At 32.4% G+C, this 144179-nt stretch overlaps 21 protein-coding genes across 21 annotated transcripts in view; 16 read left to right on the top strand and 5 right to left on the bottom strand.

Moving 5' to 3' along the window:
* Positions 1-3461, bottom strand: part of K444DRAFT_572029 (dyp-type peroxidase family protein) — a 3827-nt gene extending 366 nt beyond the window's left edge. Inside the window, exon 1 of the mRNA XM_024877341.1 lies at positions 1-3461. This exon is cut by the window's left edge and continues 366 nt beyond it. Coding sequence (XP_024730116.1) covers positions 1-3422 — 3422 coding nt within the window. The 5' untranslated portion in view covers positions 3423-3461.
* An 18797-nt stretch (positions 3462-22258) lies between these two features.
* On the top strand, positions 22259-24252 carry K444DRAFT_619344 (uncharacterized protein). Its single transcript, XM_024881498.1, has 5 exons — positions 22259-22294; positions 22412-22608; positions 22681-22890; positions 22948-23499; positions 23560-24252. The coding sequence occupies exons 1-5, from the start codon at positions 22288-22290 to the stop codon at positions 24202-24204; spliced, it is 1611 nt and encodes a 536-aa protein (XP_024730115.1). The 5' UTR covers positions 22259-22287; the 3' UTR covers positions 24205-24252.
* A 596-nt stretch (positions 24253-24848) lies between these two features.
* K444DRAFT_635607 (alpha/beta-hydrolase) lies at positions 24849-26653 on the top strand (the record flags this gene model as incomplete). Its single annotated transcript, XM_024883889.1, has 2 exons — positions 24849-25710; positions 25776-26653. 2 exons carry the CDS (start codon positions 24849-24851, stop codon positions 26651-26653), a joined length of 1740 nt encoding a protein of 579 aa, XP_024730114.1.
* A 43732-nt stretch (positions 26654-70385) lies between these two features.
* K444DRAFT_186820 (uncharacterized protein) lies at positions 70386-71783 on the top strand. The gene is made up of 3 exons (XM_024870892.1): positions 70386-70780; positions 71624-71657; positions 71749-71783. The coding sequence occupies exons 1-2, from the start codon at positions 70586-70588 to the stop codon at positions 71633-71635; spliced, it is 207 nt and encodes a 68-aa protein (XP_024730112.1). The 5' UTR covers positions 70386-70585; the 3' UTR covers positions 71636-71657; positions 71749-71783.
* Positions 70412-70564, top strand: K444DRAFT_542000 (uncharacterized protein; the record flags this gene model as incomplete). The annotated part of the gene is made up of 1 exon (XM_024875842.1): positions 70412-70564. A coding segment is annotated over one exon (153 nt), but the record flags the coding sequence as incomplete, so codon positions are not given.
* A 10394-nt stretch (positions 71784-82177) lies between the features above and the next one.
* K444DRAFT_619342 (uncharacterized protein) lies at positions 82178-84025 on the bottom strand. The gene is made up of 3 exons (XM_024881497.1): positions 83351-84025; positions 83165-83286; positions 82178-83106 (listed from the first exon to the last, which is right to left on the bottom strand). The coding sequence occupies exons 1-3, from the start codon at positions 83582-83584 to the stop codon at positions 82347-82349; spliced, it is 1116 nt and encodes a 371-aa protein (XP_024730111.1). The 5' UTR covers positions 83585-84025; the 3' UTR covers positions 82178-82346.
* Positions 84026-88276: 4251 nt separating this feature from the next.
* On the top strand, positions 88277-90329 carry K444DRAFT_656114 (subtilisin-like protein; the record flags this gene model as incomplete). The annotated part of the gene is made up of 2 exons (XM_024886061.1): positions 88277-88391; positions 88442-90329. 2 exons carry the CDS (start codon positions 88277-88279, stop codon positions 90040-90042), a joined length of 1716 nt encoding a protein of 571 aa, XP_024730110.1. The 3' UTR covers positions 90043-90329.
* A 465-nt stretch (positions 90330-90794) lies between these two features.
* K444DRAFT_542020 (uncharacterized protein) lies at positions 90795-92006 on the top strand (the record flags this gene model as incomplete). The annotated part of the gene is made up of 2 exons (XM_024875844.1): positions 90795-91856; positions 91923-92006. The coding sequence occupies 2 exons, from the start codon at positions 90795-90797 to the stop codon at positions 92004-92006; spliced, it is 1146 nt and encodes a 381-aa protein (XP_024730109.1).
* Positions 92007-92139: 133 nt separating this feature from the next.
* K444DRAFT_656112 (LUC7 protein) lies at positions 92140-93351 on the bottom strand. The gene is made up of 2 exons (XM_024886060.1): positions 93194-93351; positions 92140-93145 (listed from the first exon to the last, which is right to left on the bottom strand). The coding sequence occupies exons 1-2, from the start codon at positions 93219-93221 to the stop codon at positions 92313-92315; spliced, it is 861 nt and encodes a 286-aa protein (XP_024730108.1). The 5' UTR covers positions 93222-93351; the 3' UTR covers positions 92140-92312.
* A 73-nt stretch (positions 93352-93424) lies between these two features.
* On the top strand, positions 93425-95222 carry K444DRAFT_635602 (GPI transamidase-like protein component Gpi16; the record flags this gene model as incomplete). The annotated part of the gene is made up of 2 exons (XM_024883888.1): positions 93425-93777; positions 93824-95222. The coding sequence occupies 2 exons, from the start codon at positions 93425-93427 to the stop codon at positions 95220-95222; spliced, it is 1752 nt and encodes a 583-aa protein (XP_024730107.1).
* Positions 95223-95995: 773 nt separating this feature from the next.
* Positions 95996-97779, top strand: K444DRAFT_646885 (dioxygenase; the record flags this gene model as incomplete). Its single annotated transcript, XM_024885261.1, has 3 exons — positions 95996-96052; positions 96100-96417; positions 96475-97779. 3 exons carry the CDS (start codon positions 95996-95998, stop codon positions 97777-97779), a joined length of 1680 nt encoding a protein of 559 aa, XP_024730106.1.
* Positions 97780-97832: 53 nt separating this feature from the next.
* On the bottom strand, positions 97833-101100 carry K444DRAFT_646884 (glycoside hydrolase family 2 protein; the record flags this gene model as incomplete). Its single annotated transcript, XM_024885260.1, has 5 exons — positions 97833-98896; positions 98944-99244; positions 99292-100395; positions 100449-100755; positions 100799-101100. 5 exons carry the CDS (start codon positions 101098-101100, stop codon positions 97833-97835), a joined length of 3078 nt encoding a protein of 1025 aa, XP_024730105.1.
* Positions 101101-102639: 1539 nt separating this feature from the next.
* K444DRAFT_542057 (general substrate transporter) lies at positions 102640-104468 on the top strand (the record flags this gene model as incomplete). The annotated part of the gene is made up of 5 exons (XM_024875848.1): positions 102640-102880; positions 102928-103279; positions 103332-103394; positions 103442-103805; positions 103854-104468. The coding sequence occupies 5 exons, from the start codon at positions 102640-102642 to the stop codon at positions 104466-104468; spliced, it is 1635 nt and encodes a 544-aa protein (XP_024730104.1).
* Positions 104469-111269: 6801 nt separating this feature from the next.
* Positions 111270-112662, top strand: K444DRAFT_619331 (uncharacterized protein). Its single transcript, XM_024881496.1, has one exon. It carries the CDS (start codon positions 111404-111406, stop codon positions 112466-112468), a length of 1065 nt encoding a protein of 354 aa, XP_024730103.1. The 5' UTR covers positions 111270-111403; the 3' UTR covers positions 112469-112662.
* Positions 112663-113292: 630 nt separating this feature from the next.
* Positions 113293-115414, top strand: K444DRAFT_619329 (cytochrome P450). Its single transcript, XM_024881495.1, has 2 exons — positions 113293-114919; positions 114972-115414. The coding sequence occupies exons 1-2, from the start codon at positions 113522-113524 to the stop codon at positions 115143-115145; spliced, it is 1572 nt and encodes a 523-aa protein (XP_024730102.1). The 5' UTR covers positions 113293-113521; the 3' UTR covers positions 115146-115414.
* On the top strand, positions 115310-116870 carry K444DRAFT_186386 (S-adenosyl-L-methionine-dependent methyltransferase). The gene is made up of 2 exons (XM_024870891.1): positions 115310-116630; positions 116677-116870. The coding sequence occupies exons 1-2, from the start codon at positions 115474-115476 to the stop codon at positions 116816-116818; spliced, it is 1299 nt and encodes a 432-aa protein (XP_024730101.1). The 5' UTR covers positions 115310-115473; the 3' UTR covers positions 116819-116870.
* A 1476-nt stretch (positions 116871-118346) lies between these two features.
* K444DRAFT_542018 (fatty acid hydroxylase) lies at positions 118347-121951 on the top strand (the record flags this gene model as incomplete). Its single annotated transcript, XM_024875843.1, has 8 exons — positions 118347-118461; positions 118519-118725; positions 118778-118925; positions 118972-119300; positions 119351-120334; positions 120384-120880; positions 120975-121025; positions 121076-121951. The coding sequence occupies 8 exons, from the start codon at positions 118347-118349 to the stop codon at positions 121949-121951; spliced, it is 3207 nt and encodes a 1068-aa protein (XP_024730100.1).
* Positions 121952-122688: 737 nt separating this feature from the next.
* K444DRAFT_635595 (uncharacterized protein) lies at positions 122689-123506 on the top strand (the record flags this gene model as incomplete). The annotated part of the gene is made up of 2 exons (XM_024883887.1): positions 122689-122710; positions 122761-123506. The coding sequence occupies 2 exons, from the start codon at positions 122689-122691 to the stop codon at positions 123504-123506; spliced, it is 768 nt and encodes a 255-aa protein (XP_024730099.1).
* A 197-nt stretch (positions 123507-123703) lies between these two features.
* K444DRAFT_186327 (SPOC-domain-containing protein) lies at positions 123704-126595 on the bottom strand. Its single transcript, XM_024870890.1, has 3 exons — positions 126497-126595; positions 125817-126412; positions 123704-125767 (listed from the first exon to the last, which is right to left on the bottom strand). The coding sequence occupies exons 1-3, from the start codon at positions 126501-126503 to the stop codon at positions 123902-123904; spliced, it is 2469 nt and encodes an 822-aa protein (XP_024730098.1). The 5' UTR covers positions 126504-126595; the 3' UTR covers positions 123704-123901.
* A 492-nt stretch (positions 126596-127087) lies between these two features.
* Positions 127088-128227, top strand: K444DRAFT_619324 (uncharacterized protein). Its single transcript, XM_024881494.1, has one exon. The coding sequence runs from the start codon at positions 127149-127151 to the stop codon at positions 127995-127997; it is 849 nt and encodes a 282-aa protein (XP_024730097.1). The 5' UTR covers positions 127088-127148; the 3' UTR covers positions 127998-128227.
* A 4839-nt stretch (positions 128228-133066) lies between these two features.
* Positions 133067-133255, top strand: K444DRAFT_479650 (uncharacterized protein; the record flags this gene model as incomplete). Its single annotated transcript, XM_024872977.1, has 1 exon — positions 133067-133255. A coding segment is annotated over one exon (189 nt), but the record flags the coding sequence as incomplete, so codon positions are not given.
* Between the last annotated feature and the right edge of the window lie 10924 nt (positions 133256-144179).

The raw sequence follows: 144179 nt of genomic DNA, 5'->3' as shown, positions 1-144179 counted from the left end.
CCCATCCTGACGCGCACCAAATCATACTGCTCGGGGTCCTTACTAGCTTTCTCATACGTCTTAAGGTCTGCACAGGTGAGCGTAAGTAGATTACCTCCCACCTCTCCGCGCGCGTATGCTTTGATGAAAGTTTGCAGAGCTCCGAGCGGGAAGGATTCAGAGATGTTCATGTCGACCGGCGACGCATTCGAGAGGCCGTATTCCACACTCGCAGACTGGTAGCTCTCCATGGCTTGGTAGATGTTGCGGAATGCTGGGTTTGGTGGGAGGTCCTGGGCAGCGGGTGCAGGTGACAGGTCCGATGCAATGGGCACGCCGTTTCGACGGCCGTCTGCTGAAGCACCACACCCCGCCCCATCGCCAACGTAGCCTTCAAACGTGCCGATTCCCGGTGTAACCACGAACTCGAAATCGGGGCCGTGGGTAGTTGCAATGTTTGACAGCAGGGGCTCGAGAGCTGGAGACGGTTTGCGGATGGCTTCTACGCATAGCCGCACCATGTTTTCGATAAGCCAGTCTCCCAGTGCGTTCAGGTCCGCATCGCCACTGCCCCATTTTGGCAACTTCAGAGCAGATTCTCGTAATTCCTGGTAGCGACGACCATGCTCGGCTGCATCTGCTGGGCCATCGAGCTGGTTTTGGAATGGCTCGATCATATTGAAGCCCCAGTCGTTGATCAGGCAGTTCACTAGATCAGGCAACGTGGTGATGGCTGTCGTTGGATCGTAGACGAGTTTCTGAATTGCGTACAGTGAGTCAATGGTGTTTGATACGCCAACGCAAAGTGGTGCAATGATATGGAAACGTGCTCCGCCATTTGTCAGGTCACGGCCACGCTCCACACAGCCATCAATCAGAATCGACAGCAAAGGGCTGGGACAAATATCTGCAAGATTGCCGTATGCCCCAAGGATGGTGTTATAACATTGTATAACCAGCCATTCCAGTTGATTCAAGAAAATCGATTGCAATTCTTCGAAGTTTTTGATCTCAATGGCTGGTGGTGAACGAAAGGTCTGCTTCAGTCCTCGTAGCTGCTCAGGTCCGGCCTGACTGTACGTTGCACCCTGATTAATAGTCTGCTCCAGCGCCAACAAAGGGGCGACATTGTTGAACGTGAATTCGGAAGCACCAGCAAGCATAGGTTCGTAGCAGCCATCAGCTGCATAATTTCGAGACCATGAACGCGTGACACTTTCTCCAGATTGGAACAAGGCTTCCGTCAACTTATCGTCGTTGTACAAGATTGGTTGAGCACCACCAGCAAGAATTGCTTTCGCTGCTTCATCGAGTAACTCTTCTGGCATGCCTTTATACACTCTGAGAGACAAAGTTGGCGCACTGACAGGAATGCGTCGCGCCGACTTCAGACAAAGCATGGTGACTGGATTTGCAGCACCCACTGGCTCCTCATCCTCGGTAGCTTTGTAGCCACCCACTGTGATTTGTTGTACCCATTGATTGATGCCGCCTCCCTGAGGAAAGTTGCCACCGAGTCCACATACAGCCGTGGTTCCGTAAGTCACATAATCGTAGATGAAGGTTCGGTTGATGAATGCATTTTCGCCAATCTTTACCCAGAGACAATCCATGATATCTTGCGCTCGCTCCATGGAAACCCTATCGTGCTCCAAGAAAGGCCAGAGGATTTGATCAAGACGCCCAAGTGAGGTCAACTCGCCAACCAGATGGAGGCATGAGTGAAACGAAAAGATGAGTTGGACAGCATCTTGAAAGTCTTGCGGCTCCTGATCGACAAGACGGAGAAGGCGGGTTGAAACATCCTTCATGTTTTCTGCATCGGCAGGATCCTCAGTCGCCTTAGCGGATTCAAGGGCGATGTTTGCCCAATTTCGGAGGTATCCCTGAACACCTTGGAGCGAAGATATAGCAGACTTGTAAAACTCGACTGCTGAGCCATTATTCAGATTGTTCTGCGCGGTAGCAGTACGAAGGAGGCTTTCCAACTCCTCGAGCAGCTTAGCCAACCCTTTCTTGACTAGCTGCTCATAATCAGGCACAATATGTCCCATCGCCGACCACTCATTGAGTTCGCCTTTGAGCCACGCGGCAATTGTCTCGTCTCTGGTCAAATAAGGCACAACCTCCTTCCCTCGACCCAGAGTAAAGTCGGGGATCACACCAACGATAAGCTCCTTCGAGTCAATGCGTAACAGACCATTGAAGCGTGCAATATTCGACGTTGGCGACGAGAGAAGATCGGCCAGTGTTTTGAAGTTGGCGAGTCCTTTTCGTTGTAGAATGGATGCAGTCAAGAGACTCTTTGAGTCAGCATCAATCACATCCTTCAGGTGAGGCAGACGTGGCATTGCATTGCGATGTACCCAGCCATCTCGCCAATGTGAGAAAGTCCTGGACATCAGGTTGAGGAGTCGGGAACTAGGAGGATCGCCTCCCTTGTAGAGGCCACTCGCCATCTGATGCAGATAATCCGTCGAGTTGTAAAACAAGTATCCATTAGCACTACGCACATTCCAATGTGGATCTTCATAAATGTCGTCTGAGCCGGAAACTGAGGTTACTCCGAGCTCAACCGCCGCCGGAACGTACCAGTACCCGCCCATAACACCGTGTACCACGTCCATGAGTGGGTCTGCGGGCGTGCTCGGGGTTCTTCCCAGCAGATGTCTAAGAATCTGCTCAAATCGTCCTTGGTCGTTGCAAAATGCCACAAACATAAGACCCTTTTCACGCCCAGCATGTCCAAGCACCTCGCCGAAGGGCAATGCTTGACGCAGCAACTTTCGCTCGTCTCCATTGCGGTCACGAACATTTGCATGATAAATGTGCCCGGGCATGACTTGCCGGGGAAGGACGGTACCATCTGTATTGCGACCAATCATCTGATCCTGTGTGTCAGGGGCCTGTGAGGAGATACTGGGCCAATCGAAGATGAATTTCTGCGTCAAGGCAAAGCTTGCACCGGGGTAAGCGTGGGAACGATTGAGGAGTATATCCTCGGTCAAGCTGATAGGATCGTTGGGATTTGTGATGCCATCTAGGTATCGTCCACCTATGATACGCACATCGGGACGTTTCCCTCCTATCACAACATCAATTGTGAGGGATAATGATTTGAGACGTGGCAGCACGGTGGCAACGAGCTTTGCTGCAGTTTCGTGATCTGGCGCCTTGACATAGAGCAGCACATCGTCTCTGGAATTCGTAAATTTGACTCCGGCATCGAGTGTGGCGGTATGAATTGGAAAGTCCTGCCCAGTCCATTTACCCCAAATCTGCGGGGAAAAGGCCACGACCAGTCCACAAGACGAGGGATTTGCCAAGTTTTGGGAATCAATGCTCTGATTTAGATCCAGAACAATGCGGAGGATATCATTATGAGTCCGTTTGTCGTCTGTCTTGAGCTTGATGGAAAGGATTTGGCCAAAGATAGCGCGCATAAGCAGGCCGCGCTGAGCGCCGAGAAGAGTTTGATCGACCAACATTTTGGGTCTACTTCAGCAAGTTTCTGGGCGAGAGATGCGAGGAAAATGAATTACCAGTACAAGCTGTGAATATAAACAGACTTCGGTACATACAACTCGTTGTGGAATTCTGAGGGAGAGCGCAAAGTCTGGGTGCGTTGGGCAATGGACACTAGACCGCTCGAAGTTGATGCCTAGCTCCACAAATGGGACCATCGTTGCATAATAGGCTGTCTTGTTTCTACACCTTCTGTCTTCATAGCCTCATGATAGGCTTAAAATGGTGTGGCGTGCAGGTTGTCTCAGCCAAGATTGCATGTGCAAATCAAATAGTATTATCGATGTTACACAACCTTTCGTTTTTGTCCCAAAATGCTTGCCCACATATCTCTCACTAGAACATGCCGACGAGGCGTATATGCTTAAGATGCATTCCACACCTGTCACAGGGGCATGTGGGCAAGAGTACGGGTATACCCGCGAATATCCCGGTAGCCTCACTCTGGGTATCAACTTTAGAAAAGTCAAGTTTGTCTTCGTTTCCCTGAACCCTATTTTCGGAGACGGTAACAAAATTGAAGTTCTGCTATTTTGGTCCAAGCTTCTAGACATTTTTCTTTTGGTCAAAACCTAGTGTTGTAGACGAGTCAGTAGCGTAGGCTTTTGGGGCGTAAACCATCAGAACACTAAAATGCGAAAATTACGAAACGCTGATTTGCGAAAGTACATCAACTTTTGGTGCCAACCACACCAAAAATCGATGTACTACTATAAATCAAAATTTCCAACGCAATGTACTCATAGTTTTACGACAAATTAAAGCTTTCAAATTATATATAAATGTGAATTTTAATGATTTCTATAGTGTTTTAAAGCTCGACAAATATTACTATTATATTAAATTATACTATTTTTAGTATTCTCTTATATATAATATCTTTATTACTCTGCTTTTCCTCCTTGCTATTAGCTGATATCATTATTGCTCGGATACTATATTATAAAGTTTATAACTCTTAAAAGAGGAAGTTATTTATAAGAGTATAATATAAAACGAAATACTTTAGAAAAGTATTAGAGACTCGAGTTAATATATATATAATAAAGAATAAATCTATAAAAATACAAATCATTAGCTATATATTTATAGATATAAAAGAGCTAGGTTTCTTTTCTTTTACCTATATAGTATTTACTAGCTAAATTATTAATTTTTTAATATTATAATAATTTTACGATTTTATTAATACTATATAAAGCCGTGGCTATAAAACCTTAGTTATAACATTTATTAAAACCTTAAATATAAGAAGCCTTTACTACTTTCTACTTCTAATAAATCTGTTTATAAATCTCCTAATATTAGTAATAAACTACTTGATTTAACTAAAGCTATTACTAAAGCTATAAAAAAAAGAAAGTTTTAGTATTTAATAGTAAATAAAGCTAAAGAATAGAATATATATTATTAAAACCAAGCCCGAATAATACTTTATACTAATAGTAATATTAGAAGATTAAAAAGAAATATAAAACTAGTAAGAAAGTATCTAGGAAGTTTAAAATAAGAGTTTATAGATCTAATAATATTTCTTTTATATTTCTAATAATAATAATATTCTCTAAATACTATAAATAATAGTCGAGAAGAAAAAATAAAAGATATATAAAGAATTAAAAATAATAAGCTTTATTTTAGATTAAAAAAAGCTTTTATTATTAGATATTTTTTTCTAGTTCTTTATAAAAGAAATATATTTTACTTTTTCGAATTCTAGTAATTCTAAAATATATATAATAATACTAATAGCTTTTTTAATTTCCTAAATACTATTTTATTTATAATATTCTATTATTATTTCTTTTCCTAATTCTATATTTATTATTATTTTTATTTTTAGGGAAATACTAGAATTTATTTCTTTTAATAAACTATTTTAAGTTAATTTCTAATATATATTTTTTAAAATATAATACTATTAAGTTTTTCTAGTATATAATATTCTTTTAGTTAATTTATATGTTTTATTTTATATAGGCTAAGCTAGTAATATAATAGCTTTATATTTCTTAACTTATTTTAATTTATTAATTTAATATTATATATAAAAACTAGATTTTTTTTATAGAAATAGGCTTTAAATAAATCTAGTAAATAATATTAAATTATTTCTTTTTCTTTTAATATCTTTTAATTCTTTTTAGTTTAATTTCTTTAATATCTTTTTTTCTTATTTATATTTATTTTATATATATTTCTAGAAGTATTTCTCTATTATAGACTTTATTTTATTTAAATATTTTCTAGATTAGAAAATATATTTTTATAAATAATATAATTTCCTTATTATTAATTATATAAAAGGAAATAAATCTAGTTAATTTATATATAGTAATTTAATTAGTAAATAGAATATATAATAGTAAATTTATCTAAAGCTTTTTTTTATTTATTATAAATATAATATATATTTAAATAATTAATTAATATTTTCTTTTAATTATTTTATTTTATTTAGAATTATAGACCGAAATAATAATTCTAATAATTTCTAGTTTATTAAGTTCCTGAATTATTACTTTTTTAAATTCCGATTTATTATTAATTTTAAATTATCTAAATAAACTATATTTATAAATTCTTTTTTAAAATAAACTTAATAATCTTTTTATTAGTCGGGGTTTTTTTTTAAAGATTTAGCTTTAATTTATTCTAAGAAATTATTTCTAGTAATAACTAATAAGTTATATTTTTTATAATCTAGTAATTTAATTATATTAATCCCAAGATAATAGAAAAGAAATATAGCTTTTATTATATATAAAGCTTTTTTATTTTATCTTACTTTTATATTAATAGACTTTATAAATATTAATATATTTTTATATATAATTATAGTAATTTTCCTAATAATAATAGCTAGCTATTAAATAAAAAGTATTTTCTCTTTTAATATATTTAATCTTATTATATAGCTCTTTAATAATAATTTCTCTTTATCTTTAGTTATTAATAATAAATTAAAATAAATATATTTTAAATATAACTTTCTATAGTAATTAATCTCTTATATTATAATTTAAAGCTTTTTTATTTAACTTTTAAAACTCGGCTCTAGATATTTCTTTTAGTCTAGAGAATATTATAAAGTATTATATAATATTCTAGTATTATTTAGAATAGCTATTATTTAAGGAATCTAGTAAAATAGTTAGGTTATTAAGTAAAATATAGGAGTTAGTATTATTATTTATTATTTTATTAGAAATTATATATAAAAGACTATAGCCTTTACTATATAATTTCCGGATATTATTATTTTTTAATATTATTAATTTGCTTTTAAATATAATAAAGCTTTAATTATTAATTTCTAATAACTAGATATTATTATTTAAATATCTAATAAAAGTCTTAGAAATCTAATTTCTTAAAATAATATTATATAACTAAACCGGAACTATTTCCTTTAATTAAACTTTTTATTTAATAAATATTATTTTAATAGTATTAAGCTTTATTACTAATTATTTATTAATATTTTTATTATTTTTGGTATTGCCTTTTTATTATAGATATCTCAATAATTTATTAATAGTAATATACTTGATTTTAAAATCAAATAATTGAATTTATATTAGCTAATAAATAACTAGAGCTTTAAATAGATTTATAGCTACTTTACTTAATTATATAATAAATATATTAATATTTAGTTTAAGAATAAAATAAACTTTATATAGCTAGAATTATATTTTCTATAGATATTTTACTAGTTCTTAATATTTTCTTTTAGTAGTATTATATCTTTATTTAGTATTATTTTAGATTCTAGATTTATATTATATAATTTTATTATTTTTATTATTATTATATTAATTAAGAGTTCTGTTTTATTTATTTAGGCTAGTATTTATTACTAATATAATTATTTCCTAATTTTCTAATAAATTATAATATAACTTATAAAATATTAGAATAATAATAAGCTTTTCTTAAAGAATTTATATTTATTTATTATTTTAGTTCTATATTATATCCTTTCTTATTAAGTAATAAATGAATTCAATAATAACTATAAAGCCCTTAATTCAAATATAATAGTAAATAATAATTCCGATAAATACTTTACTTTTAATTATATTATTATAATATTTCTATCTTAAAATCTTGCGAATTCCTGAATTTAAAAGGCTTCTTCTAAATATTCTATAAATAAAGCTAATAATAATTATATTATTATAATAGAACTATAATTCTTCTCTAATATTAATTCCGGTTTATTTAATTTTATTTAAGGTTATATTCAGGTTTTAAAAGTATTCGAATATAAAATACTAAATATTAGGTAAAATAAGCTATCTATTATAATTTGTATAAGGTTTCTTAATTCTAATATTATTAATAAATAATATAGTAATTTTAAGAAATAGATTCTCTAAAATAGTTATTATTATGCTCTGCCGCTTTACTAGGAAATTTAGCGTCACGTGACCACGCGATGACGCATGCGGCTGGGGCTAGTATTTAGAACACTAAAGCTCCTGTATATACGAGCTTCCTTCCTTAGTTTAGAATCCTCGGATTAAGAGCCACTCTACTTTGCTTTCCAAGCCCAGAGCCCGGTATCGTGACATTATTCTGAACTCATTCTTGTTCCTGCAGAGGAAGTAAAACCACTCTCACATCTTGCGCACGAGTGCGATTTCACGGCAACTTTGACGATAGCGCTATCGATACATACGGTTACGGAACCACTATACACCTTCAGAGAGATCAAGAGCTTATTGGGCTCTCTCTTACTTCAAGTTTTTGCAATTCCCCCTTCTCTTTTTCGAAATGGATCCACCTTCGCAGACCCAGATCGCGAACGCGATCACCGAGCTCCAAGCAGAGGTTCAACGTCAAGCTGAGGTTATTCAGTAACTCCTCCTACAAGCTCGCCCTTCTACGAAGCCGAAATCCTCCCTCCCACACCCCGAAAAATTCAATAGCCAGGTCCACAAGTTCGATACCTGGCTCCCCTTAATCAAGGCTAAGCTACGAGTTAATAGCAAAGCTATTAGTGATGCCACTGCTTAATTCTACTACGTCTACCTCAATCTAGAATCACACGTTCAAGCGATGGTTCTTCCTCAGCTTTCCCAGGCTAAAGACGATCAAACGTGGTCCTACCTCTCGATTCTCGATTAGCTCTCTCGCGTTTACTCGAATCCGAATAAGGTACAGGAAGCAGAGGACAAGCTATACTCTCTCAAGCAAGGTACTAATTCGCTTCATACATTCATTACTAAGTTTGAACGAATTCTATACGAAGCACGCGGACAAGACTGGAACGATATTAATAAGATTATAGCCTTTTGTCAAGGACTCAATACAACGATTAAGAACAGACTAGTATAGCAATTAAACCTCCCTCGAACCTATACCAAGTTCATTGAGACGGTATAATAGCTAGCTGGACGCTCTAGTACGTACGAATAACAGAGCTCTGAGAAGAAGCCTTACCATTTATACAATACCATGGATATATTAACTATTAATACCATTAGCGCGATTACCAAGCCTCCGCGATCCTCCTCTCTACGATGCTTTCCTCTACGACCCTCCTTTCCTTCTACGAATCGAGTACGATCTATAAGCCCGGCAGAACGCTAGCTACTCCGAAAGCAGGGCAAGTGTATACGCTGTGGAAGTAACGAACACTGGGTAAAGGACTGTGATATTGAACCATACAGGAAGAAGATACCCCCAGGACCTAAGATTATAGTAGGCGAGAACGGTAGAAAGGTTAGAATCTGTATGGTTGACGATTCTGATTCTGATAGCTACAATTCTAATTACTCAATTAGACCCTACGAGATCTGGGCCGCTTCGCTAAAATTAAAGCCTGGCGGCCCTATGCAAGCTTCGGGGCCAGTCTTTAATTTTGCCCTGATCTCGATTCGAGATTAATTAGATGCCTCAGGTACTTATTTAAGGGATATCAGCTTTACTAACTTTAAATTCACTTTGAAAATTCACTTTTTGAAGGCTAAAAATTTTCCAGGTAAGCTAAATAAGGTAGGTTTTAATTTCGAATTCCAAAGCTTCTTTCCTTCAATAAACACATATATACATACGTAAGTCAATCCTATACCCGCTACGGGCCTGCCCCTGGCCTGTAACGCTCCTTACGGTCCGTAGAATATCTTCTCTCCCATCTGCTCCCGCTGCTTCAGCAGTACCAGTACCAGCCCCAGCTACAGCTCCAGCTTCAGTACTACTACCACCACCACCACCACCACCACTGCCACCAGTACCAGCAGCAGCAACAGCAGCAGCACCAGCAGCAGTAGCACCAGTACCAGCAGCAGCAGCAGTACCAGTACCAGTACCAGTACCAGTACCAGCACCTGCCCTGCCTGCCCTGCCTGCCCTGCCCTGCCCTGCCTGCCCTGCCCGCCCGCCCAACCCGCGCCATAACGGCACTCTCTTTGCTGGCTCCGCTACGGGTGCCTGTTTTGCGGCCCGGCCGTACCACTAACCCCGCCCGGCCTGCCAACCTGGAGGCTGAGCTTGGCCAATTCGTTAGTCAAGTTTATACCGCCGGATATATATATTATACTAGCGGATCAGGTATATAGATAATATATATAGTTATGGCTAGTTAGTTTAGAGAAAGCTATACTAACTGCTATTATGGCAGTAAGAGTATCTATTATTCTTTCTATAAGTGCTTTTTATATTTATTTACTAATCTTTTACGGACTATAACTAACCTAACGGATACTTATAGGTACCGCCGCCGCTCCCCCTCTCCCTCTAGCTCTAGCTCTAGCTCTAGCTCCTGCCTCTACTACTACTAACCCATATCTGCTTTGCCGGATTACTTCTGGTAGTTATATAAGTAACCGGATCGCTCCTAGTAGATTATCTTTATATATATATATTTACTACAGATTATTATAGATTATAACTAATATATAAATAGCCTATTACCTTGCTATTCCTTACTACCGCCGCCTACTTACTTCCTCTCAGAGAATATACCATTTCGCTAAGCTTTATAGGAAGCTAGTAGCTCTTTATAAAGAGAAGGCAGAGGTACTAGAGGAGAAAGAGAGGACAAATTACTTGGTACTAGAGACAGAAGAGGAAGAGAAAGAAGAGGAAGAGAAAGAGAAAAAGAAAGAGAGAGAAGAGGAGAGAGAGAAAAGTAAGTAGAATAAAGAGTTATAAATCCTATAAAGGATTATCTAAGAGAGGTATATACTTTTAATACCTAATAATATAGTATTCTCGGTTTATTTAAGCCCTAAAATATTCAAAGTAATAATTATAAGTTATTTATAAATAGATATAGATACTTATAGGTAGTTATAAATAGTTACGAATTCCCAAATCCCTTAACCTAATTCGTAAGGCTATCTAGTACCTATAAGGTACCTATAAGAGATAAAGTACTAAAATAAATTAGCTAAGACCTTAGAATAAGTTATATTAAGTATTCTAGACAGGTTTTTATATAATAAAAAGATACTTAAGCCTTTTATAAATAATATACGGGAAATCCCTATATAAAACTGCTTATAAGTAAATATAGGCATCTATAAGTCTAAACTAATAGTATAAAAGAACTAATCTTATAACTTATTAATAGTTATTATAAAATATAAATAAACCGAGAACTATTTCCGGAAGAAAGTAATTCCCAGGCTAATATCTATAGTAAATAGCTTAATCTATAGAATTACTCGTAACTAGCTATTAAAATCTCTTCTAAATAAGTAAACCTTAATATAATATACCTATAAGCTTATAATTATTATCCGGATTCTATTATATAAATCCTCTTATAAATATAGGTTTTATAAAAGTAGTATTAGAGCCCTAATCTTAAGAATAAACTAAGATAATAATAAGAAAAAAAGATTAATACTTTATAGCTATTTTATAAATAGCTTATATAAATTATTATCTGAAGATTTATTTATATCTAGGGAATCTACTAATTAGTATATTTATAATTAGCCTAATAAATATCTAAGAATATAGGTATTAAGCTTTAAGACTATAATATTTAATATAGTTAAGAGATACTACCTATAAAAGGTTAATGGATCTATAGTAGTCCGGAAGAAAAGATCTGGGAAATAAATATAGCTAATTAGATTTATAATTAATACTAGCTAGTTTATATAGTCCGGAATTACTATTATTTTATTAGGGTCTGAGTTATTAGGTAATTTACTAATCTAGTAAATAAATTCCTAGCTATTCTTATTCTTATAAACCCGTATATTAGTCTATAAATAGAGCTACTTGAGCTATAGCTAAATAAATAATTATTAAAAGTATATAGTAATAATATCTATCTATAAATTATATAATATAATTAGAAGAATCTAGGTAAAGTTCCTATCGAGAATTATAAATATTTTTCTAAAAAGAATATTATTTGCTATAGACTATAAATCTATTAAAAGCTAGTAAATAACCTTAAAGTAATACTTATATTATATTAGTACCTTATCTCAGATAATAAGATCTATAGACTAGAGAATCTATCTAAGGATATTTTACTTTATAATAGAACTTATAGATAATTTATAAAGCTTAATTAAAATCTTGAACTAGAAATAAGATATATATTTATTTAATAATAAAAGAGTTATAATACTTATAAATACTATATAAAGAACTATTTGCCCTTATTTATAAAAGTAATAATAAAATACCTTATATAAGAATATCTTACTTATATTATCTGGCTCTTATAAATAGAAATAGGCTATTTATAAATCTGATTTAATAGCTATTATAATTTTTATAAAATATAATTACTAATTAGGATTAAGCTAGACTCGTATTATAACTATAAGTAATACCTAGTTCTTAAAAGTATATAATATAAATAAGAAATAGTACTTACTAGTCTAATTCCAGACAAAAAACAAGAGCCCGTAGTTCGTAAGTAACTATTACTAGTTTATAAGCCTATATATAAGTAAGAAAAGGCTATAATTATAGTATAGGTTAAAAAGCAGAAATGGGAAACTACTATTATAGGTAAGCTAGTACCAGAAATTATTATAGAAATAGTACTTATACCGGTTCTAGATTACTAACAGGTCCGTAATTAGCTACTAGTAGAGGCTAGTTAAGAATAATATCTATAAACTACTTATAGGTATAAATAGGATAGCCTTATTAAAATACTAATACTATTTCTAGTTATTCTTTACTAAGCTATAAGTAATATAGGTAGTCTAGTATATTAAATAATAGATACTTTTAACTAAATATAGATTTATAAAGAACTATAGGCTATAAATAACTATAAATAAGAACTATAAGTAGTATTACTTGCCCGAAATAGGGCTATAGTAATATATATAGCTAATCCGATTATTATTATTCTACTAGTAGTATTTTTATATATAAGTTTTTAGAATCTATATAAAGTAGGCCGGAAACTTCAAATATAAGTATTACTAGTTATTCTTATATATAGTATTATATTTAAAGAAAGCTATTAAGATTAAATAGGTATTTATAGTCTTTATAGCTAGGGCTATAAAAAAGATATTATCTGGAAAGTAGATTATTTACTTCTTTTTAAGATAAACTATAAGATACTAAATAGGAAGGAATTCCTAATATATAGGAAATTCGAATAGCTACTAAATAGCCTTATATAAACTTATATAACGGGTATATATATACCGGGTAATCTCGTTATCTATAGCTATAATTATAACTATTATATAGTCTACTCTTTTATATATATACTTATAAATATACTTAATTATTTGAATTAAGGTATATATTTCTATATTAATATATAAGTAGAATTTCTAAAAGAAATACAGGTTATATAAAACAATCCAGTAATTATTATAAATAATTTACTAGTCCCAAGTACCGGATTTATAGACTATAAATATTTGCTTATTATTCCAATAATAGTATTTAGGATAGCTATTCTTAAAGATTATAGTATAGTCTATAAAAGCCTTTAGGAACCTTTTGAAATATACTAATAAGCTATAAGCTTTTTTATAGATCATATATAGGGCCTATATATAATTCTTTCTATATAAATTATAAGATATATTACCTATAACTAAAGCCAGAAACTTGCCTATAAAGTCCTATAATAGATCTAGTAGCTTAGTATATATAACCTTATTTATATATTTAGGTATATTAAACTTTATAAATATTTATAAGAATAAGAGTAAGTATAAATATAGAAGCCCTTATTTCTAGTATTTAATTATATAAATATAGCCTATATATAGTCTAAAAAGACTATTCTTGAGATTTATAAAAAGCTCTTAAATCTTGAGTCAAAATATATAAGTAATTAGATCTGGCCTATTTATAGGTTATAAGCTATATAATTCTTGGATAATCTCTAGCTATTATAGATTAGTTATAAAGGTAATAAAAAAGGTAGGCTTTCCAAAATAATAAATAATAGCTATTAAATCTTAAAAAAGATACTATATAAACTAATCTCTATTTATAAAAAAAAATAGAAGAATAAACTACTAATCTAGATTAGTTACTAAAATATTCTTATAAATAAAAGTATTTATTAAATTATTATATATATTCGTATAGATCTTATCTTAGTATAAACGGAACTAATTAAGAAATATAGTTTTATAGGTAATAAAAGTATCTATAATATATTATTAAAAGAGCTAGTAAGTATAAAAGAGAGATAATATCTTATAATTATAGATATATAAATAGAACTAGTAAAAGGGCTATTACTTTAAACGGATTCGTTAATAGATATAATAGATATCCTATAAAGTTATTTTATAATATTACCCGTATTTATTATATAGAAAAAGAAATATATATACTATATAAGTAATAGTTATCTAGTAAAGTTGTGGACTTTAATAGCCAGGCTTATAAATTATAAGAAGAATATTATATTAACTCTTATCTATAAACTTGTCTGAAAGGATTCCTGCTAGCTTTATAGCTATAGGAAGGTTCTTATAGTAATAGTCTGCCCCAGACTAGAGAATTAGATATATTTACAGGCTAAAAAGGATCTGAAAGTAACTCGTTTAGCTAGTTAATTATTCCCGGGCTATCTTATAGATTTATATAAAGGAATTACTATAATTCGCAAGTATCTTATAAAGGCTATAGAAAATAGCTCGATTGAGTTACGGGTAGTACTATAACCGGAGATTAGTTATATAGTCTAAATTATAAAAAAATAATTAAATAAAGGCTGGAACCTGCTATAAGCCTGGCTCTAAGGGTTTCTAGTAATAAAATAGCTTCCTATAGATCTGAAAATAGTAAAGATTATAAGAAAGATTAATATATATATCTTTAGTATAGCTTATAGATATAAAAGTAAGTATAAAGTTATATATTCTTATATTTTAATAAAAGCTATAGGCTTATAGATTATTTCCTTTAAAAAGCGCCTATAAAAAGAATAGAAGTACTTGTAACTTATCTATTACTATATTTCTTTTCTTATAATAGAACTCAAATTTCTGATTTATATTCGTAATTGTTTCTAATATCTAGTATTTTATATTATAATTCTTATACTTAATATTTATTAGGCCAAGATTATAAGCAGGCTAATCCCGGAACTATAAATAAAAGCTAATAGGTAAGACGGGAGGAAAAGAAGAAAGAGAAGAAGAAGATAGTAATAGTAATAGAATAGCTTCTATTAGCTAGCTACGGGCCGTATCTAGCTTATTATAGATTTAACGGATCCGTTTTCGAGGCCGAGGGTTATCCTTATTTATAGGAGGCTATATAGGTCCGGTATATATTTATTAAGGGGTATTCGGATTAATATCTATAAGAGGGAAATACCTTATAGCCCGTTTGACCTAAAGAAGATTAGTAATCAAGTATATAAGTCCGGATATATATAAATAAAGAGATCTTATATTATAAATATATCTTATACGGATCTCCCTTAAGATTTAGGGGAAATCTACTATATGGAAAATATTATCTATAACTGGTATAAAAGTATAATAGGAAAGAATTCATATTTATATAATTATAGGCTAAATAAAAGACTAAAGAACGTATAAGGAGTAGTAGAGAGCTCTGGTATTCCTAGAGCAAGTAATATATAGGAGATTTGGGCTTAAGTTTTAGTATTTCTTATATAACCAGTTTTTTAACTAGATAGTTCGACTATATAATAGTATTATATAGATAGCCCTGATTCTAATTCAGATTCAGATTTGGAAGAGCTAGTATATTAGGAACTAGTAGAATATATAAATAGAAAATACCGGAAATAAGATATATAAGGACATATAAGAGTATATAAGATTATATAATTTTCGAGTATTCGGGATAAGCTTTCCTAAAAGAAGAGGAATAATATTATACTTTACTGCTTTGCTAGGAAATTTAGTATTACGTAACTATATAATAATATATATAGCTGGGGCTAGTATTTAGAATATTAAAGCTCTTATATATATAAGCTTCCTTTCTTAGTTTAGAATCCTCGGATTAAGAGCTATTCTATTTTACTTTCCAAGCCTAGAACCCGGTATTATAATAGTTATAATAACTTATATAAATTATATAATAGAATTAATAGTTTCCTAAAATAGTATAGTTATTTTTAATAGTTCTAGAGATATTATAAGTATTTAGTATAAATTAATTATATTCGGAAAATTTTTTTTTAAAAAAATATAAATATATTTAGTAAATTCTTCTGAAATCTTATTAATAAATAAAAGTAAATTAGTATTTTATAAGATTACTAAATTTATTTTTATAGTAGTATTAATTAGTCTATAAGTTCTAGTAATCTTTTTTATAACTAAGAATTATAGATTTTAATAATATTTGTTATATTTCTTAAAAACTTTATAATCTAGGTATTCTAATAGTATTTTTATTATTACTAGTATTAGAACATTAGAATATAAGAAATTATTCTCTTATTGGGCTTTATATTTAATAGTTTTAATTAGAATAAATAAACTAATATTCTTATAGACTTTTTTTATTTCTTTCTAATTAAATATAATTATATCTTTTTAATTAATTATTAATTCTCGAAATATAGCTAGTTTTTTTAGAGCTAGTTACTAATATCTAATTATTTAAAACATTCCGAAATAAATTTTAAATCTTTTAAAATAGCTAATATTTTTAATAAAAGGTAATTCTTATATTTCCTAGTATATTTCTATAAATATTCTCTAGTTTTAAATCTTTTAAACTAGTTCGGGTATTTACCTGAGTCTTTTCTAGTTCTATTATTAGTATTTATTAGTTAAATCTTCTTATTTTATATTTTTTATATTTCTATAATTAGAAATAAATTATAATTATTATTTTTTTCTTTAAGAATTATAGCTATTTTCTTTAATATTCTTTTTATTTAATCTCCGGAGTTTATAATCTTCTTATTTAGCTTCTTTCTATTTAGGTATAAAAAGTATTTTTTTATCTAGTATTCTAATATATATATTTTTAAGCTTTTATATATTTCAGAATATTTTCTAGTTTTGGGTTCTATATTTTATAGCTTTAGAAATATTTTTATTTAATATTCTTATTATTTTATTTTTATTAAATCCGGAACTATTTTTAATAATACTTTAACTAGAATCTTTTTTATTTTAGTTTTCCCAAAAATATTATTAATTTTCTAAACTTCTAAATCCAAAATAAAAGAATTAGTAAGAAATTCTAATATTTTTCTATTTCTTCTAATACTACTACTAGTTATAATATTAAATTCTATTTTTCTTTTTTCTTTTTAGTTTCTTATTTTATATTATTCAATTTCTTAACTCTAGAAGCTTAATATTCTTAAATTATTACTTTTTTTCTATTTTCTGGTATTTTTTAAAAATAGAATAATTATAATAATATAAATATTCTAGTTATTTTTAGGATTAGTAAATCTTCTATTTTATAAACTATTATTTTTATTTTTATTAGAAATAATTAACTAAATGGAATTTTTAAAGCTTTTTTAACTAGAAAAAATATATCTTTATATTCTATTCTATTTATAATCTTAGCTCTAAGCTTTATTATTTTTATAAATTCAAATTTAGTTCTAATAATAATAGATATTTAATAATTTATAATATTATATATTATTTTACTAATATTTCTAAAGATCTTTTTAAAGAAAATATTAATTTTAGTTCTAGTATTAATTATTTCTTTATATTTAATACTTTTTTAAGATTTCTGAAATATAAATTAGAAATATAGAAATTATATAATATATTTATAAGCTAGTAATATTCGAATATTAATACTATTACTTTTAAATTAAATAATTCTATTAATATTAGATATTTAAGCTAATATTTCTAATTCTTTAAATATTCTATTTATTATATAAGCTATAGCTACTAGTCTTATAGATTTTCTAGTTTATTTAATTATATTTAATATAATAGTATTTCTTATTTATAAAATACTAAAATAGAAAGTATTATTCTTAATCTATTAGTTCTAAAATATAGTAGCTAGATTTAGTATTTTTAAAATATTAATAAAATTTTTTTTTAAGTTTTCAGAAATAGAATAATTACTTTTTTTAATAGTTTTATTAGAATATTATTAATTTTAGGAGTTTTATATTTATTATAATTAAGAATATACTAGGTTTCTAATTTATTTTATTTGTTTCCGGAAATATTAATATCTATATTTTTAGCTAGACTATTTCTTTATTTATTATTTCTTAAAATAGTATTTTTCTGGCTTCTTATATAAAATAGCTTTTCTTTTATTCTAGTTTATTTTTAGAAAACCTTTTTAGCTATTTCTATTTCTTTTCTCTTTTTTTTTAATAAGAAACCCGTTATAGTATTAATAGAAATACTATTTATAGCCAAATCTTAATATTATTTATTAATTCTAGAACTTGAAATATTAGTAATTCTAATAGAATTTCCTCTAAAATAAAGTAGCTATTTAGATTTCCTAAATATGACTTATTTGCTTTTATATATAGATTCCAGTTAGCTAGTTCTTTTTTCTTTTTATTTAGTAAACTAGATATCTTTTACTATTTTCTAAATATTTTTAAGTTAAATATTTAAATTATAATTAAATTCTTTTTTTTGAACTTAAGAAATAATTTAATTAAACTATTAGTATTTACTAATAAGGAAAAAAGAAATACTTTTTTATCTAGATTTAAATAGCTTTTTATATTATCTTTTATTAAATTAGTAAATATATTTACAATTTATAAGCTTTTTTATTAGTAAATAATAGAACTAAGAAATATAAATATATTCTAAATTAATATTATTATTTTTATTTCTATTATAATATTTATAATAAATTTATTCTTTTAGTTCTAGATCTATATTATAGGCTATATTAATATAAATAGTATTTTCTAATTATATTTAAAATTAATTCCCTCTAGAATATAATTATTTAGATTCTTTATCTATTTTAGTTTAATTATTATAGCTATTATAATATTCTTTATAACCTCTATTATAACTTCTAGTATATTTTTTTTAAAAACCCGAATTATATTTATTATAATTAGCTAGATTTTATAAATAGGCTATAAATATTTTCCCGAATTATAATAATAGCTATATTAAATTCTTTCTATAAATTCTTTTAAGTTATTATAGTAATAAATAGTTTTTCTAGACTTTTTACTAACTAGTTAATATTATTTCCTTTAAATTTACTACTTTTAATAGATTTTATATAATTAGCTATAGGCTAGATTCTCTTTTTATTTATATTTATAGTAGTTTTAGGAAATATAATAAAAAAAACTAGTAAAGAATAATTATTTTCTAGCTTGAGAACTATATTATAAATTACTATATTTAAGTATTCTTATCTAAGCCTAGATATATCTAGGTTATTAATAATATTAAAATAGTATTTGTTTTTTTTTATATTAATAAAATATTACTATTTTCTTATATATTTTATTATATTTATAAATAGAAATATTTATAGGTTTAAAATTTATATTTTTAAGAATATAATCTCTTACTAGAATAAATAATTCCGTTATAAATTCTTGGTATTAAGTAATTTTTTTTTCTTTTTAATAACTCTTTTAATACTTTATTAAATATATTAATATAATACTTAAAAGAGATTTTTCTATTCTGGACTTATATAATAATTTAATTAAGAAAATTATAGCTAATTTTAAGTATTTTCTAGTTATATTCTCGGAATTCCTTTAATAAAGCCTTAAAGAATTTAGTTTCCTAATAATCTTCTGGGCTATTAGTATAATACTTTAATATAGCTTTAATCTAATTCTTATAAATAAAAAAGATATAATAGATAATTCTTTTTCTTTTAATATTATTAGAAATATAATAGTTCTTATATATATTTATATATTATTTCAAGAATATAAAGATATTATTTTTATAAAACTATAGTATTTCAGGAGCTCTTATAAATAATAAGTTTAAATCCGGTACTAGTATATATTTATTCTTAATTATACTAATCTTAATAATTTTTTCTATAATTAATTATAAAGTTTTTATATTTAAGACTTCTATTAATAAGGTTTCTAAAGAACAAATTTCTTATTTAAATATATTTTTTAGTTTAGGAATTGGAATTTGGGAGAAACGAGTTAATAATAATAAATTTAGTTTAGGTTTAAGTTTTAATATTAGTAGTAATAAGGTAATAGCTTTTCTAGTCTTATTTCTATTACTTATATTATTTTTTCTATTCTATTAATTTAATATTTATAGTATTTTCCCTTAATTTTACTAAACTAAATATATTTAATAATATTATTAAAAACAATAATAAAATTAATAAATATAATTTTGCTAATTTTTCTAACTTTTCTGAATTCTTTTCTTTTTCTTTATTTAATATTCATTCTTTTCTCTAAAAGCTTTTCTAAATTATTTATATAATTTCTTATTTCTGATTTTTTTAAATTCTTATTTCTAATTTCTATTTATTATTTTATTTGAAATTAAGGGTATTTCCTTTTTTAGATATCTTTTCCGGATTTAGAAATAAGCTTTTTTACTAAAACTAATATTATTTTTATTCCGGTATTTATTATAACTAAAAATAATATATAAATTAATAATATAATTTTATTTTCGAGTATTAAAGTTCATTTCTAATTAAGGTTTAATTTATATTATTTTAGTATAATATTTTTTTTATATTTCTTCTATTTCTTTTTCTTTTATAATTAGCCTTTATTCTTATTACTTCTATATATTATACTAGTAATTATATCTTAAAACTAACCTATATTTAAGTTATTAGATATATTAGAAATTAATATAAGGTATTAAAATTAATATTTATATATTTTTAATATTTTAGCTTTAGGCCTAAAATATTATAATAGTCCTTTTTTCCCTAAACTTACTAAGCTAATAATCCGCCTTATAAAAATCTTTTAGAACTTTATAAAAGTATTACTTTAATTATAAAGTTTTAATTTTCCTTATATTACTTATTATAAAATATATAAGAAAGAAATTATAATAAAATAAAAACTTATATAAAGTATACTAAAATATAAAACATAATTTAATAATAAAATAATAAGATTAAAAGTATAAATAGTATATAGTATATAGTATATAAAAGTTCAATTAATTAAATATAAAAAAGGAATTATTATCTAGAACTATAGAAAAACTAACTTTTTTATATAGTTCTTATAAGTTATATATAAAAGGCTATAGCCTTTATTATATAACCAAAATATTAAAACTATTAAAATAAAGTAATTTTAATAAAATACGGCTTATTATACTATAATATTCTTAATAAATAGTAATTAATATCTATTTTTATATATATAAGATATAAGAAAGCAGGCTATAATAAAAAGAAATCAAGAATTATTATATATAAATAAATAAAGGTAAATGAAATATATAAATAAAATATTGCTTTAATTCATTTATTTAGTAATATATATACTTCTTCTAGAGAATTATAATATTATTCTTATAGATATATTTTCTATATAAATAAATAGCTTTATAATTAAAAGGCTTAGAATTAAAGGCTTTTATAAGTTCTTCTAATATAAAAAGAAATAGGGGAATTTTCATGCTTTAAATTCTTATTAAATATATTTTAATAATTAAGTAATATTTTTTTTAAAAAATATTAGTAAATAATTAATAGCTTTATAGTATTAATTATTTACTAATTATAATAGGCAATTAAATCTCTAGAACTATCTAAACTAGCCCTTAATTTCTTATATATAATTACTAATTCTATAGCTTCTGAATATGCTTTTTCTATTATAAATTTCCTATAATTAAAGATGCGAAATTAAATATTAATTGGAACTATAAATAAGCTCTGTTTTATATATATTAATTAAAGATTAATATATATAGTAATATATAAAACGAATAGAGAAATATAGCTATTAAAAAAACTAATAATAGATTTATTATTAAATTAGGAAAATAATTTAGTAATTATTAAAGCTATTAATAATAATAACAAAGAGGAGAACTAGGAAGATCTTAGTATCTTTATTAATAAGATACTAGTATTAAATATTACTATAAATAGAAAGAAATAAAAATATAACTTTATTCTTAATATTATATTATATAATTAATATTTTCATTAAAAATCATAAATTATATATAAAATTATATATTTAATAATGGCTTGATTATTAATAAATAATAATAATTTGACTATTAATTATAATTTAATTAATTAAATTTTTATTATCCCTAGAGAGGGCAATATATAAAACCCAGTAATATACAAATCACTGCAAAAATTTATATAGGGAAATTTGACCCCCCTTATCCGCTATGCTGCCGCCAGCTTTACATGGCCCGTGCGTCGGAAAAACCATTATTCCGGAGGAATACCAAAACTCTGGTTCCTGTTTATATGTAAATAAACCACTGAATACTCAATTAAATCATTAATTATACTATAATCAGGATGCCAGACGCTACCGTATTTGATTCCACTAATAAAGGAACCCTTCGGCCTAATAAAGATCCATTACGCAAGCAGGGAAGTGCTTTCAAGCCTATGCAATTGCCCCAATTCGGCTGGGAAATCACCTTACCTGAAGACGTCTCTCCAGATGATCCTATTACTTTGTTTACTATATACTATATCCCCAAAATTATTGATCTAATAGTTGAGAAGACAAATAACTATATGCGAAAACCTTCAGACGAATCTGGCCCTTACGTACGAGCAAACGATTAGTACCTAATATGCTATAGAGAGATATATATCTACCTTGCAATTCGAATATATATGAGCTTGCATATAGATAATAAGATCGCAGACTATTGGATAACAAAGAATATGATACCTGAGTATCTAATTACGAAGTATTTGAGTAGGAATCGGTTTCAGGAGCTCCATATATATATACGATTCCATGGAAATCAGGAACAAGGCCCATATAAGAAGGTAGCCCCTATTACTCGGTTCATTTTACCTGAAACTAGCTAATAAATTGCCGAGCAGGTTAAAGCTTTTAGTACACATATTCAAGAGGTTAATTTGGGTATTTGGAAGCCTGGACGGGACTTGGCAATCAATAAGATAATCATACGATTTGAAGGTCGATCCAAAGAAACAACCACTGTTCCAAACAAGCCCATACCTACAGGATATAAGGTCTGGGAGGCAGCCCAAAGGGGGTTCTTACTCGTATGGAACTGGCATATTCCTGGTCAAAAAAATGGGCCTGTGGGAGTATGTACTCTACGAGAGCTTGGTGGGATAATTAAGGCTGGAAATGGGGGAAATAAGATACAAGTAGTAGTTCTGCACTTAATTAAAAGGTTGCCCAAGCTTCCTAAGGGCTCTGGATATTACATTTACCTTAATAATCTCTTTGTTTCTACTCGCTTTATCCAATATACTCGCTCCCAGGGAGTTGCGATTACTGGGACTTGCAGGACAACTGGTAGGGTTATTAAGGAGCTTCTTGACCTCCAGAAATCGGACAAAAAGGACGTAATACCCTGGGGTGAAACGTATTCCAGGTATACGCCTAATGGAGAAGTGTATTACGTTAGGTAAAAAGATCAAGCCTTTGTTTTAATGATATCTTCCTTTATATCAGGTGACGAGCGTGTTTTACGGCTAAGGAAGAGGCCTAAGGAGACTTCTTCTAAAGCGAAGACTGCACGAATACCCTTTGGTAATCAGGCTACAAAGATACTCTCGATTCCTGTAATTGCGGATGGATATAACTATCATATGGGAGCAGTTGACGAGTTTGATCACCTGACTGCCCAGAACGCTGGTTTACGGTACGTGGAGCGGGGAGGGCACCAAGTACTAGAGCACTGGCTACTTCGTACGGTTCTGATCAATTGCTATTTACTAGCTTTATGTAGCGATGTCCCTGAACCTAGGGAAATAAGCTTCAGAAGCCAGCAGGATTTCAGGAGACAGCTAGTCAGTGCTTTACTAGCTAAAGGGAGAGACAGTAAGATCTGTCCAAAGAGAAGAATATCACAGATTAGCCAGGGAGCTAAACAGGTACCTGTGGAATCGCACGAGCTAGTAAAGATGGCTAAAAGGGGGTACTGCGTAGCCTGTAAAGGCTTGAGATATAGGGATCGGCCAAGAAAAAGGGTCGCATTGAGCGAAATTGCATCTAATAGAGGCCGGGAAAGCAGTAAGTACTCGTCCTCCTTTGGGTGTAAGCAGTGCGACGTTCATTTATGTAATTATAATAGCTGTTTTGATATATTTCATGAGGAGAAGTAGAAATCGAAGGGTTTGGAATGGAATACAGCCCTCTGATTGGCTGAAATTTAAGCGAGCCGCTCCGATGCACGGGCCATGTAAAGCTGGTGGCAGCGGAACGGATAACTACGAATTTTTGGCTTCAAATTTTAGAGGGTAGAAGTTTCAGTATTACCAAACTATTCCCGCTTCTTAACGAGTTATTAATTGCGTGCCGTTGCTCCCAAAATCATATGCGAATAATTGATTTTTGGTGGGGTTTTACATTTGTATATTGCTGGTTTTTACGTATTGCCCTCCCTCACCTGGTAAGCGTGCTAAGCGAGAACCAGGTGAGCCCGGCCGAACGAGTAGGCGTAGCACGGAAAATGCGGCGCACGGGAAAAAACATTTATCTACTCGGCGCTATTCCGGAGGCTCTCCCGCTCGGTCCTTTTTATTGTCCATTGTACGAGCTACTTACTCCATCAAGCTAGATCATCGGAAATATGGGAGTCTATGTTTCTCCACAATCGGTGTTTATAATTGTGCTTACCCGATGACACAAGACTTCGCGGTTCCTGTGGGGTCTGGGGAGAAGTGTATAATAAATATGCCCTGACATTTCGCAATCCGGGTCGTTGGGACTGCGAGGAAGCCAAGGTCTCGTACGTGCTAACGTCATAATGCGTCTCTCCTTTTTCCTTGTTTGCGCAGGCTCACTAATTAACCATTGTTATTCCTATCCGCTAACTTATGCATCAACCGCGCCCGTTGCAACTGCTGCAAGAACGAAGAATGGCACCTACACCGGTGTTCGCGTCCCTCAGCTATCCCAAGAGATATTTCGCGGCATTCCATTCGCCCACGCGCCACGTTTCGCTTTGGCCGAGTCGCTGACAGAGACCTGGAGCGGCTTCCGTGATGCAATCGAACCCGGCTTAACTTGTTCTGGCTTTGGAACCAACAATCTGCTTCCATACCTAGAATCCGGCGAAGACTGTCTGAACCTCAATGTCGTCAGACCTGCTGGAACAAGACCTGGGGCAAAGCTACCTGTTTTGGTATGGATATATGGTGGTGGCTACCGTCAAGGCAGCATCAACGACCGCGAGTTTAACACATCCTTCATTGTGCAGAATTCAGTTGCAATCAAGAAGCCAGTGATAGTTGTCAGCATCAACTATCGCCTTAGCATGTTCGGCTTTGTCTACAGCATCGAGGTTCAATCGCAAGGAATTACGAATCTGGGCATTCGTGATCAGTGGAAGGCACTGGAATGGATAAAGGAGAACATCGGGGGCTTTGGTGGTGACCCCGATAATGTGTCAATATGGGGCGAGAGCGCGGGTGCATTCTCCATCGGATTCCTGAATATGGCCTACGGAGGAGATAACAGTGACCTTTTCCAGAAAGCAATTGCAGTAAGCGGCACCGCATTCGGGGTAGGCGCTGGTAATCCAACTACAGCGCAGACGAGCTATGATAATGTGGCCAACGCGACTGGATGCTATTACGCCATCGATTCCCTCCAGTGTATGCGCGAACGTAAGTCACACAGCCCGCCACTCAATTTTGCAGCTTGCGAAATCTGTTTCTGACGATGTTGATAGTCCCTTTTGCAACCTTGAACGCAACTCTCACCTCCTTGGGCGGATTGCTGAATTTCCAGCCCATGATCGATGGAGATATCATCCGAAACTCTGCTAGTGTCGCATACGCACACAAGCCTGCTCTACTCGCACCTGTGGACATTCTCATCGGCTGTAATACCGATGAAGGCATGTCCGAGGCGCTTGGTGCACAAATTGCCATCAATACCAACGAAGAGTTTGCAAATATCCTGACCACGGCTTTCGGTTTAGGACCGGATATGGTGCAGGAAGTGCTCAAGCTATGGCCGGAAGACGCACAATACCCACCCTACTCGGAGCCAATGAGCATAAACTGGCCTGAGCTGACGGCTACAATCGGTATCAAGTCTGGAAATCAAACGCGACGCATCTATGGCTTTATCAATGACTATGCTATGCAGGCCGGACGACGGTTGACAGCTCAGTCCTGGTCCAGCCTCACTAGAAAGAAAGTATACTCATTCCGCTGGGATGTCGATCCCAGCCGCATCCCTCTAGTCTATACGCCAGGCCTAGGTGTTGGATTTGCTGAACATGGTGCAGAGCTTAGTTTTGAATTTGCGCTCCCATATGTCAGCGGTTCACCGTACCCCTCCCTCCCTGATGTACCAGCAATGCGCAATGTTAGCTATGCAATGCAGGTACATTTCATCAGTTTTGCAAATTACGGGGATCCAAATAAACATGGACTGAAATGGATTCCGCATTGGCCGGCTTATACGCAGACCTCAGAAAAGAATTTCGTCTACAACGCAACCCTCGCCAATACGCTTAACTTACATGTGGAGAAGGATAACTTTCGCGAAGAGCAGCTTGATTGGTTAAATGCGAGATGGAGATTCTTGAACAGGGGATGAAAACCGATTTGAGTAGATAAATGTATAAGGGCTCCTTTGGCGACGCACAAATACTACTCGACTTCCCGCTTAAATGCAATACCCTGTCTTATATAATACTAATTATCTATAAAATATTTAATAAAGAAAATATATAATAAGGTTTAGTTAAAACTGAAACTTTATTTAGCTCTAATTATATTATTTTATATTTAAGAAAATATATAAATTAAAGAATATTATATAAATAATTTATAATAAGAATTATAAGTTTATATATTATTAATTATATTAAATAATAAATGAAATCATAATATTATAATATTAATATATAATTTTTGAATTTACTAAGCCTAATAAATTCTAGTTTATTAATTAAATTATTTATTAAATATAAAATCATATAATTATATTTTATATTTTATATTTTATATTTTATATTTTATATTTTATATTTTAATATTTATATTTCGTTTTTTAAATCTTATAATTATATATATATTTTCTAAGAAATAATTATATTAATACTAAAATTTCTTTAAAAACGCGAAAAATAGTATTTTTTTCTAATTATATACTAATTTCTTAATTTGGCCTAATATTAGATTTCCTAAATACTTTATATATTTATAAATATTCTTTTATTTTATATTTTTGTTTTATATATTTATTTTTTATTTTATTTTTTATATTTAATTATATAATTTTTTATTATTTATATATTTAATAAAAATATATTATTTTAATTATTAGATATTTCTTTTAAATAATATCTAATTTAATAAAGCATTTATATAAATAATTAATACTAATTTTTTTAATACTTTACTAATTATAGATTTAATTAAAGCTATAAGTTATATTATAGAATTTTAAAACTAAAATACTTTTAATAACTCTCTTATATTTAATAAAGAATTAGTAAATAATATTAATATATTTAATTCTATTTATTAAAACTAAAATATATTTATTAAGTATTTTTATATTAGTTTCTAATAATTTAATAATTTAAATAATAATTAATAAGTTATATAAAGCTTTTAATTACTAAACTAAATAATATATTAGTTTTTAATAAAGAAATCTTAATAAATAATGTTCTTATTATTTATAATATTAATATTTTTATTAAGCTTGAAATTATAATTAAAAATAAGGCATTTATGTTTTTTACTTAAGAATTTTGTTTTTTTAAAATAATAGTTATTTTATTTTTATAATATTATTAGTTTAAAGCCTAATAATTTTAAAGAATTACTTATTATAAAAAAGCAAGAATTATAAATATTAGTATAATTATAATAGCAGGAATAGAGTAATAGAATAAGGCTTAAAGATTAATAATTTCCTATATCTTGAGTATTTAAAGCTAAAAAGAAAAGAAATAAAATATAATAATAAATAAATATAATTAAAACTAAAACTACTAAAATACCGAATTTTAAAAATAAGCTTAGTTTAAATTATAGCTTAGAACCTTAGCTAAAACTAATTCTATTAGCTAAAACCTATTATATAATACTAGTTATTATATTATTTCCTTTTTTAAAAAGTTTGTTTTAAATATTAGAATTTATAAAGGTATATAAATAAAAGAAAAGCCAAAACAAGTATAATAAATTAATAAAATAAAGAAAAAGAACTCTATTTCTAATTACTAGCCGCAAAATTAGTTTTTTATATATAATTAAAAACCATATCTAAAATTAGTTCTCTTCTAAATTTACTAGAATTATTACTAGAATTATTATTAACTATAGTAATTATAACTCGTTTACTAAAACTAGAACTAGAAGAAGTACTTTTAAGTAGCTAGAAATAGTTCTTTATCTAGTATTTATAAGAACTATATTTAAAATACTAGCTAGATTTTTAATAGTTCTAATAAATAAATACTAGACTTAATATAAAAGTACTATTTAATAGTTTATTAATATTTACAAAATTACTAGTAATTCTGGAAATAGTCTTATATAATAAAGTAGCTATTTTTAATAAAAGCTATTAAGTTATATATAGGAAATTAATATAAATCCTAAATAAAATAAGCTATTAGGTTAAATAAAAATAAATTATAGAATTAAGACTATTATAAAAACTAGAAATCTTATTAATATTTAATTAGCTTTAGTTATTTGTTTTATATAAGATATATTTAAACTTAGTAATATAAATGAAAAGAAAATTATTATTTTAGTAAAAGATATAGAGCTTGTTTTTAGCCTTTAATTACTTATTTAAATTATTATATACTTATAAAAGCTAATCTAGAATTATTTAATAATTCTATAATTAAATATATTCTATATAAAAGAACTATAATAAAACTATAAATTAAATAAACAAATTAAGCTTTAAATAAAAATAATAGAATTAAGCTATAGTATTTCTAATTATTATACTATTAATAGCTAGCTTTATTTTAATTAATAGAAGCCAGATATTAAATTTATAAATACTTCTAATAAATTTCTTAAAGTTAGAGAAATTTAGATAGAATTAGAAAGCTTGAGTTTTTATAAAAGCTATTTATAAAATAGTAATTTTCGAATATAGGCTATTAAATTCGTATTAAACCTGAAATTAGAAAATAGAATCTATTTTTAAGGAAATATTAATAAAATTAATATTAAAAAATTATAAAAATAAAACTATATTCTCTAATAAATTAAATAAAATAGATATTTAAAAATAATATAATATTTTATTAAGCTAAATAAAATAAAGGTTTTATTAGAAGTAATATTTTACTAATTAAATAAATAAATAAAAGATTATAGGTTTTATAATACTAATATTTATTATTAAAAATATTAAAGCTTTAAATAATATAATAGCAGAAATAAAATAATAAAATAAGGCTCAAAAATTAAAAATTTCTTATATTTTAAGAATTTAAAACTAAGGAAAAAAGAAATAAAATATAATAGTAAATAAATAAATATAGCCAAAATTATTAAAATACTAAACTTTAGTATTAGAATAGCTGCACTGCGAATTTCCTGGGTCATGTGACCTCGCGTCACATGCGTGACTCAACTAGTAGACTAGACCCCTTTAGGCTTAGCAGATTTAGGGATCGCATATTAATACTATAATACTATAATCCTTACTTCTAAATAATAACAACTTTACTAACTAATGCAACTAGTACTTCCATGCCTATATAATAGTACTATATATTACTAGTAAACCGATATTTAGAAATAAGCTTAATTTAAATTATAATTTAGAACCTTAGCTAAACTAATTCCTTTAGCTAAAACTAATTCCTTTAACTAAAACTAATTCCTTTAACTAAAACTAATTATATAATATTAGCTATTATAATAATTATAGAATTCGGAATATAAGATATAAATAATAAAATATAAAATATATAATATAATTATATAATTTTATATTTTATAAATAATTTAACTAGTAAACTAGTTTTTATTAGATTTAATAGATTTAGGAATTATATATTAATATTATAATATTATAATTCTTATTTCTAAATAATAATAATCTTATTAATTTTATATAAATAATATTTCTAATATTTATAAATTAAAGAAAAATCTAGTAAATTAAAAAAGTATTTAATAATCTAAAAAAAAGTACTAGCTTTTATTAATTATTTAATTTCTATTATTTTTTAAAATTAATTTCTTTTAGTTCTAAGATTACTTTTTTTTAGAAACTATTTCTTTTATTTATATAATATCTATATTTATAGGATTTTTTTTTAAAATATATATTTAAAGCCTTTTAATTATAAACTTTAATTTTTCTATTAAATTAAACTCTTTAAGCTTTAGATTCTCTCGGAATTATAATATTTTGTTTTCTAAATTTCTTATTATAAATAAAATATTTAAAAGTAAAATATTTATTTTAATATTTTTAATATTTCTAAATATTTAGTATTTAGATATCTGAAATGTCTAATATCTAAATTAGATATCTAATATTTTTATTAGATATCTAAATATCTTTTATTATAAATTATATTTATATACTAGAAATAAACTAAACTTAGTTTAATATAAATAATAAAAAGAAAAAAAAGCTAATTAAGAAATAAGAAAATAGAATTAATATTAATAATATTATTAAAAATAGCTTAATTAGAATAAATTTTCTAAAAAGATTTATTATATTAATTTATTTTATTCTAAATAAAACTAAATAAAAAAGAATTAAATATTCTTAATTAATTAGCTAATTAAATTAAGATATTTATTTACTTTTTTTAAATTAAGATTATTTACTATTTTTATTTTTATTATTACTATTATTATTACTAAATTCGAATTTCTATTAATTAATATTTATTATTATTATTAAAAAGCTTATTAGGAAAATAATAAAAATATATTCTAAATATTGGAATAGCTATACTATGAATTTCCTGGATTATATAACCTCGTATTATATGTGTGACTTAACTAGTAAACTAGACCCCTTTAGGCTTAGCAGATTTAGGGATCATATATTAATACTATAATACTATAATTCCTACTTCTAAATAATAACTTTACTAATCTTATATAAATAGCATTCCACGACTATATAATAGTATTATATATTACTAGTAAACTAATACTAAAATATAAAAATATAATAATACTAATAAGAGCTTTTTCTATTATATTAAAAGAACTAATATAAGACTGCTTTTATAATAATTAGTTTTCGGGTTATATATAAAAAGCTTATATAAATATTTATAGCTTTTTTAAAAACTATAGTTTTATTATTAAAATTTAAATAAATAAAATATTATTATTTTAGTAATTATAATAATAAAAAACTCTAAAAAACAATATTCGAGCTTATTTATATATAAATTAATAACTTATATAAACTATAATATAGCCTTATTTTCATTTTATAAAATACTGAATTCCTATATAATAAATTTTTTTTTATTAAGGCTTATTAGTATATTAATATATAGTTTTAAACTCTTTTAATAAATTTAGCTAGCTTATTAATAAGCTTTAATTATTTATTACTATTTATAAAAAAAAGTAATAAATTAATATTAAAATCTATTTTACTAATTAATAATAATATTTTTAAAATTCTTTAAGCTATTATTTATTCCGAAATTTATAATAACTATTTTAAGTTCTATAATTATAATAATTATATAAGAAATCCAAATATAATTTATAGAAATATATATTAAAGAAATAAAAGACTAAATAACTTTAATTTAAAAATAGAAATATTTACTAATTTAAATCTCGAAACTCTTATAATTTTAATAAATATTTTAATAATATTTATATATAATATATTACTAGAATTAAAAGAAAGAAAAATAATAAAAAGAAAATAATAAAAATAAATTAATAAAAATAAATGAATAAAAATAAATGAATAAAAATAAATTAATAAAAACAAATTAATAAAAACAAATTAATAAAAATAAATTAATAAAAATAAATTAATAAAAATAAATTAAAGAATAATACTTTTAAAATTTTATTAATAAAAATAAATAAATAAAATATTATTTAGATTTCTATTTTGTTTTTATTAAAAGCTTTTTAGATATTTTTATTATTTTTATTTCTACTATTTTTATAACTATTTTCTTTATTTTTTATATTAAATAATAAATAAAAACTATATTTGAAAGCCTATTAAATAAATAGAAAATATTTAAATAGTTATAATTAATAATATATTAAAATATAATATTTATTATTTTTATAATAATAGAAATAAAATAATAAAATAATACTTAAAGATTTATAATTCTAATATTTTATAGAATCTAAAGCTAAAAAAAAGAAATAAGATATAGTAATAAATAAATAAATATAGTTAAAACTACTAAAATACCGAATTTTGAAAGCGAGCTTAATTTAAACTATAGCTTGGAATCTTAGCTAAAACTAATTCTTTTAGCTAAAACCAATTATATAATACTAGCTATTATATTATTTCCTTTTCTAAAAAGCTTAACCCGAATACTAATATAGTAAAAATAAAGAGAAAGCTAAAGCGAGTATAATAAAAATAATAAAATAAAGAAAAAGAACTCTATTTCTAATTACTAGCTATAAAATTAGTTCTTTATATATAATTAAAAGCCGGATCTAAAGTTAGCCCTTTTCTAGAATTACTAGAATTACTACCAGAATTAGAATATTAGTTAATTATAATAATTATAACTCATTTATAACCAGAACTAGTAATAGTATTTATAGAAGCCAAGCTATAGTTCTTAATAAAGTAATTCTGAAATCTATATCTAATATATTTACTAGTTTAATAATATAGCTAGTAAAGCTCTTTTAAGATAAAACGGGCTAGTATAGCTAGTAAAATTAGTTTAGAGAATAATATAAAAGTACTAATTACTAGTATAATAATATTAATTATTAGTTTATTAATATTTATAAAATTACTAGTAATTCTAAAAGTTATAATATATAGTAATATAGTTATTTTTAATAAGAGCTATTAAATTATATATAGGAAATCAATATAAACCCTAGATAAAATAAGCTATTAGGCTAAATAAAAGCAAATTACGGAATTAAGACTATTATAAGAGCTAGAAATTTTATTAATATTTAGCTAGCTTTAGTTATTTATTTTATATAAAATATATTTAAACTTAGTAATATAGATAAAAAGAGAATTATTACCTTAATAGAGAATATAAAGCTTGTTTTTAGCCTTTAATTATTTATTTGAATTATTATATACCTATAAAAGCTAATCTAGAATTATATTATTATTAGTATAGCTATTTCTTTGGGAGTTATATATATAGTTACGGGATATGAGATACGGGATATAAGTAATGGGATATAAGTAATAGAATATAGGTAATAGGATATGGGATATAGGATATAGTTATATAACCTCGTATTCTATTAGTAACTTGACTAGTAAACTAGATTCCTTTAAGCTTAGTAGATTTAGGGATTATATATTAATACTATAATACTATAATTCCTATTTCTAAATAATAAAAACTTTAGTAACTAATATAACTAGTATTTCTATACCTATATAATAGTACTATATATTACTAGTAAACTAATACTAATTAGTTTATATATATAGATTAGAGAAGATTTTAGATTAGTCCTAAAAGTATTTAGTAGCCTAAGACAAATCTAGTCTATTCTATATTAAAGGGAGGAACTACTTATTAACTTTATAAAAGTATTTAATAGCCTATAGAAAAGATATCTAGCTCTTACTAATTAATAAGTAGTTAGCTACTTAATTATCTATTTATTTAACTTTTACTATTTTTTAAAACCAACTTCTTTTGGCCCTAAGACTACTTTCTTAGAAACTATTTTTTTTACTTATATAATACTTGTATTTATAGGACCCTCTTTCCGGAATATATATCCTATATATACTTTTAAAGCTCTTTAACTACTACTTCAATTTTATTATTAAATCGAGTTCTTTAAGCTTTAGACCCTTCCGGAATTATAATATTTCACTTTCTAAATTTCTTATTATAAATGAAATATTTAAGAGCGAAATATTTACTTTAATATCCTACTAGATATCTGGTATCTAAATCAGGTATCTGAACTAGATATCTAAACCAGGTATCTAAATATCTTTATTACTAAACCCTTTCTATAAACCTACTATAAACTATTTTACCTTTAAACCCCTCCTGCCACGAATTATATATATATACTAGAGAGAACCTGAACTCGGTTTAGTATAAATACTAATAAGAGAAAGAAACTAATTAAGAAATAGGAGAATGGTATTAACTTAGTAACTATAATAAAGGCTAAACTTCAGAAATATATAACTACTAAAATATATTAGTATATCTTATATAGGAAAAGTAATAATAATCTATAGGATTTATTCCAGGATAACTTTAAAAACTTTAATACTATAGTATATAATCTAATTAATTATATATTTATATAAAATCTTTAAGCCCAACTTTAATATAATAGTATCTATATTAAATAGAACTATAAAAACCTTACTATTATATAATTCTTTATTAATCTTACCTAAAAAGAGATAAAGAGTATATGAAATAAAGCTAATATTATTAATAATAATCTAATTAGAATAGATCTTCTTTAGGAACCTATTATATTAGTTTATTTTATTCTAAATAAAACTAGATATAAGGGAACTAGATAATCTCAGTTAAGAAATCAAGCTATTTATTTACTTCCTCTAAATTAAGACTATTTACTACTTTTATCTTTACTACTACTAGTATTACTACCGAACCCGAACTACTATTAATTAGTACCTACTATTTCTATTAGGAAGCTTATTAAGGAAGTAATAAAGATATACTCCAAAATATAGAAATATAATAGAACTAATAATAGTTTTAATTATAAACTTACTATTTTTCTTAATATCTACTAATATATAAAGCTCCTAGAAAAGGTACTAGTAAGAGCTTTTCTTACTATATTAAAGGGACTAGTATAAGACTACTTCTATAATAACTAGCTCTCGAGCCATATATATAAAGAGGCCTATATAAATATTCGTAGCTTTTTTAAAGGCTCCGGTTTCTATTATTGAAATTTAGATAAATAGAATACTATTACCTTAGTAATTATAATAGTAAAGGACTCTAAAAAGACAATATTTGAGCTTGTCCAAATACTAATTAATAACCTATATAAATTATAGTATAGCTTTATTCTTGCCTTATAAAGTACTAAATTCCTATATAATAAGATTATTATTTCTTATTAAGGCTTACTAGTATACTAATATATAGTTTCGGACTCTTCTAATAATTTCGGCTAGCTTATTAATAAGCTCTAATTATCTATTATTACTTATAAGAAGAAGTAATAAATTATTACTAAAACCTACTTTACTAATTAATAATACTATTCTCAAAACTCTCTAAATTACTATCCGTCCAGAAATTAATAATATAGACCTAGCCATAACTTCAGAACCCGTAATAACTATTTCAAGCCTTATAATTATAATAATTATACTCTAAAGTCGTGTTTTATATATAAGAGACCCGAATACTGCTTATAAAAGCATATACCAAAAAAATAAGAGGCTAAGAAGGCTCGATTTAAGAATAGAAACATTTACTAATTTAGATCCCGAAATACCCGTAACTTTAATAAATGCTTTAGTAATACTTATATATAGTATATTACTAAATTTAAAAGAGAAAAGAATAACGAGAGTAATAAGGACAAACTAGTAAGTAATGCTTTTAAAACCTTACTAGCAGAAATAGATAAAGAAGAGAAATATTATTCTAATTCCTATTTTACTTTTATTAAAAGCTCCCTAGCCGCTCCTATAGCCTCTATTTCTGCTATTCCCATAACTAATATCCTTATAAATAACCTTATTTCTCTTTCTCTTATATACTAGATAATAGGCAAAAACCATATCTTAGAGCTTATTAAATAAATAAAAGACACCCAGATATCTATAATTAATAGTATATTAAGATATAATACTTACTGCTTTTATAAAATTATAATTAATACTAGAGCCTCTAGATTCTTAATTACTAGTTCTAACTAATTCCAAGCTTTATAGTAGACTAATAATAGTATCTAATTTAATAAAACTACTAAAGATTGAGTTAATATCTAGTTTAGTATTAGATCTATATTCTTTATTAGATCTATAATAGTAAGAATACTAATTAGGCAAGTATAATTCCATATTATACCTATAAAGACTTTATTTTTATTTAGCTTAGCTAATATAGACAAGCTAGGAATCTATTTTAATAATTTTACTAATTATCTTATTATTTCTAATAAATGCTTTATACCTATAATATAATGTTTTAGATACTTTTTCCTGCTTTAGAATACTGCTTTATAAAGCTTTATTTCCGAATTCTTTATTTACAATTCCTGCTTTTTTATAAAAATTGAATTATAATATCTATATTACTATTTTAGTTATTTATTTATTAGTAAGCTTTGAAATATACTAGAATGAGCAGGCTATAATATTAATATAGGAGCTCTTAAGTACTTTATAAAGTATTATAAGTAATACCAGAAATTCGGGTAATTACCAAAATAATTTAAGTTTAATCTAAAAGATAATATTAGCTTTAATTACTTTATTATTATTAATATTTTCTATATTTCTAGTAAGCCTATACTCTATATTATTAATAAAAGCACTAGATATTAAGCCGGCTAATAGCTTTAAAATATTAATATATTATATACTTGGAATACCCTAAAGTAATATTAGATTAATACGTATTTAGGCCCTCCTAATTAGATTATAGTAGATGCCAGAAAGCAGTTTACTAGTAAGAAGTTTACTTAGCTTATAAATACTATAAGAACTAAGGTTAAAATTGTCTCTATAGAAGCTTATAGTTCCGTTAGAATTATAGAATACTACTATAGCCCGATTTAATATACTTACCTTATTATTACGGTCGAAATTAATAGAATTAATAAGGATACTATATTTTAAATAGCTTTTAAGGCTATTAATAATTTTGCTAGACCCAATAGTATTATTCTAATTCTTTTAGTTTATAGTACTTTACCCTAAATAACCGAATATAATACCCTATTACTAACTATATTATAGTAATTAGTAGTACTTAAGAAGGTAATAGTAGAAATTTAGAAGCTTTAAGCTAGATACTAGATTACGAATACCCTAAATACTCGAAATAGTTCTAATACTACTAATATCTATAAACTTCTCTTAAATTCGGATATTCTCATATAGTATAAAGGGAATACTGGTTAATCTAGTAGTTAGGATAGGCTATATAAGCTAGTAGCTATTAACGGAGAGGACTATATACTAGCTCTACTATATAGTAATACTACCTTTCGCTTAACCTCTATAAAGCCCTTTTATATAGGGGATATTAAGGTTATTACTAATGGCCCCGAACCTAAACCTATTCCCGAACTTTATAATAAGGCTAAAAGTAATACAGGTATGATTTTTCCTATTATTCCCGCTATTTTACTAAAGTATAGTAGAGAATGCCCTTATAAGAACCCGGATATTACGGTATTCCTATAAGATAATAACCTATATAAGAACTCCCGTTAAGTTAAAGTTACTAGCCTCCTAAAAAAGGGTATATTTGAGATTACTCTTAAATCTTAGATACTAAAAGAGGTATATATTTTTAATTCCCGGTTTATTAATAAGATTAAGAATAAGGATATAGAGAGAGAGTTTAAAAAGTCGAGACTAGTTATCTAGGCTTATAATAATAGTAAAAAACACATAGTATTAATATAATTACCTATTATCTAATATATTAGCCAGAGAATTATTCTTAGTATTACTACTATAATAATAGATACTATAAAGCTATATTTATATAATATCTCGCAAGCTTATATCTAATTAATAACCTTACTTAACTATAATTTTTATATTAACTCATCTTATAAGCTTATTAGAGAGCTAAATCTAAATAATAATTTGGTTCTAAAAGTTATAAAATTACTATATAGTATACTAAAAGCTAGGAATTACTAGTTTAAGACTTATTATTCCTACTATATTAACGAGCTTTCTATAGAATAGTTAACTTATAACCCTTGCCTTTTCTATAGCAAGTAATTCTTTGGAATTATTAGCCTTTAAACTAATAATACCCTATTTATTAGAAATAACGATTTTGTAAAAATAGAGTAACTAAATCTTTAAAAGGCTAAGTTCTTGGCCAAGAAGTATAAATACCTTACTATTAACTATAATCTCAAGTTTAACGGAAATATTATTTATATAGATACTACTAGAATTACTCTTATATAGGAATACTAGTATAAAAATCTCTAAACCATTTTTATAAAGAATACTACTACTATAAGTAGTAAGGGTACTATTTATTAAGATCTCTCTATTAAGGACTAATATATTACCTAATATACTAGAGGAGCGTATATTATATTAGTCTATTAATTAAAAGCTTTATATAACCTATTAATTGCCGCTTAAGCTATTAAACCCTCGAAAACTAATATAAAAGTACTTAATAAGCGTATTTAATAGTAAATTGAGAATATTACTAGAGAACTAAGATTCGTAAAGCTAGTAAAGAAGTCCTTATATTTAATTGTTTTTATAAATGCTTTATTTGCAAATAATAGAGATCTCTTTTCCCAAATCGGATATGTTCTAGTTCTAGTAAACGGAACTAGATATACTAATATTATCTACTAGTTCTCTACTAAATACAAGAGAGTTACTAGAAGTATTCTAGCTTTGAAACTCTATAGTATGGCTTATAGCTTTAATATAGGTACTTTAGTTAAATCTATAATTAATAGAATACTAGAAATGGAACTATTACTAGTAATCTATACGGATTCAAAGTCATTATATAAATGCCTCGTTAAATTAGGAACTACTCGAGAAAAGCATCTAATAATTAATATAATATACCTCTACTAGATATATAAATAATAAGAGATTATAGAAGTTAAATAGATTAAAAGAGAATCGAATTCTGCTAATTCTATAACGAAATTAAAGCTAATAAATGCCCTCAAGTACCTAATTAATATAAATACTATATAATTAGATATAGAGGAATAGGTTAAGTATAAATAGGATAAGAAATAGATATATAAGATAGGAGGATATTATAAGAGAAGAAGTCACATATAAAAGGCTGCAGCTTTTAGTATATAACTAAAACCTCAGAAGTAATATAGATATATAAAGTATTTGGGAAAATCTGGTACTAGGCCGGATTAGGGAATTTATATATAATTAGAAAGAGATACTATTTTTTGCGTTTTTTAGAGAGTTTCTAGTATTAGTATAGCTATTTCTTTGGGAGTTATATATATAGTTACGGGATACGGGATACGGGATATAAATAATAGAATATAAGTAATGGGATATAAGTAATAGGATATGGGATACGGGATATAGTTATGTAACCTCGCATTCTATTAGTAACTTGACTAGTAGACTAGACTCCTTTAAGCTTAATAGATTTAGGGATTATATATTAATATTATAATACTATAATTCCTATTTCTAAATAATAAAAACTTTACTAACTAATATAACTAGTATTTCTATACCTATATAATAGTATTATATATTACTAGTAAACTAATAATTATAATCTTATAATTATATATATTTTATATAAGAAAGCTATAATAGAACTATTAATTAAATAGAGAATTTCAGATTAAGGTAAATATAATAAAACTAGGTAATATAATTTCTAATAACCGGGCTATTAATTTATAGCTTGGCCTTAATTAATAGAAACTAGATATTAAACTTATATATTAATCTAGTAAACTTTTTAGGATCCGGAAGCTTTAATTTCTGACTATTTTTTGTTTATAGATAGTAATTTCAGCTTTTAAGCTATTAAACTTATACTAAACTTATATTTAAAAAGTATTTATTTTTAAAGAAATATTAGTAAAAAATTAATAAAGTAATAAGCCAGGGGCTCTAATAAATAATAAGGAATTAAGCTAGCTAAAATCGAGCTTTTTAATATCTTATAAATAGAACTATAAATAGTACTATATAATAATAATAATAAGAGTATTCTATATAAAAGCAGACTAGTAAATAGAAGTTCTAATAAATAATAATAATAATTACTATTTATAAAATAGAAGCTTTAGATTATATAATAATAGAAATAAAGTAATAAAATAATACTTAAAGATTTATAATTCTAATATCTTATAGAATCTAAAGCTAAGGAAAGAAGAAGTAAAATATAATAGTAAATAAATAGATATAACTAAGATTACTAAAATATTAAGCTTTAGAAGCGAGCTTAATTTAAATTATAGCTTGAAACCTTAGCTAAAACTAATTCCTTTAGCTAAAACTAACTATATAATACTAGTTATTATAATTTTTATAAAATTATATTTAATATTAAAGTCTTTAGATTATTAATTACTAATTATAACTAATTCTAAGTTTTATAATAAATTCATAATAATATTAAGCTTAAATTAATATCTAGTTTAATATTAGATTTATAATAATAAATATATTAATTAAATAAATATAATTCTATATTATATTAATAAAAAATTTATTTCTATTTAATTTAATTAATATAAATAAGCTAGAAATCTATTTTAATAATTTTACTAATTATTTTATTACTTTTATTAAATATTTTATATCTATAATATAATGTTTTAAATACTTTTTTCTATTTTAAAATATTATATTATAAAGTTTTATTTTCGAATTCTTTATTTATAACTTTTATTTTCTTATTAAAATCGAATTATAATATTTATATTACTATTTTAGTAATTTATTTATTAATAAGCTCCGAAATATACTAAAATAAATAGGCTATAATATTAATATAAAAGTTTTTAAATACTTTATAAAATATTATAAATAATACCAGAAATTCAAATAATTATTAAAATAATTTAAGATTAATTTAAAAAATAATATTAGTTTTAATTATTCTATTATTATTAATATTTTTTATATTTCTAATAAATTTATATTTTATACTATTAATAAAAGTATTTAATATTAAACCGGCTAATAATTTTAAAATATTAATATATTATATATTTAAAATAGCCTAAAATAGTATTAAATTAATACTTATTTAGGCTCTTTTAATTAGATTTTAATAAATACCAGAAAGTAATTTACTAATAAGAAATTTATTTAATTTATAAATATTATAAGAATTAAAAAAAAATTATTTCTATAAAAGCTTATAATTTTATTAGAATTATAAAATAATATTATAGCCCGATTTAATATATTTATTTTATTATTATAGCTAAAATTAATAGAATTAATAAAAATATTATATTATAAATAGCTTTTAATACTATTAATAATTTTATAAAATCTAATAATATTATTTTAATTCTTTTAGTTTATAATATTATATTTTAAATAATTAAATATAATATTTTATTACTAATTATATTATAATAATTAGTAATATTTAAAAAAGTAATAATAGAAATTCAGAAGCTTTAAACTAGATATTAATGTCGGTTCACCAGTAATGCATGGCACCGTCACGTAGGCGTGGAAGTGCTATTTGCGTATGGTTGGTGAAGTTGTTGTTGTTCAGAAGTGAGGATCGCAATATCGTGGTGTTGATATGCGATCCCTAAATCTGCTAAGCCTAATGGGGACTAGTCTACCGGTCGAGTCACGCCTGCGACGCGAGCTCACATGACTAGTCACATGACCAGGAAATTCGCAGTGCAGCTATTCCGACACTGGAACCTCTCTAAAAACGCCAAAAACAGTGCTTCCCTCCCATCGCATACTAATTTCCTAATTGGGCCTAGTCCCAAACCTCCCAAACGCTTAGTGTATCCTCCCATCCAATATCCCCATTTCTCCCCATCCAATATGCCCTATCCCACCAGTATGTCCATTTCCCACTAGTATGGCCATTTCCCACTAGTATGTCCATTCCCAGTGTACCCATTCCCAGTGTCCCCATTCGCAGTATACCCATTCGCAGTATACCCATTCCCTCCATTCCCAGTGTGCCCATTCGCGTTCAACCTACTCCTGTTCGCTGTAAAGCTTGGAATTCGAAGCTAGCGGAGGTATGGGTGGATGTACTGCTTCCATTGGTTGGTTGAAGGGTATGGAATTGTCCAAATCCGGTACCAGGGATCGAACGAAGAGGTGAAGGAGGTGAAACGAGGGTATTGGAGATATGGACGTTTTCCACTGACGGTTCGTCAGTTTCCAAGGTAAAGATTGACGATTTAGTGGCGTTTGCGGAAGGGATGGCCAGTTGGTTGCGTTCGTCAATATCCAGTTCATTGGTATTGGTATCCACTGGAATAGCTGATTCGTTGGTATCCACTGGCAAAGCTTCAATTGGAAGAGCTTTCCCAATTAAAAGAGCCTCAATTGGAAGAGCTTCAATTAGAAGACCTTCAAATATAGCCAAGAGGCGCTCAAATTCGGCGTCAGTCAATGGGCGGTATATCTCCTTTAGTTGACTCCTGAGCTCCTTTAGGTAGTACTGTCCAAGCCAATCAAAGTCCTTGGTTATAAAACAATTGAAATCTTCCCAAAAGAAGATCCAGGTATCGTAGCCATAGCCACGGCGATTACAGTCCATATACTCGTATACCTTGGTACTTGTATACTCTTGGATCTCGCTATCTGTGGCAGTCCTTAGGTTGATTCCACTCATCCATTTCTCAATTTGGGCCTCCCCATATTATTTATCCCATGTATCCCACTTGTCCCTGTCCATACTATACCAAAAGGGGGCTCGAAGGTAAGGGAATTCGAAGGAAGGAGAGGTATTCGTAGAAGGAGAGGTATTCGTGGAAGGAGAGGTAATTGACAGGCTCCCAAAGGTGAAGAAGGATCGTCGTTTCTGGAGTGGTTCGCGAGGGTTCGTAAATATTTCGTCCGTAACGAGAAATTTAGGACGAGAAATTTAGAAGTGAAATATCGCGATTCCGATTCCGGGAGGATTTGGAAGTTCTGAAGCTCAAGAGGGCCAACTTAAAGATGAAATTGAATTGCTTCAAGGGTGTTCCAGAGGGTGGAGTTCCAGAGGGTGGGGTGGTATTCGACAGGTTCCCAAGGGTATGGGATCGTCGATTCGGTCGAGGGTTGCTCTAGTAGTTCGCAGAGGGTATTCGGCCTTGCAAAAGAGCAATTGAGGGATTGCTCTGATGGTTTACGAGGTTCAGGAGTTCGTAACCTAGTAAAGGAGCGATTAAGGGATGCTCTGGTGGTTCGCAGAGGGTACGAAAGAGCGATTAAGGGGGGCTCTGGTGGTTCGCAAAGGGTGCGAAAGAGCGATTTGACGATTCTGGCAGGTAGAGGCCAAGAGGATTTATCGCTATGGGTATCGTAAAGCGATTGAACTGAGGTTAAGGTATATAGAGTGGTCTCCGCTAACCAATAAGTAGAGCTTGTTAACAAGCTGGCCGAGATTATCAGGAGGGTCCGAGACTGCGTATCGGCATGCCGGTGAGCCTTGACAGGAGGTAATAATCTTATTATATAGGAATTCGGTGCTTCGTAAGGCAGGAGCAAGGCCATACTACAATTTACATAGGTCGTTAATTAGCATTTGGACAAGCTCAAACGTCGTCTTTTCAGGATCCTTTGCCGTCATGGTTACCAAGGTAGTAGCGTTCTATTTGTCTAGATTTCGATAATAGAAACCGGGGCCTTTAAAGAAGCTACGGATGTTCGTATAGGCCTCTTCATACATACGGCTCGAGAGCTGGTTATTATAGAAGTAGTCTTGTACTAGTCCCTTTAATATAGTGGGAAAAGCTCTCGCTAGCACCTCTTCTGGGAGCTTTATACATTGGCAGATATCGAGGAAGATAGTGAGTTTATAATCAAAACTGCCATTGGTTCCGTTATACTTCTGTACTTCGGAGTATATCTTCGCTATTTCCCCAATAAGCTTCCCAGCAGAAATAGTAGGCACTAATTAATGGTAGTTCGGATTCGGCAGTAATACTAGTGGCGGTAAAGGTGAAGCGGTAAATAGCCTTGATTTGGAGAAGGTGGATGGACAGCTTGATTTCTCGACTGAGATCATCTGGTTCCCTTATGTCCAGTTCTATCTAAAGTAAGATAAACCGATATAATAGGTCCCTAAAGAAGATCTATTCTAATTGGATTATTATTAATAATATTAGCTTTGTTCTATATGCTCTTTGTCTCCTCTCGGGCAAGGTTAATAAAGGATTACGCAATAGTAAGGTTTTTATAGTTCTATTTAATATAGATACTACCGTAGTAAAGTTGGGTTCGAAGATTTTATATAAGCGTATGATTAATCAGACCATATACCGCAGTATTAAAGTTTTTGAAGTTATCCTGGAATAGATCTTATAGATTATTATTATTCTTCTTATACAAGGTATACTAATATATCTTGGTAATTATATATTCCTGAAGTTTAGCCTTTATTATAGTTACCGGATTAATACCGTCCTCCCATTTCTTAATTAGCTTCTTTCTCTCGTTAGTATCTATATTAAACCGAGTTTAGGTTCTCCCTAGTATATATATATAGTTTATAGTAGGAGGGGTTTGAAGGTAAGGTAGTTCGTAGTAGGCAGTGTGGGCTCCGATAAGCTCAATAAGTAATAATTAGATAATCGCACTAATTTGTCAATAATTGATAATTATTAATAATTGGCAATAATTATCGTTCTAGGCAGTAAGGGGCCCGCAGAATCTGCCCCTCCTACTCTCTATTCCAATTAATTAATTAATTAATTAATTAATCTTTATACTAGTTCTTTAAAGAATATAACTAATTTGAGATATATTAAAAAAGTAATGATTTGAGTTATTGCTTTATTAATCTAATGGCTAGCTAACTGCTTTGCCTTAGATATAAAGGTTGATTTCCTAATGCCTGACCTGGTTACTTTGCTAGTAACCCAAGTAAACTAACTATCCTATAGTACTGCTATAAGGCATTTGCTAACCTTACTAATACCCATTATTCCTAATCTTATTTATTAGACTAGCTTTATATCCTTTTTCTAAATAGTAACCCGCTTTGTATAAATGGCTATAAGATTTATTACTAGAATTAGATTAGTATAAAAATTAATATAATTAAGAAAAATGACTTATATTTAAACTCCGTAATAAGAAGCGCCTCTATAGACTCTTGCAAAGTATATAAAGCCGAAGCTTGAATGCGTATATCTTATTTACTTTCCTGAGCCAAAATCTCCTTTACTAATTAATAAAATAGTATTTTTGGAATTAATAAATTAGTACTCCTTTAATATTTTCTGATTTCTTGAAGGGCCTTGGCTATAAATCCAGTTAGTAGATATACTAATATTTTTATTAATTAACTAACTGCCAGGTCTAAACCTATATTTTCTCTTTTATATAATAGTAGGAATACGGCCTTTTCCGCCAAGTGTCTTTTTTGGAGCCTTGCCTATAAGAGCCTTCCTAGAAGTAATACGCTTGCTATTAGTTTGCTTGGTTTATATTATAATTAAATAATTAACTAGAGATTATAATTACTATATCTTAATTAGTATAGTAATTAATATAAATCAAGAGATATACTATAGAAGGAATTAATTAAGGAATTAATTAAGGGGTTAATTGAGGGATTAATTAAGGGGTTAATTAAGGGGTTAAAGTAATATAGTTAAAGAAAAGATATTAGCTAAAGTAAAGTAATAGGGAAAAGTAAGGTAATAGCTTAAAATTTTTTTATATATCTTAAAAGTAAATTATTTTACTTTACCTTACTTACTTTTTAATCTCTTCTTAACTACTTAACTATACTACTATATAACTCTATATTATAACCTATAAGTTAGTATCCTAATATACTAATTAATCTACTAATCTCTATATAGATTATTCTTATAATATATTCTATAGTAATAGACTATAATTAGTATACCAAATATATTACTAATTATTATTAAATTATCCCTAGAGCCTAAAATAAGTCTATACTTATATTATATTAATCTTTATACTAATTATAATATTATAGGATAATAGCTATATTAATATAATATCTTAACTAGCCTCTTTTATTAGATCTATCTATATTATTACTTATAAAAGAAAAGTACTAATGGATTTATTTCAAAACCCAAATATTATAAAAGTATATAAGTATAATAAAGCTTTTATAAAAGACTCTATTTATACTAAGATTAAGAAGGCAAAGATAATAGATTAAGATATAATTATAGTAGTAAAATATAAGATAATAAGCTCGATAGTATATAAGAATACTTTACTATTAAGATAATAGGAAATAGTATAGGAGTCTATTATAAGTATTAAATTAAGAAAGTATTTTTAGAATATTTCTATACTAATCTTTATACTAATCTAGTTTTAGAGAATAATAAGAAAAGAATTAGAAAGCAGTTAAATAATTACTTGGCTATAATAAGTATAGTAGCTTATATATAGCTTGGGATAATAATAACCCGGTATAAAAAGATATTAAATATAATTCCGAGAATAATATATAGTTTAAGGAGATATAGAAGACTAAAGAAAAGCTTAATTAAGAGAAAGAGATTAAGCGAGTTTTAGAGAATAAAATAAAAGAAAAGGCTAATAGTATATAAAGAACTTTAGCCAAGATATATAACTTCTTTTTGGATTAGTTTAAAGATTAGTATAAAACTAACTAAAATAGAAATACAAGTATATTAAGTTTGTAGTATAGTAGGAAACTTAGTAAAAGAAGAAAAGATTCTTATTTTATAAGATTAGATTATTATATAGTAAGTATGAATTTTACTTATCTTTATATTAATTACTAATTATTATATAGTAATTATATTATACTTATTAGTCCTACTAAATTCTTTATATTAGGCAAAAAGGCTATTTAGAGAAACTTGGCTAGTTAGATATAGAGAAATAATAAATGAATTAATTTTCCTAGTTCTACTATTTAGTAGCCAGAATCCGAGGCTAAATTAAATACTACTAGCTTTTATTTCTTTACTAAATCTCGAAAAGGCCATAAAGTAGTAATATTACTAGTATATACTAGAAAGAAGCTAAAGAATAGCTTATACTAATATGTCTTCCTATCTAATTCTAAGTTATAGGTTATAGAAAATACTATAGCTACTTAATAATATTTGAGAAACTTTTTTAGTAAAAGTAGTAGTTAGCTAGATACTATATTTTTGAGATACTAGTAGTTATAAATTATAAAGAAAATAATTATAATTATACTAATTTTTATACTAATCTTATTATTTCTTATTAGTATTAATAAAAACACTCAAAATCCTATTTCTTTTCTAATATTTTAAGTATTTTATTATTTCTAAAGTTTTAGCTATTATTTGGGTTCTATTTTATAATATTATATAGTAAGTACCTGAAAAGATTTGTTTTATTTTAGTACTTATTACTAGAATTAAAAGAATATTAATTACTATAAGTAAGAGCTTTAGCTAGTATCTTTTTTATATATCTTAATACTATTATTAAAGTATAGACAAGTCTCTAATATTATATGGCTTCTTCTAATAATAATTCTTATATTTGTCTTAACTTGCCGGCTATATATATTTCTCTAATATCTGAGTAATCTTATTAAAATTATCTAGTTCTTTCTTTACTAGCTATTTAATTTCCTTAACTAGTATTAAACTATTAGAAATAGATATCTAATCTCGATATTTCTCCTAAAGCTTTTTAATTTTAGTTAAGGTAAGCTAAATCTATCTTTTCTTCTAATTAGCCCTAATATATTTTATATAATAATTCGAATAAAGTATAAAAGTAGTAATATAAAAAGGTATATTATTAGACTTGCGGTAATATATATTAAAGACTTCTTATTCTTTCCGGATTCGAGTATAAAAGTCTTTATTATTTATATATATATTCTATTATATTATAGTTAGTATTATTAATTCAAGTAATAAAGATTAGTATAAAGATTAGTATAAAAATTAATATAAAAATTAGTATAAAAATTATTATTTACTAGTAATCTATTAAATACTCGAATCAAAATATCTATTATAAAAAGTACCTAATTAATAGTTATAGTATTTTCTTAAGTCTCAAGAATAGCTCTATAAAATAGTTTAAAAAAGATAGAAATTATCTAAAGCTTTCCCTAGTCTTCTGGACTAAAGTAATCTAATTTCAGATCTGTAAGATATTTTTTATAATAGATATTAAGATAAATATATTACTAAAGAGTAATATTAAGTATTATATACTAGCTATTCTATTATATCCGATTATTAAGAGGAATTATTCTTCTAGTAAAAGCTTTAAATCTAGTAATCTAACTAGGAAAGTAATAAATATATATAATAATATTATAAAGCTAGCCTAATAATCCCAAAAGTCGAAATTTTATTTATTTTTCCTTATTACTTAATAGGGCTTCTAAATCTCTCAAGTTCTTTTATTTATTAAGTATTTCTAATTCTCTATTTATAAAAATATTATAAAATAAAAAGGCTTATATAAAAAGGTTAATAATATATTCTAAATAATAAATCTACTATTATGAAATATTCTATTTCAATTCTTCTTCCCTTAGTAAATAAGCCTAAATAGCTCGATATAATATACTATTTATACTAGTATTATTACTAATAATAGCTTCAAGTTATTTAGTAATACTATAGTCTTAAAGTATAGGTTATAAAACCGTAAATTAGTTTTCTCCTAAATAACCTAGTACTATATAAAGAGCTAGAAGGGCCTTTATATAATTCTTATCTTATTATTTAATAAAATATATAATAATACCTAAAAAAAGATATTCTTATAAAAAAGTCCAGATATTAAAAGTAAGATAAATACTTGAAACTATAGACTAGAGTTTTCATTATATAATATCCTTTAAGCTAACCTAGTATTTCCTAAGCTTTTTTCTTATATAAGAGTAAGTTATAGAAAGAAAGAACTAAGATTCTGGATTAAGTATTTAATAAAAGATATGAAATTCAGGTTATTTAACTATTTAAAAAAATAAATTATAGATAATAATTAATGAAATTAAAGCTTTATAAATTACTATCTAATTAAGGTATTATTAAAAGATATATATATTAATTTCAGTTATTTGGCCAAATGACTTTATTTATAAATAAAACTATTATAGCTAGTTAATTACTTTTAATTAAAGTAAACTAATTTCCGATCTGCTTTTAATAGTAATATTATATACTAACTTGAGATAATTATATTAATTAGTAGAGACTAAAGTCGAATAAATATTCGGTAGATTTTCCTTTTTATAAGAAAGATAATAGTAATATTTGGGTAGTTCTCCTATATCTGGATACCCGAGATAAGTATAAGCCCAAATAGCTCTTATAAGTTCTTTTTATTTAAAATCAGATTTGGATTAAATCGAGTCTATATTAGTAGAGGCTTAATAGATTAATAAAGCAGATTCAGAAGTCATATTTAAATAATAGAAAATAAAGTACTATTATATATTAAAGAGAGAATAAAAGAGAATATGAAAATTTTAATCTTTTTTAGAAGAAATAGTAGTGTGAATCTTAGTATTACGTATTAAATACTAGCTAGTCTATATTATATAATAGACTATTAAATAGAAAGTATAATAGTATATTTATAATAGTCTACTTTTATACTAATCTTAATACTAATTAGTTTATAATTGAACTAGAAAGCCGTAATAGGGCTCGTTTAATGACTGGGCCCACTTTTATTAATAATAATTATCGATATTAATCGTTTATTAATTGCTTAGCCGATAACGATTACTAATTAATAATCCCGATTAATAATTTATCGGAGCCCATACTGGTGGTAGGTTCGTGGAAAGGGTTCGGTAGTAAAGGTATCCAGATACCTGGTTCAGATACCTGGTTTAGATGCCAGATACCCAGTTCAGATACCTGGTTAAGATGCCAGATGCCTAGTTATTAAGATACCAGATGCCTGGTGGTTGAGATATCAGATGCCTGGTTTAGATACCAGATGCCCAGATACCTGGTGGGGTATTAAAGTAAATATTTCGCCCTTAAATATTTCGTCCGCAACGAGAAATTTAGGAAGTGAAATATTACGATTTCGGGAGGGTCTAAAGCTCAAAGGACTCGATTTGATAGTAAAATCAAAGTAGTAGTTAAAGAGCTTCAAGGGCATATATAGGGCATATGTTCCGGAGAAAGGTTCCCGTAGATACGGGTATTATATAAGTGAAAAAGATAGTTTCTAAGAAAATAGTCTTGGGGCTAAAAAAAGTTGGTTTTAAAGAATAGTAGAAGTTAAATAGATGGATAGTTAAATGACTAATCGCTTATTAATTAGTAAGAGCTAGATATCTTCTCTATAGGCTATTAAATACTTTTATAAAGTTAATAAGTAGTTCCTCCCTTTAATATAGAATAGACTAGATTTGTTTTAGGTTACTAAATGCTTTTAGAACTAATCTAAAATCTTCTCTAATTTATATATATAAACTAATTAGTATTAGTTTACTAATAATATATAGTATTATTATATAGGTATAAAAGTACTATTTGCATATAGTTAGTAAAGTTATTATTATTTAGAAATAAGGATTATAATATTATAGTATTAATATATAATCCCTAAATCTACTAAGCCTAATAGGGACTAGTCTACCGGTCGAGTTATACCTGTAATACGAGCTTATATAACTAGTTATATAACCAGGAAATTCGCAGTATAGCTATTCCGATAATTAAATTATAAATGCCCTAAATACTCGAAATAGTTCTAATATTATTAATATTTATAAACTATTTCTATATTCGAATATTCTTATATAATATAAAAGAAATACTAGTTAATTTAGTAATTAGAATAGGCTATATAAACTAATAGCTATTAATAAAAAGAATTATATATTAGCTTTATTATATAATAATATTGTCTTTTATTTAACTTTTATAAAGCTCTTTTATATAAGAGATATTAAAGTTATTACTAATAGTCTTGAATTAAACTTATTTTTAAATTTTATAATAAAACTAAAAGTAATATAAATATAATTCCTTTTACTATTTCTATTATTTTACTAAAATATAATAAAAAATACTTTAATAAGAACCCGAATATTACGGTATTCTTATTAAATTAAAATTATTACTTTTTTAAAAAAGAATATATTTAAAGTTATTTCTAGAATTCAGATACTAAAAAAAAAAATTAATTCTCGATTTATTAATAAGATTAAAAATAAAAATATAGAAAAAGAATTTAAGAAATTAAAACTAGTTATCTAAGCTTATAATAATAGTAAAAAACATATAATATTAATATAATTATTAATTATTTAATATATTAGCTAAAAAATTATTTTTAATTTTATTACTATAATAATAAATATTATAAAATTATATTTATATAATATTTTATAAGCTAAATCTAAAAAATAATTCTATTTTAAAGATTATAAAACTATTATATAATATATTAAAAGCTAGAAACTACTAGTTTAAAACTTATTATTTTTATTATATTAATAAGCTTTTTATAAAACAATAAATTTATAACTCTTATTTCCTATATAGTAAATAATTCTTTAAAATTATTAGTTTTTAAACTAATAATATCTTATTTATTAGAACTAATAATTTTATAAAAATAAAATAATTAAAGCTTTAAGAAACTAAATTCTGAACTAAGAAATATAAATATTTTATTTTTAATTATAATTTCAAGTTTAATAAAAGTATTATTTATATAAATACTATTAGAATTATTTTTATATAAAAATAATAATATAAAAACCTTTAAATTATTTTTATAAAAAATATTACTATTATAAATAATAGAAGTATTATTTATTAAAATCTCTTTATTAAGAACTAATCTATTATATTAATCTATTAATTAGAAGCTTTATATAATTTATTAATTATTATTTAAACTATTAAATTCTCGGAAATTAATATAAAAGTATTTAATAAATATATTTAATAGCAAATTAAAAATATTATTAAAGAACTAAAATTTATAAAGCTAATAAAAAAGTTCCTATATTTAATTATTTTTACGAATATTTTATTTATAAATAATAGAGATTTCTTTTTTTAAATTAGATATATTTTACTTTTAATAAATAGAACTAGATATACTAATATTTTCTATTACTTTTTTATTAAATATAAAAGAGTTATTAGAAGTATTCTAGCTTTAAAACTTTATAATATAGCTTATAACTTTAATATAAGTATTTTAATTAAATTTATAATTAATAAAATATATTTTTATTAGATATATAAATAATAAGAAATTATAGAAATTAAAAAAGAATTAAATTCTATTAATTCTATAATAAAATCGAAAATAATAAATATCTTTAAATATATAATTAATATAAATATAATATAATTAAATATAGAGAAATAAATTAAATATAAATAAAATAGAAAAGAGATATATAAGAAAAAAGAATATTATAAAAGGAAAAGTTATATATAAAAGGCTATAGCCTTTAATATATAACTAAAACCTTAAAAATAATATAGATATATAAAGTATTTAAAAATCTAATATTAGACCAGATTAGAAAATTAGTATATAATTAGAAAAAAATACTATTTTTAGTATTTTTAAAAAATTCTAATATTAAAATAGCTATATTATAAATTTTCTAGTTATATAACTAGTTATATAAATTTATATTATAAATATAACTTAATTAGTAAACTAGTTCTTATTAGGCTTAATAAATTTAGGAATTATATATTAATATTATAATATTATAATTCTTATTTCTAAATAATAATAACTTTATTAATTTTAATATATTTATATTTTATAATTATATAATAATACTATATATTATTAGTAAACTAATAATTATAATATTATAATATTAATATATAATTCCTTAATTTATTAGGTTTAATAAAATCTAGTTTAGTAATTAAATTATTTATAAAATATAAAATTATATAATTATATTTTCTATTTTAAATCCCGAAAAAATAATTATATTAATAATTATATTAATTAATAAAATAATATTTATTTATTTTATATAATATATATTTAAAATTAATAAGAATTTCTATAAAATACTTTTTATTAATTATTATTAATATAAGAAAAAGAAATCTAATTTTATTTTTATATATTATTAATTATAACTTTTATTAAAAACTCGTTCTTTTTTAAATTATATAAATTTAAATTCTTTTTATTTTTACTTTTATTTCTATTTTTATTTTTATTTTTATTTCTAGTTTTATTTTAATTCTAATTTTAAATTATTTTAATTATTTTTAGAACTATTTTTAATATTTTTATATTTTATATTTTTATTTTAAACTATTTTTAATTTTTTAATTTTTTATTATTTATTAATTCGAAAAAAGAAACTTAAATATAGCTTTATTTTAGTTATATTAAAAATAAAGGGTTTTCTTTTTTTATTAATTAATTTTATTTTAAAAAACTTAATTAAAAATACTTTTAATTACTATTTTATATTATTTATAATAGGCTTTTATTTTATTAGCTAAATAAATAAAATAGCTTTAAATAAAAAAAGACTTTTAGGCCTTTTATTTAATTAATTTAAATAATAAATTCTTATATTTTTATTTTTAATTAACGAGTTATTAATTATCTATAATTTAAAATTATATTTCTTATATAATTTCTTTTATAAATTTAATTATAATAATATTTTAAAAATACTTTTATTTTTATTTTTTTTATTTATAAAATTAAATAATTAAAATTATTTCTAAAATTATTTAAAGAAATTAATTTTTATTAAATTCGATTTAATTTCTTTTAAGTTTTTTTTGGGAATTAATAAAAGCTAGATTTATTTATTTAAATAATTTTTTAATTATAAATATATTTATTTTATTAATTCTCAAATAAATATTTCAACCTATATTAAATTCTTTTTTTTTTACTAATTATATTTTTATTAATTTCTAGTTTTATTTATAAAAATTCTTTAAACTAGAAATATAAAATCAAATTATTTCTATTAAATTTATTAGAATTTCAAAAGCAGGCTTTTAATTATTTTATAATAAAAAATTAAAAAGATATATATAATAATAAGAATATTTCTATTTATAAAAGATTTTATATTATTATATTTATTAATTAATTTAATTTATATAACTATATTTATTATTAAATTTATTTATTATAATTATATATTAGAACTTATACTAAATCTTTTATATTCTTATAGGTTTAGTATATATTAGTAATTTAATTAAAAATTAGTAATATAATTATTTTTTTAGAATACTAATTTTCGGAATTTTAGTAAAAATTAAAGAAAAATATTTTATATAAAGTTTATACTATAATTAATAATTGAAATTCTCTTATTTTTATATTATATATATATATATATATATAGTATAAAATACTAGAAATATTATATATTTTACCTTATTAGTAACTATTTTAAAATACTTCGATTTTAAGAAATTAATTAATTATATAACTATTATATCTTAATTTATATATCTAATAATTATTTTCTTTCTATTAGTAGCTAATCTAATTATATTATTATAAAATGGAAGAGAAAGAAAGAAGTAACTTAATAAAACCAAGCTTTCTATCTAATATTTATTATTATATATAAATATATATTATCTAATAAATAGATATATTCTTTCCTAAAATCTTATTACCTATTTCCTATATTTTCTTAAAATTAATATTATAGCCCAAATAAATTAATAAATTAATAAACTACTTTAGGGAATTTTTCTAATTATAATAAAGGACCTTATTAAAGCCTCTTTTAGTATTTTATAGTAATTAGCTAGTAAGCCGTACTTTCCAGAGGCCTAATTTAATCCTGAATTAATATATAATTACAGATTTTTAATATATAAGTTCCTGAAATAGAAATTAGAGGCCTAGACTATTCTTTTCTTTTCTTCTGAATTAAATTTGGCTATAGTATTAATATTTAATTAATTAAAATTAATGTAATAATAAAAATAATCGTATTATAGATTTTTAATTATATTACTAATATATACTAAACTTATAGGAATATAGGGAATTTAGTATAAGTCCTAAAATATAATTATAATTAGTTTTAATAATTATTAAAATTATATTATAAAAGCTTTTTATAGCTATTAGGGAACTTTATTTATTATTTTAGCTTTATATAACTCTTTATTTATTTAATTAATTATTAGAAGTCTTGTTTTTAAATCTTTATATAATAAACGAATTTAATAATATTTTTAAACTAGATTTAGAAAAACCCAAATAATTTCTAATATTAATTAATTAAATTAATATTCTGACTTTTATATATAATTTTAAATACTTTTTATTACTAGTTATTATATATTTTAAAGTCTTATTAAAATATTAGCTTTATAAATAGTTTTAAATAAAGTTTATTTCTAGTTTTATTTATTTTAAGCTTTATTTTTTATATATAAATTTAAATCTTTTTAATTTCTAGCTTTATATATATATAATTTCAAATTAGTAAAAATAAGATTTTTTTAAATATTATTAGCTAGAACTTTATATATAAAAAACTAGTAATTTAATTAACTAAATAGAATTATCTAAAAAGAAATAAAATTATATTTTTTTAGATAATATATAATTATTTTATTAATAAAAGAAAATATATTATATAATAAAAGCTTATAATTAAATATATAAATTAGGTTTTAACTTATTATAATAAATATTATATTAAATTTTATTATTATATTTTTATTAAATAAATATATTTAAATAATTATAAACGAGTTTAGGGCTACTTTACTAAAATTATTAATTAGCGGCTTTATATAAGTTCTAGGGCCAATTAATAATTTTGCCCTAAACTCGTCTCAAATAGATTTAGAATTAAAAGAAATATATTATATAATAAAGGCCCTAGCTAAAGTTATATAATATAGTAAAGGCTTTTAGCTAAATATATAAATTAGATATAGACTCTTTATAAATCTTTTATAAATAATATAAAAAAAAATAGCCTATAAATATATAAAGTTATTTATAAGTAAATTAAAAGCTAAATAAGATCTTATAATATTTTTAAATATACTATATTATTTATATAATCTATATTAGAAAGTAAAAAAATATAAAGCCCTACTTATAAGATAACTTATAAAATAACTATATAGAACTAGTTATAAGAAAAAACTAGTAATTATAAATTCACTTCTATTACTTTAAATAACTAGCCTTATAATTTATTAATTATTATAGTAAGAATTACTGAATTAGGGCTAGTATAATTGCTCTGCTTAGTCAGGATCTATATACTTATTTCCTAAAGCTTTATACTTTACTCAAGCTCTTTTCTAGCTAGTTTAATTAACTCTTTTACTATTTAATATAATTTCCTATTCTATAATCTTTATATATATTAGTTATAAGCCCGGCCTTATACTAATAAGCTTCCTAATTAGTATACCACAGAAAGTATTCAAGAGCTTATTTAATTCATTTCTTTAAAAAATCATACTTTAGTTCATATTTCTGGTATTAACTAATTAATAGAAACTATTTCTATAGTTCCTATAGTTTCTAAAGCTTAATTACAATTATATTAGAAGCCATAATAAAGATTATTATCCTAAAGGAACGCAGTTCCTGGGCAAACTAGTTTAATACTCTCTGTAAAGCAGCCGGTAATAAGGGCATCTAGGATAAGATTAATTCATTTAATAATAAAGTAATTAAAACGAATATGGCGGCTCTTCCCAGGCCTTCTCCTATAATTAATAAGCTTATACTAAAGGAAATAGAGAATTACTATACTAGATACTAAGTTAAAACAGAGAACTGGGATAAGGATACTTGACCTATAGCTAAGAAAGAATTAAAACTAGTATTTCTATAGCCTGTAATATTCGGGGATATTAGAGATTACTATTTGGTACTCTTACGGAACTATAAGATCAAGAAACTGGACTAAATAAACAAGCTAGTATACTACTATATAATTAGGCAGTAGCTCTATTAAATAGTTAATATAAAGATTCTTATAAACTTTGCTTTGGGATTTAAAGAAAGCAAGCAGAGCTCTATTTATAAGGTTCTTAAGGCATTATTAATAAAATACGTTTCTATAGATATAGTACAAATTACTACTACTTGGAGAGTATATAGCTCGGTCCTACTATAAGTAAGTAAAGAAAGAGTGAGTATAAAGTACTAGTTTACTAATTAGAAGAAGGTACTTAATAGGGCCAGAGCTTTTAAAATCGCTAAAATTAAAGGTATTCTAGTAATAATTAAGTTCTTAATAGCTCTCTAGCAGAAACTTATACTAATTTAGGTAATAGAATAGCTTAGTAATCTATATAATAAAGATAAGCTAGGGCTTCTAATTCTTATATTCGAATAGTATAGCCAGGTATTTAATTGGATTATTCTGGAAAACTAGAATACTAAGTACTTAGGAGCTCCTATAATCTTTACTATACTCGGGAATTAAACTAGTAAAGAATTAGACGGCAAGCCTAATTCGGACAAGTATAAGTACTATAAGTATCTTTATAAGGGTTCTAAAATCTATAAGTATAAGTAGGACTTACTTAGCTATACTATTATAGAAATTATAATTACTAGATTAAGTAAAACTTAAATAAAATTCAAGCCTAATAAGAAATAGATGAGAAAAATCCGGAAAAGGCTCTTAATTAAATATTAGAAAGATCTGAAACCTTAGTTAGAAAAGAAATATAATATAAAAATCACTAGTAAATAAGCTATAAAGAAGCCAATACCCGGTACTAGTTCTAAAAAGGAGCCTAATGCATCCGGAACCCAATTTCCTAGGAATTTTAATACTATTCTAGTAAATCCTATACTTATAATCCAGAGCCCAGGTTAGGAAATCTATATAATACTTAATTTCTCAAAATATCTGCTCTTTTAGAATACTTTATTAGATAACTATAGTACTATATACCTAGTTAATAGTAAGAATCTAATTAATTCTAGTACTTTTATTAAAGCAAAAATTAATAATTATATAAAAGCAGAAATAACTAGTTTCCTAATTATTAGATATAGTACTTATATAATTAAAAATATAGTTAATAGACTTATAGGACTATATACTAAAAATCTAATTCTCTATAATATTATAATTATTAAAGAGTTCTATATAAATATTATTTCCGAAGCTTATATAATAAAAAAGAAAGCTTAGTATTATAGATATAATCTTATAATTAGACTAGGAAATTATAAGAAAAATATAATATTAATATAATTAAAATATAGATTTAATTTAGTTTTGCTTAAATATAAGCCGCTTTCTATTTACTCTAATATTTCATTCGAAATTCCTACTAGTACTAGTAATATACTTATATTTTTAATACTTGAATATTTAATTAGAGCTTAATATAAAAGATTAAAGAAGTATCTCAAGCTAAAAAGTAATTTAGAAGAAAAATAATATATAAAAGCAGGGTATTTAGACTATAAAGCTCTATAAAAGCTTATTAATTATATATATAATATAAAAATTAATAGACTAATAAGAATTATATACGAATTTTATATTTAGATATATATTAGGCAAGTAATCTTATATAGGCTAACTAAGAGAAAATTTACTTAACTATTTTAGAGAATCTTATAAGATTTATTTAATTACTCAAATAATTATAATAGTTCGAGCTAGATTCTAATAATTAAGAATAAATTTAGTAAAAAGCTCTTTAGATATCTTTTACTAAGTAAAGAAAATTTAGTAATATTTAATATAATTAGGGATTTTAAATACTAGATATATAGGTAATATAATCTTTTAATTACTTATATTAAATATAATTAGAAGAAGGCAGTTATTCTAATCTAAGAAATATTAGTCTATTAGATCTAAATAAAGGAAAAAGATATTAAAATCGAGCTTTCTCTTTTATATATATAAAAGCCAAATAGTAATACCGAGTAAATAAGGCAAGAGATTATAAATAAGGCTATTATAATATATTTAATAGCTAATTTGCCTGAAAAGCTATAATTAGAGAGTTCTATAGCTATAATCTACTTATATAATTAAAGCTTCTTATATATAAACTACTAGAAAATACTAAATAAAATACTCGATTTATAATTCTATAATTATTTCTATTAGTATAACCCAGAGCTTATAGCTTAAATAATAATTAATCTCAGGCCTAATTAAAATAAAATCTATATATATAGTTCTAGAATATATCTAATAATTAAAAACTATAAAGCAGGACGAAATAAGAAAGTATTTAAGATTATATTATACGGGTATATTAAATATTTAATTAGATATATTATATCTAATATTTATAAAATCTGGGTTCTTATATTTAATAAAATAATTATTATATATAATATTATATTTAATAAGAATATTCTCTATAAAAAGAATTATAAATATACTAAAGGCTATAGTATAGAGATTATAAAAAATATAATAGAACTACTTCTAGAGAATAAGATTTAGAATACTAAATTAATCTTTAAGAATAAGGAATTATAATATAATAGCTTATTAGAATAAATAGAAAATGAGCCTAAACTAGGAGGTAATAAGTAAATAAACCAATAATTAAAAGAGCTAACAAATATACTAATAAGTTATAATTTAGGGATAGAGAGCTTTATAGCCTTATTAGAAATAGAACTCATAATTCTATAAAAAGCTCCAGAGCCAGAAAGTATACTAGAGCCTAGAAGTAATAGAAATAAAGGTACTAAGCTTTTAAGAAGGCTTAGTACTATAAAGAGAAATATAATAAGTATATTAGAATTATTAGGGAAATATATTAAACTAATAAAAGTAGGAAAGAATCTTCTTAGGACTAGTAATAAGATCTACTAATAGCTTTTATAAGTAAAGCAGGAAACTTACTTATAGAACGAGTAAATAGCTTAATAGAAATAGGAAAATTCTCTATAGAAAAAGCAAATAGCTTAGCTAAAATAGAAGATTAAATAATAAAACTAAAGAGAAAATAGATAAAGAAGCTAATTATTAAAACTAGAAATAGGCTAATTCAAATATACTTATATAAAGAAAATAATTAGAACAGAGATTTAAATAAAGCTAGTAGTAATATAATTACTATAATAAGTATATTACTATAAATAATAAATGAATTAAATTAGATTAACTATTTAGAATTTCTTTTAGGATCTCTCTAGCCTAATTAACTAGAGAATTATAAAAAGGAATTCAATTATAAGACTATATATATTATAATTATAATAGTAGTTTAATTAAGAATATACCTAGAATAGAGTATTTTAGGTAATATAATAATAAGAAAAATTCATATTAATAATCTTTTAAAGGCTCTAAAAACATGAAATAATCTAGAAAAGCATTTAGTTAGGAAATACTTCAAATCGGATACTAAACTAGAAATTAATAACTTTAAAGCTCGATATTATTAGAGAATTATTTCTAGTAATAAAGTAAATATATTTTCGATTTCTTTAAAATAAGTATTTATATATAAAATTAATTCTAATAAATATATTACTCGGTATTACTTAAGGCTAATAGTTTATAGAGATCTCTAAAAGAAGATATTACTCTTATTTATATATATTACTATACTTGTAATAAGGTCTTTTTAAATAGCTAGTATAATTATAGCTTATTTTAATCTGGAAATAAAGTAATTTAATATTATAAATGCATTTATTAATACAGAAAGAAATTCTAATAGGCCTATAGTAATATATAAGCTACTAGATAGTTTTAAGATACCAGAATATATAATAGAAATAAATCGAGCTTTATATAAGCTATAAGACTTTCCTGTTCTATAATACAAGTATTAAATAGATATTCTTAAGAGAATTAAACTTTCTAGACTTAATAAAAAGCCTTATATTTATATAAATATAGATTATAAGGTCTTTATTATTTTCTATATAAATAACCTAAATATATAATAATTAAGCTATAGGTATGTAATCTCCTTATTTAAAGGTTTAATATTATAGAAAGCTATTTAATAAAGCTTTATAACTACCTCTTTAATTAAATTAGAAATATATAAAATCGCTTATATAATAAAGGAAATTATAGCTTTTTAGAGGCTATTTAGGGATCTATATTTAGATCTTAGAGAGCTCTAGATTATATTCTATAATAATAAGTAAATTATTTAACTAATTATTAGAGAAAATAAAAGAATTATTATAAAGCTTTATTATATTAATATCCAGAACATATAGCTATATTAAGAATATAGTAAAAGAGTATTTCAAGTTATATATCTTTAAATAAGTAATATACTTGTAAATAAACTTATAAAAAATTTATCCTAATTCAAATTCGAGAATTTTAGAGCTTTATTAAATCTTTAAAATACTAAAGCAAAAATCAAAATAATTAAATAATATAAAAAGAGGCTTTTATTTATATCTTTTATTTATAAAATCTATTAAAATAATAAAGCTTAAGAGCCAATAGCAGGAGATCTAAAGGCACTTTACTATAGTATTAATAAGCTTATATAGGAGGCCCTTTATCTAATTAGACTACTTCTTATTCTTATTAATAGCCTCTTAAACCTTAGTAGAAAAGCTCTTATTACTATTCTCTTTATTAGATTCGGTAATCTCAAGTATAATATAAATAAAATATCTAAAAGCAGACAAATGCTTTAAAATAGTTAGAATTTATAAAAGAGAATTAAGAAAAGGAAGCTTATAGTATCTTTAGTAATTAGAAGTTTTATAAGAAAGAGCTATATAATAGAAATATAAGAGATTAGAATAGTTAAATAAGAATAACCAGAAGTATATTTCTAATAATAAGAACTTCTACTAATAATATTATAGTAAGAACTATTACTCTTGTTCTTTAGAGTAAATAAGACTATATTAAGTCAAAACAAGCTTTGAAATAGTATAGAGAACTTATAATAACCCATATAAGAGATCTTTCTAAAACTAGTATAAATAGGACAAGAAGTATAAGACTTTGAAATAGATTTCTTTATCTTTAGTAAAAGGATACTAGAAATATTAAAAGACGTTATAGAAATCTAAACCTTAATATTCTATTAAAAGTGAGCTTTATATTAATAGTTAAGAGCTATACTTATAGCAGACTTGCGAGCTATTTAATACTATTTAAAGTTAATAAAAGATAAAGCAAGAACGTATTTTGGGTTAAAAATACCTTGGATTTGCGAGCCGGAATTAACTTAATAGTAATATAAGAAAAGATAGAAGCTATATTTATAATAATTAGAAGCTTGGGAAGAAATCTCTGGAAGAATATTAAAGAAGAATATTTAATTAGAGGCCCTAGAGTTAGTAAAAAGGGAGGGTTTATATAGGGATCCCCTGGAATTTAGTAATCTGGGAAAACGATATATACTAAGCCTATTTGGATAGGAATATTAATATGGCTTTATAAAACTCATATATTAAATTAATTTCGCTATTTTAAGGCTCTCTAATTAGGTAAAATAGGTAAAATATGGTATTATGCTTTCCTGGGGAGTATATTATAGTGAGATTTACTAAATTAGGGCTAGTATAATTACTTTACTTAGTTAGGATCTATATACTTATTTCCTGAAACTTTATACTTTATTTAAGCTCTTTTCTAGCTAGTTTAATTAACTCTTTTACTATTTAATATAACTCCCTATTCTATAATCTTTATATATATTATTAATAATTATTATAAAAAATAAAATAAATAGGAACTATTTATAAGAAAGTATAAAAGATAATTACTAATTTATAAACTAGAACTTAATTTATAGAATTGTCTATAATTAGCTATTAAAGTTATTATCTAGTAATTATACCCGAATTAAGAATTTCCTAAAGCTATAAATTAATATCTATAACCCGTTATAAAGTTCTTTCTATAGATAAAGATTTTATAAAAGTATTATAGATATACTAATCTTAAATTATAGCTTAGAAAAAAGTAAATCTAGTAAATAGATATTTTATAAAACTTTTAGAGGTAATTTTATAATTTCAGGATTTATCTTATTTATATTAGCTAAATTTACTATAAAATATATCTGTTTCTGGCCAGGAAATATATCTAGGATTATTTAATTAAGTTTATAAACTATATTATTTAGGATTAATAGAATTACTTATTTACTAAAGGCCTAGTAATTATATAGGGCCTATAAAAGTCGCTTTTATAAATAAATATAATTAATTAGGTCTATAACTAACTAGATATATAAAATAAAAAACAGAAATATAATTTATTTATTTAAAGATAAGTTATATAAAAAACTACTAATCTAGTCTATAAAATCCTATTTAAATAAATTATTATAGATTTATATATTAATCTATAATAATAACTAATAGAGCTATAGCCAGATCTATATTTACTATAAATAGACCTGTATTATATTAGCTTATAAATTATTTAAAACTATTAATAAAATCTAAATAAAGTTTTTTTCCGAAAATTATAAATATCTTTCTAAAAAGAATATTATTTACTACTAATTATAAATCAACTATTAGCTAATATACTACTTTAAAGTAATACTTATATTATATAAGTATTTTATTTCAGATAATTAGGTTTATAGATTATAAAAAAGCCCTAAGCCGGCTTATTTTAGTAATTATACTTATAAATAACTTATTAAGCTCAAATAGAATCCGGAATTAGAAAAAAAACTATAATATCTATTAATATCATATATAGAACTATTTTATTTTAGTTATAATAATAATAATAAAGAGTTTTATAAAGAAATATTTTACTAGTATTACCCGGGCCTTATAAATAGAAATAAATAATCTATAAATCGTTTATAATTATTATTATAATTATTTAAAAATAAGAATACTAGTCTATATTTAGCTAGACTTATATTATAGTTACTAGTAATATCTTATAAGTATAATTAACTTGTAAATTAGTAATATAATAGCTTATAGTCTAGTTAAAAGTATTTTCAGATAAAGTAATATTTATAAATATTTACTAGAGATTTATAAAACTAAAATTAAGTAAAAAGAAACTATAATTATAATAAGAATTAATTAAAAATAATAGAAAGTTAATTAACGAATTATAAGCTAGCTTATAAACTAAATTATTATAAAAATACTCTTTATACTAGTTCCAGATTACTTATATATTTATAATTAGCTACTAGTAAATATTTATAAAAAAAAGTATTTATAAACTATAACTAATTATTAATAAAATAGCCTTATTAAAGTATTAGAAGAATTTCTAATTATTTTCTATTAAGCCGCAGGTAATATAGGTAATATAATATATAAAATAACGAATATTCTTAATTAAATATAGCTTATTAAAGAATTATAAACTATATATAACTATTAGTAAAAGCCATAAATAGAACTATTTACCCGAAACTAGACTATAATAATAAATATAGCTAATACTATATTCTTATTTATAATACTTCTATATTCGGGTTTTAGTAATCTATATAAAGTATTATAAAAACTTATAATATAGGTATTAGTAGCCGTTTTTATATATTATATTATATTATATTTAAAGAAAACTATTAAGATTAAATAAATATTTATAGCTTTATTTATAATTTTCTCGAGTAAGAAATTAGCTATAAAATAAATTATATATTATTTAGAAAAGTAAATTATAAAATATTAAATTAAAGAGAATTCCTAATATATTAGATATTTAAATAAATATTAGAAAGCTTTTATAGAACCTATATATCGAGCCTAAAAATACTAAATAATTTTATTATTTGTTTCCGAAATAGTTATAGTTATATAATTCGTTTTCTTATAAATATATTTATAAATATACTTAATTATTTATATAAATATATAAACCTTAATATTAATATATAAACGGAACTTCTAGAAAAGATATAAGTTATATAAAATAATTTAGTAATTATTACAAATAACTTCCTAATTTAGAAAGCCTAATTTATAAACTATAAATATATAGCTATTATTCTAGTATTAGTATTCGAGATATTTATTCTTATAAATAATTATTATAGCTATAAATATATTAGGAAAGCTCTTCTAATATATAAATAAAGCTATAGGCATTTTACGAACTATATATAGGGCTTTTATATTATTATTAAGGCTATATAGCTCGTAAAATATTTGGCTAGTAATTATAGCTATAAGTTTATTTATAGAATTCTATAATAGGTCTAAGAATTTAATATAAATAATCTTATTAACTAAATTAGAAATTAAAAAAATAATATCTTTTCTAAGAAATAAAAATAAATATATATATAAATATAGTATATATATTATTTAAAAAAATAGTTTTTGAGATTTATAAGAAGCTCTTATATTTTTAGAATAAAGACCTAATAAAAGAGATTCGAATAGTTAATTATTTACTATTTATTTAAAAAGTAATCTATAATCTCAAGCTAATATAAGTTAGCTATAAAGGTAATAAAGAAGCTTGGCTTACTAAAGTATTATATAATAGCTATCGAGTTCTAAAAGAATTACTATATAAAATAATTATTATTTATAAAGCTTAATAAGAGAATAAAGTAATAGCTAATATTACTTATATAAATATTCTTATAAATTAAAGTATTTATAAGTCTTATATAAATATTTATATAGATATTCTACTAATATAAATAGAGCTAGTTAAGTAAAGTAATCTTATTAATAATATATTATTAAAAAAGGTAATTAATATAAAAAAATAAAAAGAAAGCTAAATAAATATAGAGATAATACTAGTAAAAGACTTATTATTCGAGCTATATTTACTAATAGATTCTATTATAGTCCTATAACTATAAACTATAGTACTAGCCCGAGTCATTATATAAAAAGAATAAAATATAATAAAGTAATATATATATTATATATATAATATTAATTATATATATTTATAAATACTTATAGCCTGTTTTATAGACTATAAATACCAGATTATAATAGCTTATATTCGTATATTTATTCGAAATAAGAGATATAATCTTATTATTTATTAGAAGGTTCTTATAATAATAATTAGTATCTAATTCGAGAATTAAATATATTTATAAATTAAATAAGATTCAGAAATCGGTTTATTAGCTTATAAGATATTTATAGGCTATTTTATAGATTATAATAAACGAATTATAATCTGTAAATATATTTATAAGCTATAAAAGAACTATATAATCTAAATAAAAGAAGTTAGTAATCTATATATTAGTTATAAAAAGCGAATTATAAAAAAAGAGCTATATAAAAAAGAATTCGATATATAAAGCAAATTATAGCAGGCCTTGGAAATAGAAGAACTTATTATAAATCTGAAAGTACTAGATTTTATAAAAGAAGTTAACTTATATATTCATTTTATATTTAACTAATATAAAGGTAAAAGTATAATTATATATTCAGATATTTACCTAAAAGGCCCGGTAAAGCAGATTATTATTTATAAAGAGATAAGAGAAATATAGAAGAGGCTTGTGGATTAAAGGAAGTATTATATTATTCTTTTTATAATAGGCTTTAAAGTAATTATTTATATAACTAAAATAGAAGGCTTTATAAGCTATATAGTAATTTATAAATAGACTAGTTATATATATAAGAACTAGCTGGAAATATAACAAGAAGCCAGAAGGCTATATAATAAATAAATCTATAAAAGAGTTTTCTAAGATATTAACTAGAGCTATAATAAATAATTAATAAATTCATTACTAGTACTATAGAACTAGCTTATTTATAGAAATATCTATAATTAACTATTATTATTACCGGAAAATAAAGAAAGTATTTAGATTAAGTTTTTATAGGACAGGATACTAATTAGTAGTTCGGATATATTATTACTTCTAGAAACTAGTTAAATAAATTAAGAATAAAGAAAAGAAATACAGACTATATAGGCTATATAGGTCTTATAGATAATACTTATAGGCCTATAAAGAAAGACTAAAAGTAATAAGTATCTAGTATATAATAAATAAGTCTTGAAATTATTTATTATTAAAAGAAAATAAAAGAGAAAATATAAAAAGAAAAAGGAAAAGAGAGTAATATAAGGCTAAGTTTTTTTTTAATATACTTGAAGCTAGTAAAAGCTTTAAAAAACCCTTTCTCCGAGTTTTAAAAAATTATAATAAAAGCTCTTTATATCTTAAAACTACTAAAATATAAAGAAAGATATTCGAGCTTTCTTTCTCTAATTCCAAGCTAAGCTCTAAGGATTTGAATATAATTATATTCCGATATATAATTCCCTAGAAAAGAGAAATTTTGGTATTTATTATATAAAAGTTTTTTCTAAAAAGCTCTAAGAGTTAACTATTTATAATAGTTCGAATATAAGTTAATATAAAAAAGGAAATAAGCTTTTTTTTATAAAATACTTTTTTAATAATAAATTTTATTTTAAATTATTAAATAGATTATTTTATTTTTATAATAAAATTATTTATTTCAAATTATTATTTTATATTCTTAAACTTAATAAGAATACTATTATTATAATTTTTTAAATCTAAAATAAAATTCTTTATAAATTTAATAAAAGTTATTTAATTTATAATATTAATATTTATTAATTACTTTTTATATTTCTAGATATTTCTAGCTATATTTTTAAAGTAAGAAATATAATTTATAGCTTTTTTTATTTTTATATTATTTTAGCTTTATTTAATAAAAGAAATTCTAGGCTTCTTTAATATTTTTTTTTATAAATTAGTAATTCTCGGGTTTTTAAAGCCTTATAAATTAAGAATATTACTAGAAATATAATAAACTTTATATTAAATATTTAAATATCTTTAAAATAATAATTTCAAATTTTAAATTCTTTTAAATTCTTCTTTTATTATATCTTTATTTCTAATTTTAGTAATATAATAATAAGCCGCTAACATATTTATTATTATTATTATCTTATTAATTAATACTTTAGTAATTAGTTATTTTATAATAAATTATTTTATAATAAATTATTTTATAATAAATTATTTTATAATAAATTATTTTATAATAAATTATTTTATAATAAATTATTTTATAATAAATTATTTTTATAATAAATTATTTTATAATAAATTATTTTATAATAAATTATTTTATAATAAATTATTTTTATAATAAATATTTTATAATAAATTATTTTATAATAAATTATTTATAATAAATTATTTATAATAAATTATTTTATAATAAATTATTTTATAATAAATTATTTTATAATAATTATTTTATAATAAATTATTTTATAATAAATTATTTTATAATAAATTATTTTATAATAAATTATTTTATAATAAATTATTTTATAATAAATTATTTTATAATAAATTATTTTATAATAAATTATTTTATTTAAAATATAAAACATATAATAATAAATAAATATATAAATAATTAAAATAAAAAAGCTATAAAGTAAGATTTATAAATATAATTGATTTTTAAGAATTAACTTTAATAAAAAAACGAATTAATACATTTTTAAAACTAAAAGTATTTATTTATATATTTTCTAATATTTAATTAGAAAATATAATTTTATATAATTTATATAATTTTAATTTAACTTTTATTTAAAATAAAAAACTAGATATATAATATCTAATATTTATTTATATATTATTATATATATTTATTATATAAAGAAATATAAATCTTAAAACTTAAAATTATTAGATATTATTTTAAAAAAAATTTATAATTATAATAATTATTTATTTTTTATATTTTATAAAAACGTTTTAAATTATTAAAGGCTAGCCTTTAATATCGGGTTTTAAATACTATTATTTAATTATTAGCAAATACTAGTAATTAAAAAATATATATTTATATAAAACGGGTTTTTATATATTATAATTACTAATTACTTTTAAAATAACTAATAATTTCGAATTTTATATTAAAAAGCAAGTCTAAAATTTAAATATTTAAAATTAATATTTAAAAGAATATTATATTATTATAAATAATATTTTTAATAATATTTTTAATAAAAAAATAAAAAAAATAAAAAATATTATAATTTAAAATAGAGTAATATAAACTTTTGAATTATTAGCTAAAATAGTTTTAATTTTAATATAAATTTTTAGTTTATTTTAAGTTTTATTAGGCTAAATTAATATAATTTAAATAAAAGCAATTCGAATTATATTATTATTATAATAAAAGAATTAAGACAATAACTAAAGCTCAAAAATTTAAGAATCTTATATATTAAAAATACTAAGTTAAAAACAAATTAAATAAAAATTAAATAAAAATTAAAAAAGATTAAAAAAAATAAAAATAAAAATAAAAATAAAAATAAAAATAAAAATAAAAATACTAGCTAGCTAAATAAAACTAATTAGGTAATAGCTACTTTTATATAATTATAGCTCGAATTATAAAAGCAAATAATATTAAAAAATACTGAAAATACTATTATTAGAAAATTATATTAAGTTTTAATATAATTTCTAAAACCCTCTAAAATAGCTTTATAAAATAGAAAAGAAGTATATTTAACTTTTATATAATTTTTTTAATAATTAAATATAATATAAAATTATAAGAATTTTATATTATAAGAATTAATATTGTATTTGCTTTTATTTAGTAAATTAGATAATTTCTAATATTATTTGCTTTTATATTTTAGTTTAAAATATAAATAAAATATATTAAATTATTTTATTTTAAATATAACTATTTTATAATATAATCTTTTAAACTTATATAATTATAATTAATTAAAACTAGAATATATAAAAAATCTCATAAAAAGATATTAATTTATAATAAAATATTTAATATAAAAGTAATTTATTAAATATAAGTTTATTAAATAATTATATTAGTTAAATTCTAATATATATATATATATATATAATAAGCTATTTAAAACAGAATAGTATTATAAGCTAAATATTATTTATTTATTATCTTTTTATTTAATAATAATATATTTAAAAATATTTAAATTATAGTTTAAATTATTTTAAGATTTATACTTTTAAGATATTTATATTAAACTCATTTATTTCTATTTATAAGCCTCTTTAAAATAGCTCGAATAAAATTAAACTAGTTATAATTAAATTATTTTTAGAATTTAATAATAAAATGCTTTATAATATTAGTATAATAGAATTAAGAATATCTCTAATATATATTATATTCTTATATACCTGAAATAATACTAATATTATTAAAGAAATTAATATTATTAGAACTTTATTTCAAGTTATAACAAATTTAATTATAGCCTTAAAGAGGTTATACTATTAGAAAGAACTTACTAGATTTTGGATTAATGTAATATATATTAATTAAACCTTCGTATTAGAGAAAAATCATTAGCTACCTCTTATAGGAAAGATTTACTCTCAAGCGGATAGTGCTATTATATGGTTAGGGGAAGAAGAGAACAATAGCAACCTTGCAATAGCTTTCCTCAGGAGGTGGCATGCCGGTATTCTCTCTGCTCAGAGGCTCGTTCCAGGACGATTTTGAACCAGACCTTTATGGACAGTCATGTCATTCGTCGACGAACCGGTTGATAAGTGGAGCATTCAAGCAGTCGATTCTTTGCTGATGAGGAGCTACTGGAGTCGGATGTGGATTATCCAAGAGGTTGTTCTAGCCAAGGTATTGGAAAGTGATCGATTTATTGATGATAAATCGATATATTGGAGGTTGACAATCTGTAAAATGACTAGATACAGGAGAGTGAAGAGTAAAAAAGGAGAGGAGGGAATCTAAAGTACAGTTCTTATATACCCACTAGTGGGTGGCGATTTCCTCCAGTATATTATAAATCAGATGACTCATATATATTAGTGAGCGTTCCCTGAGCTTCCATAGTGAGCTATTCCATAGGCTTCCATAGTAAACCATTATAAATGAGAGTGGCGAAGCTAATATTAGTAGTTGAACCTGGTACTGGAAGGACTAGTAAGCTAGTACCAATTCAACACAAGGCTCGATTGATACTCTGCGGCGAAGAGTTAATTGACTTCGACAAGTTTGACTTGACCGTCGATTTTTGGAGGACAACTCGGAGCACATCGAATCTCAGTGACGACCATCTGCTTAGTGTCGACATTGATCGCATGTTATCACATGGTCACTTTTCTTCGGTCTGAGATTTGAGCTTCCTTGCCATCGAACAATTGGGACGAAGGAATATAGAGCCCGACATACTGTCTCTGATTAAACGGACTTTGGGATTCTTTTGTACAGACCCTCGAGACAGATTTTATAGTATATTTGGTCCATTGATAGTCAATAGTTGCCAATGCAACCAAGCTACGAACTCACTTTTGAAAAGATCAATATAATGTTCACTATGGGCTTGGTTCATGCAACTTTGCGATTAGATGCTATATCCCTCGCTGGGTTTCGCTTTGCGCATCCTACCGCTTCTACGAGGATGAACTATTCAAGTTGGGTTCCAGAATACGTCAGACGATCTTTAGGGAGACGAAATGTTGTAGACCTCCCATGGAGGTGTATTGTAAAGTAATCGATATATTAAAGGTTGACAGACTGCATAATGACTAGATATAGAAGAGTGAGTTCTAGAAACAGAGGAAAAGTATCCAAAGTAAGGGATTTATTCCCATTACCCTTTGGCGATACCGGTAATACCGAGCCCGCTTTCTCTGATATATTATTAATTAGCTAATAAATCAAAGGTAATCAAAATGACGATATACTAGTAAGCTTGGTAGGCTCGGCGAGTGACGCATGACAAATGAGAGTGGAGAATCCTAAATGAGTGGTTGAACCTGGTGCTGGAAGGACTGGTAAGCTAGCTATAGTAGCGTACCAATTTCAACAAGGTGGAAAGTTTATCGCGTAGCCAAAAACAGGAAAGCTGAGTTTACTTTCCCCGACTCGGATATCCACCGTGCACGTGGAATAATTTACGGCGAAATACTCGATATCAACGACCCGGGAACTGTCAAACTACCAAAGTCCCCGCTGGATACAGAGCAAGAGTGGATTTGGGAGTGGCTTGCACTCGCAACCAGTGTGGGAAATGAGTAGAGTAGAGTAGAGTAGTGGGGCCTACTCATATTCTACTCAAATAAATTTCTCACTACTCATACTCTACTCAATACTCTACTCAACTACTCTAGAATATTCTAGAGTAGTTGAGTAGTATGCACGTGATACTCCACGTGATGTTACACGTGACACACTAGCCTAATTAGGTAAGGCTCCGGGGTAGCCCGAGTCTAGCGCTACTGCACTGCCCAATTAAGTAGTGGCAAGGCTTAGTAAGCAAGCTAGAACCTTAATATATTCATAGGCTTCCTTAGCTATTAAGGGCAAACTCTTCTCTCAAGGTACTCTTATTATTTAAATTATATAATAGACTTAATAAGAGTACTATTAAGATAATATCTTACTTAAAAAGCTGGGGGTTATTTAAAGACGAATTAGAAGAAGTAAAAGGAGAAGAAAAAAAGCAGGAAAAGAAAGATTTCGAGGAGGGAAATCTGGTTTTTATAAAAGAAAAGTGGTATTTAAGTAGCCTTATATAAGCTCTAGCTAAAATTATATAGTGCTACTTAATATGTACCTTATTTATTTATTAATAATTAAATAAATATCGATTTATTACATTTACGTGACTTGCACGTGACTACTCTTGAGTTACTCTAGAGTAGTACTCTACTCTACTCTACTCAAGACTACTCTAGAGTAGCTTGAGTAGCTTGAGTAGTTTTTGCCCACACTGCTCGCAACATCGGACTCCGTTAAAGCGAAACACCCAACCGAAATCCCTTGGCGGCAGGCTTTCTTCCGGACTTTGACGTGCGACTCATACGGTACTCGCTTTGGCAACGCTGAATTCAACAGCGAAGAGGATGAATGGCTTTTCTATGTCCTCGCCGAAGAATTCATGACCTGTATGCGATATACTGCCCTCCAGGCCGCAAAATGTCCTCCCTCGGGTTCAAAAGGGGTGGATGAAACGTATCTCGGTTTTCACAGTATCTTGGAACCGACGGATCAACTGAATAAGCAAAGAAATCGCTCACTGGGCGGACAATTCCTCATTCAGTAATAACGAAACCCTAGGCATACGGATACTCGAGAAGTTCTGCGGAAAGAAAGATGGTTAGTCTCGAGTAATAGCTTAATAATAGCCTCGTACCTGTTCTCAGTAGCCCGTAAAAGCAGTATCCGGTAATATATATCTTTCGAATTAATCTCGACTTAGTTAATCTTAAGTAATAACTTAATAATAGTCTCGTACTTCTTATTAGTAGCTTATAAGAATAGAATTTAATTACTATTATCTTTTGAGTTAACTTTAATTTAGGTAGTTTCAAGTAATAAATTAATAATAATTATATATTTATTTTTATAGCTTGCAAGAATAATATTTAATTAAAAATCTTATTTCTTAAATTAATTTCAATATAATTAATTTTAAGTAATAATTTAATTATAGCCTTATATTTGTTTTTAATAGCTTATAATAATAGTATTTAATTGGATTTTTTACGAGTTAGCTTTAGCCTTACTAATTATAAGTAATAATTTAATAATTATTATAGTTCAGGTTTCGATATTCTATTACCTAATAGCTAGTATGGGAATGTATATAGAGATATTTAGAATACTAAGCCCCTTACGGGCTTAGTATATTACAGGTATACTTTACCCTCGCAGCCTCCTATATTCTAGTCTTTCCTCCTTTAGCTTCGAATCGTTTTCGTAAGGGACCTTCTACCTTGCTTTCCAAGCCCTGAATATTATACCCGTAATAATAATATCTTTATATTTTTCTTTAATAATAAATTATTATTATTATTATAAGTATAATACGAGATTAAGAAAACGATTTTAGCTTTAATATAGAGCTCTTTCTTTTCTTTTATAGGCTATATTAAGCCTTACTTGTAATTATTGAGCTCTTTATTACTTATAAAACCTTCTCCTTAAGTATAGCCACATTGCACTCGCAAGCTCGCACTAATATAACGTATAAGCATACGGGAAATTAGTCTTTTTAAGAGCTTTTATTTAAATCTTTAGCTTTTTGCTTTATATACCGGGCCCGGTTTGCTTTCTTGTTCCGTTCCCGGTACGTATTACAAGTATAGAACTGGCCAAAGTCTATAAGAGGCTTTTTTCGATTGCAAGGGAGTAGTATTGCTTTTGTAGGCCATTTACCGGAACTATAAAGCTCTCTCGGATCTTCTGGCTCTCTTGCCAGCCCTCTCAAGCCTTACTTGCCCCTGCAAGCCCGTTACCACCCGTACTCTTACCCGTAGCTCCCTTCCAAGCCTCACTCTCACCCGCAAAGCTCCCCCTTTCCCCTTACAGGCCCTCCCAAGCCTCACTCGCCCTGCAAGCCCCTTACTATCTGTACTCTCACCCGTAACTCACTCCCAAGCCTTACTTTCACCCGCAAAGCTCTCTTCCTCTTGCGGCCCCTCCCAAGCCTCACTCCTACTTGCACCCTTACTTATAGGGCTCTTCCTTCCCTCCCAAGCCTCACTTACGCCCGCAGAGCTCTCTCCTTCTTGCGGGCCCTCCCAAGCCTCACTTGCCCTGGAATTAAAGCTAATAATCATTGCAATATTCGTATTCGTCTATATATAACTCCGCTTGCCTCTCTCTCAGCTCGCAAGCCTGCCTCTCTACTGGTCCGCAAGCTTCTTCTTTAGCCTGCCCCTCTCTCTCCTCTCTCTCTTCCCTCTCCCTCTCCCTCCTCTCCCGTTCTTCCCTCTCTATCCACTCTGCCCGCTTCTCTCCATCCCTCTTTATTTTCCTCCTTGCCTTATCCCTTACTTTTAGAAACTCATCTGCTCTCTGCCTCTCCTTTAACCTCTCCTCCTACTACGCCTCAAACTCTCCTTTAGGCTGCCCCCTTTTTAAATAATTTTCTCGTAATAATCCCTTTCTCTCTCTCTCCCAAACCCTCCTCTTTGCCTTCCTATCCTCACGCTATTACTGCCGGTTCTGGAGCTCCTGCTCCTTCTCTTGGGTCGGCTCTCGTATATAATTATTAATCGTAATTACCCGGTATCCGGCCTATCCCCTCTTCTTCTTGCTAGTAGCCTGCTGCCGAAGCTAGATATAATTCGCAAGAGCGGTATAGATAGGAGAAGGGTTTAGATTCTGAATACGAAATTAATACTGATTTAATTTAGTATTTCGGTACTAGCAGGGTTCGCAAGTAAGAAAGCAGCCGAGATTACGGAGTTATAAGTAGCTAGAGTAATAGGTTTACAGGCCTAGAAAAGTTAGCCTGCCCGTAAATAAATCCGTTAACTTACCTATAGGCTCTTCTCTTTCTTATTCTCTCTTCCTTTTTTACCCCTGAATTATTATATAATATAGGGCCTATTACTCAAGGTATAAAGTATATATTATAGTTCGCTAGCTATTCTTTAGGGAGAAGTAAAAGATTAATTAAAGGCAGTAATACCTAGAATAATATAATTAATTTAATTTAGGTTAGATTAATTAAGATATTATAATTATAAATTAAAATAAAGTATAAGTAAGTAATTATAATTATAAACTAAAGTAAAATATAAGTAAATAAAATACAAGTAATATAAATAAAAGCTATATAAGTTTAGTATTTCTATACGGGCTATTACGAGTACAAGATCTAGGGCCTGGAAGGCGTGGTTAGACTGTCTCTATTTCAATGATTCAAAGCTAAAGAGAGAAGAGGATCTCGAAGAAGCCTCGGATCTAAATAATTGCGAGCTATATACGGGCCCATATACTAGCTTAAGTACAGGGTTACGTATAACTATTAGGTGACTATAGATATCACGCTCAGATACCAGATGCCTTACTCAGATACCAGATGCCTTACTCAGATACCAGATGCCTTACTCAGATACCAGATGCCTAGCTAGCTCTAGTCTAATCCCTACTAGTACCGTATTATAATAACCGTAATATTACTCCTCCCTCGAAGTAAGCTCGTTCCCGAACTTCGAAAGTTCCTGTCGAATTCTCAAGTTATAGTTATATACGAAAGGCCAGGGCCTTTTATATGCAACTTATAAGAATTTCCGTCCGTATTATATAGTTCCGGTAGTCTATTATTCTTGGTATAGTCTAACTAATAGGAGAGGTTCTGGGGCGGTCCTGGCTATTCGGGGTTCTTGTTATAGAAGCTCTAAAGAGCCAGAATACTATTACTTAATAAGGATATAGGATACTACTCCGGATCTGGATTCTATCCTTTCTACTAGACTCGGTACTTGAGCTTCCTATAGAATAGCTTTACTACTAGTATCTCTTGAACTTCGTATTCCGTTTCCCCGTTTTATAGTTCTAATAGTAGAGGCTCCGGATTTGCTTATCCGGAAAGAGAATTACCTAGATCCTTATATAGCTTCTCTATATAGAATACCGGATATATTCTTATTAATTCCGGAAGCTTAAGCTTAAAGAAATATCCTATTTATTCCAGGATTTCGTATAATTCTTCTATTTAGTAGGCTAGCTTATAGCTCGGATAGTTATTCTTCTAGTACTTAGTAGTAATTCATATCTTATCTCCTATTCTGAAGTTTACTAGTCGGTAATATTTATTAGCTTAGGTAATATAATACTTTTATACTTGTATTATATTTTCCTATATCTTTTACTATAATTTATAGAGCCGTATTACTAGGGCCTTTACTTCTTACCTATTTAGCTCTTTCTTTAAAATGTCCGATTATACTTAAGTTTCCTAGTTAAATAATATTTGCGGTTTATAGCCCTTCTTAATAAGAAACAGGAATTAGCCTATAGTCTTATAGACTAGAGCTACCTGCTAGTAATTAATTATTACTACCTATTTATCCCAATTATCCTAGTAGTAATTTATATAAGGATATAGCTATTAGTTAAAGTACTAGTTAATAATCTCTATTTAGCTATTAGTTTAGGGATAATTAGTAGTTAATAACTTAAGCTTTATACTAATATACTTATAGAACTCGTTTCAGAAATCCGATATGAACTAGGGGCCTTAATTAGATACTATAGTCTCCGGAATACTAATTTAGTAAACTATATAAGTAAGGAATAGAGATACTAACTCTTTAGCTATTATTATATCTCGGACGAGAATTATAATAGGGTACTTGCCTAGGTAATTAATAAAGATTATTACTATATTATACTTATTTTTACTCTCTAGATACTTTTTAAAATCTACTAATATATATTACTAGGGGCAGTTAGAAACTAGTAATAAATATAAGAGTTCTGGCTTCTTATTTCTAGGAATATGGGATTATTAGTAGGTATAAAAGTTATTCCTATACTAATTAATATCTATACCTTGGCCTGGCTAGTAATAGCAGGCCTAAAGAAGCTATTAAAGCTTGGCTTATCCTGGGTATTTTATTAGAGGCTATATATATGCCTTCTAAATAAGGGCAGTCTATAAGGATATTTCGGGTATTATTATACTATTAGATATAAATAGTTTACTATATTATAAGAAGAGGCCGTCTTATAGTATTCAGGTACTTTCCTTCTCGTTTCTTGCCTTATTCTATAGTTCTTCTAGCTCTAGTAATTCTCGGTTCTTACTTAATAGCTTATTTACTAGCTAGATATTATTATACTAGGTTTCTTCCTGAGCCGGGCTTACTAAGGTCTTAATTAGGGCTAACTAGAGATCCTATATAATATTATTATTAATCTTTTATTATAGGAAGAGAATTTAGATTTAGTAAACTATTATTACCTTATTCTAGATAGTTATATTCTTATACTTCTTATTTAAAATATCTATTTATTTATTTAATTTACTTGCCTAATATATAAGCTTAAAATAGTAATAGGAAAGATATTCTACCTAGTAAACTTATCTTATTAAAAGCTTCTTTATAATTATAAAGTACTCGAGAGTTTAGTAATCTAAATAAATTATAAAAAGTGCCTTTTATAGGCCTTCTAGCTCTATTTACTATTCAGTTAAAAAAATAATAATAATAAGTATTTCTTTATTATAAATATTATAGTTTAGCTTTACTAACTATATAGTCTTAGAGAAGAATATTACCGGATATTAGAGTTCTATCTAGAAGTCTTATTATAAGAGAATACCGGCTATAATTCTATTTAATATATTTGTCTTAACTATAATAAAGAGATTTGGATTATAGTAATATAGAATTAATACCGAGAGTATAGCTTGCTTTAGTTTAGTAAAACCTTCTTAATACTAATCTATCTACTTAAATAGAACTCCTTTATATATTAGGGCTATTAGGGGCTTTATTATATAGCTATATTCCGTAATAAAATACTAATAAAAGTTATAAAAACCCAGAAAGCCTTATATTTCTTTAACTATTTTTAGTAATTACTAGTTCTTAATAACTACTATCTTATCTGGATCTATTTTAATACCTCTAATAGAAATAATAAAGCCTAGGTATTTTATATAAGTAACCTTAAATTCTGATTTTTTTAATATTTACTTAGAGGCTAATATCCTATAACTACTAAAGAATCTTTTATATATAATCTTTATATTTTAGGGAATTATCCAAATAAATTAGGATATTATCCAAATAAGCTATATAGAAGATATTAAGGTAATTAAAGAAGATATTATTTATATATCTCTAATATATAATAGGGCTATTAGTTAGGCCTTTCTAAAAGACTTTATATTTATAGGCCCTATATCTTATATGAAATATAATAAGTTCTTCTAATTCTGGATCTATTTGGATTCAATAAAATACTTATTAAATATCTAGCTTTATATAGACCTTGGCTTGAGCTAGCTATTATAGTTCTGTCTCTCCTAGCTATTACTTACCCGGAATGAACTCGTTCTCTTATTATAATTCTAGTTCTTTATTAATCTCAAAAAATATTATTATAAAGAAAAAGTTCTTCTTTTTCTATAGGTTTATTTAGAAAGCAGCCGGCAAGATACCTATAATATTAACTATAGGCCTTAACTAGCTCTTATGGCTTTTCTTTAGATAATATGGTTTTAATATCCCTATTTCTGGCTTAAGAGAAACTTTTATATTTCTCAAGGCTATTTATATTTCTTTATAATATTAAGCTTAATTCTTTTACTATATATGGCTTTCTGAGTCCGGCTCGGAAAGAAACTAAGGGAGTTTTCTCTTTATAAGCTAAGGTTTCTAGGACTTATTTATAGTTATAGCTTTATTTCTTCTATTTATATTTTCTTAGTACTAGTTACTTTTCCTAGGTTTCAAGTTCTTATATATAGTAATTAGGACCTTATTCTAATCCTTTTTTCTAGACTAATTATCTGGCTAGATTAATCTTCTATTCTTATAATTAATTAGGATACTAGTATTTATAAACTATTATTATCTCAAAATTATATTATACTTATCTAGTTCTATAACTAGTATAGGTACTAGAACCTTCTATTTATTAATTAATAATATAAGCTTAATATAGTAAGTAATAGATATGGCCTACTTACTATTAAACCCTCTTATATTATAGGGTAATACTAATTAAATAGGCTTAATATCTAGAAATCGTTTAATTATTCTTATAAACTTAGAATTAATAAAAGTATATCTATTTACTCTAGTATTAATAAGAGAAGAAGTCTTAATACCTAATTTATTATTACTAACTATATAAGGAAATATAAATACTTTATCTCCTAGTAACTAGCTTAAATTAACTTCTGCTATATTTATATAATATGGCCCTAAAAAGAAAACTTTCTTTAGAAGTTCTTATTTCCCTATTTTATATCTTTAGATAGCTTACTTATAATAAGTACTACTAGCTTGGCTACTAAGACTTGCTTTATATATCCTATTTTGGGCTCTGAATAATTCCTAGATATATAATTAAATCTATTATAATTATAGTATTTGAGATCTAAGGATCCGGGCTTTAGGGTAATAGACTTATTTATTACTAGGGTTTTAAGGGCAGGCTTTATATAGGAGGCGCCTCCTAAGCTTAGCTTATTTATATCTTTATTAGCTTTTTTAAATATCTAGTCTTTCTTTTTATAATAAGCTCGGATCTGCTAATTATTTATAATATAGTATTATATAAACTCTATAATACAAATAGCCGGGTTATTATAGTATATAACTATAGTCTTTTAGAGCTTTCAGGTAAGCTTATTATTTAGGTTATTTTTAAGGTCCTATAAATTAATATTTCTGTTTATTATATGCCTTAGAAACAGGATATAGAACTCCTGAAAAGTCTAGCTCTTCTTTATAAATAGCTTCTTAAAGGCTTATCGAGTATTATATTCTTTATTCAGGTTACTATATAGCTTTTTTAGATAGATATATAATTCTCTAATAGTCTCGTATATATATTAATTATCCTGGTTTAGGTAAGAGAAGATTAGTATAAGGATATAACTATTTATATAGCCGGAAATATAAATAATCTTAAGGTCTTTTATCTAGTAAATATTAGAATTACTATAGAGCTTGTTCTTAATCTAAACTAACTAATTATTAAAGATAATATTATTCTTAGTTATATTTTTAAAGATAGGAGAATTAGAAAGTTTAATTAAATATCTATTTTCTAAAATAGGGAAACCGGTTATTTCTATAGGCTATATAATAAGCTTCTTAATAATAGCTTTATTCTTTTATAAGGCTTGCTTAGTTTCTCTTAACTAATTATAATAATTCTTACTATAGGCAAGAATATTATATATTTTCAGAATTAGCTTAATAATTTCCTTATATAGAGCCTCTGGGCTTCGGAATAACTTTTAGAAGTCTGCCTTTAATAGGACAGGTCCCTCTTCTTCCTTGGCTCTCTAAAAAAGAATATCTTTTCTACTATAAATATTAATAGGATATTCGGATTCTTTAGGAGATTTAATAAAAGGCTCTGATTTACCTTCTAGTAATATACTAATAGTATCTCGTACTATAGCTCTTTCTGACTTGCCTAGTTATTCTGGGACTTACTTTCTTATAAGTCTTTATTTAGTAATAAGATTACTGGCCTATTTACTTATCTGGCCGGTTCAGGGCTTTCTTGCCTAGTTATTCTAGGGCTTTCTTTCATTCTAATATTAGTTAACCGGTATAGGAGTAGCTATAGTATATTATATCTATACTTATTAAAAACCAATTAGATAGGTATTATTTAAATCCTTTATAGGATTGAGAAGTAGGTAAGCTTTGAATTATATTACGAGTATAAGATCTAGGGCCTGGAAGATATAGTTAGACTATCTCTATTTTAATAATTCAAAGCTAAAGAAAGAAGAGGATATTAAAGAAGCCTCGGATCTAAATAATCGCGAGCTATATACGGGCCTATATACTAGCTTAAGTACGGAGTTATATATAACTATTAGGTAATTACAAATACTATACTTAGATACTAGATACCTTACTCAGATACCAGATACCTAGCTAGCTCTAGTCTAATCCCTACTAGTACCGTATTATAATAACTATAATACGGGCCTCTATATAATAATATAGGAATCTATAAATTATAATCTAATATTATATAGATTTAAAGATTAAAAAGCAAAATTAAAAAAATTACTTATAAATATATATTATAATATATTAATTTATTTAAAACTTAATATTTTAATATTTTTTATATATATTTTATAAATATTTCTTTTACTATATAGCTATATTATATATTTTTATTAAATAACTAGAAGTAATAAAAATAATAAAAATAATATATAAAAGTAATATATATATATTAGGTAATTAAAATTATAATAGTATTTTTTATTATAAAATAATTTCGTTTTTAAGCTTTTAAAAACTCTTATTTTATTTTTAAATATTATATATATTATATAATTTAATTAATATTATAAGTTTTATAAAAGTTTTAATAATTTAATATTATTTTGGGTTTTTATTTTATTTAAATATAATAGCTATTTAAAATAGAAGTTATATAAGGATAGTATACCTATATAAATAATAATAGCAAGATATAATAATAAAGATCTTTATTCTCTATAAGTTGCCTATTATATATTTTTACTATAAAGATTTCTTACTACTCGATATTCTAGTTTATTAATGCAATTAGTAGAAAGGGGTATTTACAAATAATTAAGCATGAGATAAGAGATTGGAAATGGTTGTTCTAGAACCTGCAATGAACCCGAAAAGGGTAAATCTCAACACGCGCCTTACCCGAAATGGCAAATCTCGAATTATGAAGACCTAATGATTAGAGATAAGCCATGATGCATTGTTTCACAATTGCCCAAACAAGATAAACTGGGCATCACGCTACGAACCGTTGATCAAGTTCCTTAACGTCAACCAACCTTCTTCCCAGCTTCCATAACCGCCCGTGCAACAGCAACATCATCCCAGAACTCGTCAAAGATAGGCCCCAGATAAAACCCACTCCACAGAAACTCCGTCAATGAAAGAGCAAGCTCAGCCGTCCCGTCTATTCCAGCTCCGTGACATGACTGTGCAAGAAGCTGAATAAACCACTCTTGATCTTCCGTGCCAAGACTCCCCAACCCACCGATCATAATTATCCAAAGCATCATCTCGGGATATGCTAGCTGAAATTCTCGTACATCAATGAACTCCAAACTTGCTCTTATTTGCGTCGACATTAATACGTGTGTGCCTGACCGCGGAGGTAAGTTATACGTGAACATCAAAATGTGTGCCACCGCCGCGTTCCCAAACAATCTGAACACCACAGCGTTCCGGTTCAGTGGATGGGGAATCTCGTATTGGATGAGGGCAATGAGACGGTACATGAGTTGAGTACAGTACGATTGTAATGATTGAAACTCCATTTCTGAAATCTCCATTTTCTGCGAGCCTGCAAATCTTTCTCTCTTTGATATAAGGTGTTGCAGGATACGGTAGACTTCTATCATCTCATGGCTGAGATCTGGCAAGCCCGTGAGGTTCGATAACCTCGCTTTATAGCGTGCGCCTAAGAGGCTGCAGGGTTCTAGAAATTCAAGTCCGGGATGAAGTGGCAGACGTCCTGGGTTTAGGAGTTCGAAGCGTGGTTTCGAGCCCAAGGCGATGGCGCCAACGATGTCAACCCTGTCCATTCACAGGAACATGAGAGAAGTCCCCGAATATACTTCTAGGGTTGGCTTACCAGGTAGTGTACTTCAAAATAAAAGGAACGCCAACTAGGGCTTGCAGACCACCTACACTCTTGACCAAAGCCTCTACGCCATCGAGGTGAATTTTAAAACTCTCGAGGGCACCAGCTCTCAGCTAACAATATCGTTGAAGATTTAGCCTGGATAACAAAGAGTGGAGAGGCAGAAGGAGTGCGCACCTCAAAAGCCGTTATAGTAGTAACCGCACCTATCGTGTCGATTGACACGGGATTTTCATGAGAATTTGCGATTCTTTTGTTCACAATCGCAATTGCTTTGCCGATGTGGTAGATTATATTGGGATTCATCTCGACGCGTACTACCGAACTCAGCGTTTTAGCTACATGTGCTAGAGACGCATGTAAGAGAGCTGGGTTGGATAGTGAGGTTTGGAGAGCCTCCTCCTTTCCCATAAAGGGTCTGATAGGTGAGTAAGCACATTCGGTAGGGTAGAAAAGACTGTAATCTACCAGTTATTAGTAAGGGAGAGCGAGCGGCTTAAAGCGTTCTCAAGATCATTCATAGCCGAAGTCGAGAAGGGAAATACCACCGATAGCTTACATTGACTGATTAAGTACTGTGATTTCCCATCTTCACCTATCCGTAAAGTATTAAACGGGTCGATCCCAGTGTTTCCCGGGCCGGAGTTTAGGCGGGGGCTTCCATATCGTGACACAAGAACCCCCGATTGTCCCGGGACTTCCGATTTCGTGGCCACTTTGCTTTTATCTGTTTTTGTGCGGGGACGTAGAGGAGGAGGCCCTTCTTTTGATTGCGCGTGTTGCTTTCTGCTGGGCACTCTCCTCCGTGCTTTAGAGCGGACGAGTCTGAGAGCTGCACCTTTCGGTCGAGACAAGCCAGTCTCGCCGATGAATTGAAACGGCTTAGGGATCCCAGAGTGTTAGCAGACTAGCAATGGACCTCAAACAAATTACGTGACTCGGTTGATAAAGGGTACTACTGAGTACTGACCGAAGCCGACGATTCGGAGCCTGCACCAACCAAGCTGTCAGTTGCTTATCCCATCGAATGTTCTACTAATCTGCTACGTACTAATGTGGTCTGGTTCGTCACCTATACCCACGTCAAATGTCTGCGGCGCCCCGGAGTTCCCTGCTCGCGGCCGGCCTGGCCGTCTCGGAATTGAAGATCTCATTCTCTGGCTCAAGTTTGGTCTTACAGCAAAAAAGGGCGAGGCTCCCACGAGGCTCTAATGGCCATACAATGTCTTGCGGCTGTCCGGTGTGAAAATTGAGTACAAAATGGTGAGCCAGTGAGGCTGGTAGTTTGGCCCCACTTAAACATCTGCGGCCAAGTCTGATGTCTCTTAGTAATCCTCGTGCAGCACTCGGCCCAATAAAAATATTTTAAAGAATTATGGATATCGGGAAATCGCATGCCTATAGGTGAGGTGTGATCCATGTTCACCTTTCTTTCTCAAAGTGTGCCTCTTCCTCTCCCTGGTCCCGATAGTTGACAGCCAGCACTTTGCATCCTAACCGAAAGTTGAATCACGTGATAGTCTCTTACTGGATTCCACTTCTTGCTATAAATACCACATTCGAAGTTTGCTCTTAAGTTCAACGCTTTTCTTCCAATATCATAAGTGCTTCAATTATAATGTACATACTCAATCACGGGATATCCAGATTGAGGGGTTTCAACAGCCGAATACACTACAGGGGTTGTTATTGGACAGCTGTACGGAGGTGAGTTCCAAGGATAAAAATTATCATCCGGAAGACGTTCCCTTCCCTCATAGCGCATTTGATTATTTTAATGTCTCCCGGTTCACTCAACAAATTGCTCTGCGAGGTATTTTTTCGCGCAGCATTGGGCTGCGCACGATCATTCGATTTCCCTCTCCTCCTGGCCTCGGCCTGGTGCTCTCATATTCGATCCTCCTAGTCTCCGCCCAAATTGAAGCATAAAGTCCACTCTCCACACAAGATAAGGACTCTGACTGCCATAATTCAGTATGTTTGCCTGATCTCTCGAAGTCCTCTTCCTCACGGCACAGCGTACTTCTCTCACAGCATCTCTCGGAAGCATCGTCTACCACGACCCCTCTAGACCCCTCTCCAGCTTACAGGACTCCTACTACTCCCAACAACAACAAGAAGTAATTCCTGCCTGTGTCGTTCAGCTTAGTCATGCTTTTCAATCTGTAGAAGCAATCCGCATCATCAGACAACATAACTGCATCTTTGCCGTCAAGTCAGGGGCCACTCCATGTTTGCAGGTGCCTCCAATGCTCCTGCAGGCATCGCCTTTGATATGAAGTATCTCAACGATGTATTTATCTCAGAGGATATGTAGACGACAATTGTGGGAATTACCAATTCCTGGGGTGATGTGTATAAATTGTTAGATCAAATTAATCGAACTGTTGTTGGGAGAAGAGATACTGTTGCTGGCGTTGGAGGTTACCTTGGGTGGTAAGCCAGACCTCCTTCGCCTTTGAGAAGGCCGGATCTAATCCAAGAGAGGTGGGATATTCCTCCTCTCACGTAATTAAGGCTGGGCAGTAGACAATATTCGGAACTACGAAGTAAGGCCCGCCCCCAATCCAAATTCCGACCACAAAAATTCAAAGTTCTTTTCAGGTTGTACTCGCAAACGGCACCGCAGAAGCATCAACCAAGCCTCAGCACCCGATCTCTACCAGCTATCTCGTCTCCCTCAAAGGCAACTTCCACTCTTCCTCACCCCTTTCCACTTCTAATCAAAAACCTCTCTCCCCATCAAAAGCCTAATTCACACCTTCTCCCGCATCCTCCTCTCCCCAACCTGCAGCACACTCAGCTACTGCTCCTCACCTCATCCCGTTCTCCACGCTTTCTCCAACCACGCCCTATCATCCGCCCCAGGAGCTGAAAACTCCCAACTCCTCTCCTCTTTCTTCAAGAATCCTCATACCGGAGCCTATTTCTTCAACTACGGCATGATTTACTCAAAACCAGAACCGTATCAGGAGGTGTTTGAGGAATTCAGCAAGTTGCCGGCGATTTACTATTTCATGACGATCAGGAGTTCGAGTAGTATTGCGGCGGAGATTGATGGATAGTTTGTTTCCGGTTGGGTTGCGGTGCGTTATTTCTCTTCTCCTCTTCCTCCCCACAGTTAGCCTACCTCTTCCTTTAGGTACTGACAGAAACGGAAACTCCTGGCCAACCGTAACATTCAAGTTAGACGAGCAACTACTGATGAAGCTCTGGGAAATCTTCATCCCCGAGGCTGAAATCATCAGCCACGTTTACAACGTCATCACAGGCATGACGCTCTCAACCGCGAGAAATGTCTTTCTTCCAAAAGAACGGTGGGAACTGTCTTAGAATCGCGGAGGCTGATTAGCCTTTAGTTGGTAAGTTTTCTTTCATTCCATGCACAGCACCCATGTTTCAAGAAGTTAGGCTGATGAAGGAGAATAGTTTTGACGGTTAACTTTCAATGGAATAACCGCGAAGATGACCCTACGTGCGAGACGGCAAAGAGGAATATTATTGATCACATCACGGCGGCTTCAAAAGAGATGGGCCTGCACCATCAGTATATATACCGGAATTATGCGAATATCAGTCAGGACGTGTTTGCTGGGTATGGAGAGTAGAACCCGGAGAGACTGAAAGGGGTTCAGAGAAAGTATGATCCCGAAGGCGTGTTCAGTCGCTTGAAACCTGGTTATTTCATGGTATGACCTGTCAATACGTGAAAATCGTATGTTGTTCTCAGTAATCCTGACCACTGAGACCGTTATTCTCACAGTCCAAGGGAAATTGAAAGATCGCACTGCTGCTTAACCCACTGCACGCCATAGAAATAGCAAACTAACAAGCTTCTTCAAGATCAAAGACTTCCGGTTCAGTGTCATCCTAACGTGCCGCGCATCGTTTCCCCCTAGACCGAACCCTATCGGGGAGGGCGGGCACTCCCACTTTTCCAGCTAGCCGGCAGTCTCGTAATCCCAGCGTCCTCCAAAGATGTATGACCACCTCGCGACTGCAGCGTGGCATCTCTGGTACGCCGTACATAGCCACGGCCTGATCTTCAATCCTATTACCAAATACTTTAAGTTCCCCATTTTCAAACTCGACTGGACAGACCCTCCATACGAACATCTAGCCGCTTCTGAGATATGCTTGATTAAGGAAACGAGTCTCTTTGATGCATCCTAGTTATAAGACCCCCGCTTGCTCATGCTACTAGCAACGTTAATCAATTTGAAATCCGAAATTGTCGTGAAGCTTGCCCCTATATGAACACTTCACTTACTCGTTAGCGAGCTGGATTCCAGGGGCTGCAGGGTCGCCGGCGGCCACTGCCGACAACCTCACAAGCGAAGTGAAGTTGCGCATGAGGTTTCTCGACCAAGAGACCTCAATTTGCAAACTTATGCATAAGCCGACCGTTCTGCAATTCTCTCTTAAAACTGCCGACGCCTTTCTTTGTCTTTGCTCCGCTTCCACTCTCACGTGATGCTTTCCCGCTTCCACTTGCTTACCAACCGGTACTCTCGCTTGATCTTTATGGTTTCTTCACCGCGACACGCCCTTCCCTCTTCCAACCTCATCACAATCTTCGTGGTCCTTCAAGCCACCGCATCCCTGGCCGACTCGGCATCCCACGCCGAGCACCCAACACTGCCGAGCCTGCATCTTCGCAATCCTGTGCTGTGGCTGTGCAGCACCTGTCCTGGCCTTTCGAGATGGCGATGGCCGTCTTCATTTACCGCCATTTATCGCGATTTAGCCAGCCTGTCGATCCGCCAGGCACGGGGCGGTTAAGGTTCCCCAATTAGCTTGGAAGTGGAAGGTGTGCAACTTGTCCCTGGCTAAGTGCTCCGCATCATCTGCCACGCCAGGCAAGATCCAGGTAAGATCACAGATTGCTCTGCCTATCAACTTTTCTGGAGTACGGCATCTGGCCATCTCCCGCCGTATAGGTACGGATACGGAGGATACAGATGCTTTGCGAAAGTTCGCACTCTATAAAACGTGCCCCATTTCCCACCTCCTATGTCTTGTTGAAAAATCCCACGAGTCACTGCTGTCACTGCTGTCACTGCTGTCACACGGGACACTCGGTCCCATTCCCACTCGTTCATCATGAAGCTTTCTTTCCTCTCGTTGCTGGTTGGGACGGCAGTGGCTGGACCTCTCGGCAGCTACCGAGTGTTCGAACGACTGTCCGGAGCACCTGAACCATGGGCCCTCAAGGCTGGTGGCCAAGTTGATGGCGACCAGAGCTTTAAGCTTCGGATCCACCTCAAGAATCGAAACCTGGGGTCCTTCCATCAGAAGCTTTCGATGTCAGTACCCCCGATCATCCAGATTATGGTCGGCATCTTAGCCGCGTGGAACTCGGAGACATGCTTGCGCCTTCACCGCAGTCTTATGACATGGTTGCGGAATGGCTGGAGGAAAAGGGTGTGTCTGAGAAGGCGACAATCGAGGATGATTGGGTCATCATCGATGGAACCATTGGAGATGCTGCAGAGCTTCTCCAGGCCGAATACCAATTGTTTGAGAACAAAGCAACTGGAAAGCTCACTGCTCGCACCTTGGCCTACAGTCTTCCCAATGCTCTGCACGCTCACATCGACATAGCTGCTCCCACCATCAAATTCTCCACGCCTTCTGCAATGAGATCGACAATCGTTCAGAATTACCCGGTTCCAGCTGCAGTCAAATCTTCGTCCGGTGACGTTCACGACGGACTCGACGTTGTCGCCTGCAATAGCAGCATCACCCCCGATTGCCTCAAAGCCCTGTACAAGTTCAAGCACTTCAGGGCATCAGCCCGAAATGGGAACCAGCTCGCTCTGGCCGGGTTTATTGAACAATATGCCCAACACGATGATCTGGCCCAATTTCTGGGGGTCTACTCACCAAACGCCAACGGCTCTGACTTCTCAACAATGCTGATCAACAACGGCACCAATCTGCAAGTCAAAGACCGACGAAGCATCGACGAAGCAAACCTCGATATTCAATACGGTTTCTCGTTAGCCTATCCTACGCCAACCGTCTACATCTCAACAGGCGGACGACCCCCGGAGAATATAAAAAATGAAGTCGACAACGAGCCGTGCCTTGAGTTCCTCACCTACCTCCTCAAACTCGACAATATCCCTCAAACAATTTCTATCTCCTACGGCGATGCGGAGTGGACCGTTCCCAAGAACTACGCCAACACAGTCTGCGACCTCTTTGCGCAAATCGCAGCCCGTGGGACCACAGTCCTCGCTGCCTCCGGCGACGACGGCATCGAAAGCAAATGCAACATAGTCGACCCCAACAAACTCCTCTACAACCCTATGTTCCCAGGAGGCTGCCCCTTCGTTACAGCCGTCGGAGCAACATACCAAGTCGCCCCCGAGGTAGCAGTCAATTTCTCCGGCGGCGGCTTCTCAAATTACTTCGCGAGACCAGCGTACCAGGACGCAGCAGTCAATACCTACCTGACCAAACACGCAGACCCCGCCTATACCAAGTACTTCAATGCATCTGGCCGAGCGTACCCTGATGTTTCTGCCCAGGGGGTGGCATTCCACACCATCCAGACTGGCAATGACGTCCCCGTGTCCGGAACCAGCGCTTCATGCCCAGTATTCGCGGCTGTCGTTGCGTTATTGAACAGTGATCGGATTTCGAATGGCCTTCTGCCGTTTGGCCTCTTGAACCCGTGGTTGTATAGCAAAGCAGCGGATGCGCAGGCATTCAACGATATTGTGAACGGGAAGGGACTGGGCTGTGAGGGTCAAATTCCGGGTTCAGGGTTCGCTGCTACAGTTGGATGGGATCCAGTGACTGGCTTAGGAACTCCAGACTTCAAGAAATTGCGGAAAATGAGCACTGGGATTGATAGTTAGATGAGAAAATATGCGAGGACAGAGAGGAACGTGTTTCAAGGCCATTATGATCGGGACTTTTGATACATATCAAAATTGCGCCAAGTAAATAAGAAGCCGAATTCTCTAGTCAGAGCTGCTCCTCATGATATTGCAGAACTGTATTCCTTGTCAGCTTGCCAGAGCCGGATTCAAACCCAACTCATACTGATACATCAGACTAAAAACATCCCTTCAGGCCGAGGTTTTCACCTTCTTAGGGACGATGATAAAGGAAAATAATGTGAATAGTCTAATATAACTTTGGGATTCTCGATGAATGTGGCAGTGGACAATTGCCAGTACGCTGCTGTTCACTGATTCTGATTTACTCCCTAAATTTTGGTGAATTACAGGCGAGCATGTAATGGATGGGCCCTAGAAATCAAAGCCTGAGCGCTGGCTAGGCTGGTGTTCAGGGCCTTCCCACCAAAAATCCTGCACTAGCCAAGGTTCTTTCTGCCACTTCACACCGCCCGGCCTGAACCCAAGATGGAATCGCGTCCTCAAGCCAGCGGGCCAATTGACATCCCAGGACGAAAGCCGTCTGAAAAAGACATCACCACCGAATTTCCTCCCATCTCCCCAGGCAGTCCCCCCTCCGACCGTCTCATCCTCGGACGATTCCTAGAGCGTGATCTAGATCTCGTCCCAGCTTCCCTCCCAACCTCCAGGCCCCGTCACGTTTCCGTCTCAATCGCAGAGCTTGCAGCCTCGGACAAGAAGGAGAAGCAATGGACGAATTTGCACAGTCAAGAGAGGACGATGACCTCTTTGCCGATGAGTTCGAGCCAGTATCTGTCCCAACCTTCACAGTTGACGAGACACCAGCCGCTCCTGTCATTGAGGAAAAGCCAGCAAACGTCCCAAGCAACGGCACAAACCCCGTGCACAGGAACGGACGCAAAGAAGGACAAGAGCGGCGACAAAGAGGAGGGCGTGGAGGAGGAGGAGCAGCAAACAACGGCTTGAATGCCTCGAGATACGCGCCCAAGGCCGAGCCGACTACTTCTGAAGCCCCGGCTCCAGAATCCACACAGCCTACATCGGCTTCTACCTCTGACCCCGCTATCCAACCTACCGCAAACGCCGCCCCCGCGCCGCAAAATGCCACTCCCAATACCACCGAACCTCCATCTCTACCTCAACCTACAAACACACGAACCCCAGCCGTGAGAGGCGACCGCTCAGCAACAGGCGGCCCAGCACACAAGAAACTAACCGAAGAAGAACTCACCCTCAAGCTCGAGAAGATGGCCGTCCTCAACGCGCAAAAAGCCGAGCGACATCGTCTCTCCGAAGCAGACCAAGCAGCCTTCCAACACCGAGAAAAGGAGTTGGCGAAGGAGAGAAGAGAGAGAGCTGTTGTAGAGAAGAGAAACGAACGAGTTATGGAGATGGAGAGGGCGAAGAATCGCGAGCGGAAGATGAAGGCTCAGGGAGGACGGGAATGGGACAGTGAGAAAGTGGAGAGCGATATTGTGGATAGGAAGGGGCGGAGTTCCGAGTATGTACGAGGTGGCCACGGAGGCGTTGTTCGAGGCAGAGGTGGTGGATTGGCTGGCAGTCGATATGCTACAGACGGCGATGAAGAGGCACCAGCTACGGAGACACAATCTAGCAGAGGCAGAGGCACATTCGAGATTCGAGGCCGTGGACGAGGCGGCAGAGGTGGGCGTGGTGGCAAGACACCGAATACTGTCCCGACCACAGAGGACTTCCCTTCACTCCCGACTCCTGCGAAGCCTCCTACACTTGTCAAGGCAAGCGACACTTATACCGAGACTCCTGCTAAAGTTTTTACATCTGCCAAGGCAACGGAATCTTCTACTGAGGCTGCGACTACCGCAGCGGAGCAGGAGCAAGTGAAGCCGCCGGATAAACCTGCAGGTGATTGGGCGGAGGAAATGGCTACACCAATCGAGGAGAAGAAAATGGAAAGTTGAACGCATGCATTGGGGGTACAGGCAAGGAATGGCGTTGGGTTGGGATGATAGACTCGTCTACGGACTTGAGTAAATGCATTGGCTGCGTTGTTTTGTCTTCAAAAAAGCTCAATAATAATTTCGAGTTGGGTTTCTGAATAAATACTGATCTTGAGATTTCCCACCCTGTCGACATTGACATCACAATTTCTTGCTTGGCCTCGTGAAAAGCCTTGAATTCGTTTCATTTTGATGGCATTTATAATACAAGTATTCCATGATCCCGCCCTGAACGCCAGAAGGTATGCAAGGTTGTCATAGAATCCATTACCATCGTCCCCTGAATCCTCCTCCACGACCACCTCTAAATCCGCCACCTCTGCCTCCCCCTCTACCTCCGTATCCTCTCCCACCATATCCTCCATCCCCATACCCGCCATCGAAGCCACCTCTCGCCTCTCCACTCTCTTCGCTCGGCATGGGTCCTCTTCTATTTCTCAACTCCTTCGGGAACGCCTCAAATGTCTTCCGCATCTGAGCATACCCCAAATGCATCTTCCCATAAAAGTGATCCGCCAGCCGTCGATCGTTATCCAGGCGACTCAAATAAGCACCACAAACATCGCAAACCTGCAACTTCTGATGACCAGACGGACCAGACGTATCACTCAGCGCCTTCAACTCCCTCTCCTTATCCCCCTTCGTCTGCATCGCCTGCCGAATCCGAAAGAACTCCTCGTACGCCCGCGAAACCTGGCTCTCCTCCCCTAAAACCTGGATCTCCATCAGTCCCGTCTCGATACTCTTACCCAAATCCCCAATTTGCTTGAGCAGCGCATTCGTCTGCCGAATTTCATCTGGCGTCTTCTCTAATCTCCTCTGGGCAACATCAATGCGGCGATTGCATTCGTCGATGTACTTTTGCAGGTCGCGCATGTAGTCGTATTCGAATCCCCATTTCTGTTTCTGTGCTGCATCTGCGGCCTCGTACTCGGTTTTCAGGGGTTCACTGTGGACTTTTGGGCAGGGACCGAGATCTTGCTTGGTGTTTGTAAAGAGGTCATGTGGGCAGGTGCCGGCGAGGAATGAACGGCAGACTTTGGGGTCGGTAATGGAGAGTTGGGCGGCGCGGGAGGAGGCACCGGCGCCCATGAGCTGTTCTGGGGGATGTTAGCTTGCACAGGGCATATACAAAGATGTATTCCTACCTAGAAGCTTCCTCTGTTCCGCCGCCATCTTGGGTGCAGCTTCTTGCGATGTTGCGATGAGGTTGTTGATGCGAGGTTGAAGACCAGACGCGGCTGAGAAGTTTGTTCGCAGCCGCGCCTTTCAAAGCCGCGCTAAAATTCGAGCTTCAAGCTTCAACCTGTCCCCTTTTGAACACCACAACAAACACATTTCAAATGAGCTGCTTATAACACCCCTCGGCGCTGGCAGCCATGCGTCAATTCCACTCCTTACTGCTGTGCCTCAGCTGCCTCTCCTTTACCCTCGCTTCCTCCGATTACCACGAGCAGCTCCTCCTCAAACCTCTCCATCCATCACTTCTTCTTGCTTCCTTTAACTTCCAGTCTAATACAACGCTGGCGTCTTTTGAGCAGCAAAACTTTAGATATTTTCCGAGGTCATTGGGGCAGATTCTGCAGCATGCAAATACGAGGGAATTGCATCTGAGGTTTAGTCTAGGGAGGTGGGATGCTGAGAGCTGGGGCGCGAGACCTTGGGGAGGTGCTCGGGAGGGAGGAACGGGCGTGGAATTATGGGCTTGGGTCGAAGCTGAGACTGACGAGGTGTACGTTCTCCAATTACTTTTGCTGGTGATTAGCTAACTATTGTAGGGCTGATGGAAGATGGCTTACCTTGACGAATGCACTCTCTGGCCTCTTTTGCGCCTCTCTGAATTTCATCGATTCGACACGAACTACAAGGCCTATTATGTCATTCCAGCCCTCGGGTGACCACAAGAACTCCACCTTCGAGAGCCTACATCTTCTTCATGGGACGTTGCCGAGAGAAGTGGTGTGTACAGAGAACTTGACCCCTTTCCTGAAGCTGTTGCCTTGTAAGGGGAAAGCCGGGATATCGAGCTTGTTGGATGGACACAAGCTATTTGATGCAAGTTGGCAGAGCATGTCAATTGATGTCAGACCAATCTGTCCTCTTGCATCGAACGATTGCCAGCTGCAGATCACGCAGACAATCGATATGGTTCTGGATATTCAGAGGTCGAAGCGACCCAGAGACAATCCCATCCCTCGGCCTGTGCCGAACGAGGAGCTTAAATGCGATACATCAAAGCCATATCACACTGAAGATACTTGCTACCCTTTGGACACGGCGGCTCGGGAAGAAGAATGGACTCTTTCACAGATATTTGGGCATCCATTGAAGGGAGCTTGCCCCTTGGCAACTGATGGAATCGATCCAGTGTGCATCAGTGTCCCACATGCACGCCAAGTGTTTTCCTCGGAAGGATCACACGAGCACAAGGATTCGAGTGGGTTTATGAGGTGCTACCATCTGGATTCCGAGAAGGACTTTGAGTTGGTTCTTCCACAGCAAGAGATCTCAGAAAAAGCACCTCTCGAGCAACCTTTGTTGTACGCCGAGCGATCATTCATTGGCTACGGTCAAGAACGAGGCGGTGTCCAGGCCATACTTACCAACCCCTCTCTTACCGAAGCAGTCGACTTCATCTACATGGAATCCTTACCCTGGTTCATGAAGCTCTACCTCCACACCCTAAATGCCAAGATCAACGGGCTAGACACCCACCAAGATGTCATTCAAGAAATGTACTACCGTCCCGCGCTCGACCGTAAACGCGGAACCCAACTTGAAATCCGGATTCTCATCCCGGCGAACTCAACTGTCGTCCTCACCTACGACTTCGAGAAAGCAATCCTACGCTACACCGAATACCCACCAGATGCCAACCGCGGCTTTGACGTCGCGCCAGCAGTCATCACAATCGGCAATGTCTCGATACGCACCACTTCCCTTCTACTTCCTCTCCCTACCCCGGATTTCAGCATGCCGTATAATGTTATCATCCTCACGAGTACGGTGATGGCTCTCAGCTTTGGCTTCATCTTCAATTTGTTGGTGAGGAGGTTCGTGGCTGTTGATGAGGCGGATCAGTGGGATGTCAGGTCTGTGAGGTTAAAAGTCGCGGCGCTGATTAAGGGGAAGTTGAAGAGGTTTAGGAAAAGGGTGAAGATGGAGAAAAAAGAGTGATGTGGGTATATGTTTAAAATATGAAGACATTGAACTCTCTTGCTGAGCTCGGTGGGCACCGAGAATGGCTACGCACAGAAGTGAGATTCCACATCTATACGGCCGCAGTTACAGAGGGGTCTGGACCCGACTTTCTAACCTTTAACGAGGCCCTAGGTGTTCTTCCAAGCGGACCAGTTCCCTAGAGCACGTGACACCATTGAGGTTCATTTTACGGCCGTACAAGTATGGACTTTCTGCGATCCGTATTACTATCCCACCTTTGCTGTCTCGAGTTGTTCCAGACTCCGACTATTATACACGCCGGTTCACAATTTTATGACGTTGCGTGCAGATAACGGGGGCGTGTTCCTTCCTGGCCACAGGCAATTCCCGAGCTTCTGCGGTAGACAAACCTTACGGCCGTATATTTCACTAGTTGGTACGAAATCCAGCCCTTGAAGTTGTTTCTTGTCCCTTCTTTGGAATGGTCTTCGAAGGTCGGAGGAACTGGGGCCGGAGTGGACTGTCAGACTCGCACTCGCTTCTCACCTCCAAAACTTCACCAGCGTCTTCATTCCAAGTGAGATGCACGTAGCCATCAACATGAGAACCGAAATATAAAGTTCAATTCACATCTCTAACCCACAGAGTATTATCAGCCATCGGTTGAAGGTGTTTGCTGCATGATACTCATTTGGTTCTGAGCTGACATTGAAATCTAACTCCCGGTGCCAACTCTTCCAGCTCTCAAAAATCAACACACCTTCAAACTCATAGAGAAAGGGGACCTTATGGCTTCCCAAGCAGAATCCAGACCACCAATCCTTGACTGGCCCAACGAGGCCGGAGTAAACCTCCCTTCTCCCAACCGTCACCTCTCAACTAATTTTGACAGTTCCAAACCCTTCACGAACAACATGACCCCACCTCCCTCCCAATCACTGGCTCCATCCCCGCTTACGCGGCAGGAGTCCTGTACCGCACAGGGCCCTCAAGCTACAAAGTTGGCAAGTTCTCGTGTTCCCACTGGTTCGATGGCTTCGGTCAGACGTATCGATTCGAGATAATCGCGGAGGAAGATGGAACTACGAGAGTGGTTTATAATTCTAGGAAAGCGAACGACGCTTTGATTGACAGGGCGAGGAAGGCGGGGAGCGTTGGTGGGATTACCTTTGGGCAAAGACGGGATCCTTGTGTTGGTATTTTTGGGAAGGTAAGAGCTGCGTTCATCTGCTCGCACACTCAGGGTGAAACGTTAACCAGGCAATAGGTGTTGAGTATCTTCCGCCCAGCACCAAGTAAAGAGAGTAATGATCCGAGCTTGGTCAACGTGGCCGTGACACTCAGACCAGACATGCCCGGCCTCCCTTCTCTTCCACCTTCAAAAAGAGAAATCGGCCATTCGCCAAATATAGGCATCAAAAATCTCTGGACAGGCACCGACAGCGCCCGTTTCAAACAACTCGATCCCCAAACCCTCGAACCCCTTGCCACCTCCTCCCAAAAATCACTGCATTCCCGTCTCAAAGGTCCCCTTTCAGGCGCTCATTCACAAACCGACCCCTTGACGGGAGACGTCTTCAACTACAACCTCGAGCTCGGTCTCCATGCAACATACCGAATTTTTCGCACCTCGGCTTCCACTGGCGAAACTGAGATCCTTGCCACCTTCCCGTCCAAGGCAGCATACATTCATTCCTTTTTCTTAAGTGAGGATTATGTCACTTTGGCAATATGGTCCTCACGGTACGAAAAAAACGGCCTCAAGATCCCCATCGAGCAGAATATCCTCGAAGCTATCTCCCCGTTCTCCCCATCCAACCTCACACACTGGTACGTTATCGACCGTCGCCATGGCCACGGCCTGATCGCGGAATTCGAATCCCCAGCTGCGTTTTCCTTCCACTCCATCAATGCTTGGCAGGAAACGAATGATGAAGAAGACATGGATATCTTGGCGGAATTAATCGAGTTCGAGAATTTGGATGTGTTGCATAAGTTTTATTATGAGAATTTGACCAGTGAGGGGAAGAATTCTGTTTCCTTTGATGCTAAGTTCGGGCAGACATCGACGCCGAGATTGGCGAGGTATCGACTTGAGAACATCCCAGCGAAACCGCTGAAACGATCAAGCCATTCTTCTTCTAAGGAGGCCAGGAAAGCAAAGTTGGAATTGACAGTGGAGAAGTCGAAAGTCGGAGAACTACCCACTATCAATCCGAAGTTTGTTACAAGGCAGCATCGGTATGTGTATGGGGTGGTGAATAGAGGGTACTCGAGCTTTTTGGATGGGATATGTAAGACGGATACCAGGACTGGTGAAGCTCTGTTCTGGGATGACCGCGGATGCACACCTGGCGAGGCGATTTTCGTTGCCAATCCCGCCGGAGACGGGGAGGATGATGGAGTCTTGATGAGTGTTGTGCTTGACGGAAAGGCGGTGGGGAAGGAGAGAAGTTTTCTGCTGGTGTTGGACGCGAAGACGATGAAAGAAATGGCGAGGGCGGAGGTGAATGGTGTTGTTGGGTTGGGGTTTCATGGGGTGCATGTACAGCAAAGCGAGATCAAAGTCTGAAATACCGGCGAAATGATATCAATTCATACTTTTAAATAAAGATATCTGTGAGTTTACTCCAGTAAAACCTCATACTCAAAGCCCCCGGCCTTCAACTGATAATCCGGCAAAGTTGCCGGTCCACAAGCCCCGGTTCCCAGTCCGTGGTGTGCCCAGTCCAGCCTAACAATTGTCTCGTCCTTCTTCTTCTTATGCAACTCATAAGGATGCTTAGCTGCATCGATATCACTCGCCGTATAGTGTAAAGCAGTGAAACTGGCCTCTTCCAGCTCCCCAAAACTCGCTTTCAGCAACTTCTTCCCATCCTTTCCATCCAAACTAACCCATCGCGTATCAGTCCGGTTAGCCGTTTCTTGAGGAAACTCATAATCCGTAAACAGCTCGTCAACAGATAGACTGTAGTTCCCAAGCTTCTGAGAGAGCTTCTTATCTCTGTACGATTCCCCCGGTCCCCGTCCAAACCAACTTGCACTCTCAACTCCGTTCAGTCCGAGCGTGAGTCCAATCCTTGCAAATGTGCTGGGAACACTATCACCGCGGAGTTTGCCTTTCACCTTGATAGACAAATGCTTATCCGTGAACGTATAAGTGAACGTGCAGTCCACACTCCATTCTAACACAGGCGGCGCGATTCTCGCGCTCACAACCACAACAAGACCGGCGGGGCCCGGTGTCCACGAGACTGATCGAACATGGGATTTCGTTTGATGTAGTCGATACCCCGTCCAATCTTTTCCAAACACAGAGGGCAGATCATTGTCGGTTTGAGCGCGGTAGAAGTCTAGGATGGGAGGGGTATGGATTAACTCGGATCCGTCGTGGATCCAGGAGATTAGGGTTCCGTGCACGACGTTGAATTTCCATTGCGCGGCTGAGGAGGCAATCTCGAGTATTTGGGGGCTGAGCTGCTTCACGACGGGTGCAGAGGGGGAGCCTTTCAGCGTGGTGAGGGTCTCGGGCTTGGAGAGGGGGATCTGGCCGAAGGCTAGGGTATGGCCTGCTCTGGCCCAGTTTGTTGAGGCAAGGAGGGTGAAGTTTAGTTCGAGGTAGGATTCCCCTGATGGTATCTCAGAGAGACCTTCGATTGGAAGTTCCGCAATTTCCCCGGGCTGCACTCCTGTGAAACATTAGTGGGAGGGACCTCATGCGCATGGATTTCAATACCCTTTGGAATCTTGACCTCTTTTCCAACCTTCTTTGAGCCATCGGAAACTAGGCTCCACTCGCATTTCAGGTGATCTAGAGTTGCGAAGTCGTATCGGTTAATGATCTTGACTTTGTCTTTTGAACCTCCCAAAACTTGAACTGGCTCGATAGCTTTACTATACTCGATGAGACCGGGGGCTGGGGTATGGTTTGAGAAGAGAAGTCCATCCATGACGAAGTTGCCATCGTTTGGTTCGTCGCCGAAGTCTCCGCCGTATGCCATATACTCTTCTCCGTCTGCAGACTTTGTCCTCAATCCCTGAAATACGTTAGTCAGGTTTATCCAAGAGCCGAGTTCAAATTCACATGATTCGCCCACTCCCAAACAAACCCACCCATCAATCTCGGGTACTTGTAGAAAGCATCAATGTACTCCTTGATATTTCCCGGCCCATTCCCCATCGCATGCTCATACTCACACATAACCAACGGCTTTTCCCACGTCTCACTCTCCGTCGCAAACTTGATGATATCCTCGGCAGATGTATACATACGACTATAAATATCGACAGTCTGCGCATCATAATCTCCTTCATAATGAATCAACCTTGTCGGATCATACGCTTTGATAAAGTCGTACATCTTCTGGTGATTTCTCCCGTAGAACGACTCGTTGCCAAGAGACCACATGATCACACAAGCGTGGTTCTTGTCTCTGTAGATCGCTTGTCGTGCTCGATCAATATACGCCTCTTCCCAGGCTGGGTTATCGGATGTCCATCGTGCTGGAGACCTGATTCTGTGTTTCACCTTGTCGATGTCAGACAAGTTCCTGTGCTCAGCGGGTAGTGAAGTGATGTCAACTTCACCGAATCCGTGGCATTCAAGGTCGCATTCGTCCATGACCCATAACCCAAGTTCGTCGGCGAGATCGTACAAGCGAGGATCGTTAATCTGGTGAGATGTCCGAATGGCGTTGATGTTGTGTGTTTTCATCAGGAGGAGGTCTTTGACAAGAAATTCGTAGGGGACAGATCGACCGTGATCTGGGTGGTGCTCGTGGCGGTTGACACCCCGGAATTTGACTGGTTTTCCGTTCACCAAAAAGACGCCGTTCTTCAGTTCAGAGTTACGGAAGCCAACTCGTTGCTGGACTGTGCAGTCGGATGTTGAAAGCACGAGTTGGTGGAGATAAGGCGTTTCCGCCGTCCATTTGTTAGGATTCTTAATTAGAAAACTGAATGCTGTGCTGGGACTTGCAGACTGTGATGCAGAGACAACAGTTGTTCCGGTGGCATCGAGTAGCTTGAGATTGACGTCTGACTTGGTGTTCAGATCTACCTCCACTGAAAGAGTTGCATCTTCGTACTTTGAGTCAAGGAGAGTTTGAATCTTGAAGTCCTGGAAATGCACTTTGGGGAATGCCAGCAGATTCACATCCCGGAAGATACCACTCAACCACCATTGATCCTGAAATGCAGTCAGTACCAATTTGAGCTGCTCACAATTTCCGCACCACTTACTTGGTCCTCGATATAGCTACCATCACAGAATTGGTACACCTGCACAGCCAGAGTATTCTCCCCATCGACATCCACTAAAGCGGTGATGTCAAACTCGGAAGGACTTCTCGACCCTTGGGAATACCCAACTTCTTTTCCGTTCATCCAGACATGGAACGAAGAATCAACCCCCTCGAATCTCAACCTCAGCTGATCACCCTTAAAAGCTTTGGGGACTGCGAAAGTACGAATATAGCTCCCAGTCTCATTGTCGTCATACGGAACGTGAGGAGGATCAACCGGGAAGGGGTAGATCACATTCGTATATCTGGGAAATCAGTCACCGCCTTCAATCCGGTATGGCGACATACTGAGGCCCTTTCCCATAGCCTTGTAGCTGCCACATCCCAGGAACTTCGATCTTTCCCCATTTTTGTGCATCAAATTTCTTTTCGAAGAAATCTGGAGGTGCATCGAATGGACTTTTCGCAAGACTGAATTTCCAAGTCCCAGAAAGAGAGAGGGACCTAGATTTCGTCGTATCACGTGCCAGTGCGTTGGCCTCATTGTCGTAGAGATGGAAAGAGGCTCGTGGAGGAAGCGCGTTCTTATGGATCACCTCCAAGTTACTCCAGTCTGGAAGACCTTTGGGAAAAGTATGTGTCTCCGTCATTTTGAGATCATCTGAAGATGTAAGGGAGGTTCGATCGTTCTGTTGATTTCCAGTTTTCAGATTGATGTGGACGAAGCCATGAGGACCTTCTTCAGTCCTCGGAAGTTCTCCGTGTTCGCCGGTTTGAAGTTGCCCCATAGTGATTTCTATGGGTCCAGGAAGTTGAGATCCTTGGCGGTGGTCGTCTGCCGGGGCTGATCGGGGAAGCGCAGGAAGGGTGGGGGTCTCGGGGAGACTGTCAGACACTGATCCTTGAAAAGGCGCCTCGCGATGGGCGCGCGCCTCAGTGGGTTCCATTAATTGCTTGGCTTGGAGGCGATCTCTTGCAAGTTGCAACTCGGTGGTTCGGGAGAATGATTTCCCACAATTGAGGATAAAGTTTTGACGGAAAGTTTTGCGCTGATTCGGCGAATATGGATCGCATCACAAGCGGTGTGCCACTGCTCCAGAATCAGCACCTGAATGTACAGTACACAGATAGATTTTGACCCACTCCCATAGATACCAGGAGCCTTTCTAGTAGCAGCGCCGGCATAGGGGTCGCTCTATTGCGCCTCTCGCGGCCTTGAAGGGCAGCACTTTTCGTGTGCAACCTCGTATCAAGCACATCTCGAGAAACATGACTCGCAGTTACATGCTTGTACTGTAGTACGAGTACAGGTACCCCACAGCACTTCCCCGCAGAGTGCCGAAGTCCACCCTCCACCCTCCCCCTGGACCAAAATCTCGTTGAGATGCCCAACCGGATCATTCATACTGCCGGCTTTTGGTGTTGGAGGCTGGCAGTCTGGCATCCGGCTCAAGCCTCCTCCGCCTCCACTGACGTGATGAAACGGACCAAGATCTGCCACAGCCGTTGAGGGTTGTCAACCGTTTCCTGTGTCTGGGCGATCTGGGTAACGTTCGCACCATACAAGTAATTTTGAAATGCTGAGGGGCCTTCTTGTCTCCCATGGATGGGGTTGATCCGATGAAGCCAGGAAATGGAATGGGAAGAGAAGTGGACAGGTCACAGGTTGACCCCCAATGTAATGTGTGCCGAGGCTGAATTCTGCATGGCACCAGGGTCTTGAGGCGATTCCAAGTCAGCAACTGTGGATACCTTTCGCGAACTTGCACATGTTTTTAAGCTTTCACGGCTCCAGATCAATCGATGGTCGGATCTCTCGCCCTGCCATGGCACCAGCATGGGCTTCAGCCGGCCCATATCGACCAAGCAAATCCCTAATTATCAGCCACACACAATTTGCTGCGTCTCAAACTCTCTGCACTTCCAAGTTCCAAGAGGACACCAAATTGCCGTCAAATGCCGATAATTTCTTCGGATGCTCGACCCCGACTTGGGACGAGCTCCGTTGTTGCAAGTGGAGCGCTTCCAGAGTTGGAGGTGAGGAGATCCTGGGGGCTGCCCCATGGGAACCAACATGGTTAGGTATAAAGGAGAAAGGACCCGCACTGTTGGCTTGAGTTGACAGCAGTATCACATTCACCTTATCTTCATTTCCTTTCAAGGTCAAAACCCTACAGGAGGAGTTCATCATGTCGACTCTCAAGACTGATACGACAGGTGCCGAGCACCATGAAAAGTCTGCCGGTGTTGATCAAGCCCCAGTTGTTGACGAGAAGTATGCCACGGGCAAGGTTATCGAGGTTCAGGCTGCGTCGGTGGCCCTTGCTGCCGCTCTTGCTACACAGAAACCGAATCTACTTTCTAAGAATATGTTGAAGCTTTGCTTCATCATGTCTGTCGGGTACTTGATCTCAACGATGAACGGCTTTGGTAAGATCCCCGACGCCCTCGCACCTTTCTTGACTAACCCTTCACAGATGGTTCCCTCATGGGAAGCCTGAATGCCATGACGCCTTACCAAACGACTTTTGGTCTTAACGGTGCCGGTTCCAGCACTGGAGTCATCTTCATCATCTATAATCTGGGCCAAATCGCAGCTTTCCCTTTCTGTGGCATCTTGGCAGATGGATACGGGAGACGGGTGTGCATCTTCGTTGGATGTTTCATTGTCCTAGTTGGAACCGCTGTTCAAGCATCTGCCAACGGGAGAGGGCAATTCATCGGTGGCCGATTTATCCTTGGTCTCGGCGCATCTCTGGCTTCTGCAGCAGGACCAGCATACACCGTTGAGCTTGCTCACCCTGCATATCGCGGTACAATGGCTGGGATGTATGTTTACCCGAAAACACCTCTTTTAAGACCCGAGACTCATTTAATTTAGGTACAACAACTTCTGGTGGGTTGGAAATATTCTTGCCGGTTGGACTACGTATGGCTGCCAGAAGTAAGTATGTCCCATGCCAACTCTACATACTGTTTCTCACAAAATAGGAACATCGAAACGTCCTGGGCTTGGAGAATCCCAACCATTGTGCAGGCCGGTCTACCTTCAATCGTTATGGTGCTCATCCTCTTCTTCCCCGAATCACCCCGTTGGCTCATTGCCCACGACCGTCGAGAGGAGGCTCTTGCGATTTTCGCAAAGTACCACGGTGAGGGCGATGAGCACTCTCCTGTTGTTCAACTCCAGTACCATGAAATTATTGAGAAAATGGCTCTCACGCGAAACGAGAATCCGTGGTGGGACTTCAGCGAGTTGGTCAACACCAGAGCAGCACGATATCGATTGTACATGGTTATCGGCATGTCTTTCTTTGGGCAATGGTCAGGAAATAATGTCGTCAATTACTTCATGGTATTATCCTCTTTATGTAGTGGAGTTTACTTTCTAACCGTTCTACAGCCTGAAATGATTAAGAACGCAGGCATCACAAGCACCAACAAACAACTCCTGATCAACGCCATTAACCCGATCTTCTCAATGATGGGCGCTGTCTACGGTGCCACTTTGCTAGATAAACTCGGCCGTCGTGTAATGATGCTGGCAGGCCTTGGTATGGGCCTCGTCGCCTACGTTCTCCTTACTGCCTTCACCGCTGCCTCCGAAACCCACCCCAACCTGTCCTACGGCGTCATCGTCTCTATTTTCCTCTTCGGTGTCGTCTTTGCCTGGGGTTTTACCCCACTGCAGACTCTATATGCAGTTGAGTGCCTCGAGAACCGCACCCGTGCCAAAGGCTCTGGACTCAACTTCCTCTTCCTCAACGTTGCTATGGTGGTAAATACTTACGGCATCAGTGTCGGTATTGCCAAGATTGGGTGGAAGTTGTACTTGGTCTATATTGTTTGGATTGTCGTCGAATTGGTTATTATCTACTTCTTCTTTGTAGAGACGGCGGGCAAGACGTTGGAAGAGATGCATGATATCTTCAACGCGGATAATCCGAGAAAGGAGAGTACTAAGAAAACCAAGGTGGAGATTGACGAAACGGGCAGGGTAGTCAACATTGATGCGTGAATGCTAGGTGGGCAAGTGACTTGGGGAGGACCTCCTCAGGGAGGTTGCCCGTGTCACGCCATCACATAATGCCCCTTTCTTCAACGAGGAAGAGTATTATCCCATGTTTGTGATTATCTAGCAGCACAGCATTGAGAACCGCATATTAAATATTCTACATTTCCACCGCCTGATTCCCGTACACCAAAGGGTCAAATTTGTCGCAACCGCGCTCCGACAGAATCCAACCACCAAATTATTGCATTCCTCTAAGACATCAGTTCGCCAACTCCCGTGGCTCCCAGAACTCAAGTCAACGTATTGGTTCCCATCAACCAAGTCCCCAGAATCAATTCCTACGAAGCCTCTGATATTGGAATTCTTACTAGCACGCAACCATTACACCGACTTCGTAAAGTCAATCTCAACCCTCCTTACTTTACCAGAGTTCGAATCTATCATCTGCAAAACATCACCCGTAACTTGTAACCATGAATCAATAGGTTTTCGCGTTTAACTAGAATAAGATGGACACGGCATTCGCTCCTCAGGCCAATCGACCCATTTCTCTCCCAATCCGTCGCATTTGCTCCATTTGTCCGGGGTTGGAAAATAACTGCACCGTCCTTCATCAGCTCCATGCTGAATTAGGTTCCCTGATCGGTATTCGATTCAAAGCTCCAAGCAATGGGTGTATGCGGCCTTACGACCCCGCGAGCAACATCCCACCGCGCGCTTATCTGTCCTCGGTGCTTCGAATTCCAGTTTCATCCTCGGCCACTGATTCCGTTCAGCATGAATGGCATACCAAGGGTAGTAGGATTCGCTTCCACGAAGGTAGTATTGAAATCAGAGAGAATAAAGGAGTCAAATGGAGTGAGTGGGTTGCCGCCCGTGAAGATTGAACCGTTAATGTAGACGCCGTCGAAAGCTTGGGAGCTGGAACTGTCAGTTGCCAACTAACCTACCTGATATTAACCCCTGTTTGGCCAGGGCATCAGACCTTATATATGTAACGTTGTGATGGAATTTATTTGAGAATAGTGTGACTGGGGAGCCGGGTTTCATTGCATTCCTATGCTTTTCGATACGTCGTTAAGGGACTCGCACACCGCAGGTGCCCCACACTATGTCCGGCATCTTCTTTCTTAGAGATAATAATTGCTCAGACTCAAAGATTCTTTTTCAAGAATGAAATTGGGTTCGAAATTTCTAGGGAGAAGTCAACATACGAAAGCGTGTACGTGGGTCCAAATCTGTGTCTTCACCACAGCTCGCCTCATTGGACCCGTCAGGGGCTTAAGCGAACACGCGGATTCGATCAAAGGACAAGTTGCCTCTAGCCTGTAGGACACGAGATTTTTCATCTTTTTACTCGCAGCTCGTGCTGTCGCTGTTTAAGATCACCCGCTGGAGCTTTTTTGTTTTTTTTGAACTTGGTTATGGTGCGGTAATACGTACTCTACTGAGCCCGTGGGGGTCGCAAAGGCAGTATGGCCAATGCCAAGAGTTCCTACAGTCGGGCGTCTAGAATAGAAAGAGGGTGGCTATTTTCAACAGGTGCAGCCAGGGCAGCGAGCTTCATCGAGGGTGATTCTACAGTCTGTGGTGAGCCAACAGAAGTATTACAGCACTGTCCAACATAGCTAATTGCGCCATCTTCAGTTTAGTCCTAGATGCGATCCGAGAGCTTTTAAGCAGCCTAGCGCTCACCTTTCTCAAATCTCATCATCTTCTGAATCCATAGCAGAGGTCCAGAGGGGATTGCGTTGGGCCAGGCAAAGTCACACCAGGATTGGACTCCAGCTTGATTCATTTTGTAATTCGTGGAGTGGTGCCACGAGCCTCAAGATGCTGGAACAGTTGATTGATGCTGAAGCCTCACATTGTTATAAACATTTCGAGAAAAATGCAGCCAAACGATTAGATGTTGGACGAGGAGTTTCTTGGGTCCCACTCTGCAACCTCCGGGGCACAATATCTGGGAGTTATGGGTGCTTGTCTAATTGTGGTTCGCAACTAGCCTGTTGAAATGGACATTTATTGACAATAGCAGCTGGCCCTTTAAACCAAGGATTTGGGGGCATATATATACATGGTAGCTTGATTTGTCAGGTAATGCCCATGACAAATCAGCTAACGTGCAGAAATGGAGAAATTAGTAAGCTGACGTCCCGTGACGTCACTTTCAATATAGCCTCTGACCAATCTTGACTGATTCCAATGTCCGTAAGTCCCCTTGTAGACGAGCACATCCCGGGGCTTTATGTCTTTGTGCCTGACTTGAATTCGTGAAGGTATCGTACAGCAACGGTTAGACATCCAAGAATTTACTAGCAACGAGATGCTGTGCATCGAGGAATTCCTTGCGTGGTGCTTGGTCGGAAAAAGCATGTGTGAGGTCTAATTGGTGAAGTCTAATTAGTGAAGGGGAATTCGAGGCCAGTTAGGTTAGGATCAGTACGCGCAAATCGGGTATGTACCCGCCCAAGAAGAATTCCGGGGGCCAGCCATTGTCTCACACTTCAACACTTCGGATATTCGCGTTGTTTAATGAGTTGTGCCAAGGAATCGGTCACAAGGAATCTGTCTCTACGTCATTATCCGCAATCCAAGGATGTTCGCCAATTGCTATGCGAGTTATACTCCTTGAAGGCAGATGGAAGCATATTCGAGGGAAGGAATGACCGAATTTTTCCGATTCTTGGCATTGAGTTAATCGGATCGCAAGTCCAGGGCAAGATTATGTTATAGCTAATGGATTCACTTCTGACTTTCCTGCAAGTTATTATGCATTGCTCTATAATTTATCGCTCATTATTGTACTCTTATCAGATGCCTTGAACCGTGATCAAATTCGAGAGCTAGCTAGAGCGGAGACTGAAGCTAAATATAAGAGAGTAAGGGGAACCATATAAAGAAAAGCAGTGGAGCCTGCTGAGCCGAGGAGTGGCAATAAGGGGTGGGAACACGTGACGCCACTATCGTACAGTGCTGTACTGTACTATCTGACAACTCTCTATCCGCTTAGTTTATAAGAAGAGGATGTGGAAGGGGGACTGGGCCCTCACCCCGCGGTTGAATATATAACGGATAGGACTTTAAGCATGGTCGGGTCAATTTTTCATTCTAGATATTTAGGGAAGTAACTAGAGAATGCGGTTGAACTGGGAGCTCTAAAGCTTATCTCTACTAATAGTAAGAGCCTACTTATTCGCCAGGGGCACCCAGTCGCGCGACTTCGTTACCCCTTGGTCTGGCAAGACATGGTCCGTATTAGCCAGGGGGCCTTTCTCAGGGCGAAAAGGCGTACCTTCGCTTAAGAACTTATTGGTCATATATCGCCTTTTCGCCCTGAGCCAAGCCCCCTTGCTAGTACGGACCATGTCTTGCCAGACAAAGAGATAGCTCCTTGCTCTATATTACGTAGATTGCGCAAGTAGGTAAGAACATATCTCTTATATAATACACTATAGCTTGCTTATAGGAAGCTATATTAAAGCGCAGAGCTATATTTATATATAAAGCGCATTCACGTATAAAGCTATATTTATGTGCAGTATTCAGGTGTGGAGCTGTTGTAATGGGGATATAAAACAAGTAGTAATATATAGAGTAGAATGGGCTTCCACAGTGTGGGATCACAGTGTACGAGTGAGACGTGAAATTAGAAAGTGAAGGTTGGTTTATTTCTAAGAACTAAGAAGGAGAGAGGGGTAATATAAGCGGACTGCGGACTGTACGGATGTCCGGAGGTCACATGCCAGAACCACGTGACCAGGTGATAAAATCCCCACCACACTGTATTTAGGTACAGAGCTGTATTTATATATAGGCGGGGCTATAGGCAAGCAAAATAAGGCTATTTGCAAGGCTTGGCAAAAGGCATACCCTAGGGAGAAACAGTAGACGTGCGTCGTATTCAAGGAGGCGAGTATGCGAGCAGGGCCGTAAGAGAGTATACGAGAAATAAGGTATTTAAAGAAAAAGTTTATAAAATCGAGGATTTTTAAATATAGGAGATTGGGAAAGACATAATAATTATCTCATTATATAATATTGGCTTCTAGAGCTGCCTTACCCAGTTTTATTATTATTATATAACTAAAAGAGAGTTAATATATTATCGAGTACGAAGATAACTCTTTGGGCGGACAATCCCGGTCTGGGAATGCTACGCGAGCTAAAGGGAAAGACTAAAACGACCCCCCCCCCCCGGTGTCGATTAGGGGTGTCGATTACCAGGATTAGGGGTGTCGATTGGGAGCAGGCTAGGCGCTCGGACAGGAACACCAAAACTCTGGCTTTTTCTTGATTTTAATTTAATTTTATAATGAATTAATATAATTTAATACTTGTTTTATTTCCTTATAGCGCTAATTAAAGGCTATTTAATTATACACCTTTTATAACATTTGGATTAGTAATAGTTCTTTAAATTAAAGAAATTAAAAGTTTTATATTTTATAGCCTATAGATAAGCTTAAGCAAGCCTAGAAATTTAGCGAAAAAGTCCCTAAAACCAGATTTAAGAGCCCTATAAGCCCAAAACTTATAAGGCCTTATAGGGCTTAAAAACTAAAACTTAATTAATTAGTATATAAACTTCCTAAAATTAAAATACTATTTTAAGGAATCTTTTTATTATAAGTTAGAAAGCACGTGATTACAGTACAGGGGTTATAATATACTAGCTTAGACTTATATTGAAAAATCTAATTTCAGATTTTTAAAGAGCTCAGATAGCCAATTAAATACCCCTGCCCCAATCGACACCCCTAATCGACACCGGGGGGGGGGTTAGTCTTTCCCGAGCTGAACAGGGATTTGGCAGGAGTCAGCAGGGGCACACTTATATTTATCTGCTGTATCTACAAGTTCTGGTTCAATGTACAATTTCCTCGGCTAACTGCTATTTAAAGCAAAGTTTGAGCGAACAAAACCTTGGCCCTCAAAGTTAGTTTGGCCTTCAAATCTTGAAGTCAAGTTCTTGGACAAACGGCGTCCTCTGTGAGATCCTGATTTGAAGCTAATCGTACCTTCGAGCTCAATTCGACCTCGACATTCTTGCAAAGGGAGACTCAGGACAGAGAATGCTTACCTCCCCAATTAAATACTAAAAGTGTGCCCTTCGCACCGACATTCTGCCATTCAAAACCCCCTGGTAAAAGGGCCCCCTTTTTAATTTTATTTAGGGAGGAGAGGGTCCTGGCAGAATCTGATCTGATAATGACTAAAGTCAAGGCAATGTGGGACCCTATGCTTCTTTGAGCAGGGTGGCTGCCAGGCTTGTCCGGAACCTTCGCGCGATTGTCGAGGGTGAAATGCCGACGCGATTCTTGCTGCTATATTATTCAGGGGAGGGATTATGCTTGCATACTCTGGTACAATCATCACAGGTTCTTTTGTACTGGTTGCTATTTGGCAGGAGCTGGACTCTCGGAGGAAAACAAATCCCCGTGGTGCAACATGAGGGGAAGTCTTCTTTCGAGCGTATTTGCCGGAGGAAAGGCAGAATCTACTGGAATGGACCAGGTTTTGCAAATTAATTTCACGTACTACTTAGTTGTTATTGCGCCGAATGTGTTAATAAGAGTTCGTAACCGTCAGTCTCGTATTCAATTTCTTTGACGTCGTTCTATATTTCAATCTTCCTCACCGGGCGGCATAGTTTTGTTAAGGTTGGGTTAGCTCGCCCATAAACACTTCAACAGATCTCGACGAATCCGTGCTTAAAACTTGCCTTATTTTGTAGGACAGATTCCGACACCTCTAACCTCATTAGTTTGCGTTCGCGTGCAGCAGCAGTTGGCTATACGTCTCTCAGTTGGTTGACCTTTCCGCAATAACCGAAGGAAAATCATCATTGGATCCCCTATCATCGCGAATTCCGCAAGCTGGAAGACGTCTCCGATCGGACCATTGCATACTTGAGTAAAGTTCTCGCCGCGGCCAGGCAATCCGCCCCCTCTTTGCGGGGGGTGAAACCCCCCACTTCCGACTGGTCAATTTGCAGCAGTCCCAGCGGGAAGGACAGTTCCCCGGTTGGTCTTGCCATCTCCAGCGACGTTGATGTCCCAATGGCTCAGAGTCCCAGACTTGGCGAGTGCATCATCTGTCCTACGTGGCACTGCACGGTGGCTGCAGACTGCAGTCGTCGGGAAAAGACCTCCTTCAGGTGGGATCCACTACGGTCCACTTACAAAGGCAGTGGCCCCAGTTGGGCCCGCACTGGGCGTTCGTTCGGCCCGGGGCGTGCCATTCATTCGGGTCTGGGTCAGCTTCCTTTCCACGTCGGTCGCATGCTCACGTTGAAGGTGTGTGTAACAAAATCGTCAATGGTGAAACTACTTTTGATCATCCTATTAGCAGAATTTAAGGATCAGTGAAGAAGAAGCTAACGGGGCTCCGGAGAAACTGAGTTGACGATCCATACCACCGACTTTAAACAGTGCCCTTCAGTCAGCGCAGCGTCCCATCATATCCACAATTGAGCGCGGGGCTAAGCATCGGGGGGTGTTACCAGACTTTCCCCACCCGCCCTCATGCCGCATCAATCATTTTAAGCAGAGTGCCTCCGATACTACTGCTGCCATTGGAAGGTCTCTCTAAGATAATGCATTTGCCTTCAGACACCTGCTGCAGAAAAGAGGGGATCCGTTGTCTTTTGGGCATCGTCCCCCGAGAGAAGACAGATTCAATGAGGCCAGCGTTTGGTCAAATTGATAGCTCGGCGCGTGCAGATGGTTGCGCCTAAGAGACTTGGGCACCGAGCTCCCCAAATCCAGTTTACCTTTCTCTTTGAGCGAGGGGCTGGTTGACCCGTTCCACGCCACGTTGGAGGATTTCAACATATAAAGGGGAAGCAGGACTGTGACAACCTCCCCCCAAAACTAAAACATTACTTGAACGATCTTCTCTGTGACCTGAAATTTAATATCACCATCCTCTCACTCATGTCGTTCCACCGACTTCTCGCGCCAGAGGAGAACTCGATACAAGCTCCAGCTCCACATCGTTCTATCCACAGGGAGAAAATACCCTCCCAGATCAAGACATTCTCGTCAATCTCAGTGGCACTTGCGGACTTCCAATATGCTGCCACGAACGTGTCTTCATTCCTGAATCACGAGGTTCTCGTCACCGAAGCATTACTTCGTTCCAATGCTGGTACGACACTCGGAGGGTTTCTATTTGCCATTATACCACGACTCTTGCTCCCTCCAATGCCACTCTACTCAGCTCTAGAACTCGTCGTCAAAATCTGCGTCGTAGGCGTTGGCTTTCAATATGCCATGGACATCGTCAATCAAAGGATGGGCGTTGCTGAAGATACCGTCAACAAACCGTACCGGCCAATCCCCGGTGGTTTGATATCGCTTCGTGGAGCAGACGCTCGTTGGGTCTTCGCATGGATCCTTTTCCCACTGCTGTCATATACCTTGTCCGGGTACTGGGTCGGCATTTGGGCCCTGGTCTGGCAGGCGGAGGTCAGTTTTTGTTACGTATGGCCCAAACCCAACAATCCGGTAGTGCGCAACCTCTTCACCGGCGTGGCAACCTTCATCATAATCTCACTCGTCAATTCGGTCGTTGTGGGGCAACACCTAGGCAGGAACATGCCTCTTGTGCTACGTGCCTCATTGGCGGGATGGGCTGGACTCATCATTCAAATCCAGGAGTTTCATGATGTGGAGGGCGATCGCATTGCTGGGAAGAAAACACTGCCCTTGGTTCTTGGGGAAACGAAGGTTTGGCTAATGAGGTATGCAACGTGCTGGGTGTTCTTTACAACCCATGCTCTCTTCCTGCTTTGGGGCTTGGTGCTTGCCCAATCGTCTTCTTGGCCTCATGGTATCTACGCTGCAGGAGCTATGCAGGTAGTTCTCGGAGCTGCGGTTGGATTGAGAGTCATATGGTCGGACTCGATGGCTAAAGATAGGGAGACCTATTTCTACTGGCTGACGGTGCTATTTTGGCTGATGATTGTGTATATCAGTCTACTGAGCACAGCAATGTAAATAGAGCGAAACCGGGGATGCTGGTGCTGGAAGACTACGAGGGCTTCTTAATTTGACAATTTGATTGGGTTTTCTGTTCAGATGACTGGCCGAGCCTCGTTTCGAAGGGCTCCGTTGTCTTGCGCCAGCTCACAGAGCTGTGGTGTCTATGGAATGCATATAGTCTGATTTTATCGATATAATCATAAGGGGTCTTAAATTGTATTGATTTTATGGTATTAAAACCATGTGGCTGCACTAGCCCAATCCAGCTAGTGGGGAAAACTTGAAATTGCTCTACTGTAGCTTTGAGAGTGAGAGGAGTAAACAAGAGCAAAAGGAGCAGGAATTGTCCATCAATTTAGCCACCGTGGCCCCCTAGAAAAGAAGGGACGCTCTGTAGGCCCCGAATTCAGGGTATACAACTCCTCAGAGCAATCCAGCGATTTTCCTGTGTCTCTTATACTCCACGTGACATAGATATCTTCTCTGCCTCTATCGATACAGTCGAGTTTCATTACATAATGTAATCAATATAATCAAAGCGGGGGATAGTTCATGCAATACCCAAGTAGTGTCGGAGACGAGACTCAGATTACCGCCGAACGACGTGGCCGCTGGGCCGACTAAAGTAACCGACGGCCTAGCTGCGGCGGTGTGGAGCGGTCGTGGGGTTACAACGCATCAAGACATGCAGCGGTGCTGCAATGCACCCGAAACGAAGGCCCTCATTCCGCCGTGCTCTCTGAAGAACAGCAATAATTGGCGAGTGAACCTTGACGCTGTCTCTGGAAAGCGATAGGTCATCCATCCAGTTTCTTATCTTGGCGATCTGTGTGTGGTATAACTTGGAATGAGAATAGCAGGTCCGTTTGTCGGTGAGAGCCCTGAATGCTCCACTCCACCTCCAAAGTCTTTCAAGACAGGAGCTTGCGTGCGAGAGCAAGACAAGAAATGTCAAATCGAAGCACAAAAACACCAAATTGCTAGGGAAGCATTGCACTGGAAACAGATTTGAAGCGCTTCTAAGCTCCCCTCCAAGAGCTACTTCAGCTACCCCACCAAGATGACGGCATGGGAACTACTCTCCGCCAGCCCTCTCCTTTCTTTCGTGGCTCTCGTTGTTCTTGTAAGAAAAATCTCCTGTTAGATATTCCTGGATCAAGAAGCGCGAAGCTGACGATTGTGATTGTGAAGTACAATATCAGTACCAGCATCTACAATCTCTTTTTCCACCCCCTCAGTAAATATCGAGGTCCGACAATTGCATCGGCAACTCGAATTCCACTGACATATGCGTTGATATGTGGAGAGGGGCCGAAATGGATTCGAATCCAGCACGAACAATACGGCAACGTCGTACGAATTGCTCCCGACGAGCTCAGTTACATGGCCACCGAAGGATGGAGAGACATCTACGGCTCAACTCCAGCCGCAAAATATGGAATGAAGAGATCTGATGACTTCTTTGCATACTTCTTTGACAAACAGTCAACAGAGGCGAGCATTGTAAGCGCGAACGAGGAGGGTCATCGTCGGCTCAGGAAGATATTCTCACGAGCTTTCTCGAAACCAGCACTCGCTGCACAAGAACCCCTCATCACTGAGAAAGTTGACCTCTTGATAGAAAACCTCAAACAGGCGTCAAGAGCAGGCAAGCGGGTCAACATGGTTGACATGCACTGCTTCACTGTCTTCGACATCATCGCTGATCTGATGTTCGGAGAATCTCTCCATCTGTTGGACGACGACAACTCACCAAACGCAAGCTGGGTGAGATCTGTTCCGGGATACATTGCAGCAAGCATTTGTTTAGGCGCTGTTGCAAAGTTCCCCATCGTCAGAATGACACTGGCCCTTTTCGCACCCCGCCTTGTGGCAAAGCACTACAAGGAGTTCCTGAAGTCCACGAGCGATAAAGTGGATGTCCGCTTGGCATTGAAGGAAGAACGGGGAGACATCATTCACTTTCTCACTGACCCCAACGAGAAAATGTGTCTGTCTCGGCCCGAGGTCGACAGCGCTGCCGTGGTCCTGATGCTGGCAGGAAGTGATACGACACCATCAATCCTCTGCGGGCTCAATTACCTGTTGCTAGCCCATGGGGAGGTTCTAGCCAAGCTCGTAGAAGAGATTCGATCTTCGTTCATATCGGACGAGGATATAACTTTAGAATCAGTTTTCAAGCTGGAGTATCTCGGTGCATGTATCGATGAGGGCTTCAGAGTGTACCCGGCGGCTCCAATTGGATTTCCTCGTGATGTCCCCGTTGGCGGTGCTTCGATCTGTGGGAGCTTTGTGCCTGGAGGAACAACAGTCTATGTGACACCACTAGCAGCATACACCTCTCCTTCGAACTTCCACAGCCCGGAAGCCTTCATACCGGAGAGATGGCTGCCTCAAGCAGAAGCAAAGTATGCCAGTGACAAGAAAGCTGTCGTGCAGCCTTTCTCCATAGGGCCTCGAGATTGTCTTGGAAAACCGTAAGTTGAGGTCATTTATTAATCGATGGGACCATACTGACTTGTGCGGTAGCATGGCATATTTTATGATCAGGATGATCTTCTGCAAGATCCTTTGGAATTTCGACGTGGTGCTCGAGCCGGGCAACGAGAACTGGATAAAGGACCAGCGGATTTATGGAACTTGGCAGAAGCTGCCCCTGATGGCGAAGCTGTATCCTGTCAAAAGGGGATAGGCATGGAGGTCGAAATGTTGGTCGAGTTTCTTCTGCAGGCGTCTTGGGGGTCGCGATGAGGGGGGTGCGGGGTGTGGCGGCTTTGAAGGTTGCGAGCAGAGCACAGTTTTCCGATCTTGTATATGTGCCGTCTGAAGTGACACAAGTTTTTCCAGTGTTGCGGAGCAAGTTTGCGTTACCAACATGTCAGATATCAAGAGAAGTTAGGTGGTGGTGGTGGTGGTGAAAAGGGGAGTCAGAGAGCGGAGTTAGTTATTGCTTGTTCCGCGCAGCTTGACTGTGCAGTCCCCCGTAGCAATGGTCTTCTGTGCTCCCCAGATCCAGCTCCATGGATCGATCGCCCAGCGACTCGGATTCCCGGGTTTTCCACACCACCTTCTCCCGACCGAATGAAATGGACTCAACGACGGAAACGGTAGCAAATGGAACCTCTCCTATACCAGACCTCGACGCATACGCAGATGCGCCCCCATTCGTGACAGAACACGAGCCAGCCTCGACCCTCACCCTCGCCGATGGCTCAAGCACCACAGGCTCCAGCATCAGCAACCAAGCCCTCGAAGCTGACTCTGTAGGGCCTGCTTCCTCAGATGGCGACTCAAAGGCCCAGAGCCCGAACTATGCGGCAAGTTCTGTGCCATCACTGCGGTCTCACGTCTTCAACTTCGTGGTGGAGCAAGGCCGAACGTTCCACAGGTATCGGGAAGGGAAGTATCCTCTACCCAACGACAACCGGGAGCAGGAGAGATTGGACTTCCAACATTACTTCATGCTCATATTGTTAGATGGGAAATTGCAGTTATCACCGGTTGGAGAGCCGCAGAATGTCCTCGACATCGGGACAGGAACAGGCATATGGGCCATCGAGTTTGCGGACCGTCATCCAACTTCCAACGTCATTGGCACAGATCTGAGTCCTATCCAGCCCGACTTTGTGCCCAAGAACTGCTTCTTCGAAATCGACGATGCTGAGGACGACTGGATTTTCTCGGAGAGGTTCGACTTTATACATATGCGGGGAATGATGACTTGTTTCGCAGACCCTAAATCAGTTATGCAGAAGGCGTACGATCAGTTAGCCCCTGGCGGATATTTGGAGATGCAAGACGGGATCTTTCCTTTGCAATGCCACGACGATACACTGGCGGGGACAGCGTTGGATCAATGGGGCAGGGCGTGCGTGGAGGCCGGCGAGGTGATGGGAAGGGCTTGGACCAACGCAAGATATTACAAGCGGTGGATGGAAGAAATTGGGTTTGAGGAAGTCAAGGAGAAGATATTTGAGGTTCCAACGAGCAGTTGGCCTAGGGGCAAGAAAGTGAAGGAGCTGGGTTTATGGTTTCACGAAAATATGATGGATAGTCTCGGTGCGAGTAAAGTGCTACTTAACAAAGCATTGGCTTATCAGCCAGACGAAGTAGAGTTGCTTCTTATGGAGGTCAGGAAGAATCTCAAAAATAAGGGAGTGCATGCTTATATGCCGCTGTGGGTTTACCCGATACTTTGGTCATAACATGCTGACGATTCTCAGATATATTACCTATGGAAGGAAACCTGTAAATGGCGGATCCCAGCAGGACCACACCGAACTCCAGCAACACAAAGTCGATGTATCCCAGCAGAACGAAGCCATAGATATCTCTCAGGATTCTGATTCGATCGCTGCCTATTAGTGCCGCATCGCAGCACATCTGTCCCTCATACCCAGACTCGGCATTATCTGCTTCAAATTCTACCATCGCAACCAAGTCCAGAAAACCAGCGATTTACCTCAGCATCAGTTCCATGTCTTTGAGTATTTGCAAAGATGCGGGAGGGACCCTTCAGTGATTCTGACACCCGAATTGTTCTTTCCAACAACCACCTCTCGCTCTGAATCGATACTACGAACCTTGTAATATTCCGCTCGGACGGGAAGTCTGAAGAACACACAATAGGTCCACAAGACTGAGATAAATGAAGTCTCGATAAGGTTCCAGGGGTGCTCATTAGTTCCGAACGAACGATGGCAGGGCATGATGACAATAAGATCGCCCACGCATTTTGAAGCCAACCTCGCACGTTGCCGGCGTTGCCGGCCACACCCACCTGCGGAGCGCTGAAAGGAAGCGCTGCAATATCCGACCTGGAGGGGGTTTACGTATAGTCATCCCCGGGCTGTAGGACTCATGGCTTCTGGCGAAAGCATCTGGATTTTGGTTCTGGGAGGAGCCACCCGTCAGCTTGCTAAATTGCTAATGGCCTTGTGGCCTTGCAAGACCATCAAGACTGTCTACCCGTTGTCGATGGGCGGATCTGAAATTGGTCGTTGGGAGCGATGGATTTCTAGATATCAAAAGGTTGAAGTCTCCTTATGGGTAGTCCAGGATGAAGTTGGGAGCTCGGTTCGAGACACATGATGTCGTTGTGTATTTTAGACGATGTGAGGGCTTAGCTTGGTTCTAAGCGAAGCGCTAGTTCTAGGAGCGAGCGATTATTTAAGGAGCCCTGAAAACCTAGTTTCTTAGAAATCAAGTCCGCCTTTGCAGTATGCACCCTACCTCACCTCCTGCTCTGACCAGGTCTCACCACTCAACGAGAGGGATGTGCGGGATGCCCGAGATACCCGGGCAGCCAGGAAGAGGACTAAGGATGATACCTCGATAACAGAAAACTCTTCTCTGCAACAATCATGGCCGAGCTGTTGGCCCAGCTGTTGAGCCTCGGCACAACATCTTGAATATAGAAAAGGGTCGACGTCGGCGTCCCCGTCTGGGAAAATGTTTCCTGCATTCGGGCGGCAGTTGCACTGATTCATGTGAGCCCTCGGCACTGATGCTGGCACTTCAGCCCTGGCCGTTCGACATCCCGCCCAAAACCCCATCGTACTGTACAGTACAGTAAGTAGCTTGAGTCGCACAACATACTCGTACTGTACCTCGTATGACGCAAACTAGACCATTGTGCCGACCTCTGCCATGGGCCATGGCTTAGCATGCATTGAGCCATGGAGAACTTCGTAACCTTGAACCTTGCGTCTTGCGTCTTGAACCTTGTGTTTTCGCTGCATGGGTCCTTCAGACGGCTCTTCCTGTTTTCGTAGCCACCTGCCGTCTGGTATTTATATAGTGAAGGTAGATTCGTCTCTGTCTTCTCCTGTCTATCCTCCCCATTTCTTCCACTTCCTCATCTTCTCCCGGCTTTCTCCGTGCCCAATTCACGATGTCAGTTCCAGTTCCAGTGCCTGGCCCTCCAGGGTTGCCCCTGATAGGCAACCTCAAGGATCTTGACGCCACTGATGGGACGGCCAGCCTTTCTCGATTGGCGGATACATATGGTATGCTGTCCCGACCAATCAGCCAGTGAAGCATACCACTGACTATGGGACATACAGGGCCAATCTTCAAGCTCAATCTTGGAGGGGTGGACAGGCTCTTCATCTCAACACGCGAGCTCATGAACGAGGTCTGCGACGAGAAACGCTTTTCAAAAGCGCTATCAAGTCCATTGGAACAGATTCGGAATGGAATCGAAGATGGGTTGTTCACAGCATACCCGGGAGAACACAATTGGGAGATTGCACACAGAGTTCTCATGCCAGGTACGGGAGCCGCCATCGCAATGACAGACCGAGCGAGGCTGACGGGCAGCAGCATTTGGACCGATATCGATCAAGGGGATGTTCGACGAAATGCATGATATCGCTTCGCAGCTCGTGATAAAGTGGGCGAGGTTTGGCCCGAAGGAGAAGATCAATGTCACGGACGATTTTACGAGGTTGACATTGGATTCGATTGCTTTGTGGGCTCGCTCTGTGCTATCATGGAAGCCGGACTGACGGATATAGGTGTGCAATGGATACTCGATTCAACAGCTTCTACCACGAGGATATGCACCCCTTTGTCGATGCCATGGTAGGGTTGCTCCAAGAATCTGGGGCCAGGGCACGAAGACCAGCTGTTGCAACCTACTTTATGCGCTCAGCCCAACAGAAATACGACTCAGACATTGCTCTGCTGAGGCAGGTTGCAAAGGAGGTGGTGGCGGAACGAAAGGCCAATCCAAGCGACAAAAAGGACCTCCTCAATGCCATGATCAATGGCAGAGACCCAAAGACTGGCGAAGGTCTGACCGATGCGAGTGTGTTGAATAATATGATTACATTCTTGATTGCTGGTGAGCCGATCGTTTCCTGTCTCCTCTTCTCTCGTGCTCATCAGATTCAGGTCATGAAACCACCAGTGGCCTTCTCTCATTCTTGTTCTACAATCTGCTCAAGAATCCCGCGGCATACCAGGCGGCGCAGAAGCAAGTTGACGAAGTTGTTGGCCGCGGACCAATCAAAGTCGATCACATGTCAAAATTACCATACATCGAAGCATGCCTTCGGGAAACGCTGAGATTGACACCAACTGCACCAGCGATCACCCTCCAAGCTCTGCCGGATTCCGCAGGCGACAAGATAAGTCTTGCGGGAGGGAAATATGAGATCAAGGCAGGACAGCCAATCACATGTCTTCTTCCTAAAATCCACCGAGATCCCGCAGTCTACGGAGACGATGCCGAGTCTTTTATACCGGAGAGGATGCTTGACGAGCCATTCAGCAAACTTCCAAACAACAGCTGGAAACCGTTTGGCAATGGGATGAGAGGTTGTATAGGTCGTCCATTTGCCTGGCAGGAAGCAATTCTCACCACGGCCATGCTGTTGCAGAATTTCAACTTCAGATTCGATGATCCAAGCTACCAGCTCCATATCAAGCAGACTTTGACAATTAAACCGAAAGGCTTCTTCATGCATGCGACGTTACGAGAACATGTTGACCCGGTCTACCTGGAAAAGTTGCTTCATGTAGACTCATCAAAGGAAGGTCAATGGACAGAGAAAGAAAGGAAGATCGAGTCAACAGTGAACCTCGGCGAGGTCAAAAAGCCCATGCATATCCTATACGGCTCAAACTCCGGTACCTGTGAGGCTTTGGCACAGAGCCTAGCAAGAGTTGCTTCTGGTAGGGGGTTCCACGCTCAAGTCGAACCCTTGGACTCGGCTGTTGGAATGGTACCAAAGGATCAGCCCGTTGTGATGATTGCTTCCAGCTACGAAGGCCAGCCTCCAGATAACGCCGCACACTTCTTCGAATGGCTTCAAAATCTGAAAGGCGAAGACGAATTGGAAGGGGTAAAGTATGCCACCTATGGCTGCGGAAATCGTAAGTTAGTGATGCAGCAAAGCAAGATCAACGTACTGATCAAGGGTAGATGATTGGGTTTCCACATTCCATCGGGTCCCGAAACTTCTTCACTCGGGATTTGAGAGTCACGGCGCCACACAGATCGCAGACCTCGGCCTTGGAGATGTAGCAGCAGGCGATATCTTCAATGGCTTTGACAAATGGCAAGATGAGCAGCTCTGGCCAGCTCTTGGAGGCAAGGGCGATGCAGAAGACGAGTCTGGAATCGAGATCGAGGTAGATACCGATTCACGACGCTCCAGGCTTCGTCAAGACGTCAAGGAGGCTGTTGTTGTCAGCAACCAAGTGTTGACAGCTGGGGGGGTACCGGAGAAACGCCACATTGTCCTACAGCTCCCTAGCGGAATGACTTATAAAGCAGGGGACTACTTGGCAGTTCTTCCGATTAACAACCAAAAGAACATACGACGGGTTTTGAAGTGGGCGAACTTGCCGTGGGATGCGGTATTGACAATCAAGACGGGGGCGAATACAACCCTACCTACTGGACATCCGATTTCTGCAGTGAGCTTATTTCCATACTGAGTCGCTATACTTTGTTTGGGAGCTCAGGTCCCTCTTCAGCACCAGGAAATGGCGATACTAATTCGTTGGTTAGATGGATGTTCTGGGTGCTTATGTTGAACTGAGCCAGCCAGCAACTCGGAAGGTAAGTTTGCTATTCCTACTCGAGACGATGCTCCAATACTAATCGAGCAGAACGTTGCAAGAATTGCAGCAAGTGCGGCCGACGAATCTGTTCGGTCCCAAATCATGGCTCTGGCGGGCAAAGACTTCGAAAAGGAAATCTTAGCCAAACGCCGCTCACCTCTGGATATTTTGGAAGAATACCCATCAGCTACCCTGCCACTCGGAGACTTTCTCGCGATGCTTCCACCAATGCGGATCCGTCAATACTCCATCTCCTCTTCTCCTCTTGCCGATCCGACAATCGCTACCTTGACTTGGGCCGTCCTTGATACCCCCTCAAAAGTCGCCGATTCGAAACGCTATCTTGGTGTGGCATCAAACTACCTCTCTAGTGTGGAAGAGGGAGACAGAATCCATGTGGCCGTAAAACCCTCTCACGGTACCTTCCATCCCCCGAACGATATTGAAAACACTCCAGTGATCATGTTCTGCGCTGGTACTGGGCTAGCGCCCTTCCGTGGCTTCATTCAAGAACGTGCCATGCAAATCCAAGCCGGGAGAAATTTAGCTCCCGCCTATCTCTTTATCGGCTGTGTTCATCCAGAGAAGGACGCCTTGTTCAAGGACGAGTTGGCGCAATGGGAGAAGGACGGCATTGTGCAGCTCTTCTACGCATACTCCAAAGCCAGTGATTTGAGCAAGGGTTGTAGACACGTTCAAGACCGGCTTTGGGCCGAAAAAGAGTCAATGGTGGAGGTCTTCAACAAAGGTGCGAAGCTTTATGTCTGCGGATCGAGTATGGTCGGTGAGGGGGTGGCCAGTATGACGAAACGTATCTACCAAGACTCCGTCGAAGCAAACGGTGGTTCGAAAAGTGACGAAGAAGTTGAGGGTTGGTTCCAGAGTATCAAGGGCGAGCGTTATGCTTCAGATGTTTTTGTTTGAGGAAAGTTTGGTGCGGTATAGGGTATGTTCTTGGCTCCCTCGTGGAGCGATACTTCGCCAAACTTAGACTTCAATTCCCTTCCAGGCTCCATTCCTTGAGATATCAGATGCCCCTTAGCCATGTGACGCTCGAACATGTGTGTCTCTGAAGAGGAGTCTAACGGTATTTGCGTTTTGTTTTCCAGTTCTGTTTTAGCGCTGAGTATACATCCTCACCGCTCAGCCCTGAGAGATATCGATGCATGCTAAGATCTTACGCCAAGACTTAATTAGATTCAGTCGCAAAATCAAGACCGTGGACAAATATATTTGTGCACTTAGACGTGCCAATGAGGATGCTCTAATCCTATTTAATGTTCATCCTAATAAAGGCGGCATTAGACCGTAGCTGTGGGTAAAGTGGTGAGTGCATTGCATGGGGAAGGTTTAAGCTTCCTTACCCTAGCTGAATCGTACTAATCGGGCTACTGACCGCCGGATACAGGTTTGACGACATGAATATTCTGAGATTGCATCTCGTAAAGCTCAAGCCGGATGGACTTCTTGAACTTCAGATATAAACCATGTTCAGGTGGTCCTGTAATACCAGGTATCGAATACAACTTATAAGTCGCGCTGGCGCCAGCGAGGCGGGCCACGAGAAAGATCATCTCTGCTTCTCCAAATTGGATTTGCTCTTGTGGGGTCGCACATTTTGTCAATTTTAAGATCGCATAGATACCCAATCAAAAAGAAGGATGGCTTCAGTCGTGATGAAAGGTTCGTGGCAGCACCGTCCCTCACTCGAGCGCTTCAGTAACGTATCTCAGCTGTGGCGGGAGGTGGAATAGGAGATGCAGCCCACCAAGTGGTAGGCGTGGCCCAAGCAGCTGGCCAGATCATGGACATCGTTCGCGACGAGACCACAAAAGCAAACGAGGCAGCTCGAACAGCGGACAACGAGTTTAACATCCGCAAGAACTTTCTCGACAATACCGTCAATGCGATCAAAGAGGCCACCCTTGGACAGTACAGCATCGTTATATGTACTGATCAATCCGATGATGATTTTCAGGAGCTAGCTGGCCAGGTCCTTCCTATGGATTTAGTGGATGTGGAAGTCGGGGATGGCAAGACCGTCAACTTCCAAGTTTATGTTTTCGATACTGGGAAGTATTTGCGTCATGGGAGATGGGAGAGGGACGCGTGGTGGTACTATGGCCAGAGCGAGGTGTCATATGACGTGGCGATGCATGTTCGCTTCGACCATGCTCAGCCGAAACTGAATCCTGAAGAGGCTGATCAGCAACAGGAGGCTCAAGCTGGAGAAGCTGAGATGGCCGAAGCTGTAAATTCTGCATCTGGGGGAGGTGGGAATGAGGAAGAAGAAGGAGGAGACGAGGCTCAAGTTCAGGAGAGCGCAGCGACTGGAGGCGGTGCTGGCGGCAGGGATACTAACTCTCAGCCCGAAGAAAACCAGCCCGACGACGCCCAGCCTGATGAGACTCAGGCCGCAGAGCAGGGAGCTGAGGGGCAGGTCGAGGGGGATGGGGAGCAAGAGGAGCAAGAAGAATAATCATGGTGCTGAGAGACCAAGCTCTCCCTGGGGTTTGTGTCGAGTATGCGACGAGAGAAGAGGGACCACACACAAAGACGTGAAGACAACAGTGAACAGTGAGCAAAGAGAAATTGAACCCAAGTGGCCTGATTTTGATTTCGGTGCATTTGACGAAGCCGCCTAATGTGGAGGACTATGTACAAGAATCGAAGCTACATTCCGAGAAGAAAAAAAGAGAAACCGATGAGCCCAACTATCCAGCGAGGTCATGATCTCGTAATGGTATCATTCGTAAAGCCGCAAAACATCCCCATGAAAATATTGCGAGCCAATGACCTCCAAGTCAAGCTCCAGAAGTAGAAAGAAAGCCAATACCAACAAACTCTACAAACAAGGCAGCATTCCGAGACCATTTAAGGCTGTGGCGGGCCTTGGGACTCTTGCGCCATTCGAACCTCAAGAACTTGGCTCAGGTGCTGCAGATCACCTCTCGCCTTCTCATCCTCCTCCAAAATTCTTCTGATAACTTGCCACTCAACGGGTCGCATTTGATATGCCTGGGGCATGAGAAATGCAACCGTGGGCGCGTCTACAAACTCACCAAGTATGCGGCGTGCATTCACTTCCCCAACCTGTTGATCACGCACCCGCTGCTCCTCTTGCTGCTGTCGACGTTGGGCCTCATCGGGGGTCATTTGCGGTTGTGAGGCAACTGGCGGAGGGGGACCTTGGAAGGAACCTTGCGGGGCAATTGGTGACATTGCAGGAGCGGGGCCAGACATGGACATTTGTCGTTGTGGATGGCCCATCATGGAGGGTGACTGTGCCTCCGTTGCGCCCTCAAATCCTTGGTGAGAAATGGAGTTGTTTTCGTGGCGAATGACGAGCGCAACAAGAATCATGGGTTCTGCTCGTAGCTCTGGTACCCGGTGGCCTTCTAAATTGATGATGAAATCAGGCAAACTGCCAGGGTTTGGGGGGATCGGGACGAGGTAAGTGTCGCGAATGTTTCCAACACCCTTGTTTGTGAGAACCCCATATCGATTCTTGCTCTGGAAGTAATCGTAGAGCTCCGAGAAGCCTTGGGCAGCGGCTTCACCGGTGGGAGTGACATTGACGACAACAACATCGGTAGGAGGGCTGTATCGGAGGCTGCAAAGATACTCGTTCGCCTTCTCCTGGTCAATACGACCCGCAACTCTGAGATCCTTTTGAAGGATATCGCTCCAGGGGATAGTCTGGCTGATGTCTGCACCACCGATAAGCTTTGCGACGGCCGGGAACTTGGCAATCGAATCCATGGTGACTGCTCCACGCCAAACAATTTCTGGATCAGAGCTGTATTCGGCAGGAGAGTATGGCGGCGATTCGTTTCCTTCGTCATCTTGAAGCAGTTTGTCGATTTCAGGATCGACACCAGGACCCTGCGAGGGGGGTGCATTGTTGGTGGACTGTCGACGAACGTGGTGGGCGTTGAGGGGAGATTGGACACTTGAAAAGACTTTGTTGATGTCGAAATCGGCGGAACCTGACGGCTTTCGAACTGGCTGTTGAGCCTTCGTGTCGATATTGAGAGAAGATTTGGGAGCTGCGTGGCCTCGAATATCGTCCCGAGATCGATGGTCATCAATGCTCTCTGGAAGCTCGACTTGATCACCTGGCGAATTCTCTCGAGATCGAGCTGCCATCTCAGCATTTGGGTCCATCATGCTTCGTCTGCGGGACGTTGACATCGTGCTGTCGTTTGGAACTGCAAAATTGTCTTCCTCAATCACTTCATCGCCCTTATGCGTTCGGCGAATGCGGGGACCATCGTCAGATACCATGATAGCCTGCTTGTCCGAACGTGCCTTCATCTCTGCGGTCTCGCGCTTCAGTTCCTTGCTGGCCATGTCGTCAGAAGTCATGGAAGCGAGGGCATGGGGTGACAAGCTCCGGGTAAGGAGGCCATTGGACAGCTCTTGATTTTGCTTGAGGTTGAAGGCAATGGCACGAGACTGTTTAATGTAGGCAGTCTTGTCGGTATGGGTGTGGTGAACGGCATCTTCGACTTCGACGGCGAGACGTTCTGCCTTGGCATGAATATCGTCGTCCTTGTTTAGGGCAAAAACGCCTGCCTTGATGGCGATCGGGATAGAATGAGTGAGGCTTTTGAGGACGAGCTTTGCTGATCCTTGCCGGCCGGATTCGAGGTCAACGATTTTGACGGACAGAGTTCGGGGCGGAGAGGCAACTTGCGCAGGCTGGGATGAGACTTTTCGCACCTTTGACTGGGGCTCCTATAGTTCTGTTAGTTCATGTTTGGGAATGTGCATGATTGAGACATACCTTTCCAGAGTCCTGAGCCTCATCATCTCTTACCTTTCTCTTCGTGCTTCCAGATCTCGCAATTGTATCTTTCTTTTCCTTCTTCAGATCTGCCACGACAGGAGAGTTGGCCTTGCCGTTCGTACCATGGCTGGCTTCAGACTTCTGATCACTATTTCTCTTGCCCTTCTTTTTGCCCTTCTTCTTGAGTGCTTCCTCCTGCTCATCCTGGAGCTTTTGGATCTCGTATGCTCTCCGGCGCTCTCCCAATATGTCCTCCCCTCGTTGAAAGGCATCAAGAAGTTGTTTGTGGAATACTGGATCGCACTGCTCGCACATGTACGCCTTGGGTATATCCTCATCGTAGACGCCGACTCCAACGCAGACGTTATGTTGCCAAACGCCACATTTATCGCATGCAATCCAAGGCTCGTTGTCATTATCACCAGTCTCGATAGCACCGCAAACGCAGCGAATGACTTCGACCTCTTCTTCCTTCTCGGCGGCCTTCTTGGATTTCCTCGTGGTTTTCTTCTTTAGCTCAGAGGGTTGGTCAAGGAGATCGAGACTCTTCGTGTGCTGTCCTTTCGTCGCCCTGACAGATCTTCGGGGTTCATCTGGAGAAGGCAGGTTAGCTTGATGTCCGAGAGGTGAAGGTGGCGCGCAATGCCACCGTCGTGCGCTGTACGGGGGAATCTTACCAGCCATGTTTGGCGTTGGGTTCAATGACGATACGATGCTTCACAGGTCGTGGCGTTCAAGGTCTTTTACGATGGAGAAGATTGTTGTTGATTTCAAAACGCGCTTTTCACGCGATCACAGACTGGGCTCTACAAACAAGCTATGATGAAGGGGCGCGCCGGCGATGATCAAGGAGAAAGAAGTCAGGGAAGCTATCCAGGTAGCAATGTGGATTCTCTGCGCCTTCCCAAATGCCGATGAAGATTCTGTCGCGACTGCTGTCCCCGCAACGAGCTCGCGTGCTTGGCGCAGATCGGGAGCCAAGAGCTCTGGAAGGGCGGCGGTGTTGTCGCGTGATGAAGGCGGCAATGGTCGCGGTTAACCCGATTGTACTTGTCCGGTCGAAGTGGTCCTGTTGTTGTTGTCGTCGTCGTCGATAGCGGATGAAGTTGGATGGAGGAAGGGAAGGCAACGGCGATGCCTTTCCGGCAAAGATTTGGAGCTTGGCCTTGGATTTCAAATTGCGGGGAATCACGTGACCCGCCAGTTTGGCTTAGCGCCATCGAAGCTCCAGGCTCGAAGCTCATCAAAAGGCCAAGAGCTAAAGCTTCAGCTTCCGCTTCCAGCAGCATCCAACGCACCCTTCCATCTTCCTTTCCTGCGATAATCGTAATGGCAGACGTTCGATCCCTGCTCAAGAATGAGCGCGCATCTCGACGAATCCAGCACAAACATGCAAGCTACTCGACCACTGGAACGCTGCTCTGTACCGTTTGCCATCTGCAACTGAAGAGCGAGGCACTGTGGGAAGGTCACCTGCGGTCTGCAGGACATCTCATGCGTTTGCAGAAGATACAGGAACAAGAGAGTGAACCCTCTCCATCCGCCAATACCGAACCACCTCCAATACGCTTGAAAAAGCGGAAGGCAAGCGATGAGGAGGAGGGCACAGTTCGAAAACGAAGCAAAGCCCCCAATGGCCTGCCGGAAGGATTCTTTGATGGTGGGCGAGAGGAGAATGATTCAGCAGCTTTTCCCGCCGAAATGCAAATCCCTTCACGACCAGCCACGCCACTGAAGCCCCCAGAAGCCATGATGATTCTTCAACCGGAAGGCCAAGTCGACGAAGATGAGTGGGCAGCTTTTGAATCCGACATTGCAACGGCGGAAGCACAGGTTCAAGCCGCGAACGATGCTGTGATTTCAGCTCCTGCAATGTCAGCAGCGGAGTTGACGAAGAAATCTGCAGAGGAGGATTATGCGCAGAAGAAGGAACGTCAGGAGGCAGAACTGGAGGGGGACAAGGAAGATGCTGCAAGGAAGATGGAGGAGGAATTGGAGGAGATGGAGAGTTTGGAGGCCCGTGTCAGGAGGTTGCGAGAAAAGCGGGAGGAGCTGAGAAGAAGGGGGAGCAATGTGAGCTCTGGCAGACAGACGGCTCAAGCCACGGTTGCGGGTACACTGGAGGAGGAAGACGATGACGAAGAGGACGATGAGTGGGATGGTTGGATGAAAGGTTGAGATTTAAGATTATGGCCACGATGATACCCAATGGCGTAATTCCTCAAGATGCAATACAAATCTTCAAGCAGGATCATTTCCCCCTAACATCCTTTGGTTGGTAACAAAAACTATCCCAACTTCTTTTTCCTATCATCGCTGGAATGGCCCTCTGCCCCCTCCTCAAGTACAGTGGAATAGTCAAGGACCGGCTTCAGATGGTTTTGACGCTCGCCGATCGCTGTGTACGTGTACCCAAAGGGACATAGCGAACCTAGTATCACAAGTCTGTGTTTTTAGGGCATTTTCGCTAACTAGTAAGAAACGAACCCCAGAACTATTTTGGACGCTTTACTTTTATATTTTGAATTAGTTATAAAGGCCTGCTAAACTCATTCTAGCTTCTTTTATCGTGTGAGCTTGAATTATATATAAAGCTTTAATTTGTAGTTATTGTGAAACTATAAAGTAATGTGGATGGCAAGTTCTTGTTTTTAATTCCTACTAGCTCGTATGTTTTTCAGGCTAAGAGAGGGAGTTACACGCGCCTCAGGCTGTAATATATACAAAAGTAGTCCTACCGATAGTGCTTTGTAAGTGGAATAATATCCAAAAAAGGAGGACCCCGGCCACTCTATCTCTTATATACTACGCCTGGCCTGGTAGCTACCTAACTAGGGAATCGAACCCATTCTAGCCGCTCTCCTCCTTTAAGAGGCTCTTCCCTTACTCATGCCCAGGGATATTATATTAAATATAGAGTACTCTCTTAAGTTATTCTCGAATATGCTATTTATAACGAGTTTCTATCTATATTTCATATTACTATCTATAATAACCCTGAGCCTTATATATCTTAGTTACTACTTATAAATATAAAGATTTATTTGGATATATTTCTCTAATTCAAAGAATTAGAACTACCTCTCTTTTAAGAAATACTTACTAGCTTAAGAATATAAGATATAATATAATTTAGTAATCTTACCTTCTAAAAAGCCTTATATTATAAGAAGATCTCTATAAAGAAATATATTATATAAATATATAAGGCCGCTAGGCTTTAATTTTAATAAAGCGGCCCTAATCTCAATTCGAGATTAATTAGATACCTCAGGTATTTATTTAAGAAATATTAGCTTTACTAATTTTAAATTTCCTTTAAAAATACACTTTTTGTAAGGCTCCCAATATAGCAGGGTGCTATGCAAGTAGTCAAGGTAAGGGGTGGAATATAGGGTAAAGTATGGAGTGAAGCGTGGAAGTATAATTGATTCCAAGAACTGGTTCTTAGTAATAAACTAATCGATGCCTATTTCTAAAGCTCGCATGCCTCCATATATAGAATCTAGTATTCCGCTGGATGTACGGAAGCACTAGTTCCAATTAGGTAGTGCGATCCCATATAAGCACTAGCCTAATTAGGCTACCAAATCTAGCTAAACGCTCGCTATTAATATATATATTACACTTTTTAAAAGCTAAAATTTTTCTAGATAAACTAAATAAAATAGGTTTTAATTTCGAATTCCAAGGCTTTTTTTCTTTAATAAATATATATAAATTAATTCTTATATCTGCTATAAGCCTACCTTTAGCTTATAATATTTTTTATAATTAATAAAATATCTTTTCTATTATTTATTACTACTATTATTATTATTACTATAATAGTAAACTTTACTCCTAGCCTATTATTATTACTATTTACTTCTTCTATTCTATTTATTCTTTTATCTTATTCTATTTATATTATAGCCTTTTTTTTCTCTTTTTATTATTTATTATATACCTGTTTTATAGCCCGGTTATATTATTAATTCCGCTCGGCCTACTAATCTAAAAGCTAAACTTGGCTAATTTATTAATTAAGTTTATTTTACTAAATATATGAATTATATTAATAAATTAGATATATAAATAATATATATAATTATAACTAGTTTTTTTAATAGAAATTATATTAATTATTATTATAGTAATAAAAGTACTTATTACTTTTTTTTATAAATACTTTTATATAATATTTTATGAATTATAATTAATTTAATAAATATTTATAAATATTATTATTATTTTTACTAGTTCTATTCAGTGTGGGAAATGAGTTGAGTAGAGTAGAGTAGTGGGCCCTACTCATACTCTACTCAAGTTTTTTTCTCACTACTCATACTCTACTCAATACTCTACTCAACTACTCAAGAATATTCTTGAGTAGTTGAGTAGTATGCACGTGATACCACACGTGACGTTACACGTGATAGGCTAACCTAATTTGGTAAGGCTCCGGGGTGGCCCGAGCCTAGCGCCACTGTACTGCCCAATCAAGTGGTGGCGAGGTTTGGTAAGCGAGGTAGAACCTTTACGATACTTCCAGAACTACCATGGCTTACATATTATATTATATTACTAATATAAGAGCTTTATATTAGAAATTAAAGAACTAGAACCTTCGAAATATAGTATTTCTTTCTAATTAGAAGAAGAATTAAGAAGCCTTTAGAATATTAGAATTTTGTATAAGAACAGGTTGTTTTCCTCGAGTTCTCGCTTTTTTTATTTTTATAATTACTTATATATCTTTAACTATTACTCTCACAATAATACTTTATATTATAAATACCTTTATATATACTTTATATACTCGAAAATGTCTCAACCATCCTCGATTAAGCTTAATATAAGCCAAAATCACCCTGATTTTATATTAAAATCCCTTGATAAAGAACCTCTTCTCTTTAAAAAAGGATATTTAAAAAAGACTTTAAATCCAATTCAAGAGAACCCGGAAGACGCTCGCACTTGTACTATTAGGTGCTTAGTACAAGGCTGTTCGTAAGTTAATAATCTTAATTTTAATAGTTTTAATATTAATTAACTTTTTAGAAAAACATGGCTAAATTAATGAATATACGGTCAAACAAGTAATTATTTAGCTCACTTTCGGAACTCATATAAATTTATTAATCTTAATACTCTTTCCGATAGTGGAAATAATAGTAAGTTAATTAATATTATTTAAAGAATTATTTACTAATTATTTACTAATTATTTATTAGGTAAAAGCGAAGCTTCTTCTTCTCAAATCTCTCAACTAACTATAAATAGTCTTTTTAATAGACAATCGGGCCAAAGAGAAGATAGCTTTACTATTAATCACTTTAAGAGATTATTATTAAGCTTTATTATTAGTAATAATATCTCTTTTCGAGCAGTTACTACTCCGAGCTTTAAAGCACTTTTAAAATATTTAAATTAGTAAGTACTTATATTATTATTATTATTATTATTATTATTATTATATAAGCTAATATTTTATAGTCAAGTACCGCCTTTATATAAGAAAACACTTAAGGACGAGCTTAATTTGAGCTATATAGAAAAGAGTTTAAATATTAAAGAAGAATTACAAGAGAATATTAATTCTCAAGGAACCTTTTCTATTACTTTAGACGCTTGGACAGGTATAAATCAAAAGGCTTTTCTTGGAATTACTATGTAAGTTAATTAATTATTAATTATTAATTTTTTATAAAATATATACTAATTTTATTTTAGACACTTTATAAATAAGGATTTTATATTAAAATCTTATTTATTAGCAATAAAAGACTTAAACGATATACACTCTGGTATTTATATGCTTTCTGTTTTATTAGAAGCTTTAAAACAATATAATATTAAATATAATATTACTAGGTAAGTAATATAATTACATTTTTATAATATAATTACTAATATATTTTATTTAGTATTACTCGAGATAATGCTAGCTCAAACGATACCTTATTAAAGGCTTTTATAAAGCATTATAATAAGCAAGGAATTAAATTTCAAGGAGATATTCCTTGTATAGCTCACGTATTAAATTTAGTAGTTCAAGATATTTTAAAAGCTCTTATTAAGAACGATTACGATACTTCTTATTCTACTGATTTATACGAGCAAGAAATGGAAGAACTTGAAGATAGAGAAGAAGAAGGAGAGCAAGTAATAAGTAAGTTTCCTATATAATTTATAAGAGATTTATTAATAAATTTTAGATTTATCGATTTGGAGAAAGGTTAGAAAGACTATTATAGGTCTTAAATATAACCAAGAAAACCGACGATTATTAGAAGCTCAAATTAAAGCTTTTAATATAGAAAATGCTCGATTTCCTTAACTTGGTAAGTAATTAATAATCTAATTATTAATTAATACTAATTATTTATAGACCAAAAAATACGGTGGTCTTTGACTTATAATATGTTAAAGAACTTTTTATATATATATAAAGCTATTGAGGTTGTTATTAATAGCTCTAATTCAAAGGCTTTTAAAAATAAAAGTCTAGTTTTAACTAATATTGAAATTACTTATTTAAATAATATTTTAAATATAATTTCAATATTTATTAAAGCTACTACAAAGTTACAAGCCGAAAACTACCCTACTATATATTATATTATACCTGAGGTATATAAAATATATAATAAACTAGAGAATTTCAAGAAGGAATTTAAAGTAAGTCTTTTTTTAAACTCTTCTTATATTATTATTAATATTATACTAATATTTAATAGGATAAAGCATTTACAGATGCTATTAATAAGGGTATAGCTAAGCTTCGAAAATATTATCCTAAAACAGGCGTTTTAGATAATAAAAGTAAAGCTTTATATTTAGCCCTTATTCTTGATCCTCGAATTAAACAAGAAGGATTAACTAGTATTGGCTTATCTAGCGGTATGTCTTCGGATATATATAATAGATTAAAGACCGATTATAACGTGTAAGTAATCCCTTTAATTACTTTTTAATAAATTAATTAATAACTAATTTTATTTAGATATAAATACGATTATAATTTATCTCAAGCTAGATCCGATTCCTCGGATATTAATATGGCCGATTCCGACGAAGACGAAGACGATATATATATTACTAATAAGTCTTCTAATATAGAAGACGAATTAGTAACTTATTTAGAAGAAAAGAGAGAAGATAGGAAAGTAAGTAAATTTCACTTAAATTTTATTAAATAACTATCCGGTATTCTTTTAATTTTTTTTTATATATTAGTACTAATATATATATAGACTAAGCCCCTAGACTACTGGAAGTCTAATGCGGCTAGATTCCCTGTTTTAGCTCTAATAGCTAGGAAATATCTAGGAATCCCGGCTTCCTCGGCCGCTAGCGAGAGATTCTTCTCTCAAGGTGCTCTTATTATATCTAAATTACGTAATAGACTTAATAAGAGTACTTTTGAGATTATATCTTGTCTAAAAAGCTGGGGGTTATTTAAAGATAAATTAGAAGAAGTAAAAAGAGAGGAAAAAAAGAAGGAAAAGAAAGATTCTAAAGAGGGAAATTTGTTTTTTATAGAAGAAAAGCAGTATTTAAGTAGCCTTATATAAGCTCTAGCTTAAATTATATAGTACTGCTTAATAGGTACCTTATTTATTTATTAATAATTAAATGAACATTGATTTTCTACATTCACGTGACTTGCACGTGACTACTCTTGAGTAGTACTCTTGAGTAGTACTCTACTCTACTCTACTCAAGTACCATATTACGCTACTCAAACTCTACTCTACTCTACTCAAGACTACTCTTGAGTAGCTTGAGTAGCTTGAGTATTTTTTGCCCACACTGGTTCTATTTTTATTTTTATTAATTCTCTTTATTTTCCCGGATTATTACTAGTAATTATATAAGTAATTAGATTATTTCTAATAACTTATTTATATATATATATATTTATTATAAATTATTACGAATTATAACTAATATATAAATAGCTTATTATATTATTATTAGTTATTATTATTATTATTACTATTATTATTTTTAGAAAATATATTATTTTATTAAGCTTTATAAAAAGCTAATAACTCTTTATAAAAAGAAAATAGAAATATTAGAAAAAGAAAAAGAAATAAATTATTTAATATTAGTATTAGAAAATAAAAAGAAATAAGAAAAAGAAAAAAGAAAAAAAGAAAGAAAAAGAGAAAAAGAGAAAAAAAGAAAAAAAAAGAGAAAAAAAGAGAAAAAAAGAGAAAAAAAGAGAAAAAAAGAGAAAAAAAAAGAAAAAAAGAAAGAAAAAGAGAAAAAGAGAAAAAAAGAGAAAAAAAGAGAAAAAAAGAGAAAAAAAGAGAAAAAAAAAGAAAAAAAGAAAAAAGAAAAGTTATAATTCTATAAAAAGTTATTTAGAAAAGGTATATATTTTTAATATTTAATAATATAATATTCTTAATTTATTTAAGCCCTAAAATATTTAAAATAATAATTATAGATTTCTAAATTCCTTAATCTAATCTATAAAGCTATTTAATATTTATAAAATACTTATAAGAAATAAAATACTAAAATAAATTAATTAAAATCTTAGAATAAGTTATATTAAATATTTTAAATAAGTTTTTATATAATAAAAAAATACTTAAGCTTTCTATAAATAATATATAAGAAACCCTTAAATAAAACTATTTATAAATAAATATAAGTATTTATAAATCTAAACTAATAATATAATTTTTTTTTAATAATTTATTAATAGTTACTATAAAATATAAATGAATTAAGAACTATTTCTAAAAAAAAGTAATTTTTAGACTAGTATTTGTAATAAATAGCTTAACTTATAAATGTACTTATAACTAGCTATTAAAATCCCTTTTAAATAAACGGGCTTTAATATAATATACCTATAAGCTTATAATTATTATTCGGGTTTTATTATATAAATTTTATAAGAGTAATATTAAAATCCCGATTTTAAAAATAAACTAGAATAATAATAAGAAAAAGAAATTAATACTTTATAACTATTTTATAAATAACTTATATAAGTTATTATCCGAAAACTTATTTATATTTAGGGAATCTACTAATTAATATATTTATAATTAGTCTAATAAATATTTAAAAATATATATATTAAGTTTCAAAACTATAATATTTAATATAATTAAGAAATACTATTTATAAAAAGTTAATAAATCTATAATAGTCCGAAAAAAAACCTGGAAAATAAATATAATTAATTAGATTTATAATTAATAATAGCTAGTTTATATAATTGGGAATTATTATTATTTTATTAGAATTTAAAATATTAAATAATTTATTAATTTAATAAATAAATTTCTAATTATTCTTGTTTTTATAAATCTATATATTAGTTTATAAATAGAACTATTTAAGCTATAGCTAAATAAATAATTATTAAAAATATATAATAATAATATTAATTTATAAATTATATAATATAATTAGAAAAGTCTAAATAAAGTTTCTATTAAAAATTAAAAATACTTTTGTAAAGAAAATATTATTTATTATAAATTATAAATTATAAATTATAAATTTATTAAAAGCTAATAAATAACTTTAAAATAGTATTTATACTATATTAATATTTTATTTCAGATAATAAAATCTATAAATTAAAGAATTTATATGAGAATATTTTACTTTATAATAAAACTTATAAATAATTTATAAAACCTAATTAGAATTTTAAACTAGAAATAAAATATTTATTTATTTAATAATAAAAAAGCTATAATGTTTATAAATATTATATAAAGAAATATTTGCTCTTATTTATAAAAGTAATAATAAAATACCTTATATAAGAATATTTTATTTATATTTTCTAGCTTTTATAAATAAAAGTAAATTATTTATAAATCTAATTTAATAGTTATAATAATTTTTATAAAATATAATTACTAATTAAAATTAAGCTAGGCTTATATTATAATTATAAATAATATCTAGTTTTTAAAAATATATAATATAAATAAGAAATAGTATTTATTAGTCTAATTTTAGATAAAAAATAAAAGCTTATAATTTATAAGTAATTATTATTAATTTATAAGCTTATATATAAATAAAAAAATACTATAATTATAATATAAATTAAAAAATAAAAATAGAAAACTATTATTATAAAAATAATATTTATATTAATTTCAGATTATTAATAAATCTATAATTAGTTATTAATAAAAGCTAATTAAAAATAATATTTATAAACTATTTATAAATATAAATAAAATAATTTTATTAAAATACTAGTATTATTTCTAATTATTTTTTACTAAATTATAAATAATATAAATAATCTAGTATATTAAATAATAAATATCCTTAATTAAATATAGATTTATAAAGAATTATAGGTTATAAATAATTATAAATAAAAATTATAAATAGTATTATTTATTCGAAATAAAATTATAGTAATATATATAATTAATTTAATTATTTTTATTTTACTAATAATATTTCCATTTTCGGGTTTCTAGAACTTATATAAATTAGATTAGAAATTTAAAATATAAATATTATTAGCTATTTTTATATATAATATTATATTTAAAAAAGACTATTAAAATTAAATAAATTTTTATAATTTTTATAATTAGGGCTATAAAAGATATATTATTTGAAAAATAAACTATTTTTTAAAAAAATAAATTATAAAATATTAAATAAAAAAGAGTTTCTAATATATAAAAAATTCGAATAACTATTAAATAGCTTTATATAAACTCATATAATAAATATATATATATATATTAAATAATTTTATTATAAATAGCTATAATTATAACTATTATATAATTCGCTTTTTTATATATATATTTATAAATATATTTAATTATTTAAATTAAAACATATATTTTTATATTAATATATAAATAAAACTTTTAAAAATAATACAAATTATATAAAATAATCTAGTAATTATTATAAATAATTTACTAGTTTCAAATACTAGATTTATAAACTATAAATATTTATTTATTATTCCGGTAATAATATTTAAAATAGCTATTTTTATAAATTATAATATAGTTTATAAAAGCTTTTAGAAATCTTTTAAAATATATTAATAGGCTATAAGCTTTTCTATAAACTATATATAGGGCTCGTATATTATTTTCTTTATATAAATTATAAGATATATTACTTATATTTAAAGCTAGAAGCTTATTTATAAGGTTTTATAATAAATTTAATAATTTAATATATATAATTTTATTTATATATTTAGATATATTAAACTTTATAAATATTTATAAAAATAAATATAAAAGTCTTTATTTCCAATATTTAATTATATAAATATAGTTTATATATAATTTAAAAAAACTATTCTTTAGATTTATAAAAAGCTTTTAAATCTTAAATTAAAATATATAAATAATTAGATTTAGCTAATTTATAAATTATAAATTACATAGCTTTTAGATAATCTCTACCTATTATAAATTAATTATAAAAGTAATAAAAAAATAAACTTTTTAAAATAATAAATAATAGCTATTATATAAACTAATTTCTATTTATAAAAAAAATAGAAAAATAAATTATTAATCTAAATTAATTATTAAAATATTTTTATAAATAAGAATATTTATTAAACTATTATATATATTTATATAAATCTTATTTTAGTATAAATAAAGCTAATTAAAAATATAGTTTTATAAATAATAAAAGTATTTATAATATATTATTAAAAAAACTAATAAATATAAAAAAAGAAAATATTTTATAATTATAAATATATAAATAAAACTAGTAAAAGAGCTATTATTCTAAATAGATTTATTAATAAATATAATAGGTATTTTATAAGATTATTTTATAATACTATTTATATTTATTATATAAAAAAAGAAATATATAATAAAGTAATATATATATTATATAAATAATAGCTATTTAGTATAGTTATAAACTTTAATAACTAGACTTATATATTATAAAAAAATATTATATTAATTCTTATTTATAAACTTATCTAAAAGAATTTTAAAAGAATTTATTTAGTTTACTAATTACTTCCGAACTATTTTATAAATTTATATAAAGGAATTATTATAATTTATAAATAATTTATAAAGGCTATAAAGAATAACTTAATTAAATTATAAGTAATATTATAATTAGAGATTTGTTATATAGTTTAAATTATAAAAAAATAATTAGATAAAGGCTAGAATTTATTATAAGCCTGGCTTTAAAGGTTTTTAATAATAAAATAGCTTTTTATAAATCTAAAAATAATAAAAATTATAAGAAAAATTAATATATATATTTTTAATATAACTTATAAATATAAAAGCAAATATAAAGTTATATATTCTTATATTTTAATATTTTATATTATAATTCTTATATTTAATATTTATTAGACTAAGATTATAAATAAGCTAATTCCGGAACTATAAATAAAAGCTAATAAATAAAACGAGAAAAAAGAAAAAAAACGAAAAAAAAAGAAAAAAGAAAAAAAAATAGCCTTTATTAACTAATTATAAGCTATATCTAGTTTATTATAGGTTTAATAAATTCGTTTTTAAGGCTAAGAGTTATTCTTGCTTATAAGAAACTATATAAATCTAGTATAGGTTTATTAAGAAATATTTAAATTAATATCTATAAAAAAAAGGTATTTTATAGCCTATTTAGCCTAAAAAAGATTAATAATTAAATATATAAGTCCGGATATATAAAAATAAAAAGACTTTATATTATAAATATATTTTATATAAATCTCTTTTAAGATTTAAAAGAAATCCGCTATATGAAAAATATTATTTATAACTAGTATAAAAATACGAGATTAGAACTATTTTATTAAAATTAAAGCCTAGTAGCCCTATATAAGTTTCGGGGCTAGTTTTTAATTTTGCTCTAATTTTAATTCGAGATTAATTAAATAAAGCTCTTTTTCTATTTTTATAAATTATTATATTCTTTAATTATATTTATAAAACTCTTTTTTTTCTTTTATAGGCTATTTTAATTTTAATTTTAATTTATTAAGCTCTTTTTTTTAATTAATTCTTTTTTTCTTTTTTTCTATTAAAAATATAGCTATATTATACTTATAAGTTTATATTAATATAATATATAAGTATATAAGAAATTAGTTTTTTTAAAAGCTTTTATTTAAGTAATTCTTTATAATTATAGGCCGGGTTATAAAGTTTAAGCCAAGCCATACTTGCTAGTAAAAGCTAGAACTTGGATTATATACTCTAATTACTTATTTATAGCCTTTAGATAAGAGGAAATAGTTCTTTTTTACTTTATTTTCCGGACCCAGTTTACTTTCTTATTTTGTTCCCGGTATATATTATATATAAAGAACTAGCTAAAGTTTATAAGAGGCTTTTTTCGATTACAAGAGAAGTAGTATTACTCTTATGGGCTTTCTTGGGTCTCTTGCGGGCCCTTCCAAGCCTTACTTGCCCCTGCAAGCCCCTTACCACTCGTATTTTCGCCCGCAAAGCCCTCCCTTTTCTCTTACAAACCCTTCCAAGCCTTATTTTTACCCGGAAACCCCCTCTAGCCGTCCTGCAAGCCCGTTAAGCTTCCTTCCTTATTCGTCAAGCCTTCCCAGCTTTCTTTCCTTTATAAACCCTCTACCAAGCTCTTCTTTATTTGCAAGCCCTCTTATAAGCTTCCTCCTATATCTATAGAACCCCCCAGGCCCTCTTCTATACCTATAAAACTTTCCCGCAGGTTTATATAGTCTATCTATTACTAATACGGGCTCTTGTAATATTCCTCTCTCTTTTAAAAGCTCTTAATTTACTCTTATATTACGCCTCAGCCCTCTATAAATTTCCCTTATATCTATTACTCTTATATATTTAACTATTTCTTCTTTATCTTCTCTTCTTCTATTTATATCTATAAGGCCTTCTTTACTATTTATTATACCTATATAAACTATTATACCCGTTCCTCTTTTAAAACCGGCTTGCTATTTTCCTTATAATATTTATTATATTAATAAATATAGTATAGGGAATATATTAAGGCCTGAAAATTAGATTAATCTAAAAAATAATTTATAATTAGCCAGAAAGATTTATACTTAAAATAATAGAAGTATTTAAGAGAAAAAAAAGGAATTCTATTATATTTTTTTATATTATTTATAATTCGGGCAAGATATATTTAAGGTAAATTAGTAGGTCTAATATAAAAAATAGAAAATAAATATAAGTAAAAAAAAATATATATATATATACTTATATTTATTTATTATAAAAAACTATATATTTTAAGCTTTAGTACTCTTATATAAATTCAGATATATTTTTAAGCTTTAGTATTCCTATATAAATAGAAACTAGTTATATAATAATATTTGTATTATATAAAAAATAACTTAGTATTATATAAATAAATTTAGGGCCGCTTTACTAAAATTATTACTAGCGGCCTTATATAAGCTCCGGAACTAGTAATAATTTTACTCTAAACTCGTTTTAAATAACTTCAAATAATATTTCTTAATAATAAACTTTTTAAAAACATTTAATAAATTATATAAAAAAGAAAATAGCTTATAAATATATAAAATTATTTATAAATAAGTTAAAAACTATTCTTTTAATTTATATTTTAATAACTAAAATATAAAATTAATATATATATAATTATTATTAAATTTTAATAATATAAGTATTTTAAATGAGTTTTAAAAAATTAAAGAATATTAATTTAAAATATATAAATTATCTAAAAAAAAGCAAAAGTTTATTAAGATTTATATAATATTTTTTATTTATTTTAATAAATTTTTACTTTTAATTTTAATTCTTTTATTAATAAGTATTATATAAAGAAGGATTTTAATAAAAGTTATTTATTAATATTAAATAATATTTTTCTTTAATATAAAATATTTATATAAGTTTATTTTAAAAATAAAATAAAAATTCTATATATATAAAAACTTTAATTAAAAAAGCTCCTTAAAAAATTATATTATTAAATATATTAAAAACATAAATTATTTTTAAAGTCTTTTTTAAATTAAAATATTTAAAGATATATTATTTAATTTAAGAATTATTTAAATAAGAATTTTAATATTTTAATATTTTTATAAATTAATAAACTTTAAACTTAATATAAGTTCTTTAAATTATTTAAATTATTAATTATATATTTTAATTATTTATATTTATAAACTTTTATTTAATATATTAAATTTAGTTTATTTTTATTTTTTATTTCTAATATAAACTATATAAAAAAAAAATCAAAATTTATAAAAAGCCTTTATATTATAATAAAAAATAATATTATATTTATAAAGCTTTTTTTAGCTTTTTCTTTTTTCTTAATTTATATTTTAATTAAATATTAAATTTAATAAAATAAAAATTATAATAAATCTAAATTTAAAATATTATTATAAAATATATTAAATTTTATAATTATTAAATTTTAATAATATAAGTCTAATAAAATAAAATTTTATAATATAAGTACTTTAAATAAAAATAAATAAGTTTAAAAAACTAAAGAAAACTAATTTAAATATATATAAATTATAAAGTAATAAAAGTTTATTAAGCTTTATATAATATTTTTACTTATTTTAATTAATTCTAAATTCTTTTATTAATATTAAATAATATTTTTCTTTATTTCTCTTTAAATCTAAAAATATTTTTTAATAAATCTTTTAATATTTTTTAAAAAAATAAAAGCTATTATATTATATAATAAAATTATTTATAAGTTTTTAAAATAAATTATTATTAAAAGTTAATAATATTTTCTTAATATAAGTTTATTTTAAAAAGAGCCTTTAAATATTAAATATAATTTTTATATAATAATTTTAATAGATTTTAATAAAAAGAGATCTTTTAAAAAATTATATTATTATATATATTAAAAATATAAATTTCTTTTAAAATTCTTTCTAAATTAAAATATGAAAAATATATTTCTTATATTATATATTATTTAATTAATTTATAATTAATTTTCTTTTATTAATTTAATTTGTAAAATTGTTTTTTATATTATATTTTTAAATTATTAATTATATAAATATTAAAGTTTTAAATTTATTAATTATATAAATATTAAAGTTTTAAATTTATTAATTACATATTTTAATTATATATAAGAACTTGTATTTAATATTTTAAATTTAGTTTATTTTTATTTTTTATTTCTAATATAAATTATATAAATTATTTTATTTTTATAAAGCTTTTTTAAATATTTTTTTAATATTCTTTCTAAGCCTTATTTATATTTAGAAAGCTTTTTACTTTTTGTTTTATAAATTATTATAGCTTTTACTTATATATATAAAACTATTATTTATATAAATTCTTATAATATTATATATATAAGGCTTTTTTTCTCTCTTTTTATAAACTTTTTAAAGCTTTATTTATATTTATAAAATTATTTTATAAATTATTATAGCTTTTACTTTTATTTATAAAGCTCTTTTTCTTTTATAAGCTCTTTTAAGGCTTACTTGCCTTTATAAGTTTCTTATTAATTATACTTTTATTTATAGTTTTTTCTTAACTTTTATTTTTATATTTATAAAGTCTTTTTTTTAATATAATTTATTATAGCTTTTTCTTTTATTTATTATTTTTTTAAGCTATTTTATAAGCTTATAAAGCTTTCTCTTTTCTTATATAAATCCTTATAGCCTTACTCTTATTTATAAAGCTCTCTTTTATATTTATAAAACTTTCCTTAAGCTTATTAAATATTAGAATTATAATATATAATATATAAAAGTTTTAATATTTCTTATATAACCTGTATTTTTTAGGAAATCCCGAGACCTAGTAAGAGCCTTAAGAATTCTTATTTTATTTCTTCTGAGCTTTAAAAAATTATAATAAAAGCCCTATATATTCCAGAACTACTAAAATATAGAAAAAGATACTTGAGCTTCTTTTCTATAATTCTAAGCTTAGTTCTAAAAATTTGCATATAATTATATTCTAATATATAATTCTCTAGAAGAAAGAGATTTTGGTATTTATTATATAAAAGTTTTTTTTTATAGAATCCCGAGAACTAATTACTTAAAACAATTTAACTATAGAAAAATATAAAAAAGAATAAGTTTAGAGCCGCTTTATTAAAATTATTACTAGCGGCACTATATAAGCTCCGGGGCTAGTAATAATTTTGCCCTAAACTTATTCCGAATAGGTTTAGAATTAAAGAAAATATATTATATAATAAAAGTATTAGCTAAAATAATATAATTTAGTAAAGGCTTTTAACTAAATATATAAATCGGATACGAATTCTTTATAGATTCTTTATAAATAATATAAAAAGAAAAATAGCTTATAAGTATATAAAATTATTTATAAATAAGTTAAAAGCTAAATAGAATCTTATAATATTTCTAGATATATTATATTACTTATATAATTTATATTAGGAAATAAAAGAATATAAAACCCTATATATAAAATTATTTATAAGGCTACTATATAAAACTAGTTATAAGAAAAAACTAGTAATTATAAATCTATTTCTATTATCTTAAATAGCTAGCCTTATAACTTATTAATAGTTATTATAAAAAATAAAATAAATAGAAACTATTTATAAAAAAATATAAAAGATAATTACTAATCTATAAACTAGAGCTTAATTTATAGAATTATTCGTAATTAGTTATTAAAATTACTATTTAATAATTATACTAGAATCGAGAATTTTTTAAAGCTATATATTAATATTTATAACTCGTTATAAAGCCTTTTCTATAAATAGAGATTTTATAAAAGTATTATAAATATACTAATCTTAAATTATAGTTTAAAAAGAAATAAATCTAGTAAATAAATACTTTATAAGACCTCTAGTAATAATTCTATAATTTTAGGATTTATCTTATTTAATTAACTAAATCTATTATAAAATATATCTATTTCTAGCTAGAAAATATATCTAGAATTATTTAATTAAGCTTATAAATTATCTTATTTAGAATTATTTATTTATTAAAGGCCCGGTAATTATATAAGGCCTATAAGAGTTATTCTTATAAGTAAATATAATTAATTAGATCTATAACTAACTAGATATATAGAATAAAAGACAGAAGTATAATTTGCTTATTTAAAAATAGATTATATAATAAATTACTAATCTAGTCTATAAAATTCTATTTAGATAAATTATTATAGAACTATATATTAATCTATAATAATAATTAATAGAACTATAGTTAGATCTATATTTACTATAAGTAGACCCGTATTATATTAGCCTATAAACTATATAGAACTACTAATAAAATCTAGATAAAAAATTTTCCGAGAATTATAAGTATTTTTCTAAAGAAAATATTATTTATAATTAATTATAAATTAATTA

This window comes from Hyaloscypha bicolor (genome assembly GCF_002865645.1).
Source record: "Hyaloscypha bicolor E unplaced genomic scaffold K444scaffold_162, whole genome shotgun sequence".
Classification (NCBI taxonomy): domain Eukaryota; kingdom Fungi; phylum Ascomycota; class Leotiomycetes; order Helotiales; family Hyaloscyphaceae; genus Hyaloscypha; species Hyaloscypha bicolor.
This window is presented reverse-complemented; position numbering and strand designations above follow the sequence as displayed.

Excerpts from the sequence above, each read along its gene's own strand:
- K444DRAFT_619344 (XM_024881498.1), top strand. Across the intron at positions 22,891-22,947 it reads AACAAGGCCCATATAAGAAG|GTTAAAGCTTTTAGTACACA; the intron begins GTAGCCCCTATT and ends ATTGCCGAGCAG. Across the intron at positions 23,500-23,559 it reads CTAATGGAGAAGTGTATTAC|CGTGTTTTACGGCTAAGGAA; the intron begins GTTAGGTAAAAA and ends TCAGGTGACGAG.
- K444DRAFT_186327 (XM_024870890.1), bottom strand. Across the intron at positions 125,768-125,816 it reads AGGCTCAGGACTCTGGAAAG|GAGCCCCAGTCAAAGGTGCG; the intron begins GTATGTCTCAAT and ends ACAGAACTATAG.
- K444DRAFT_186820 (XM_024870892.1), top strand. The coding sequence starts at position 70,586 with ATGTCATTCGTCGACGAACCGGTTGATAAGTGGAGCATTCAAGCAGTC.
- K444DRAFT_656112 (XM_024886060.1), bottom strand. The coding sequence starts at position 93,221 with ATGGCGGCGGAACAGAGGAAGCTTCTAG. Across the intron at positions 93,146-93,193 it reads GGAACAGAGGAAGCTTCTAG|AACAGCTCATGGGCGCCGGT; the intron begins GTAGGAATACAT and ends AACATCCCCCAG.
- K444DRAFT_619329 (XM_024881495.1), top strand. The coding sequence starts at position 113,522 with ATGGGAACTACTCTCCGCCAGCCCTCTCCTTTCTTTCGTGGCTCTCGT. Across the intron at positions 114,920-114,971 it reads CCATAGGGCCTCGAGATTGT|TTGTGCGGTAGCATGGCATA; the intron begins CTTGGAAAACCG and ends GACCATACTGAC.
- K444DRAFT_619331 (XM_024881496.1), top strand. The coding sequence starts at position 111,404 with ATGTCGTTCCACCGACTTCTCGCGCCAGAGGAGAACTCGATACAAGCT.
- K444DRAFT_619342 (XM_024881497.1), bottom strand. The coding sequence starts at position 83,584 with ATGGGAAAGGAGGAGGCTCTCCAAACCTCACTATCCAACCCAGCTCTC. Across the intron at positions 83,287-83,350 it reads CTACTATAACGGCTTTTGAG|CTGAGAGCTGGTGCCCTCGA; the intron begins GTGCGCACTCCT and ends CGATATTGTTAG. Across the intron at positions 83,107-83,164 it reads ATTTTGAAGTACACTACCTG|GGTTGACATCGTTGGCGCCA; the intron begins GTAAGCCAACCC and ends GTGAATGGACAG.
- K444DRAFT_186386 (XM_024870891.1), top strand. The coding sequence starts at position 115,474 with ATGGATCGATCGCCCAGCGACTCGGATTCCCGGGTTTTCCACACCACC. Across the intron at positions 116,631-116,676 it reads GTGCATGCTTATATGCCGCT|ATATATTACCTATGGAAGGA; the intron begins GTGGGTTTACCC and ends GACGATTCTCAG.
- K444DRAFT_619324 (XM_024881494.1), top strand. The coding sequence starts at position 127,149 with ATGGCAGACGTTCGATCCCTGCTCAAGAATGAGCGCGCATCTCGACGA.